The sequence below is a fragment of the Dendrobates tinctorius genome, unplaced genomic scaffold (assembly GCF_039654945.1).
Source record: "Dendrobates tinctorius isolate UK_male_01 unplaced genomic scaffold, ASM3965494v1 ptg000028l, whole genome shotgun sequence".
Classification (NCBI taxonomy): Eukaryota; Metazoa; Chordata; class Amphibia; order Anura; family Dendrobatidae; genus Dendrobates; species Dendrobates tinctorius.
The window spans coordinates 44,227,663-44,371,841 of NW_027361696.1; the positions used below are offsets into that span (position 1 = coordinate 44,227,663).

Consider the following 144,179-nt stretch of genomic DNA (forward strand, 5'->3'; position numbering starts at 1 on the left):
ATCACTACAACGACACTCTTAGAAGCACCCTTGACCTAGTAGCTTTGATCACTCTCAGAACCTCCAAGCACAGCGTAAAACAGCCCTGGCTCACACCACAAACTCAACTTCTCCAGTGATGCTCTTGGAGTGCTGAACGCCTATGGAGAAAAACCTGCACACCAGAAGACTTCATCCACTTCAAATTTATGTTAAGAACCTATAACGCTGCTCTTCACCTCGCCAAACAGACCTACTTCACCGCCCTGATATCCTCAGTAGCTAGCAACCCCAAGAAACTTCAACACTTTTCACTCCCTCCTCAGGCCAAAAGCACAAGCCTCTATCACAGACATTTGTGCTGATGACCTGGCCTCCCACTTCACAGAAAAAATAGATAATATCCATCAGGAAATCTGCTCCCAACCACCAAGTGCTGTGGCTCCCAACCCTTCCTGCATCTCTCCTGGCTCACTTTCCACATTTGATCCAATCACAGAATAAGAAGTCTACAGACTCCTCTCTTCTTCTCGTCCGACCACATGCACTACCGATCCCATTCTCTCACATCTCCTCCAGTCTCTCTCTCCAGTCGTCACAACTCACCTTACTGCAATCTTTAATCTCTCCCTCTCCTCGGGCATTTTCCCATCCTCCTTCAAACACGCCATCGTTACTCCATTACTAACGAAACCCACTCTCGACCCATCCTGCACAAACAACTACAGACCAGTCTCCAATCTCCCCTTCATCTCTAAACTTTTGGAGCACCTAGTTTACTCCCGCCTTACCCGCTACCTCTCCACTCACTCCCTTCTAGACCCTTCACAGTCCGGCTTTCGCCCCTTACATTCGACTGAAACTGCACTCATCAAAGTGACCAATGACCTTCTGACAGCAAAGCGTAATGGTGACCACTCTCTGCTCATTCTTCTTGACCTATCTGCAGCTTTCAACACTGTTGACCACCATCTCCTACTCTCTATGCTCCAGTCACTAGGCATTAAGGATACTGCTCTCTCCTGGTTCTTTTCCTATCTTTCTGACCGCTCCTTCAGTGTTTTGTTCTCTGGCTCCACGTCATCTCCTCTTCCTCATACTGTCGGGGTACCTCAGGGCTCAGTCCTTGGCTCCTTTCTCTTCTCTCTCTACACGGCCCCAATTGGACAGACCATTAGCAGATTTGGCTTTCAGTACCATCTTTATGCTGATGACACACAACTATACACGTCATTCCCCGACCTTACCCCCGCTGTACTACAGAACGCCAGTACTATCTGTCCGCAGTCTCCATCATGTCCACTCTCTATCTGAAACTCAACCTCTCCAAAACTGAACTTCTTCTGCTCCTGCCGTCTACTAACCTCCCTAAATCTGACATTTCCCTCTCCGTGGGTGGCACTATAATGACACCCCGGCAGCAGGCGCGCTGTCTGGGTGTTATATTTGACACCAATCTCTCCTTCACATTCCATATACAATCTCTTGCCCACTCTTGCTGCTTACACCTAAATAACATCTCTATAATCCGCCCTTTTCTCAACATGGAAACAACAAAAACCCTCACTGTAGCATTGATCCACACCCGCCTGGATTACTGCAACACTCTATTAATTGGCCTCCCCGTTACTCGACTATCCCCTCTCCAGTCCATACTTAATGCAGCAGCCAGGGTCATCTATCTGGCTAATCAGTACTCGGACGCGTCCGCTCTTTGCCAGTCCTTACACTGGCTGCCCATTCATTATAGGATCCAATTCAAAGTACTTGTTCTCACCCACAAAGCTCTCCACAGTGCAGCACCCCCCTACATCTCCTCCCTCATTTCTGTCTATCGGCCTAACCGACCGCTGCGCTCTGCAAACGACTTTCGACTAACCTCTGCAGTAATCCATACCTCCCACTCCCAACTCCAAGACTTCTCCCACGCTGCGCCAATCCTCTGGAATGCTCTACCCCAAGAAATTAGGACTATCCACAATTTGCATAGTTTTAGGTGCTCCCTCAAAACACATTTGCTCAGAGTGGCCTATCACGTTCACTAATCAAAATCATTCTATGTGTAAGTGTGCATGAGTAGCCCATTCACTATCTTCATCCATCTCTCACTTCCTCAAGATGGCTGGACCATTATTGTAAATACACCATTGTAAATACACATCTGTACTTTGTATCTCCCCCACCTCATTGTAGATTGTAAGCTCTCATGAGCAGGGTCATCTTATTTTGCTTTAATTATTGTATTGCTAAAGTTGTTACTTATGACTTGTGTTTTGAAACTGTTAAACTGTAAAGCGCTGAGGAATATGTTGGCGCTATATAAAGATTATTATTAATTATTAAATACTTTGAGATATGATATGTGGTTTGCAAGAAAAAAATAGTTGGCATCAATATTTCCCACACTATACAAGTATCAGAGGGTAGTTTGATATATCCGATACTATGGGTAACTATCAATTTCCATAGTCCCCATAGGGGATGGGCCACTCTAAGCATAATACAGAATTCACACATAGGAAGAGCATACCGCCCAATATAAATAAACTTGAAGAAGATTAAGATTAAAAAATCCTTTTATTAAACATTACATAAAACCACAAAATCATAGTAATAGTAGATGAATTAATCAGTGTTTGGGAGACAAAAAACAGATTCCCCAGAACTAATTCATAGCCGAGGCACAAGTAAAGTGCACCATAGGAAATGTTCCTAAAAAGAAGGAAGGCAAAAAAATGCCCATGTCATGCCCTCTCCCCATGAGTTCCAGGGCATGTTCCTGGAACTCAGACATTCACCCAGATGGGTAAGCACGATATGGCACTTTGATCTGCACCGTCACTTTATTTAGAAGGGAAGGCACAGCCCCACTGGCGCGTCTCCATACGTGTTGATTACTGTGTAGCCTTATCTGCAGTCTCTGCACCTTGCATTTAGATATGTGTATATACATCGAGTATTTATGGGAATCAAAGAGACATGCTTTTTGTACACATGGGGAGAGGGCATGACATGGGCATTTTTTTGCCTTCCTTTTTAGGAACATTTCCTATGGTGCACTTTACTTGTGCCTCGGCTATGAATTAGTTCTGGGGAATCTGTTTTTTGTCTCCCAAACACTGATTAATTCATCTACTATTACTATGATTTTGTGGTTTTATGTAATGTTTAATAAATGGATTTTTTAATCTTATTCTTCTTCATGTTTATTTATATTGGGCGGTATGCTCTTCCTATGTGTGAATTCTTAAGTATCAGAGGGTAGGCTACAATACTCGTAGGCTTCTCCATAATGTCCTGCAGCTATAATATCTAGCAGATTATCATATCTTGTACAGTGGTGGTAAGTACCAGGGTCATTACAGATCAGTGGCTCCCAGTTGACCACAGTTTGTCCGGAAGAGTCATTTTCCATTTCCTGAATCACTGGTTAAGTCTCACTCTTCTGTAGAGAGTAAGCTTGTATGGTCAGCGGGGTCCTCTCTCTCATGCCTGTAAAGTGTAACCAGCTCCCATGGTCAGCAAGTCTCTTCCCCGCCCACATGTATTTTCCGAGCAATTATAAGCTTTCCTGTATTGAAATTTCCGTTAATTTTTTTCACCACAAATCTAATGTTTGGGAAAATTTTCTTCAAATCATCGAATTTAAAATATCTCCTGACATCTAATGGGAATCACCTCGCCATCTCAAATCAGGTTCATTCATTTTTTTTTTGTTATTTTTGCATGATAACATTTTGTATAATTACATCTTATTGATAAATTTAATACATTTTGTACATGCAATTCTTTTATCATTTATTAAATACATTTCTGGTTGCAGGCATTTAAGATTATATATGACAGAACATTTTAAAATGACTGGAAAAATAAATGAAAAATATATACCTAAAAGGGGTTGTCTGATTTTTTTTTAACTTAAGGCCTAAGAACTAAACTAACAGGCAGGTAGTTGCCAACTACCTGCCGGTTATGACCAGTGCTGATCCCTGCCAGCACAAAGCGGTAACAGAACGCTGCTGCAGTCGACTGCGCATCTGGCATTGTCATGTCTACAAAGCATCATATTCTCTTCCGCTGTGCTTTGTTGGGCATAGATTTTGATGCTTTGCCAGAAGCACAATTGTTTAATATGAGCAGTAAACTGAATCTCTACTTCTTGGTTATTTCTGCAGGACATCACCAGAATTTTTTTCCAATACTTTGGTGGCATTATAGTGCCTAATAAAAGACTATTATAAAGTTTCAATTTTATTAATTATTGTAGCTTTTACAGTAGAGGTCATCATGTTTTAGATTTAATTATTTATATACACAATGATAGCAAATATGATTATTTAAAAAAATGAATTTTGAGCTCATTGAGGGAAAAGTGTGGCTAATTCAAGATTTTTAATTTTTTTTTTACTTTAATCCCTTTGGTGGACTTGAACCTGTGACCATCTTATGACTTATTATTTATACGGCAATACCACTTGTAGCTTTAGAGTATTATCATAGTAGGATAGTAGGCAATGGGGGCATTCAATGGGCACATGGCTGTATCGGCACCTCACAGTATGTCCAATGTTAGAAAGGAGTTAAAGTCCGATTTATGAATAAATAAGAATGTTTACTCTGTAAGGTAAATAACAAAAAGAAAAAAAATTATGAAAATGGCAGTATTCCCATTTTTGGGTCACTACACCTCCCATAAATAACGTAAATAGTGATCAAAATGTTATATGTGCCCCAAAATAGTACCATTACAAATAACAGACTAGAATGAAAAAATTAATTCTTCTTTAGGTTATGTTCACACGTTGCGTCTTTGCTGCGTTTTAATTTTCCGCAGGCAAAACCTAGTTTCTTGGCCGTAAATAAAAACTGTTTACAAAATGCAGGTTTTATTGTGTTTTTATTGCTGTGTTTTTGATGTCTCTTGCGTATGTTGATAAAATTTAGTGGCCCCTAATAGCAATGATTTAACTTTCTTAGGTTTTTGCAGCAAAACCTGATACTTGTGTTTTTCTCATTTTTGCCCATTGTCTTCTGTGGGTGAAAAAATGCTGCCAATATGCTGAAAAAGTGACACCGTAGTATTTTCTAAAATGCATCAGATTTCCAAATGAATAAGGAAAAAAAAATGTGCGTGCATGAGATTTATGAGATTTCTGCTGATACTGTAAAATGCAGCTTAAATTTTTCATTAAAAAATCCTGCAGAAATGCAAAATGAGAACATAACCTAAAGCAGAAATAATTAAATAGCTATGTGTCTTCAAAAATTACAACAGAATCCAAGTTTTTTACATTAACTTAAAAAAACAGTTGAATAACTAAACATATTAAAAATAAAAAATAACAGGAAAATTTGGCACTCACTAAACTGCTGAAAAACCTTTTATTTAGAAAAATACAATCGCACAGTTGATATATAAGATTTTTCCCCACGGTTTGGTGATTGCCGTATTTCCTCTTATTTTCTATTCTTAGTATGGGCTTATGTTATTCTGAGCACCTGCTTTACTAATTATTCCTAACACCTGGCCATATTTCTGTCACTATGAAAATAACGTGAGGGGAGAGCAAAAACTCCGCTGACCGTAAGGGCTTACATTTTCTGGAAGAAAAGATTTACTCAATGACTTTCGAAGTAGAAAACTACTTTACTGCACAAACTGTGTTCCGCTGGGTAGCGCTGATCTGTGATGGCTCCCGGTACCAACTACCTCTGTTCAAAGCTATAATAATCTGCTACGTGTCACAGCTGAAGGGCATTATGGGAAGGTCCACATGTCGACGTTAAAATACATTATCCCACTTTCTGGTACTTAAAGGGAATCTGTCATCCTTTTTTTGGCCTTTCAGCTGCCAGCATAGATATCGGGGGCTTATCTACAGCATTCTGTAATGCTGCAGATAAGCCTCTGATGTAACCTGAAAGAGAAGAAAAACTCATTATATTATACTCACCGAGGTGGGCGGTCCGGTCCGATGGGTGTCGCTATCCCGTCCGGCGCCTCCCTTCTTCATGTGATGACGTCCTATTCCCCTGTCCTGTAATGGCTCCGGCACAAGCGCACTGCTCTGCCCTGTTGAGGGCAGAGCAGAGTTCTGCAGTGCGCAGGCGTCGGGAGAGGTCCAGTGCCAGCACACTACAGAATTCTGCTCTGCCCTCAACAGGGCAGAGCAATGTGCCTGCGCTGGATCCATTTCAGGATGGGAGAAGAGGACGTCATCGCATGAAGAAGGGAGGCGCCGGACCGGACGGCAACACCCATCGGACCAGACCGCCCACCTCGGTGAGTATAATATAATGTGTTTTTCTTCTCTTTCAGGTAACAGTGGGGGCTTATCTACAGCATTACAGAATGCTGTAGATAAGCCCCCGATGTCTATGCCGGCAGCTAATAGGGCATGTCAGCGCCGGGATTTTTTCTCTAATCACCAACCTCGGGTAAAGCTCATTTAGAGCTTCTCTTACCTAGGATCCTAGGAATGGAGACGTAAAAAGAGAGACACAGGAGGCTTGTCTTTCAAGTTAATCTCTCCCCTTTATTAAGATGGGTACTTCTTTTATAGGATCACAAAAGAGGAAATAGACAAATATAGACAATTTCCGTAATATTATGTAACAATTGCAAAATGGTGGATGGTTGGCAAAAACAATAGTTATATAACAGATATGACAAAATGATATATTATGTGTCTAATTGGGGATGACGGGAATATGGCACTTCCTCGATATCAATTTAACAATTCATGGAACTGAATCCGGTAATACTAACAGGCCAAAATACTTGGCCTTGACATTTTAGACATTATTCTGAGAAGAGAGAGAATTTTTGGAACTGACCACTTGGCAGAATTTTCTAACCACGTAGACAGATGATAACAATTAAAATAGTGTCATGGGTTACAAGTTGTTTTTCAGTTATTTTTCTGGTCTATAGAAACTAAGATTAACCATTTCTTTAACAGGGCAAAAAAAGGGTGACAGATTCCCTTTAAGCAGTGTGGGAAATGGGGCTATACAAGTTGCTATTTTTTGTGAATCTCAAATGGCATTTCAAAATTTTCAAATTCATGTGAAAACTTGAGTTTCAGTAAATTGGATCCACATTTGATCCTCCGCAGATCAATCCGCTCATCTCTACTTGCCAATTTAATTACAATGACAAAGGAGATCATGTTTGGTGAGCGAGGTCACTTTTATTTGTCAAAGACTGAATGAGAAATATGGTGGAATTGCAATTTTTTTTCACCATTTCTCTCTACTTTTTCATTCATTTTTCAACACATTAGATGGTAAAATGAAGGGTGTCTTTCAAAAATAAAATTCAGAGCAAAAATCAATCACTCATCAGGCTGTATTGATGAAAAATTAAAATGTTATGGCTCGGAATGATAGGAAAAAGGAAAGAAAGCAAAAATAAAAAAATAAATGATCAAGTCTCCAAGGAGTTAAGAGGTCTCACATACAATAGATAACAGGAATATATTACAGAGCAGTAGAGCGGGTATTTCCTGTATCTTCTCGTTCTCTGCACAGGTCATTAGCATGGTCACCTAAGGCTTTTTCTAGTCGGGAGGGAATGGATCTGAAGAAACCTTGTTGAAAATCCGGTGTCATAAATACATAAATGATTGGATTGATGCAACTGTTAAGACAAGCCAGAATGATAATAATAGTGTGTACTATATAATATTGAAAGTCATGCAGTTTATCCCTGCCTGTTAATGGCCAGATATAATATGGAAACCAGCAGATGAAGAAACACAAAATAACAGCGGTGATGATCCTGGAGGATCTCTGAGATCTCTTACCTTTTCTAAGTTTGTAGAAAATGGTGACATAACTGGTGAAGATGGTGAGAAAAGGGAACACAAACATTATCACTAATCTTATCAACTGAATTGACTGATAAAACTGATGGTTATAAAGATTTATTGAAAATGGATAAAAACACCATTCATCTATACCACCTACATAAAATCCATACATAAAAATCACTAAACAAGCCACAATTAAGCTCAGACCCCAAATGATTGCTGCAGTGATTCTCACCAGTTTACAAGTTCTATGAAATTTGGCCCAAAATGGCCACATAACTGATACCCAGCGGTCAATACTCATGGCCGACAGGATAAAAACACTCGCACTCATGTTTAAATTAAACAGAAACATGTTCAAAATGCAATATGCTAAATCTATGAAAAATATATCCCAGTTAGCAATTCTCAGAGGCAGAGAAGCACAGCACAGGAAGTCCGCGATGGCCAGGTTCAGGAACCACACGGCACTGATTGTGTTCTTCATCCTGAATCCGGCAATCCAGATGACTAATCCATTACCGATAATCCCGAGGACAAAAACAATGCTGAATAAGGTAATAACCGTCTTCTGAGTAATTTTATTAAATTGGTTGTAATAATCATCAAGTGACCTGAGAAAACAGGATAGGGTAGATGTTATGAAAATGAGGGATTTGTTTCATATATTTTGACAATGTCTGGTGGGGAGTACATGGTTGATATAAAAGTAGGATCACACTGTGGTGCTAGAGATTGCATCATAATATTCCTCCATTCGAGAACAGAAGGTCACTGAACTCTTTTGTCATTTTGACTTTATTTGCCCAGAAAAACCATAGGAACCTTGTGAAATTATTGTAGGAAAACGTGGGTAGGGTAATAAAACTAATCTGCAATACATAAGACCATACATACATTAATTCAGAGGGATATATAATATCTCGTACCTATATATGTCTTTATTCTAAACTTTAAGAAACTTCAACCACTTTGCACCCAAGCCTGCTTTCATCTTCATGACCAGGCTAAATTGTAAAATTCTGACGAGTGTCACTTTATGTGGTAATAACCCTGGAATGCTTCATGAGATCCCACTGATTCTGAAATAGTTTTTTCATGACATAGTCATGCTAGTCAAAAGCTTCGGCACTCAACTGAAAGTTTGTTAAACAAAATTGAGAATCAGAGGCAAAAAATCCCAAAACATATGTAGTGAAAGGGAAAGGAAAACAACCCTTGTGGATACAGACAATTCCAAAGCAAAGTTTCGGCTTATCTAAGCCTTTGTCAAGCCAAATCCTTATGGAGACATATACTCATTGTTAATATATGGAACAAAATAAATCAATCAAACATATAGGGCATCATATATCACTGGAAGCATTTCTGACTCCCAGGTCACAGCTGTGAACAATTTTGTCTTACGCCACTTTTACAGGCGCACAACAAAACATATAAAAATGAAACCAAGATGCATTTTTCTGGGAAATATGTTAAGGAACATCCTTTTCAGGTTACTGATTTGTATGTAAGGCAAAACAAATAAGCCAAAACAAAAATGTTCCTCCGCCACTTGGGCTATGTTCACAAGTAGCGTTTTTGATGTGTTTTTCAAGTTTAGCATTGCTTTCAACCAAGACAAATGCATTAATTGGGAAATGTCATTTTAACATTTTACAACCATATTTGGCCATGTGGTATGTGACACATCATCAGACACATCCTGTTTCATTTATAAAGGAGGGACTCTAAAAGTCACAAAGTTTTTTTTTTTATAGGGCCAGCAGTCGTCCCTCACTTTTCTTAGAGAGCCATCAGCAGGCTAAGCTTTGTTGTTCCCATGAATAAACAGTGGGTCCCTTATTCTGTTATTGCGTATGCAATGAGTGGCAGGGCTGCCCAAAATTTGGACACACCTCAGCAACCCTTTGAACAGATGTCATGGATGACAACATGGAACCAAAGTTCCCAGTATTCATTTGGTACTCCCATACTGTTTGCTTATGCATTGAGTGCAAGGCCTGCCCTGCACCAAAGGTACACGCACCCCAATAAGCCTTTGAACCCACGTAGTAGATGGCCACATGAAACCAAAATTCGCATTATTATGATTTTTTTCAGTCACAAAAAGTTTGCCCATGAAGTGAATACAAGGCCTGCCCCAAATTTGCACGCCCTCCAATGTGGAGGATGGCCTCTGAAAAATGTTTTCCAAGTTTAAAGGAGCAGGTCTCCTATACTTGTAATACCCATACATCAACATACTGTGTCAACAATTGGGCATAATAAACACCCTTGAAAACAATAACATGGTTTCCTACACACTGGCTGTTGGGAAGGTGCAGGTTTGTAGCAGAAATATGGGGTATGTGTCGGATGAAGTAATCAGGAGAAGGGGCATGTGATGGTGGGAATGGGAATGTACAGGATTAATAACAGGGGGCCCATGGGAGGTATGAGATTCAGGATCCAGCCTACAATTTTTAGTCGCTTACCCACCACCAATTACCGAAATGCGTTTGATGTCTGTCAGAAGATAGCTGTAACAGATGCGCATCTCAAGCTAGGCATAAAAGATGCCAGTGAAAAATTGGTTCCCAAAGACACACGTTTCTGTATAAAGGGTAAAGTGCAAGATGCTTGGGAGATGCTGAATTCTAGAAAGCAGCAGATCAGTGTTGGAGGACAACCAACCAAACTAATGGATGCTCGTGAACAACTAGGTTTAAAGAGGAGTGCACCTGCCATAACTATCAACTCACCAGTGGCACAAGGTTCTTCATCTTCACCCATAAATATTACCCAGACCATCAAAATTTCACAGCCGAAAACTATTTCTTCAGGTGTAATGAACAATGTTAAAGGAATGCGAATAAACATTGTTAACCACGAACCAGGGAAACCACAGATTTCCTCTTTACAAGATATGGATGATGATGGTATTGATGATGACTTGGAATTTTCCCACATCTCCACCAAGAAGATGAAAATCACAGCTGCCAACACTGAGGAAAAAAGGCCGGGAATTTCTGGAAATTCATTTTCTCTTGGGCAAACGTTACCTCTTGCTAAAGTGGTACAGAATGATGCATACAGAGCTCCCATGTCTACTCAGCACGAAACCAATACCTTTATTGCACGCAAAGGCTATAACCAATGTGTCATGGACACTTGTCACAAAGGAGGACAGTTCTTCAGTAGGGCCAACTCCAAAAGAGTCTGTCTTTAGTCCTTTAGAAAGCAAAAAAATGCCCATTAATAATTTGCATCCAAGAGTCACAGAGTAAGATTTCATGTAGCTTTTACTTGTATATGGTGCCTTGTAGTTCACCCGCTTGTGGAGTTACGGAGTTGCAGAGGTTGTGTTTATAAAATAGGAAGATACAGTTGGTGAATACAAAAAATACAACAACAGATACCTAGATGGTCAACCAATGAAATTCAATCTTCATTTGAATGGTAGTATGATATCATCAGACGAGTCCATCCTTCAAAGACTAAGTGACACCCCATCAAATAAGGAAGGTGAATCTAGAAGAAACAGAGCTTCCTCCTCCAGTGTTGATTCAAATCCTTTGTTAAGGGGTGAGGTCGGCCACGAGGTCGGCGACCAGAGCGCCAAAGTTGCGTTTCAAAAGATGCTTCCAGCTCCCTTTTTCAGCCAATGATGGAGGACGCACACTGTGGGCAATGCGATCAAATAGGCATCGGTCACCACCATCTTTGAGAAGGGCATGCAAGTGATTGGCTGGCTTTGTGTGGCATTGCAGAGGCGTGAACGCCGACCGCCATCTTACTTATGCCGATCTTAGCATAGGGAGAGCTGCTGCTGATTCTGTAGGGAGAGCGTTAGGCAGGGAAGAAGAACCAAAAAACTGCTTCTGCTGTCAGCGATTTCCACTTACAACACAACACTTTGTGTGCAGTGACAGGGGAGGCTCTATTTTTGTTCATCAGCTCTGTTGGTTATTAGGCTGCCTTATAAGGCTCCCTGATAGCTGCATTGCTGTCTGCACACTGCTGTGCAAACTGCTTTTTTAAAAGCAAAAATACTTTTATTCCTCTTTTCTGCACAGCTACCAAGCGTTCATTTTTCCACCCTTTTGTGTGTGCACTGTGCAGCAGTCATGCTTATTAGGCTGCCTGCATCCATACTTGGACTGAGAGCATCATTGTCAGCGTCCTCAAATCTCTAGTGAGATCCAAAATCTCCCCAATCCTATAGACACCCTCCACCTTGTCATACACCATCCAATTTCAGCCTGTTACATTGAGGTGTAATCTCTCCTGGGCCAGAGACAATAGTTCTGCATCCTCAAATCTATAGTGAGATTCAAAATCTCACCAATCCTATAGACACCCTCCAACTTGTCATTCACCATCCAATTTCAGCCTGCTACATTGAGGTGTAATCTCTACTGGGCCAGAGACAATAGTTCTGCGTCCTCAAATCTATAGTGAGATTCAAAATCTCACCAATCCTATAGACACCCTCCACCTTGTCAATCACCATCCAATTTCAGCCTGTTACATTGAGGTGTAATCTCTACTGGGCCTGAGACAATAGTTCAGCATCTCAAATCTATAATGAGATTCAAATTCTCACCAATAGTAGATACACCTTCTACCTTGTTTTACAGTACCATATAGCTGATGGTATTTTGGGTACATTTTCACAAAAATGAGCAAGTATGGTGGAAGACGCCATGGAAGTGGGCGGGGGTTGCCAGCTGGTCCCGATGGTGGTGGTGGTGTTGCATCTGTTGGTAGTGGCAAAAGCACAATAGCACCTAAGGCAGGAGGTGTTGAGCCTGCGTCATTGTCTGGCTCCACAAGGCCTCGAAGGCTCTCTTTTCTGGAAGTAGTTAAACCACTTTTAAAGCCGGAGCTTCAGGAACAAGTTTTGGCTTACATTGCTGACACAGCCTCCAGCTCTCTCGCCTCCTCTTCTGAAGTTTCAAAAAAATAAAAGCACTGAGTCATCATTGGAGGCTCCTTGTCTGGAACAACACCTTTCCTTGTGTCCTTCACCCCTACCAAAAGTGAAAGATGTGGCAGGCCACACTACCGATTACTCCATGGAGCTCTTTTCACATACCATGCCTGGGTTAGCAAGTCAAATCGTGAATTCCCCAGTCCAAGTTGAATCTGACATGGAGTGCACTGATGCACAGCCACTGCTAGATTTTTCTGCTGGTACAGTCACTCAGAGCACTACATTGTCCTCGCAGTGCACTGAGGCAGAATCAGACCCTGATGAAACTCAGGTGCCCCTTCCCGCATACTATACCACCTTACACAGTGACACAGAGGAAGGTGCACATGACATTGAAGAGGAGGTGATGGATGACCCAGTTGTTGACCCAGATTGGCATCCATTGGGGGAAGAGGGTGCCGCTGCCAATAGCTCAGAAGAGGAGGAGGATCCGCAGCAGGCAACGAAATCGCAACAGCTGTTATCTGGCAGGACCGTAGCAGTCCAAAAACGTGTTATATAAACCAAAAGAGTTGCAGGACAGCTTGGCCAGACAGTCAAATTAGCACAGCGTGCAAGGTCTCAAAATGTATTCCATAGTAGGAAGAGTGCAGTGTGGCACTTTTTTGAACAAAATCCTAATGATCAGGCAAAACTTATCTGTAAGAAGTGCGCAAAGACCTTTAGCCGAGGGAAAAATCTGAGAAATTTTAATACCAGTTGCATGCTTAGACATTTAACCACCATGCACTTGCGTGGATGTACTACCAAACCTCACGTACCACATGTGCACCTGCTCCGAATGAAGGTAGTCAGCAATGGTACATCGCTTCCTACACTGTAAGCCCACTGGTCAGCACACCACCAGCAGCAAATGTCGAGGGCAAAGCAGTCATGGAATCACAATGTTATTGCTACGAAAGACTGAATCTAGGCCATCAGCAACACCACCAACACCATCACCATCACCAACCCTCTCTCAGTCCGCCATGTCCACCGCTAGTTCCACCATATGCAGCTCTCCAGTCCAGCTCACCCTACCAGAAATTATGAGTAGGACAAGAAAGTACTCATCCTCTCATCCGCGTACACTGGCTTTGAACGCCCTCATTGCCAAACTAATCTCATTAGAGATGATGCCCTATTGGTTGTTTGAAAGCAAAGCTTTCCACGAGCTCATGGCCTACGCAGTACCAAGCTATGACCTACCCAGTTGGCACTTCTTTTCGCAAAAAGCCATCCCAGCCCTCCACATGCATGTGAAAGACCGCATTGTCCATGCACTCAAGCAATCAGTGAGTGGAAAGGTGCACCTCACAACAGATGCATGGTCCAGTAGGCATGGCCAGGGCCGTTACGTGTCCATCACTGCGCACTGGGTTAATGTGGTGGATGCAGGGTCCACAGGGGACAGCGGCGGTGGGACAGTGCTGCCTAGCCCACAGTATAGTCAACAGTTGGCTGTAGGCGTTCGACCCTCCTCCTACTCCAGAAGCGAAAGCTCGTCCACAGAGCGCAGTCGCACGAGCACTCCATCTGCAGCTGCCAGTGTTGCACACGAGGTGTCCCACTATCGAACAGCTAGTGGTAAGCGTCAGCAGGCTGTGTTGAAGATGATGTGTTTGGGCGACAACAGACACACCGCGGAGGTACTGGCCGACTACTTGCAGCGACAAACTGAGTCATGGCTGAGGCAGGCAAGGTAGTTAGTGATAATGGCCAGAATTTTGTGGCAGCCATAGCCCTTTCAAAACTCAGACACATACCTTGCCTGGCTCACACCTTGAACCTGGTGGTGCAGTGCTTCCTCAATAATTATCTGGTATTAATAACCCTGCTCCATAAGGTGCGAAGACTGTGCTCGCACATCCGCCGGTCGTCCGTACACTTCAGTCGTATGCAGAAGCTGCAGCGATTGCTCCACCTTCCCAAGCACCGTCTAATTATCGACGTTGCAACAAGGTGGAACTCCACCCTGCACATGGTTCAGAGGCTGTGCGAACAGAGGCAGGCTGTAATTCATTTGTGGGAGGATACACAGGCAGGCTGTTTGCAGGCAGACATGGAGTTGTCTTTTGTGCAGTGGTCGAAGCTGAAAGACCTCTGTAAAGTCCTTCAGTGTTCTGAGGAATGCACACGGCCTGGTAAGCACAGACGACGCCATCATAAGCATGAGCATCCCACTTTGCGTCTGCTCATGCATACTTTGATGCACATTAACGAGCAGGTGTCTGCAGCCAAGGAGGAAGAGGATGAGGGAAGCCTTAATGACAGTCAGCCATTTTCTGGTCAGGGAAGTCTCGCAGACGAGGTGGAGGAAGAAGAGGAGGAGGAGGAGGATGATGGGGATGATTATTTTGGGAAGGAAGATGCTTCTCAGGGGGCAAGAAAAAATGTTGGCATTCCAAGGTCAGGTACAGGATTTGTGCGTGACTGGAGGGATGTGGATTTGCCAGAAAGTGCTCCTCCACCCAGCACTCGCAGTGCATCATTGACACCTGAAACATTGGCCCACATGTCTGATTATGCCTTGCAGATCCTAAAAAGGGACCCCCGCCTTGCCAAAATGATGAACGATGACGTCTACTGGTTGGCCAGCATCCTGGATCCACGCTATAAAGGCAAATTCCAAAACATCATGCCACAGTTGAACCTAGAGCTAGTACTGGCTAACAAACAAGCAACTCTGGTAAACCGTTTGTTTGAGGCATTCCCAGCATACAGCGGTGGTGATGTTTTTCCAACAAGCCTTAGGGGGCAACATGGAAGAGGTGTTCGTGGTGCACACAGCCGAAGTGGCGTTGGACACAGGGGTTTCATGACCATGTTGTGGACTGATTTTTCAAGTACCACTCACACGACTGGTAATACTGCATCGATCGAAAGTGACAGGAGACAGCAGTTGTCAACTATGGTAACAAGCTACTTCTCCTCCTATATCGATGTTCTCCCTCACCTGTCTTTCCCCTTTGACTATTGGGCCAGTAAACTTGACACCTGGCCTGAATTGGCACAATATGCCTTACAGGAGCTTGCTTGCCCTGCTGCTAGTGTGTTACCTGAACGAGTCTTCAGTGCTGCTGGATCAATCCTGACAGAAAAAAGGACCCGTCTGTCGACCCAAAATGTTGAGGATCTAACCTTCATTAAAATGAACCATGCATGGGTTTCAAAGGATTTTGTCTCACCCTCCCCTGCTGACACGTAGGTTGCCAGAAAAATGGTTTGCTTTTCTCCTACTCTTCCACGGACTTCTCCAATTACTCCATTTGCAGCTGCTGAATGTCCAACATCAACATATGCCAATTTTTCCACCTCCCTAACTGGGCTGCCTCCCCCCACAAGGCCGGGGTCACCACCTGACGCACGCACCCTTGCGAGTGCCGTTGCCCTGGACGGGTGGGTGGGCACACTGTGTGGCAACGGCACTGGCACAAGGTCCCTCATAGTAGAATCATGTGTCTCTGACGGTGGGGGTACACACCCGCCGTCAGACACAACGGCGTACTATGACGGGCCCTGTGCCAGTGCTGATGCCAATGAGTGGGACCCCCTGCTTGCTCAGGATCACAGCACTTGCAAAGTTGAAATACTTACCTCTCCCTGCTCCACCACCGTGTCATCTTCCGCGTTTCCTGACCGTGATATTCTGGTCAGAGAGCGCGATGACATCACGTCTGTACGCCCTCTGCCTAAACAGTCCAAGTGCAGTGAGATGGAAGATGGGGACGACGAGGCGTCCAGACTAGTACAGGGATTCCCTAGCGAGGAGACTTATCTAATTGTTTTCAATGTTGGGACAGCTATTTTTGGGGAGCACTATACTCTGGAGAATGATATATGAGGCCCACCATACACTGGAGCATTCCAAAGGTGGACATCAGACACTGGAGTAGCATTTACAGGGCCCATTATACACTGGAGCATTAGAACTGGGGCCCATTATATGTGGAGAATTATTTGGGCCCTTAACACAGTGGAGCTTCATCCATGGGGACAACATATACTGTAGCATTATGTGGAGCAAATCATATACTGTTTCAAACATTATATGGGACCAATGATTCTGTATGGAGAAATATATGGGCCTCATTACTCTGTATAGCGCACTATGCGGTAGCCATAATACTTTATGGAGTAATATACTGTCCGTTTTTGAAGCTATTGGAGAATTTAAAATGGATATCAGTCATTAGATGTAAGAAGTGAAGAATTTTTCATTGTACTATACCGCTATTTCTCTGTCGATCAGAAGATCATGAATTGTGGCATGTGTTAACCCCTTCACCCCCAAGGGTGGTTTGCACGTTCATGACCGGGCCAATTTTTACAATTCTGACCACTGTACCTTTATGAGGTCATAACTCTGGAACGCTTCCATTGATCCCGGTGATTCTGACATAGTTTTCTCGTGACATATTGTACTTCATGTTAGTGGTAAAATTTCATTCAAATAACTTGCGTTTATTTGTGAAAAAAATGGAAATTTGGCAAAAATTTTGAAAATTTCGCAATTTTCCAACTTTGAATTTTTATGCCCTTAAATCACAGAGATACGGCACACAAAAAACTTGATAAGTAACATTTCCCACATGTTTACTTTACATCAGCACAATTTTGGAACCAAAATTTTTTTTTGTTAGGAAGTTATAAGGGTTAAAAGTTGACACCAGCGATTTCTCATTTTTACAACACCATTTTATTTTTAGGACCACATCACATTTGAAGCCACTTTGAGGGGTCTATATGATAGAAAATACCCAAAAGTGACACCATTCTAAAAACTGAACCCCTTAAGGTGCTCAAAACCACATTCAAGAAGTTTATTAACCCATTAGGTGCGTCACAGGAATTTTTTTGAATATTTAAAAAGAAATGAACATCTAACTTTTTTTCACAAAAAAAATAATTCAGGTTCAATTTTTTTTATTTTACCAAGGGTAACAGGAGAAATTGGACTGCAAAAGTTATTGTGCAATTTGTCCTGAGTACGCTGATACCTGATTTGTGGGGGGGAACGACTGTTTCGGCGCATGGCAGAGCTCAGAATGGAAGGAGCGCCGTTTGACTTTTTCAATGCAAAATTGGCTGGAATTCAGATCGGACGCCATGTCACGTTTGGAGAGTCCCTGATGTACCTAAACAGTGGAAACCCCCTACAAGTGACCCCATTTTGGAAACTAGACCCCCCAAGGAACTTATCTAGATATGTGGTGAGAACTTTGAACCCACAAGGGCTTTACAGAAGTTTATAACGTACAGCGGTACAATTAAAAAATCATATTTTTTCCACAAAAATGATCTTTTCACCCTCAATTCTTATTTTTCCAAGGGTAACAGGACCCTAAAAGTTATTGTGCAATTTGTTCTGAGTATGCTGATACCCCACATGTGGGGGTAAACCACTATTTGGGCGCATGGCAGAGCTCGGAAGGGAAGCAGCGCCATTTGACGTTTCTGGCTGGAATTGAGATCGGACACCATGTCGCGTTTGGAAAACCCCTGATGTACCTAAACAGTGGAAACCCCCCACAAATGACACCATTTTGGAAACTAGACCCCCTAAGGAACTTATCTAGATGTGTGGTGAGCACTTTGACCCACCCAGTGCTTCACAGAAGTTTATAATGCCCGGGCGTGAAAGTAAATAATTCGTATTTTTTCCACAAACATGATCTTTTAGTCACCATTTTTTTATTTTCCCAAGGGTACCAGGAGAAATTGGACGCCAAAAGTTGTTGTCCAATTTGTCCTGAGTATGCGGATACCCCATATGTGGGAGAAAACTACTGTATGGGCACACGTCGGGGCTCGGAAGGGAAGTAGTGACGTTTTGGAATGCAGACTTTGATGGAATGGTCTGCGGGTGTCATGTTGCCTTTGGAGAGCCCCTAATGTACCTAAACAGTGGAAACCCCCCACAAATGACCTCATTTTGAAAACTAGACCCACTAAGGAACTTATCTAGATGTGAGTTGAGCACTTTGAACCCCCAAGGGCTTCACTGAAGTTTATAATGCCAGGGCATGAAAATAAAAAAATCGTATTTTTTCCAGAAGCATGATCAATTAGTCCCCAATTTTTTCATTTTCCCAAGGGTAACAGGTTAAATTGGACCCCCAAAAGTTGTTGTCCAATTTGGCCTGAGTACGCTGACACCCCATATGTGGGAGAAAACTACTGTATGGACACACGTCGGGGCTCGGAAGGGAAGCAGTGACGTTTTGGAATGCAGACTTTGATGAAATGGTCTGCGGGTGTCATGTGCGTTTGGAGAGCCCCTGATGTACCTAAACTATTGAAACTCCCCACAAGTGACCCCATTTTGGACACTAGACCCCCCACGGAACTTATTTAGATGTGTGGTGAGCACTTTGAACCCCCAAGTGCTTCACAGAAGTTTATAAAACTCGGACGTAAAAATAAAAAAATCATTTTTTTCCACAAAAATGATATTTTTGCCCCCAATTTTTTATTTTCCTAAGGTAACAGGAGAAATTGGACCCCAAAAATTGTTTTGCAATTTGTCCTGAGTAGGCTGATACCCTACATGTGGGGGTAAAACACTGTTTGGGCGCATGGCAGAGCTTGGAAGGGAAGGAGCACCATTTGACTTTTTCAACTCAGAATTGGCTGGAATTGAGATCAGACGCCATGTTGCATTTGGAGAGCCCCTGATGTGCCCAATCAGTGGAAACCCCCAATTATATCTCCAACTCTAACCCCAACACACCCCTAACCCTAATCTGAGCCCTAACCCTAGCCCTAACCCTAGCCCTAACCCTAACCCTAAGGCTGTGTGCACACGCTGCGGATTTTGCTGCGGTTCTGCAGCAGTTTTGGCTGCTGCGGACCCGCAGCAGTTTCTGCTATGGTGTACAGTACCATGATTCCCTATGGGAATCAAAAACCGCAGTGCAGACGGTGCGGAATTTTCCGCGCGGATTATCTGCAGTTTTCAATCCGCAGAAAGAATTGACATGTCAATTCTTTCTGCGGATTCTCCTGCGGTTTGCCATCTCCTCTATTGAGGAGATGAAAAACCGCAGGACAAAACCGCAGAGCAATCCGCAGGTAAAACCGCAGGTCTTTTGACCTGCGGATTTTACAAAATCCGCGCGGATGAATCTGCACCTAATCTGCAGCGTGTGCACACAGCCTTACCCTAACGGGAAAATGGAGATAAATACTTTTATTTAGTTTTATTATTTTTCCCTAACTAAGGGGGTGATAACGGGGGGTTTGACTTACTATTTATGGCGGTTTTTATGTTTGGCGGCTGTCACACGCTAAAAGACGCTTTTTATTGTAAAATAGTTTTTGCATCACCACATTTTGAGAGCTATAATTTTTCCGTATTTTGACCCACTGAGTCATGTGAGGTCTTATTTTTTGCGGGACGAGTTGACGTTTTTATTGGCACCATTTTCGGGCACGTGACATTTTTTGATCGCTTTTTATTCCTATTTTTGGGACGCAGAAAGAACAAAAACCAGCGTTTCATGAATTTCTTTTGGGGGGTGCGTTTACACCGTTCCGCGTGCGGTAAAATTGATAAAGCGGTTTTATTCTTCGGGTCAGTACGGTTACAGCGATACCTCATTTAGGTCGTTTTTTTATGTTTTTGTCGGTTTTATGCAATGAAAACTATTTTATATAAAAAATAATTATTTTTGCATCGCTTTATTCTGCGAGCTATAACTTTTATTTTTTCGCTGATGATGCTGTGTAGTGGCTCATTTTTTGCGGGATAAGATGACGTTTTCAGCGGTACCATGGATATTTATATGCGTCTTTTTGATCGCGTGTTATTACACTTTTTGTTTGGCGGTATGATATTAAATCATTATTTTTTGCTTCGTTTTTTATTTTTATTTTTTAAGGGGTTAGCTAAAAGGGTTAACTAATGGGACAGTTTTATAGGGCGGGTCATTATGGACGCGGCGATACCTAATATGTGTACTTTTATTGTTTTTTTTTTTATTATTTCCAAAAAATGGATTTATTGAGGGAATATTTTTTTTTTTTTCCTAATTTATTTGGCGATTTTTTTAAATTTATTATTACATTTTTTTTTATTTTTTTTTTACTTTATTACATAGTCCCAGGTGGGACATCACTGTCCTGTGACAGATCGCTGATCTGTCACATCACAGATCAGCAATCTGTCACAGGCATTGAAGAAGACTTCCTCTTGCCTGTGCTTTGCAGGCACTGAGGAAGCCAGCTTCCTCAGGTCCCCGAAGGTCCCCGTCGCCATCTTGGATCCGGGGGCCTGGAGGATAGGAGCCCCCCGCAGCAGCGCTGCACATTGCGCTGCCGTGGGGGGCTCAGGGAAGCACGGAGGGAGCCCCCTCCCTGCCGATGCTTCCCTTTAACTCCCGGTACACCGCGATCATGTTTGATCACGGTGTGCAAGGGGTTAACGTGTCGGGGGCGGTCCGTGACCGCCCCTGACACAGTGCCGGGTGTCAGCTGTGATAATCAGCTGACACCCGGCCGCGATCAGCGGCGCTCACCACGTGGGCGCCGCTGATCACGGTAGACGTACTATCCTGTCCACGGTCATACGGGCCCAGGTACCGTGGACGGGATAGTACGTCGGATGTCAGGAAGGGGTTAAAGAAGCCCATTGACACTCTTTGGCCCTGGGCCCACGAAAATCAGGAGCCAGCCCTACCCCCCCCCCACAACTTTAGCCAAATAACCCCCAGTTTTCAATGCCTAACTATTATTATAAAGTAAATTAAGGTTGACAAGCTTAAGTAATAAGAATTGATGTTTTTGGCATTAAAATGGGCACTGTAGGTGTGTTTCCTGTCCTCCACTCACTGTCGACTATTCTTCCCCATTGACTTGCATTGGGTTTCGTGTTTCAGTCGGCCTTCGGCTTTTCACAATAATCGTTGGACCAGACTTTTGAGAAAGTCAGGTTTCATGAAACCCGACTCGACCCGAAAAAAGGCAAAGTCGCTCATCTCTACATATGAATATATATATAAGAATGAAACCTAGAAGTTTATGTGAACGCTTTGTTGAATACTAGAATTATGTTGCTTTAAGATATTTCTGATTCTCTAAGACTCATTTCTGTACCTTGAGATTTACTGATGTTAACAAGGACTTTAGAAAGTTGTATAATCCACCTAGTTTCATCAAAACTAGGTTAGGCTAGAAGCAATAATCATTTGCGTAATGATTATATAGTAGCAAAGATAATAATATGGAACATGTGAGATCAATAGTAATTTGTGATATCAATAGTAAATTGTGATAATCATTAATTTGGAAAAAAAAAATGATGTTTTATACTAAGGCAGCTCGATTTTTGCTATAAAAGGTTGTACACTTCTGGAAATAAATCAGAAATCATTTGAGAGACAATTGCTTGCATTTGTGTCCTGATTTCTCCGGCTGTAAAACCTCACATTCAATTTGGAAGCAGACAATTAAGATGAGAACACACACATTCTGTGTGCCATAGCACCTCCAGCTGAAGTTGATCCTGATACTATCTTAAAAGCATTCTTTAAATCCACAGGGTCATCAGCAGTCATCCAACCAACTGTATTTTACTAATATTATTATTCATTTTTATAACGCTGTTTATCCCATGGCGCTTTACATGTGAAAAGGGGCAAATATAGACAAGTACAATAAACATGAGCAATACAAGACACACAAGTTCAGAAGGAGAGAGGACCCTGCCCGCAAGAGCTCACAGTCTACAGCATTTAAGATTAAGCTATGATGAGACCAACACAATTTGGAGACTGTAATAAGAGATATTCCCAAGTCACATACGGGCCAAGAGACTCCTTAAAGAAAAACATTAATTTTGCTTCTTGTGTTTTGTTTAGCACAGGTAGTTGATGTTTGAAGGAGTCTGGAATCAGACATTGGACAATTAATCCTGTTTGCAGCATTGTAGTACAGTTCACCTTTCTTGTGGGACAGTTGGATTATTGCCTCAAGAATTTCCATTTTACCCTTGCTCTAGTATTCTGGTCCAGCACAATTATGGTTTAACTGTTGTCAAGGGAGGTTAAATGTTGAATAACTTGTTTAAACTTGTTCAATAATCTGTTTCTGCTTAAAAGATAAACTTTGTTGTTTTGTAGTTTCTGGATTCCTGCAAATAGATATGAAGACCTTCATATTCCAGTAAGTGGGGGGGGGGGGATTACTAAGTGTCCACCGACTGTGTTTTAGACAATTCATTTTTTATGCCTAACTAATGTTTCACACTGTGAAAATTTTATCCAGAACTCTACAATCGTAAGCAATATTTATTGCCCTGTGGCTGAAGCATGTTGTGATATCTGTGATCTGAATGCAGAGAAATGGTGAAGGGAAGTAGATCACGCTAATAGTGATCTAAATACTGAGATGTGTACAGAGGAAGGCTGGGAGAACACAGATTGTGGTTTTCTATCAACTTCTGCATTTAGAAATTTGTCTTTAATGCTGGTAGTAAAAATAAATCTCTAGTGTAGGCAGGGCGCAGTGCCATACCACGACTATCTATTTGCTCTTCCTGTACAACCATATAATTGTTTTTTAAAATTGATATTTATTTGGACTCCTCACTGGGAGGGGGGTACAAGAAACAATAGGTGAACTCTGCTGCTGACACTAAAAACACCCCTATGAAAAAAATAACATGGCTATTGCATCAAGGAACACGTTCACCCTGGTGATTTACTGGTGGTGTCTGAAGAGACATGGAGGATGACCTCCTATAAATTCCTTTCCCAATTTAAAGGAGCGAGTCTCCTATACTTGTAATGCCCATACACTAAGTGTATGGGCTGAGAAACATTTCACCCTGGATGGTACGCATCAACCTACTGTGTCAACAATTTTTTTTATGGGCATCATAAACACCTTTGAAAAAAATAGCATGGCTGTTGCATCACGGAATGCATTCACCCTGGTGATCTAGTGGTGGTGGATGATGAGGATGAGGAGGAGGACCCTAACTGCAAATAGCCAAAATCAGGAAGCGTATAGCCATGTGTGGGTGTGAAAAGGTGCATGGGAATATACTGTACCTTCCAAAAAAATGACACTGGATTTGAGGTTATGTTTCGCTGCTATCATGCGGTGGTGTAATAGAGAAGTCTGGCCCAATTCAGCCCTTGTTAATTTTTATGTAAACCGAATCAAAAGAAAGACCCGAATTTTTGGTCAAAAAATGTAAAAATTAAATAAAATATATAAATAATAAAAAAGTCATAAAACAGATATAAGATTAAAATACCTTTATTGAGTAATAGTAATACAAATATATATAAAAAAGATGTGTGCTCAAAAGAATTTTATATACACCTATATAGGTTAATAAAGCACAGCGTTCCCCATTAATAAACAACTATATTTTATCCCTCTATACATTGGCTCCTTAAAGGAGTGACATAGAATATACGGAGCCCATATAGGCTCAAACAAGTGTCTGTGCATAGAACCATGTGGTGATGCAAAATAATCAACAAAGAGAGGAACCAATGTGATGGTATAAAGTGCAAAAAATGCAAAATCCAAAAATAAAAAGGTGAGTGTGGGGGAAAGGAGGGAAGAATAGAGGGTATATACCTTAGAGGAACGCTGCTGGATGAGCTACACAGGCCCGACGTATGTTTCGGAATGAATCCTCCTTTCCCCCACACTCACCTTTTTATTTTTGGATTTTGCATTTTTTGCACTTTATACCATCACATTGGTTCCTCTCTTTGTTGATTATTTTGCATCACCACATGGTTCTATGCACAGACACTTGTTTGAGCCTATATGGGCTCCGTATATTCTATGTCACTCCTTTAAGGAGCCAATGTATAGAGGGATAAAATATAGTTGTTTATTAATGGGGAACGCTGTGCTTTATTAACCTATATAGGTGTATATAAAATTCTTTTGAGCACACATCTTTTTTATATATATTTGTATTACTATTACTCAATAAAGGTATTTTAATCTTATATCTGTTTTATGACTTTTTTATTATTTATATATATTTTATTTAATTTTTACATTTTTTGACCAAAAATTCGGGTCTTTCTTTTGATTCGGTTTACATATCTTTTCTCGAATGGTCTACCATTCTTCCAGTGGCACACACTTATACACGTTGAAAAAGGTATATTAATGGAATTATAACCATTTTATTATTTATTGTTATATAAATTTTTTTTTTTTTTTTTTTTTTCTTCTTCACGTGTTTTTTGTGGTATTGCTTCAAAATCAGGTTAATTTGAGTTATCTTGTTAATTTTTTATAAGAGTCAGCCTATAAGTATTTTCAGTTGACAGGTGGATGCGCTTATCAGTTATAATTCTACCAGTGGCACTAAAACCACGCTATGACAAAATGATAGTGGCAGGCTAAACCAAGACCTCCAAGGCGTAGAGAACCAGTTGATGCCATGCATCCTGCTTTAAGACCCAATAATTAAAAGGCACAGAGGAATCTTGGAGGACGTTGGTACGGTCAGAAACGCACTCCCTCAACATCTTCCCAAACTTTACACTCTTTGTGAGAGTACTCTGCACCTCAGGGCCACTGCAATGGGAGGGTCTGAGAAAAGTCTCCCTGAAATTTGCCCATGTTCCCATGTTTCTGTTGGGTTTTAGTTGTGTCTCTCTCACCTGTACTCCTTGGTGACTTCTGCAGCCAGCGTTTTCAGATGGGAATTTTTTAATAATTCCGCAACAAGGGCCTTCTGGTACTGCACCATTTTAGTACATCTGTCTTCCTCTGGAAGAAGAGATTGAAAGATCTCCTTGTAGCGTGAGTCTACAAGTGTCACCAACCAGTAATGACTGTCACCCAAAATTTGGAGAATAAGAGGGTCACTGGAAAGGCAGCATAACCTAAACTCAGCAATGTGTGCCAGACTGTTAACAGGCAAGACTTCTGTGTCCTCAGCAGTAGGACTCTGACCATGCTCTCCTCCTCCTCCTTCCCCCAGACGGTATGACAGTTGTGCTTGTAGTACCGTCTAGAGTGAATGAAAGTAGCTCCTGTTCTTCCTCCTTCTCCTCTTCCTTATTATCACCCAGTCCACATTGGGATGAGATAAGGCTGGGTTGTGTGTAATCACACTGTATGGTTCCTTGCTCCGTCTCATCAATCTCCACCTGCAATGCATACTCTTTGATTGATTGTGAGCAGAGAGCATTTCAGAACACAGAGAAGTGGGCTGGTGACGCTAATTATGGCACCATCGCCGCTCACCATCTTGGTGGAGCCCTCAAATGACACAATTTTTAGCCCACAGATAGGGCTAAAAATGTTCACCTACAAAATGGCTTCCTCTTCTCAAGATGTCTTACCACCAACTGCTACTTCAAATTTAAAACTCTCCCAGGACTTGGCTACTCCCCCTTCTACGTTACTGTAGAGTTGCAGTCATTGGCTGACTGCAATGAGGCATTTTTCCAGAACCTTCTGCATATTAAAACAGAGCTGGGTCAACTGATCAAGCCAGGGAGTAGAAGAATAAGTCTTTTTGTGCTGCATTTCAGCAGGTCTCACAATGTATTTAAAATGCACAGCCCATTTATATGAAAACACAATATATATATATATATATATATATATATATATATATATATACACAGTATCCCATAGAAATGGCCACGTTGTGGGATACCACAGTAGCACACAGCAAAATCAATTTAATGAAGGCCTCAAATGCCACAATTTGTAGCCCACAGATAGATGAGACGTGTGACAGAGATACCACGCTATAAAATATGTGGCCTGTTTTTTTATTTTTTTACAGCAAAACAGTGTCACTAACTAGACTAACACAGAGCAAAAATAGCTCAATGTACGCCTGAAATGCCACTATTTTTAGCCTACAGATAGCTGAGTCGTGTGATGGAGATACCACACTGTAAAATATATGGCCTGCATTTTTATATTTTTACAGCAAAATAGTGTCACAATCTAGGGTAGCACACAGAAAGAACAGTTCAATCTAGGCCTGAAATGCCACAATTTGTAGCCCACAAATAGATGAGGTGTGTAACGGAGATACCACACTGTAAAATATGTGATCTGTATTTTTATTTTTTACAGGAAAATAGTTTCAAAAACTAGAGTAACACACAGCAAAAACAGTTGAATGGAGGCCTCAAATGCCACAATTTGTAGCCCACAGATAGATGAGGTGTGTGACGGAGATACCAGTCTGTAAAATATGTGGCCTGTATTTTTATTTTTTTACAGTAAAACAGTGTCACTAATTAGGGTAGCACACAGCAAAAACATTTTCAATGTAGGCCTGATATGCCACAATTTGTAGCCCACAGATAGATAAGGCATATGACGGAGATAACACACTTTCAAATATCTGGCCTGTATATTTTTTGGCCAGTAAAATTGTGTCAAAAAGTAGGCTAAGACATAACAAAAACAATTCTATGGAGACCTGAAATGGAACAATTTTAAACGTAATGATATGCGATCCATGTGGCGGACAAAACCCCATGGAAAATATCTACCCTGTAGTTACAGTGCCTTGCAAAAGAATTTGGCTCCCTGGAACTTTTCAACCTTTTCCCACATATCATGCTTCAAACATAAAGATACCAAATGTACATTTTTGGTGAAGAATCAACAACAAGTGGAACACAATTATGAAGTTGAACGAAATTTATTGGTTATTTTAAACTTTTGAGGAAATTCAAAAACTGAAAAGTAGGGCATGCAATATTATTCGGCCCCTTTTAATTTCAGTTCAGAAAACTCACTCCAGAAGTTCATTGTGGATCTCTGACTGATCTAATGTTGTCTTAAATGACTAATGATGATAAATATAATCTACCTGTGTGTAATCAAGTCTCCGTATAAATGCACCTGCTCTGTGATAGTCTCAGGGTTCTATTTGAAGCACAGAGAGCATCATGAAGACCAAGGAACACAACAGGCAGGCCCATGATACTGTTGTGGAGAAGTTTAAAGCCGGATTTGGATACAAAATGATTTCCAAAACTTTAAACATCCCAAGGAGCACTGTGAAAGCGATCATATTAAAATGGAAGGAGTAACATACCACTGCAAATCTACCAAGACCCGGCCATCCCTCTAAACTTTCATCTCAAACAAGGAGAAGACTGATCAAAGATGCAGCCAAGAGGCCCATGATCACTCTGGATGAACTGCAGAGATCTATAGCTGAGGTGGGACAGTCTGTCCATAGGACAACAGTCAGTTGTACACTGCACAAATCTGGCCTTTATGGAAGAGTGGCAAGAAGAAAGCCATTTCTAAAAGATATCCATAAAAAGTGTTGTTTAAAGTTTGCAACAAGCCACCAGGGAGGCACACCAAACATGTGGAAGAAGGTGCTCTAGTCAGATGAAACCAAAATCGAACTTTTTGGCAACAATGGCAAACGATATGTTTGGCGTAAAGGCAACACATCTCATCACCCTGAACACATCATCCCCACTGTCAAACATGGTGGTGGCAGCATCATGGTTTGGGCCTGCTTTTCTTCAGCAGTGACAGGGAAGATGGATAAAATTGATGGGAAGATGGATGGAGCAAATACAGGACCATTCTTGAAGAAAACCTGTTGGAGTCTGCAAAAGACATGAGACTGCGACGGAAATTTGTTTTCCAACAAGACAATGATCCCAAACAAAGCAAAATCTACAATGGATCGGTTCACAAATAAATGTATCCAGGTGTTAGAATGGCCATGTCAAAGTACAGACCTGAATCCAATCGAGAATCTGTGGAAAGAGCTGAAAACTGCTGTTCACAAACGATCTCCATCAAACCTCACTGAGCTCGAGCTGTTTGCTAAGGAAGAATGGGCAAGAATTTCAGTCTCTCGATGTACAAAACTGACAGAGACATACCCCAAGTGACTTGCAGCTGTAATCACAGCAAAAGGTGGCACAACAAAGTATTAAGTTAAAGGGGCCAAATAATATTGCACGCCCCACTTTTCAGTTTTTGAATTTCCACAAAAATGTAAAATAACCAATAAATTTCGTTCAACATCATAATTGTGTTCCACTTGTTGGTGATTTTTCACCAAAAATTTACATTTGGTATCTTTATGTTTGAAGCCCGATATGTAGGAAAAGGTTGAAAAGTTCCAGGGAGCCGAATACTTTCGCAACGCACTGCAAAATATTGTTTTGGCAACTAAATATTCTTTTGGCAGCAAAATGGTGTAAAAAAAATTGTATAAGACACTCCAAAAAATTTTTACAGTACCACAAAAATGGCAGAATTTTCTGCTCACTCAGATGTTTCACTAGTAGTGTTGAGCATTCCGATACTGCAAATATCGGGTATTGGCCGATATTTGCTGTATCGGAATTCCGATACTGAGTACCGATATTTTTTTCAATATCGGATACCCGAATTGGAAGTCCCCATAATGCAATGAGCCACTGTTATGGCTGTGATTGGCTGCTGAAATGATGTCATCATGAAGCGCAGTCTGTGCGCATCATGATGCGCGGTCTGTGCCGACTGCGGGGGGTCTGTACGGGGCTGCCGGGGGCCTGTGCCGGCTGTCGGGGGTCTGTACGGGCCTGTGTCGGCTGCCGGGGTTCTGTACGGGCCTGTGCCGGCTGCCTGGGGTCTGTACGGGCCTGTGCCGGCTGCCGGGGGTCTGTACGGGCCTGTGCCGGCTGCCGGGGGTCTGTACGGGCCTGTGCCGGCTGCCGGGGGTCTGTACGGGCCTGTGCCGGCTGCCGGGGGTCTGTGCCGGCTGTCGGGGGTCTGTACGGGCCTGTGCCGGCTGCCGGTGGTCAGTACGGGCTTGTGCCGGCTGCCGGGGGTCTGTACGGGCCTGCCGGGGGCCTGTGCCAGCTGTCGGGGGTCTGTACGGGCCTGTGCTGGCTGCCGGTCGTCTGTACGGGCCTGCCGGGGGCCTGTGCTGGCTGTCGGGTGTCTGTACGGGCCTGTGCTGGCTGCCGTGGGTCTGTACCGGCCTGTGCCGGCTACCGGGGGTCTGTACGGGCCTGCCGGGGGCCTGTGCCGGCTGTCGGGGGTCTGTGCGGGCCTGTCGGCGGTCTTGTGTATGTGCATGCATCGTCCGATGGGACTACAAGTCCCACCGGGCGATGCCTGCTACAATGACAGTGATTGACACATTAGCCAATGATGGGACAGTAGTAGTCCCATCATCCGGCTAATGTGTTGAATGTAAAAAAAAAAGAAAAACATACATACTACATACACACTACATACATACATACAACATATATATATATATATATATATATATATATATATATATATATATATATATATATACACACACACACATTCATACAACATACATACTACATATATACAGCATTCATACAACATACATACATTACATACATACTACATATATACAACATTCACAAAACATGCATACATACTACATACTTCATACATACTACATATATACAACATTCATACAACATACATACTACATATATACAACATACACTCACTGGCCACTTTATTAGGTACACCATGCTAGTAAGGGGTTGGACCCCCTTTTGCCTTCAGACCTGCCTCAATTCTTCGTGGCAGAGATTCAACAAGGTGCTGGAAGCATTCCTCAGAGATTTTGGACCATATTGACATGATGGCATCACACAGTTGGCGCAGATTTGTCGGCTGCACATCCCTGATGCGAATCTCCCGTTCCACCACATCCCAAAGATGCTCTATTGGATTGAGATCTGGTGACTGAGGAGGCCATTTGAGTACAGTAAACTCATTGTCATGTTCAAGAAACCAATCTGAGATGATTCGAGCTTTATGACATGGCGCATTATCCTGCTGAAAGTAGCCATCAGATGTTGGGTACATTGTGGTCATAAAGGGATGGACATGGTCAGCAACAATACTCAGGTAGGCTGTGGCGTTGCAACGATGCTCAATTGGTACCAAGGGGCCCAAAGAGTGCCCAGAAAAAATTCCCCACACCATGACACCACCACCACCAGCCTGAACCGTTGATACAAGGCAGGATGGATCCATGCTTTCATGTTGTTTACGCCAAATTCTGACCCTACCATCCGAATGTCGCAGCAGAAATCGAGACTCATCAGACCAGGCAACGTTTTTCCAATCTTCTACTGTCCAATTTCGATGAGCTTGTGCAAATTGTAGCCTCAGTTTCCTGTTCTTAGCTGAGAGGAGTGGTACCCAGTGTGGTCTTCTGCTGCTGTAGCCCATCTGCCTCAAAGTTCGATGCACTGTGCGTTCAGAGATGCTCTTCTGCCTACCTTGGTTCTAACGGGTGGCAATTTGAGTCACTGTTGCCTTTCTATCAGCTCAAACCAGTCTGCCCATTCTCCTCTGACCTCTGGCATCAACATGGCATTTCCGGCCACAGAACTGCCGCTCACTGGATTTTTTTTCTTTTTCGGACCATTCTCTGTAAACCCTAGAGATGGTTGTGCGTGAAAATCCCAGTAGATCAGCAGTTTGTGAAATTCTCAGACCAGCCCTTCTGGCACCAACAATCATGCCACGTTCAAAGGCACTCAAATCACCTTTCTTCCACATACTGATGCTTGGTTTGAACTGCAGGAGATTGTCTTGACCATGTCTACATGCCTAAATGCACTGAGTTGCCGCCATGTGATTGGCTGATTAGAAATTAAGTCTTAACACACAGTTGGACAGGTGTACCTAATAAAGTGGCCAGTGAGTGTACATACTACATATATACTACATACATACAACATACATACAACATTCATGCAACATACATACTACATACATACTTCATATATACTACATTCGTACAACATACATACAACTTACATACATACTACATTCATACAACATACTACATACATTTATATACTACATTCATACAACATACATACATGCATACTACATACATACAACATGCTACAGACATACTACATACATACAACATACAACACACATACTACATACAATATATTCATGCAATACATACATGCTACATATATAATACATTCATACAACATACATAGTACATACTACATACTATATACATACAACATGCTACAGACATACAACATACATACAGCATACATACTACATACATACGATTTCAGCTGCAAGTCGCTTGGGGTATGTCTCAGTTTTGTACATTGAGAGACTGAAATTCTTGCCCATTCTTCCTTGGCAAACAGCTAGAGCTCAGTGAGGTTTGATGGAGATCATTTGTGAACAGCAGTTTTCAGCTCTTTCCACAGATTCTCGATTGGAATGAGGTCTGGACTTTGACTTTTAGAGATGAGCGACTTTGCCTTTTTTGGGGTCGAGTCGGGTTTACTGAAACCCGACTTTCGCAAAAGTTGGGTCGAACGAAATCAGCTGACTATAGGGAAATGTCGGAGGCCGACTGAAACACGAAACCCAATGCAAGTCAATGGGGAAGCAAAGTCGGCAGGGAGTAAACACACCTACAGTGCCCATTTTAATGCCAAAAACATCAATTCTTATTACTGAAGCTTGTCAACCTTAATTTACCTCCTAATAATAGTTACGAATTGAAAACTTGGGGTTATTTGGCTAGAGTTGTGGGGGGGTAGGGCTGGCTCCAGGTTTTCGTGTGCCCTGGGCCAAAGAGTGTCAGTGCGCCCCTTTAACACATACCACAACTCATAATGCTCCGATATGCCACAGAAATATAGGTATAGTACAATGACAAATACTTCACTGCTTACATGACATGACTGATCTATTTTAAATTGTACAATAGCTCAAAAATGCGCCATACAGAATAATGAGCCCCATATATTTCTCCATACAGAATAATTAGTCACATATAATGTTCCATACAGTATATGATGAGCTCCACATAATGCTACAGTATATGATGGTCCCTGTGGACGATGCTCCAGTGTGTTATGGGCCCAAATAATGCTCCATATATAATGGGCCCCATTTGTAATGCTCCAGTGTATAATGGGCCCCTTAAGCTACTCTCACACATCAGTTTTTTGCCGTCAGGCAGGATCCGGCTATTTTTTAGAAAAAACGGATCCGGCGTAAATTTTGGACAACTGTAGAAACGGATCCATTTTTCTGCCAGATCCGTCTAGCAGGTTATATCTGTTTTCTGGGGGCTGGTCAATTGGATCTGAGCATGCGCAGACTTACAAAAAATGGATCCGGTGGCTGGATCCGTCTTTTTCTGGATCAGGCGCATTCCGGCACCCATAGACTTTCATTGTGGCAAAGAGCCGGAAGCGTCGGATCCGGCGCTTACGGCTTTGTCGCCAGAGACAAAAATCGTTACAGTAGCCATTTTTTCCAGATGCCGGAATGAGACAGATACCCAGATCTGGCAAAAAACGGATGAACCGCAATACCATCCGGTGCGATCCGGCGCTAATACAAGTCAATGGGGAAAAGCCGGATCCGGTTTTACAAAAAAAAGCCGGATCTCGCCTGGCGGCGCAAAACGGATGTGTGAAAGAGGCCTTAGATGCTGCTCCAGTGTCTGATCTGCCCCATTTAGACTGAGTTCACACGTTGCATTTTTTTCGCGTTTCCGCGGCGGTTTTAACCGCGCGATTTTGCCGCGAAAAATAAGCATCCCATGCATTCCTATGGGATTCCGCAATGCTGTGCTAATGCTGCGGTTTTTACCACGGCGGAATCGCTTCGCTGTAAAAACCGCAGCATGCTCATTAATTTGCGGAATCGCGGCGATCCCGCACCCATAGGAATGCATTGTTCCGCTTATTTCCCGCATGTGGCTGTGCACACCATGCGGAAAGTAAGCAGAACATTTGCGGATGGTACCCATGGTCCGGAGGAGAGGAGACTGTCCTCCGGGCTGTGGGTACCATATCCCTGTAAAAAATAGAATTTAAAATAAAAAATATTGTTATTCTCACCCTCCGACGTCCCACGCAGCCTTCCCGCTTCTCTTCACGCTCCGGTCCCAGTAGTCCTTTGCGAAAATGCTCGCGATGACGTCCGTTCTCGCGGGATCGCGAAGTCTCGCGGTCATCCGCGAGACGTCTGACGTCATCGCGAGCATTTTCGCAAAGGATTACTGGGAACGGATGCGCGGGACGTCGGAGGGTGAGAACAACACCATTTTTTTTTTTTACATTCTATCTTTTACTATTGATGCTGCATAGGCGGCCTCAGTAGTAAAAAGTTGGTCACACTCGTCAAACACTATGTTTGATGAGTGTGACCAACCTGTCAATCAGTTCTCCAAGCGATGCTACAGATCGCTTGGAAAACGCTAGCATATTGCAAGCTAATTACGCTTGCAAAATGCTAGTTTTTCCGCGGGAAAATCGCGGGAATTTAAAATGCGATTTTCCCGCGGACTGGAATTCCGGAATTCTCGCGGTAATTTCCGCGAGAGTTCCGGTACGTGTGCACTTAGCCTTACAATGCTCCAGTACATGATGGGCCTCATGGATGATGCTCCAGTGTATGATGGGCGCTAATAATGCTCCATATATAATGGGCCCCATTTGTAATGCTCCAATGTATAATGGGCCCCTTAGATGCTGCTCCAGTGTCTGATATGCCCCATTTACAAAGCTCCAGTATCTGATGGACCCTATTTTTAATTAACCCAGGCATGGTATGTGAAAAGAGCGCCATGGAAAAATCTGAAGTGTGTGCTGCCACATCCTTCACTTTTGGTGTGGGTGAAGGACACAAGGAAAGGGGTTACTCCTGACCAGAAGCCTGCAGTTACGACTCAGTGCTTGCATTTTTTACAACTTCAGAAAAGGAGGCGATAGAGCTGGAGGCTGTTTCAGCAATGTAAGCCACAAACATTTCCTGATGCTCCGGCTTTTAAAGCAGTCTATCTACTCCCAGAAAAGGGAGCCTTACAGACCTTCCATAGCTACACCATGACGCAGGCTCAACACCTCCTGCCTTAGCTGCTATTGTGGTTTTGGCACTGCCAGCAGATGCACCACCACCACTATCATCAGTACCATGTGGCCCCCCACGCCCACATCCGCTTTATCTCTTCCAGCATACTTCTTCATGTTTTGGAAAATGGACCCAAAATACCAGCAGATATATGGTACTGTATCAGAAGCGTACAGACGTATACAGTCTATGGATAACAGTAAATCTCCATATATATTTCATGAGTCATACACAGATGCTTACAGGCTCAGTATGGATTACCCAATAAAATAACAAGCTGAAAAAGGGTACAGTATCACCAGATACAAGCTATATATAGTATAGTGTAAACATTCTGAATCTCTGTATACATTTCAGGAGGCAGACACAAACGCTCTCAGGCCCAGTATGGATTACAGAAAAATATGAAAAGCTGTAAATGGGTAATGTAACACAAGCGTACAGCTGTATACAAAGTTGGGGTAATCTTAAAGCTCCAAATATATTGCCGGAGTAACATACAGACATTTAGAGGCTCATTATGGATTACACCAGAATCTAAATAGCTAAAAAGGTTACTGTATCAGAAAAGTACAGCTGTATACAGTGATGGCCAAATTGAAAATCTCGGTATATATTTCCGGAGTCACCCTCAGATGCTCACTCAGTCTGGGTTTGACCGTAATAAAAAATGTTGTAAAAAAGGTACTGAATAACAAGATACAAGCTGTATCGAGTATAGTGTAAAAATTGGTATCTCCGATTCACCATATATATAGAAGGCGTAACCCACACATGCTCACTCATTATGGATGATGTAGGGAAGGTGGACTGACAGACAAACCTGCCTGTAGTGAGAAGCAGAGGTGTAGCGAAGGGTAGGTGTGAAACCGCTAAGATAAAGAGAAAGGGTGCAGTGTTTTAGCTTGCCCATTGGAGGGCAGTGGAGAGTGTAGGAGTGGGACTGAATAACTGCCATTGGTCAGAGAAATTGTCAGGTGATGGTGGGTGGAGGTACCAGAATTGGAAGTATAAAAGGCTGAGGGAAGGTTATGGAAGAGTCAGTCAGCGAAGGGAGCACAGTAAAGAGGAAGTTCTACTAAGGAAATAGAGACAGTGCAAAGGCTCCAGAGAGGACTGACAGTTGAGGCGGTCACGGGGGGGTGGCCCAGAGGATGGTAGCCACAGACGAAGACGGCCTGGGGCTATCATACGGACGGTGTGCTCAGACTGGTGAAGCGCTGTGGTGGATGGGCCTAGGGCAGCCCCAGTGGAAGAGCCACAGAGGACGCCACGATTATAGTAACAAAGGAAGTGAAGGTACCGGGGCCTGTGTACAGAGAAATGTGAAACAGTTGTAGTGAATTGCTGTGGTCAACAGAAGAATGTGCAATAAAAACGGACCTGTTCAATACAAACTCTCTCTCAGTCTTGTGTTTGTCTGCGGCAAGAAGAGGGTCCCCCCCAGTTGGTTATCCTACAGATGATACCGTAATACAAACTTTTGAACCAAGGTACTGTATCAGCACATACCAGGTGTATCCAGTCTAGGGGTAAATTTCCATCTATACTTCCGGAGTCAGACACAGACACTCACAGGCTCACTATGTATTACATCAGAATTAAAAAAGTAGAAAAAGGGAAAGGTATTCAAAGCGTACACCAGTATACAGTGTTGTGGTACTTTTAAATCTTCGTGTATATTTCAATCTCAGTAAGCCAGTTCAGACTCTCCTCTACTGGAAACTAGGCGATTCTATTGGATTGGCATGAGAGGAGACATTGAAAATGGTGGCAGGAATGTCACACGTCTGTGACTATCGCAACTGTGAAAGGTGATCATAAACCACCACTGCATCCGCTTGTAAGTTGATGTCCATTTCAAATGGTAGCCATTGATCATCTGAAGGTAGAGGCCAGCAGGACAGGCCATAGCTACAACTTAACCATCATCGATCAATACACCAAATTTTTAGTAGCCGTCCCTGTGAAGGATTTAACTGCCCAGACTACACAGCGGTGGAGCAGGGAGAGGTAAGTATTGCAACTTGCAAGTGCTGTGGCCATGACCAATCGGGGGGGCACACTCGTGGGCGACAGTACTGGCACAGTGCCCCTCATAGTACGCCAGTGTGTCTGACGGCGAGTGGGCCCCCCACCATCAGAGACACTGTATTGTACTATGAGGGGCCCTGTGCCAGTGCCGTCGGCCACCAGTGGGCCCATCCACCTTTTCAGAGCAACAGCACTTGCCCGGGTGCGCCAGGTCTTGACCCCAGCTGTTGGGGGAGGGGTGGGCAGCCCAGTTAGGGAGGTTTAAAAAATGGCATATGTTGATGTGTTGGCTGGACAATCAGCTGCTGCAAAGGGCGTAATTGTGCAAGTCCGAGGAAGAGGAGGACAAAAGCGAGGCAGTTTTCTGGCAACCTATGTGTCATCAGGGCAAGGTGGGACAAAATCCTTTGAAACCCATGCATGGTTCATTTTAATGTAGGTTAGATTATCAACATTTTGGATTGACAGACGGGTCCTTTTTTCTGTCAGGATTGATCCAGCAGCACTGAAGACTCTCTCAGTTAACACACTAGCAGCTGGGCAAGCGAGCTCCTGTAAGGCATATTGTGCCAATTCAGGCCAGGCGTCCAGTTTAGAGGCCCAATAGTCAAAGGGGAATGACCTGGGAGGGAGAACATCGATATGGGAGGAGAAGTAGCTTGTAACCATAGTTGACAACTGCTGCCTACTGTCACTTTTAATCGATGCAATATTAGCAGTCGTGTGAGCAGTACTTGAGAAGTCATTCCACAACATGGTCATTAAACTCCTGTCTCCAACCCCACTTCGGCTGTTTGCACCACGAACACCTCTTCCATTGTGCCCACTACGGCTCCTGGGAGAACCAGCACTGCTGCTGTGTGCTGGGAAAGCCTCAAACAAACGGTTTACCAGAGTTGCTTGTATGTTAGCCAATATTATCTTTAGGTTCTCCTGTGGCATGATGTTGTGTAATTTGCCTTTGTAAAGTGGATTGAGGATGCTGGCCAGCCAGTAGTCATCATCCCTCATCATTTTGGCAATGCGGGGGTCCCTTTTTAGGATCCGCAAGGCATAATAGCACATGTGGGCCAATATTCCAGGTGTCAATGATGCACTGCCAGTGGTGGGTGGAGGAGCACTTTCTGGTAAATCCAAATCCCTACAGTCACGCACAAACACTGTACCTGACCTTGGAATGCCAACATTTTCTCTTGCCCCCTGAGAAGCATCCTCCTGCCCAAAATAATCATCCTCCTCCTCCTCCTCTTCCTCCACCTCGTCCTGGACAGTTCCCTGACCAGACAATGGCTGACTGTTATCAAGGCTTCCCTCCTCCTCCTCCTCCGCTGCAGACACCTGGTCCTTAATGTGCATCAAACTTTGCATGAGCAGACGCATAAGTGGGATGCTCATGCTTATGATGGCGTCGTCTGCGCTTACCAGCCATGTGCATTCCTCAAAACACTGAGGGACTTTACAGAGGTCTTTCAGCTTTGACCATTGCACACCCGACAATTCCATGTCTTCCCTCAAACTGCCTGCCCATGTATCCTCCCACAAATGCATTACAGCCTGCCTCTGTTCGCACAGCCTCTCAACCATGTGCAGGGTGGAGTTCCACCTTGTTGCAACGTCTATGATTAGGCGGTGCTTGGGGAGGTGGAGCAATCGCTGCAGCTTCTGCATAGGACTGGAGTGTACGGCCGAGCAACGGATGGGCAAGCTCAGTCTTCGCACCTTATGGAGCAGGGATGTTAACTCTAGATAATTATTAAGGAAGCACTGCATCACCAGGTTCAAAGTGTGAGCCAGGCAAGGTACTGTATGTGTCTGAGTTTTGCACGGGCTATGGCTGCCACAAAATTACGGCCGTTATCACTGACTACCTTGCCTGCCTCAAGATGTAGACTGTCCAGCCATGACTCTGTTTTTTGCAGCAAGTAGTTGGCCAGTACCTCCGTGGTGTGTCTGTTGTCGCCCAAAGACATCATCTTTAACACAGCCTGCTGTTCGATAGTGGGACACCGAGTGTGCAACACTGCCTGCTGCGGATGGAGTGCTCGTGCGACTGCGCTCTGTGGATGAGCTTTCGCTAGTAGAGGAAGAGAAGGAGGAGGAGAGAAAGCCTACAGCCAACTGTTTCCTATACTGGGGGCTAGGCAGCACTGTTCCACCGCCGCTGTCCCCAGTGGAGCCTGCATCCACCACTTTAGCCCAGTGCGCAGTGATGGACACAAAACGGCCCTGGCCATGCTAACTGGTCCATGCATCTGTTGTGAGGTGCACCTTTCCACTCACTAACTGTTTTAGTGCATGGACAATGCGATCTTTCACATGCCGGTGGAGGGCAGGGATGGCTTTTCGAGAAAAGAAGTGCCGACTGGGTAGCGTGGGACAGCGTAGGCCATGAGGTCGCGGAAAGCTTCGCTTTCAACCAAATGGTAGGGCAACATCTCTATTGAGATTAGTTTGGCAATGTATGCGTTCAAACAAAGTGTACGCAGATGAGAGGATGAGTACTTTCTTGTCCTACTCAGAGTGTCTGGTAGGGTGAGCTGGACTGGAGAGCTGCATATAGGGGAAGTAACGGAGGACCGGATGGAGTGAGAGGGGGTTGGTGATGGTATTGGTGGTGATGGCCTAGATTCAGTGTTGTGTTGCAAAACCATTTTGTTTCCCTAAGTGCCTTGGCCTTGCGACGACACCTCCACATTTAGTGCTGGTGGTGTGCTTAATGGTGGCGGTGGTCTTACAGTGGGGAAAGTGATGGAGCGTTGTTGTCTGCCTTCAGTCGGAGCAGGTGCACATGTGCTACCTGAGGTTTTGTAGTCCGTCCACGCTTGCAAGTGCATGTTGATTAAATGTCTAAGCATGCAACTGGTATTCAAATTTCTGAGTTGTTTACATCGGCTAAAGGTCCTTTCGCACTTCTTACAGGTAACCTTTGCCTCATCAGTAGGATTTTGGACAAAAAAGTGCCACACTGCACTCTTCCTACTATGGTAAACATTTTCTGGCCTTGCACGCTGTGCTAAGTTGACCGTCTGGTCAAGCTGTCCTGCAACTCTTTTAGTTTTTGTTCCACATTTTAGGACAGCTACAGGCCTGCCAGATAACAGCTGCTGCGATGTCAATGCCTGCTGCGGATCCTTCTCCTTATCTGAACTATTTCCAGCACCACCCTCCTCCCCCAATGGATGCCAATCCAGGTCCAGAATTGGGTCATCCATCACCTCCTTTTCAAAGTCATCTGCACCTTCCTCTTTACCTTCCTCTGTGTAACCGTGTAAGGTGTGTGATAAAACACTCTGGGATCGCCTTTGCTGGGGTCAAAGGTCACGTGCGTTTAGCATTAAACTCAGGCGCACAAGCCGGGGTCTGGGTATAACTGACACTGGGTCAGGTTTATTAAAGGTGAAAGCAATGCATAAAGGAAATAAAACATAAAACAAATCCTTGCCTGTCCGGCACTAACTAAACAAGATCCGACCTAACTACCAACTGGTGGGCTTTTCCCATCCAGCCAAACCACAGTTACAGTGGGCACTGCTTCCACTCACATGTGTCTCTCACACAGACAGACTCTGTGTCCCCAGGCTGAGACACTCACACAACCACCTGGCATCCTTTTATATCCGCCTCATTCATTAGTAACCAGGTGCGATACTGACCAGACTAGGCCACATAGGAAAGGTATCTGGGCGAGATATACCTGCCCTCATCCACTATTCCCACATGATTCTCACATATCCCCCCCTCTGCTCAGACCACTCCGGTCGAGCAATGACACCCGCCAAACAGTGCACTCGGGACAGGGAATCTGCATTCCCCATCTGTACCCCTGGGCGGTGCTCCACCGTAAAAGTGTAGGCCTGCAGGGCAAGGAACCACCGGGTCACCCGGCTATTCCGCTCTTTGTGCAAGTGCATCCACTTGAGAGGGGCATGGTCAGTGATCAGCCTGAACTTTCGGCCCACCAGGTAATACTTGAGGGCCTCTAGAGCCCACTTAATGGCTAGGCACTCTTTTTCTAAAACTGTATACTTTTGCTCATGTTTATTCAGCTTCCTGCTGAGATAGAGGACTGGGTGTTCCACTCTGTCCCTCACTTGTGACAGTACGGCCCCGATACCGGTATCTGAGGCATCCGTTTGTGCCACAAACTCGCTGCGGAAGTCCGGAGTCACCAGTACGGGTTGAGAGCAAAGTGCCCGTTTTAGGCTATGGAAGGATTCTTCAGCCGCTAAATTCCATTTAATCATGACGGAGTCTTTCCCTTTGGTAAGATCCGTCAGGGGGGTAGCGATGGCTGCAAAATTGGGTATGAACCGGCGATAATAGCCGGCAATCCCCAGAAAGGCTTGCACCTGCTTCTTGTTGACAGGTTGCGGCCAGTCCTGAACCGCTTGAATCTTATCGACCCCTCCAAATTACATACCCCAAATACCAGGCTTCTTCTAGCCCAATGTGACATTTCTTGGGGTTCGTGGTTAGACCTGCCTCCCACAGGTCATCAATCACAGCTTGTACTTTCTGGAGATGAGTCTCCCAGTCCAAGCTGTAAATGACAATGTCATCCAAATAGGCTGAAGCGTACTGCCTATGTGGCCTCAGGACTCGATCCATCAGTCTCTGGAAGGTCGCTGGTGCTCCGTGCAGGCCAAACGGCATATACACATACTGAAATAAACCTTCCGACGTAGCAAATGCCGTCTTTTCTCTGACTGCCTCCGCCAGAGGGATCTGCCAATACCCCTTTGTTAGGTCTAGGGTCGTAATATACCAGGCTTTTCCTAAGCGATCTATTAGCTCGTCGACCCGGGGCATAGGGTAGGCATCAAATTTTGCGAACGCATTCAGTTTCCTGAAGTCATTGCAGAACCGGATGGTTCCGTCTGGTTTAGGAATCAGCACAATCGGGCTGGACCAAGCACTGTGCGATTCCTCAATGACTCCTAACTCTAACCTTGCGTTCACTTCTCGGGAAACGGCTTCACGGCGCGCTTCCGGGATTCAGTAGGGTGTTACGTGAACTGTGGCACCAGGTTCCGCTACGATGTCATATTTCATTAGCGTTGTCTGCCTGGGTTTTTCTGAGAAAAACTTTTGGTTGTGAAGTAGAAACTGCCTGACCTCAGTCTTTTGCCGCTCCGAGAGAGTCTCTGCAACCTGTACCTCCGGTACGGTATGCGAGCAGACAGGACGGGCCAGCTCCGCTGACAAGGCAGACCGATCTTTCCAGGGTTTTATCAGATTTACATGTTAAATCTGTTCAGGTTTCCGTTTACCTGCCTGGTATACTTTGTAGTTTACTTCACCAACTCTTTCCTTAATCTCAAAGGGGCCCTGCCTCTTTGCCAGGAACTTACTGTCCACCGTGGGGACCAGGATCAACACCCTATCTCCGGGTGCAAACGTACGGATCTTGGCGCCCCTATCATAGATTCTTTTTTGGGCTCCTTGAGCCTGCATCATGTGTTCTTTGACGATAGGCATAACAGCCGCAATACGGTCCTGCATTTGTGTTACGTGATCTATCACCGTTTTAAACGGAGTGACCTGACCCTCCCAGGTTTCTTTTGCGACGTCTAACAGTCCGCGAGGACGTCGGGCGTACAATAACTCGAAAGGCGAGAATCTCGTGGAAGACTGGGGTACTTCCCTGATGGCAAAAAGCAAATACGGAAGTAAATAGTCCCAGTTCTTCCCATCCTTGTCTATCGCCTTTCTCAGCATCTGCTTCAGAGTTTTATTGAACCATTTGACCAACCCGTCTGTTTGAGGGTGATACACGGATATGCGTAACAGTTCGATTTGTAACAACCGGCAGAGCTCCTTCATTACCCTGGACATAAAGGGGGTCCCCTGGTCGGTGAGTATCTGCTTTGGTATACCGACCCGACTAAACACATGCACCAGTTCCTTGGAAATCGTCTTGGTGGCCGTATTACGCAAAGGGATGGCCTCCAGGTAACGAGTGGCATAATCCAAGATGACCAGGATATGTTAGTGTCCACGTGCAGACCGTGGAAGGGGCCCAACTAAATCCATCCCAATCCTCTCAAACGGGACTTCAATAATAGGTAGGGGTACCAAAGGGCTACAGAACCGGGGCTTTGGTGCAGAGGCTTGGCAGTCAGGACAAGACTCACAATATACACGAATAACGTGATGCATGCCTGGCCAAACAAAACAGTGTAATATCCTTTCGGTGGTTTTCTGGACTCCCAGGTGACCCCCCATCACATGTCCGTGGGCCAGGTCCAGCACTTGCCGCCAGTAGGGTTTTGGCACGACTAACAGTTGCACCATGTCTTCCCCCTTTTTCTCTGATTATTATACAACAAAAAATTATACAACAAATTTTGCTGTCCATTTTTTTAAATAGGGTCTTAAGTAAAATTTTTGTGAAAAAAGTTAAATGTTCATTTTTTCCACATTCCAAAAATTCCTGTGAAGTACCTAAAGGGTTAAAAAGCTTCTTGAATGTGATTTTGAGCACTTTGAGGGGTGTCGTCATATAGACCCCTCAAAGTCTCTTCAAATATGATGTGGTTACTAAAAAAAATGGTTTGTAAATTTTGTTGGAAAAATGAGAAATCACAGGTCAACTTTTAAACCCTATAACGTTTTAACAAAAAAAGTTGTTTCGAAAATTGTACTGATGTAAATTAGACATCTGGAAAATCTTATTTATTAACTATTCTGTGTTGTCATATCTCTCTAACTTAAAGGTATAAGAATTCAAAGATTGAAAATGTCAAAATTTTTTCCAAATTTCCCCTTTTAGGCCTCTTTCACACATCAGGTTTTCGTCGTCAGGCGCGATCCGGCGCTTTTGACAGAAACCGGATCCGGCGAAATGCAATGCCGGATCCGGTTTCCCCCCCATTGACTTGCATTAGAGCCGGATCGAGCCGGATGGCCATGCGTTTCATCCGATTTTCGCTGGATCCGGCAATGTGACGCGATCCGGCGTCTGGAAAAAACGGCTACTGTAACGTTTTTTGTCTCCGGCGAAAAAGCCGGACACGCTGGATCCGGCGTGTCCGGCTTTTTCATACAATGAAAGCCTATGAGCGCCGCAATGCGCCTGATCCGGTGGCCGGATCCGGTTTTTTTGGTCTGAGCATGCTCAGTAGCTCTGCCCACAAGACATATATAAAAGCAAGACAGTGGGACCCTCAGGCACACCCAACATGCCACCCAAGCCAAGAACCAGGAGCAGGAGAAGGCAGCAGACATCTGCAGCAGCACCATCAGCACCACCCCAAATGGAGCAGCATGCTGAACGGGAGGGGAGTCCAGCAGCAGATGAGAGACGGTAATTATCAAATCCCCCATTCCTCCAAACTAGGGCTATTGAATATCAAGATATTCATTGGCCCTTTGTTTCTCTTTATTCAACAGCCGCCCAATAGATGCAGCAGCAATGGCAGCAGCAGCAATGGCAGCAGCTGGAACACCACCCACAGCCATGGAGTCTGGCCACCAGGATGACAGCACATCATCTTCTGGGAGCCCTCCCTCGCATCGTCAGCGTTTGACGGTAAGTTTTTATTTCCAAAATCCATCATCTCTGTAATATATGTCTATTCATTGCCTTTTATTTCCAAACAGGAATCACAAGATGAAGAGGAGCTCCCAGAAGAAGAAGGAAGGGGTGGAGTGGGCTCACAATTGGTAAGTTTTTTGCATCAAACGCAGAAACACAACATCACACTACACACAACACATAGAAAACAATGTTCTGCAGACCACACACAGCAAACAAATGCCTACATCCAAAGACATAACATTTTTTGTTTTCTTCTCTAGTCTTCCCAATCTGGTGCTCGGCCAAGAGGTCCTCGCAGTGCCTCCCAGGGTCGTCGGCGACAGCAACGCGACGGTCACCAGCGTGTAAGTATAAATATTTTTGCTTTGTTTTTTTGCACTTTTTATTTCATTTCTTTTGTGGAGGCTAATTATGTTATTTTTGTCTTTTTCTTTAACAGCCTTCACAGCGTGCTCCCGACTCTGACAGTGAGGATGGAGGACTCGATGTGGACCACCTCATCGATCTCGTCAGAGAAAGGGAGCCGCTCTGGAATATGGCTGACCGCCGCCACGCTGACCTTATCGTTACCCGACGACTCTGGGAGGAAATCTGTTCACTCCTTGTGGACCGCTGGGAGGACCTCGAAGCTCGGGCACAGATTAAAGAGCGTAAGTATATACAGTACCGGTTGCTTGATTTAAACCAGTGTTTCCCGAACTCCAGTCCTCATGGATCATGTGTTCAGGATTTCTATTTACTTTGGAAATCCTGAAAACATGACCCCTGGGGACCATAAGGACTGGAGTTTGGGAAACACTGATGTTGTATACTAACCACTTTGTCCTTTCTCGTTTCAGGGGAGAGAATTGTGAAGCGGTGGCGGTCTGTGAGGGATCGTTTCAAGAAGGAGTTCAATAAAGAGATGCGGGCCCCGAGTGGATCTGGAGGATGCAGGAGCAAGTACAAGTACGCACAAGCCCTGTCGTTCCTCCGGGAAACAATGCTCACCAGAAGGTAAATATTACACACCACATGTGACAAAAAAATGTTTAGATGTAACTTTTTTTTTTTCAGCCAGGGCCATACCATGTCACTATTATAATTGTTTTTTTTTCTCTTTATTCCACAGCACGGTGAGCAGCACTCGGGAGCCTGCACAATTGGACCCTTCTGGGGCGATCCCTGAGGAGACCGGCACCGAGGGACACTTCGACCGCCCCGGTACATCTGCACCTTCCCAGCCTTCCCACACATTCGACCCATCTGTCCCATCCACCAGCACAGGAGCATCGTGGCCGCCTACATTAAATGAAGCTGCTGGTGAAGAGATCGCTTTCCCTTTACCCCACCCTTCTGCCCCTGCCACCTCTAGTACACCTGCGGGTACTGGGCGGCAGCGGCAGAGGGGTCAGGAAAAGAGTTATGCGCCAGAGTTCTTGCATCTGAATGCATCTTTCCAGAACTGTCTCAAAGCCTTGTCAGAGCAAATCTCCGCAGGCTTTCAGCAGATCAACTCCAGCATTCTGGAGGTGAAGACACTTCTGCAAACCATGCATTCAGAAGCAAGATCTTCGCCAAACCACACCTTTTTCAGGTCTGCTGTGGAGCGCATGGCAAGACTATCTCCTACCCAGCAGATGCATGTAATGCATTCGTGTCACGGTGCTCTACAGCAGGTTACCTCCCAACCTCCACCTCCCACCACTGTAGTTCCTCCACCTGCACCCCCTCCAGCCACTTTCCATCCTCCCCCTCCTATTACATCTGCACCCCCTCCAGCCACTTTCCATCCTCCCCCTCCTATTACATACCAGCAACCTCACCAGTACCAGCAACCTCCCCAGTACCAGACATCTCCCCACTTCCAGCAACCTGCCCCGTACCAAACTCCTTCCCCGTACCAAACTCCTTCCCCATACAATTTTCCATCAACATCATCTGCTCCTACAGTCCCTGCCCAACCCTCCACTCCACCGCCCACCACCTCTTCTGCCTCCCACATGTCCACCCATTCTGTAGCTTTTTCCACACCATCACCTCTAACTGTTCCTTCCCCACCATGATCCCAGTCCTCTCTCCACACTCCCATTGTCGAAGTGTCCCGCAGCCCCTCCAGCAGTATTTCCACCCCACACTACACCGAGTTATAATGTTTTTTTTGTAATAAAAATGCCCATTTGGTTGGTTTCAAACCTTTATTAAAAAAGTTTTTTTAACTTTAAAAACAGTTTACAAAAAAAAAATATTTTAAATAAAAGTTAAATTATTGTTTACACTGGTTGTCTGTCATTTCTTTCTGCGGCGAAATATGTTTAAAAAAAAGGTTAAATACAGGGTATTTAAAAGGTAAAAAGGTATTCAAAACCAGGTATATAACTGTGGGCAAATTTTAGCTTTTTGCCACAGTTGTGTTCCTGGTTGTGTTTGAAGCAAAGTATTTCACCTGAAAAGTTGTGTTTATTGTTGGTGATTTCCTAACAATGTACACAACTTTTGTTAAAAGGTGAAATACTTTGCATAAAACACAACCAGGTACACACCTGTGGCCTAAAGCTAAAAATAGAGACCATGACAAGATAGCCAACTTTGGTTGGCAAAGGTATGTACTGTTGGTACAGAAGGTACACAAGTTTGGTTAGGGCACAAATCTTTCACACTCTGTCATCCTGCCAGTGTACTCTGCCTTGAGGTGACAAAGTATAGTGCAAAATTGTCCCTCATTACTGAAACCGTCACAGAACTTCTAGTGGTAATGTCATGGTAATCTTGCAAGGTGGTTTCTTCAGAGGTGTCCTCAATGGAAATGGGTTCCTTGCAGCTAACAAAATTGTGGAGTACCACGCAAGCTTTGATCACCTCGTCCACAGTTTCTGTCTTGAGGTTGATCGCAGTCAATAGGACCCGCCATTTGGCTGTCAGAATACCAAAGGTACATTCAACCATTCTTCTTGCTCTTGTGAGGCGGTAATTAAAAATGCGTTTTGGTCTTGTCAATCCTCTGCTAGAGTATGGTTTCAAAAGGTGTTCTGACAGCTGGAAGGCTTCATCCCCTACACAGACAAATGGCATAGGTGGACCAGATGTTTGCGGCAGCGGTCTAGGTGGTGGGAACTGGAAGGTGTTTCCATACAGTTTACGCCCCATGGCAGACAGTTTGAAAACTTGAGAGTCATTGGAGTGGCCATAGGCCCCAATATCAACCGCAATAAATTTGTATTCCGCGTCAGCGATGGCCATGAGGACAATTGAAAAATATTTCTTGTAATTGAAATATTCCGATCCCGATCCGGCTGGCTTTACAATGCGGATATGTTTCCCGTCCACAGCGCCCAAGCAGTTGGGAAACTGACATATCTGTTGAAACTTGTCAGCAATTTCAATCCACCTCTCTGTTGTGGGCTCTGGTAAAAACTCTTCAGCTAAGGAGTCCCACAGTGCACGGCATGTGTACTTCACAATTCCAGATATGGTGGAAATCCCGAGTCTGTACTGGAAATGCAGTGATGAAAGGGATTCTCCAGTTGCAAGAAATCTGTGGGGAATTAAAAAACAATAAATAGTTTTAAATCACAGCATTACATACCAAAACTGAGCTATAACACTTGGAGATACAAACTACTACCAACAAGATTGCAGTGAAAGTGTGCTCTGATGCGATCACATCCAATAAATGTGGCTTACCTTAAAGTCACCATCAGACGCTCTGCGGGTGAAACAGAGAAGCGGCAATAGGTGTCCACTTTTCTTATGAGGTGTGCAATGCGCTCCACCAAGTAATCAAAATTCTCCATTTTCATCCGAACATATCCAAAAAATTTATCCGTGTTTCGTCGAAGGTCCATGCAGAGTGTAGAATAGACCCCATGCGTCATTCTCTTGGCTGTGATGGGGTGGATCCACAAACGTCGTCTACGATGCCTGATGCGCTGCTGTCTCGCTCTCTCTTCTTCTCCAGAACAATCACCCTCAAACGATTCGCCTCCGCTATAAAATCCGCCAAATTCTTCAAAATATTTCCAATGACAACATCCATCTTCGCCAGTAACTTGCTCTTCTCTCCAACCTGCACTTTCTCCTCTACAACCTGTCAAAGAAGGGCTGTAGGAACATGCTATATATAGTTTTCCAGTAGCCAATCCCGTTCGGAAGGCCACAAGGGTCAATTTTAAAAACCGGATCCGGCGTAATCCGTCGAAAAACGGATAGAAAAACGGATGAACCGGATGAGACGGATCCGGTTTTGTCTGTCAAGAACAAGACGGATCTGGCAGAAAACCGGATCCGGCACATCAGGTTTTACAAAACATTTGCCGGATCCGGCATTCCGGCACGACGCCGGATCGCGCCTGACGCCGAAAACCTGATGTGTGAAAGTAGCCTTACACAAATATACGCCAGCTATATAGATGAAATTTTTCTTCTACCATGAAGTCATAAAAAAAGAGTCAGAATCAGTGGGGCCCATTGAATCATTCCAGAGTTATTATATCATAAAGTGACAGTGGCCAGAATTGTAAAATTTGGGCTGGTCAATAAAGTGCAAATAGCCTTCGGTGATAAAAGGATTAATGCACTTTTTGTTTGGTGGTGTGCTGAAAAATACAACTTCCATCACGGTCTCCTGGTCTCACTGACCTCAGCCTTCCACAGCCGGCACCGGGGAATAGTGCGAATTGCTCCACTTTTTCTCAAGCACCGGTTTATGTCATCAGTGTGCACATGTGTGACATATAAAGACCTGATATGTCTGGGAAAAACCTGACATGTGTGTACACCCATTGAATTCATCTGTTGTGCGTGTGTCTGTATTTGAGGTCCTTAAACAATGAACTGCATACAGACATAAAAAACAGATTTGTGAGGGGGCCTACCAAAATATTGCCAGTAAACACCTGTTAGGCTGCAAAATACAGCACAACCACATCCATTTTTTTTCTCCCATGTGCAGTACCTGATAATTTACCTGCTGCTCCAGCAGTTCCATCACTTTGTTGCTCTGTTTTGGGTTATTATGTACTTGTCATGCAATGATGATGAGCTGTACTCTACATGTCCATATGACCGTTACAGCCAATCAGTGGCCTCAGTAGATTTGTGCCTGAATGTAGACATCACTACTGAGGCAACTGATTGGCTGCAGTGGTCATGTGCACCTGTTGCTGTACAGCGCATCATCACTGCAGGACATGTTCATAACAGCTTAACAGGACTAGTAAAGTAATGGTACCAAAGCAATTGGGGAGTTGTCAAGTAGGTAGAAATATATAGAATACAGTCATGGCCAAAAGTATTGACACCCCTGCAATTCTGTCAGATAATACTCAGTTTCTTCCTGAAAATGATTGCAAACACAAATTCTTTGGTATTATTATCTTCATTTAATTTGTCTTAAATGAAAAAACACAAAAAGAATTGTCCTAAAGCCAAATTGGATATAATTCCACACCAAGCATAAAAAAGAGGGTGGACAAAAGTATTGGCACCGTTCGAAAAATCATGTGATGCTTCTCTAATTTGTGTAATTTACAGCACCTATAACTTACCTGTGGCACCTAACAGGTGTTGGCAATAACTAAATCACACTTGCAGCCAGTTGACATGGATTAAAGTTGACTCAACCTCTGTCCTGTGTCCTTGTGTGTACCACATTGAGCATGGAGAAAAGAAAGAAGACCAAAGAACTGTCTGAGGACTTGAGAAACTAAATTGTGAGGAAGCATGAGCAATCTCAAGGCTACAAGTCCATCCCATCTCCAAAGACCTGAATGTTCCTGTGTCTACCGTGCGCAGTGTCATCAAGAAGTTTAAAGCCCATGGCACTGTGGCTAACCTCCCTAGATGTGGCCGGAAAAGAAAAATTGACAAGAGATTTCAACGCAAGATTGTGCGGATGTTGGATAAAGAACCTCCACTAACATCCAAACAAGTTCAAGCTGCCCTGCAGTCCGAGGGTACAACGGTGTCAACCCGTACTATCTGTCGGCATCTGAATGAAAAGGGACTGTATGGTAGGAGACCCAGGAAGACTCCACTTCTTACCCCGAGACATAAAAAAGCCAGGCTGGAGTTTGCCAAAACTTACCTGAAAAAGCCTAAAACATTTTGGAAGAATATTCTTTGGTCAGATGAGACAAAAGTAGAGCTTTTAGGGCAAAAGCATCAACATAGAGTTTACAGGAGAAAAAAGAGGCATTCAAAGAAAAGTACATGGTCCCTACAGTCAAACATGGCGGAGGTTCCCTGATGTTTTGGGGTTGCTTTGCTGCCTCTGGCACTGGACTGCTTGACCGTGTGCATGGCATTATGAAGTCAGAAGACTACCAACAAATTTTGCAGCATAATTTAGGGCCCAGTGTGAGAAAGCTGGGTCTACCTCAGAGGTCATGGGCAGGACAATAACCCAAAACACACTTCAAAAAGCACTAGAAAATGGTTTGAGAGAAAGCACTGGAGACTTCTAAGGTGGCCAGCAATGAGTCCAGACCTGAATCCCATAGAACACCTGTGGAGAGATCTAAAAATGGCAGTTTGGAGAAGGCACCCTTCAAATATCAGGGACCTGGAGTAGTTTGCCAAAGAAGAATGGTCTAAAATTCCAGCAGAGCATTGTAAGAAACTCATTGATGGTTACCGGAAGCGGTTGGTCGCAGTTATTTTGGCTAAAGGTTGTGCAACCAAGTATTAGGCTGAGGGTGCCAATACTTTTGTCTGGCCCATTTTTGGAGTTTTGTGTGAAATGATCAATGTTTTGCTTTTTGCTTCATTCTCTTTTGCGTTTTTTCATTTAAGACAAATTAAATGAAGATAATAATACCAAAGAATTTGTGTTTGCAATCATTTTCAGGAAGAAACTGAATATTATCTGACAGAATTGCAGGGGTGTCAATACTTTTGGCCATGACTGTACCTGTGGGTTTTTTATGGTATTATTTTATGGCATTGCTTTCCTTTAGAAAACATTAGTTATCCCATGAACATATTATGCTTTTATCTTGCGCGTAGTGTTGAGCGATACCTTCCGATATCGGGAAATATCGGATTGGATCGGACCGATACCCCAAAAATATCGGATATCGCCGTTTCCGATACCGGAAACCAATGCAAGTCAATGGGACACAAAAATGTATTGGGGGAGGTGGAGGAGACATTAAAGGCATAGAGGTTTAGCCCAATCAAATGGAATAGCAGGAATTAATTTTTTTTTTAAGACGTTCGGAGTTACAAAGATATTGACTATGTTAAACGGGTTGTCTGGGCTTTTCACATAATCTCAGTGCATATCTGGGCTGCAGAATGCTGACAATAAGTAATTTAGCTTCTGTGGCTAGTCTGCATGGTTTCCAAGATATCATCTCTTGCTTCTAAGATAAATGTCCGGAGGGGTGTGTTCTGGCATTGAAATGAGAACTGGTCATTTCCTCCTCCCTCACTAGTTTCACTTTCCATAGATCACTGTTCATCGTGTGTCTGGGGGAGGAGCAGCTGGGTGGTCTGCTCGCAGCCAATCACAGCCATGCCATTAGTTAACATGCCTAACATGCATAACAGGATGTGCCCACACTTCTTAGGATTCCTCATTGGCTGAATAAAATGGCTCATTGCATTATAGGAACTTCCGATTCCTGTATTCGATATTCTAAAAGTATCGGAACTCAGTATCGGAACTCTGATACAGCGAATATCGGCCGATACCCGATATTGCAGTATCGGAATGCTCAACACTACTTGCGGGGCAATATTTTATAATTTTTTTTTTTCAAAGAGTTTTTTATTGGTGCGTAGGGCAACATTACTATCAAAATATATCCAAGTTCACGAGGAGAAGCTGGAATTCATGTTATCTTGTATCCAGAGTTATGTGTGTACCAGGTCCCTATTCTATGCCAATCCTCACTAAGTGAGGATTGGCATAGAATAGGGACCTGGAAAACGAGAAATGCCTTAACGTGGCTTCCAGGTACACATAACTTGGCCATTTTATGCGCTAAACTTTCTAAATTTTTAATACTTCTAATGCAGTAATGCAATTCATTATTCATTTTTCATGTTTGCATGGTTTGGCGCTACAATGTGTTTCCTTTTTTGCTTGAATATGTATGAGTCGGTGACTCTAGGAAAGCACCTGCTCACACTGTGCTTGTGCTTGGATGTGACGGTCAGTTTTTGAAATTTGTAATCTTGTATCCAGAGACCAGAGTGATACCCAACAGCTTGTTCCTGCAGATATGTCCATCCTTAACATTTCACAAAATTCAAATACTCCAACTTCTAAAAGGAACCTGTTAGTCCATTTATGCACTAACCATAAGCAACGTGAATCAGAGCCAACAGCACGATAAGGCTGGGATCACACTACCGTGTGTGATGTGAGAAACTCGCACGAGTCTCTCGCATCAACACCCGGCACTGCCGCAGGCACTCTGGACTGGAGCTACGACTGCATGTAGTGTGATGCCGGCCTTAAAGCCAGGTATATTTTTCTTCTAAACTCCCCGGCATTTCAGAGAAAGTATAGTTATAAGATCATAGTCAGAGACAAGACTAGTCTGGTTCTGCCCCAGGACAGATTTTCTAAGTTCAACTGCAGGTGATTGACAGGCCTCTCCCACTTTTATTTTAACCAGACAACCCTTAAAACAAGAACATCTAAAAGGCTTTAGTAAGGACATATTCAGATGTGTCAGACTTGTTTTTCTATGTGTTTTGTTCATGTCTGCTGCTTTTAATAGGATTTTTAGCTTAATAAACTTGTCCTGTGCCACTGTGTGTTCCTAAAAAGTGAATGCAGTGAAAAGTCTAAGTCGGGCTCTGGCCTCAATGCAAAGCCGAGTCCTCTGCACCACAGACAGCACTGATGCCTGATGGAGGACACTGACTAGTTTGATGGGTCATTATGGTAAGAATAATCATGTTACAGGTAGAGCTAATTTATCCCTATGAATACTGATGTAATCGGGGGTGGAGGCTCGGATATAGATGTTAAAGGGAATCTGTCACCCCATTTTTGGCCTATAAGCTGTGGCCACAGCCATCAGGGGCTTATCTGCAGCATTCTGTAATGCTGTAGATAAGCCCTCGATGTTACCTGAAAGATAAGAAAAAAAGACTTAGATTATACTTACCCTAGCACTCGATCCGGTCCGGTGCCTCCCACCTTCATACGATGATGTCCTCCTCCTTGCTTCTCCCTTGGCTCCTGCGCAGGTGTACGTTATCTGCCCTGTTGAGGGCAGAGTAAAGTACTGCAGTGTGCAGGCACGGGACCTCTCTGCCTTTCCCGGCGCCTGCGCACTGCAGTACTTTCTCTGCCCCCTGCGCAGGAGCCAAGGGAGAAGCAAGGAGGAGGACATCATCGAATGAAGATGGGAGGCACCGGACCGGATCGCAACACCCATCGCACCCGACTCCGCCCCCGGTGAGTATAATCTAACGTGTTTTTCTTATCTTTCAGGTTTAATCGGGGGATAATCTACAGCATTACAGAATGCTGTAGATAAGCTCCTGATGGCAGTGGCCACAGCTTATAGGCTGAAAATGGGGTGACAGATTCCCTTTAATGGAGTCTGCACTGATGTCTCATGAGAAATAAAGAAATAGGAAAATAAACTCACCGGTTATTGTAGCGCAGAGTTGCATTACATAAGGTCAGATTATCATCCTCAGTGTCCATTCTGGGGATTCACCTAAAAAAAAAAAAAAACTAATAATAATACAACAGAATTAGAGATGAGAGAATTAGAGATGAGCGAATATTTCAATGTTCAGTTTGGATTAGGTTCACAAAATTTGCAATATTCACAGATTAATTCTTCGAATAGTCGCTGAACATTACCGAACACCATTCAGGTCAATGGGAGGCAAAAACAAATGCATGCACAACACCTTATAACGGCCCCAAATGCTGCCAAAACACATCAAATGAGGGCAGACACCAGGACAGTGGCCTCAATGTACCCACAGTACAGAATTTAGCATGGCACTGCAGCAATCAGCCAGGCATGAGGCATCGGGGTCTGGGACAGCATTTACAGCTTTCAGTTGAATATGACAGTAAGACGAGGTGGATGAGGGATAGGTGTAGGCCCCCTTTGCTGGGAGCCCTGATACTACGTGCAACACCTCTACCTGCTTTCATGCTGAGCCACACTCAGCTGGCACAAATTTAAGTTTTGTAGACTACCATTGTCAGAAAAATTTAAGGAGTAACACAGGTAGTTGAGTCCAAGGAACACGTATGAAAGAGACCAAACCAGGAGTGTTCACATTTCCAAAAATTATTGGCAGACACCACAAAAGTGGCATCAATTTCACCACAGTAGAAAAAGCATAATAGGGACCGACAGTTCTTCTACTACACCCAATGCAGCAGATGGACACCCAACAAGGAGTGTTCACATTTAAAGAAATGAGGGCCATCAGGTTAATCCTTTTTTTTAATGATTGGGCGATTCTGAACACAGTGATACCAAATATGTGTATGTTTGTTTTTTTATTGTTTTATTTTGAATGGGGTGAAAAGGGGGTGATTTGAACTTTTATTTTTCTTTACTTTTTAATATTTTTAAAAAAATTTTTGTTTTACTTTTGGCATGATTCAATAGTCTCCATGGGAGACTAGAAGCTGCCATAGCCCAATCGGCTCTGCTACATACAGGCGATGCTCACATCGCCTCTATGTAGTAGAATTGCTCACTTGCTATGAGCGCCGCCCAGTGATCGACGCTCATAGCAATCCGGCACTGTCAACTAGACCTCTGGTTGACATGCCAATGAACCCATGACCCGCGATCATGTGACGGGATCACCGGTACACGAATTTCTGGCCCGATGGCCAGAAGGATGCATTAAAAGCCGCTGTTAGAGGTTAACAGCAGCATTTAACTAGTTAATAGCTGCAGGTGGATTGCGATTACACCCTTGGCTATTGCGGGCACACGTCAGCTGTTCAAAACAGCTGACATGTCTCAGGAAAGATGTGGGCTCAGTGCCAGAGCCCACATCAAAGGGAGGGTAGCGACCTCCACAGTACTAGTACGGTATAGTGTGGTAGGAGCTCAGTATTACAACAAAATATTAGATTTTAAACTCTGCACCACCTCTGCAAACAGCTGAATTTCAGCGACAGTAAATTGAAAGTGGAAATATGGCATGCTGTATCGTGTTAGTCACAGAAAAAAATAATTGTTTGAGTGTGGAGGAGGCCTGTATGACAAAGAAGTTATGCTACAAACAATTTTAAAGTCAGGTTCCCCAATGTATGACACTAGAAACAGAAGAATTTTTTTTGTGGCCTATGGATCAGGCCTCTATAACACACTAGATACTACAAACGATTTTAAAGTCAGGTCCCTTACTGCATGAAGTTAATAGCAGAAGACTTTTTTATGGCCTTCGGATCAGGCCTCTATAACACACTAGATGGTACAAACTATTTTAAAGTCAGGTCCCTTACTGTTTGCGGTTAATAAAATAATTTTTGGTGGCCTATGGATCAGACCTCTATAACACACCAGATGCTACAAACTATTTTTAAAGTCAGGTCCCTCACTGTATGCTGTTAATAACAGAAGAATTTTTTGTTAGTCCTGTGATTGACAGCATGGCCATCCAATCTGATTAAGGGGCGTGCTGAGCCGTCGGTGTGTTTATTGATAGCTCAGTTTGCCAATCTGTGACTGCGGTGCGTCGGCTGTCTCATGTGTTCATTATTCCAATTAATGGTCATGCTTCTTAACTGAGCTGAGTACTGCCAGATGTACATTCATCTTGTGAGGTTTGTGCTTTGTGCTTTCCTGTGCCATGAGTTCTATATGCTTGATCTGTGGCCTGACTTTGGACTTTGTTCCGAAAATCCTCCTGTTTAACCACTTCAGAACCTGATCCGTTATCCTCACAGTACTCTGACCTCAGAACGTTACCTGACTACACTTTTGTCTGTTTATGACGTACCCTCCTGGTTTCTGACCTTGGACTCCTTGACCACTCTGACTCACGGCTTGACCGTGAGAAGTGACTAGCGTCACATGGCCTATGGATCAGACCTCTATAACGTGCTAGATTCTACAAACCATTTTAAAGTCAGGTCCCTCGCTGTATGAAGTTAATAGCAGAAGACTTTTTTGTGGCCTATGGATCAGGCCTCTACAGCTTGATTTCAACCCAACCAAATGACAAAGTGTGATAAGACGGGTGTCTAACTTTTTGCAACTGAAAAATTATTTATTTTTTTATGTGCCTTATGTCTGAAGATAGGTTCATATCACTGCCACAAAATTACAATGTGGGATACAGCAGGCTGTTTCACATTTAGCAACAGAAAAAATTATAATGTGCCTTAAGGGAGTTTGACACATAGCGATATTGCTAGCAATATCGCTAAAACGTCAGTGACTTTGTGACGTTATAGCGATATTGCTAGCGATATCACTATGTGTGATACTTACCTCTGACCGGCTGTCTCGCGCTCATCGCGCGAGATCGGGCGGCTCCATTTCTCGTCGTCTGCTTCCTGCTGGGCTTCCTGCTGTGGGAGACGAGCGGCGCTGGATGCGGGCGGGAGGACGTCAGGATCGCTGTGTGTGAAAGGTGAGTATCGTGCGCTGCGTCGCTGCTGCATCGCTGTGAGGTCTTTCTGTGTGAAAGCTCACTAGCGATCATTTAGCGATGCACCAGCGATCCTGACCGGGTCGGATCGCTGGTGCATCGCTAAATGTAAAAGGGCCTTTAGGTCTGCAGACAGTTTTATCTCGCCACAGCACTAAATTACATGGTGGGAAGCAGCAGGCTGATTATTTTTTTTGTCACTAGCTACATATGTGAATTATAATGCTATACTCGTGAATGGAGCACAATAGAAGCAGTGCACAACACGTGCCCTTCTGTCTTTCTTTGTGGACCTCAGGAATGTCCAAAAAAGAAAAAAAATGCTAGAAGGTAAACTTAACAGCCATACTGGACAGTAGCTCGCTACACTATGTGACTGATATACAACCACCTAGCTAAAATGTGTGATCTGGCAGGCATTTTCACATTTACCTAGTGAAAAAATATTAATTAGAATGCTATGCTCATGCACGGAGAACAATAGAAGCAGTGTACAACACGTGCCCTGCTGGCTTTGTCTGTGGACCTCAGTAAAGGCCCAACAAAAAACAAATTCCAGAAGGTAAATTTTACAGCCATACAGGACACTACCTAGTAACACTATCTGACTGATATACAACCGCCTAACCAACTAGCTAAAATCTTGCTGTTAAGAGTGGCAGTGTCAGGAGCAGCCTCTCTGCTCTCTTACAGTGTCAAAATGGTGCTAAAACAAGATGTCTGCTATTTATATGGAGAGGGACATGTGATTTCAGCAGCCAATGACACAAGCCGTTGTGTCAGAACATTGTGGGTGTTTCCTGCGCTCTGATAGGCTATCTGCAATTTACACACATAAAGTTAGAGAACAAAAATGACTGCTTAAAAGAACGCCGCACCTCCAATCTCTGCAAACCCCCTCCCCTCTTCAAACACATGCCAAACTTTTATGATTTACCACCATTATCATTGCTAAAGTGCTGAAAATATTTTTGTGGGAATGCAAATATTTTCCTGCACTTTTACCGAATGTTACCGAATTTTACAGATTTTATAAAATTTTGCTCTGATTTCTAATCACGAATCCGAATGTGCCATATTCATGCCGAATTTGTGTTTGGTGATCATTTTCCAAACAAATTCGCTCATCACTAAACAGAATATTATGTAATCATTGTGTCATTTTATTAAGGGACCAATCCAGCATTTTTGTTTTTATGGCTATTTTTCCCTTTGTTAGCAATCAGTACTGTGTGTGCAGAAAGTTATTTCAGTACTTACCAGAAGTGATGGGCGAACCCAAACAGTAAAGTTCGGGGTCCGTACTGAAAACCTAATGTTTGGACACAGACTTCGAACACAGACTTCTCCAGGAGGTCTGTGTTATTGTTCGGGTTCAGCAGCTGAAAATCATCTGTTTCCCATGCTAACATCTGTGTGACAGTGTGAGAAACATCAGCATTTCTGATCGGTGGTAACATTGTTACCACTGGTCAGAGGACTGCAGTTCCCATGATGTCAGATGACAGCATGTGAGCCAGAAGCTCTGACAGGTGTTAGCTGGGGAGAATTCTACTCTCATCAGCGTATGCCCGCTGTCGCTGATGACAGTATTCATCAGCCGGCACTTTTGCTATAAATAAATTTAAAAAAAAAGTGACATGGGGTCTCTTGTATTTTTGATAACCAGCGCAAGCAAAACAGACAGCTGCAGGCTGCAGTTCCCAGCTGTCCATTTTATCACGGCCGGATATCTGGAATATTGGTGTCCCACACTTTTTTTTTTAAATTATTTAAATAAATAGTTTAAAAAAAACAGCATGAGGTCGCCTCCATTTTTGACAACCAGCTAAACTAAAGCAAACACCTTGGGCTGGTATTTTTGGACTGGGAAGAGGAAATGGATATTGGCTTCCTCAGCCTAAAAAGAGCAGCCCACCACTGCCCAAGAAAAGGCGCATCTATCAGATGCATCAATTCTTGTACTTTGCCCGGTTCTTTGCACTTGCCCAGATATGTTGTGGCAAGTGGAGTAATAGGTTTGGGGGTTGGTGTCAGCTTTATATTGTTAACTGAGATCAAGTTCAGGGGTTAGTAATGGAGAGGCATCTATAAGATGCCCCCATTACTAATCCCATAGTAAGTTTGTAAAAAAAAGTAACCCAGAATGAAGTCCTATAATTGAAATAATGACACTGACATCTTTCTTTGAAATACAAATAAAAAAGCATTATACTCACCTTTATGTCTAATCCATTGAAGCTCATGTCACCTGTAAAAGACAAAACAAACATATTTCTCACCTATCCGATGATAATCCATATGTGTCCCATGACGATCCAGGTGATTTAGAGTGCACGTCATGGTCACCTCAATTATGGCACCACTGGCTGTGTGAGAAAATAATATGTAAAAGGGGAGAAATACTTACGACTTTTATTGAGGTCCTATATTAATTATTAATGTCGACTTTGACTATTAACAATTAATATCCACTTAATGACTCCTTAATGTTATCTGTTCCTTATATTATATACAGTGCCTTGTGAAAGTATTCGGCTCCCTGGAACTTTTTAACCTTTTCCCACATATCATGCTTCAAACAAAGATACCAAATGCAATTGGTGAAGAATCAACAACAAGTGAAACACAATTGTGAAGTTGAACAAAATTTATTGGTTATTTTAAATTTTTGTGGAAATTCACAAACTGAAAAGTGGGGCATGCAATATTATTTGGCCCCTTTACTTTCAGTGCAGCAAACTCACTCCAGAAGTCCATTGTGGATCTCTGACTGATCCAATGTTGTCTTAAATGACTAATGATGATAAATATAATCTACCTGTGTGTAATCAAGTCTCCGTATAAATGCACCTGCTCTGTGATAGTCTCAGGGTTCTGTTCGAAGCACAGAGAGCATCATGAAGACCAAGGAACACAACAGGCAGGTCCGTGATACTGCTGTGGAGAAGTTTAAAGCTGGATTTGGATAGAAAATGATTTCCAAAACCTTTAACATCCCAAGGAGCACTGTGCAAGCGATCATATTGAAATGGAAGGAGTATCATACCACTGCAAATCTACCAAGACCCGGCAGTCCCTCTAAACTTTCATCTCAAACAAGGAGAAGACTGATCAGAGATGCAGCCAAGAGGCCGATGATCACTCTGGATGAACTGCAGAGATCTACAGCTGTGGTGGGACAGTCTGTCCATAGTACAACAATCAGTCATACACTGCACAAATCTGGCTTTAAGGAAGAGTGGCATGAAGAAAGCCATTTCTCAAAGATATCTATAAAAAGTGTCATTTAAAGTTTGCAGCAAGCCACCTGGGAGACACACCAAACATGTGGAAGAAGGTGCTCTGGGCAGATGAAACCAAAATCGAACTTCTGCCAACGATGCCAAGCAATATGTTTAGCATAAAGGCAACACAGCTAATCACCCTGACCACACCATCCCCACTGTCAAACATGGTGGTGGCAGCAGCATCATGGTTTGGGGCTGCTTTTCTTCAGCAGGGACAGGAAAGATGGTTGACATTGATGGGAAGATGGATGGAGCCAAATACAGGACCATTCTTGAAGAAAACCTGTTGGAGTCTGCAAAAGACCTGAGACTGGGATGGAGATTTGTCTTCCAACAAGACAATGATCCCAAGCATAAAGCAAAATATACAATGGAATGGTTCACAAATAAACGTATCCAGGTGTTAGAATGGCCAAGTTAAAGTCCAGAACAGAATACAATCGAGAATCTGTGGAAAGAGGTGAAAACTGCTGTTCACAAACGATCTCCATCAAACCTCACTGAGCTCGAGTTGTTTGCCAAAGAAGAATGGGCAAGAATTTCAGTCTCTCGATGAACAAAACTGATAAAGACATATCCCAAAGTGACTTGCAGCTGTAATCACAGCAAAATTGCAGCTGTAATCGCAACAAAGTATTAAGTTAAAGGGGCCGAATAATATTGCACTCCCCACTTTTCAGTTTTAGAATTTCCACAAAAATTTATTATAACTAATAAATTTCGTTCAACTTCACAATTGTGTTCCACTTGTTGTTTATTCTTCAAAAATTTACATTTGGTATCTTTATGTTTGAAGCATGATATGTGGGAAAAGGTTGAAAAGTTCCAGGGAGCCGAATAATTTCGCAATGTACTGTACTAACTGAGACAAAAACGTGTATCAATAAAGGATTTTTATTATATATATATAAACAAGTTCATGACTATAAATATGTATACACACATATATTGGTAACAATACAGTAATAAAACAATAATATCACACATTCAAATTCACAATTACCTAAAAATATACCACACACATTATCCAAACACGCATGCAATTTGAGCCCACCCGCCTTTCACTCACTATCCCTAAGGAGATTAAGGGGTTCAGAGATAAATATGTAGGGAGATTATTGTGAGAGTATGCATGGCCCAATAAGTAAGTGGTTACTGGGGACCAGGGGGTAGATGGATACTCAACGAATGTGCTGATCATGGTGCCAAAACGGACTAAAGCCCCCGCCACACACAGCAAGATTGCTAGCGAGATCGCTGCTGAGTCACAAGTTTTGTGACGCAACAGTGATCTCACCAGCAATATCGCTGTGTGTGACATGTATCAGCAACCGGCCCCCCCGCCTGGTATCGCTGATTGTGCTTGAAACCCCTGGACATTGTTTTGATCGTTGGTCTCCCACTGGCCAGCACGCATCGCTGCGTGTGGCAGGCGGGAGACCAGCGATCAGCGAGCTGGAGCTGGTATCCAAGGTAAACCGTGGGTAACTAAGCGCACGCGTCATTTAGTTACCCGCTGTGTACCTTAGATACCAGCATGCTGGCGCTGGGAGCTGGTAACCAAGGAAAACAGCGGGTTTCTAAGCACTGCGCGGTGCTTAGAAACCTGCTATTTACCTTGGATACCAGCTCCCAGCGCCAGCACGCTGATATCTAAGGTACACTGTGGGTAACTAAGCGACGCGCGTGCTTGTTGCCCGCCTTGTCGCTGGTCCTGATCGCTGCTGAGATCTGCCTGTTTGGCAGCTCACCAGCGATCATGTAGCGACACACCAGCGATCCTGACAAGGTCATATCATTGTCGGGATCGCTGGTGCGTCGCTATGTGAGACGGGGGCCTTAAGCCCCCATCACACACAGCGATCTCGCTAGCGAGATTGCTGCTGAGTCACAGGTTTTGTAACGCAACAGCGATCTCACCAGCGAGATCGCTGTGTGTGACAGGTATCAGCGACCGGCTCCTCTGCCGGGTATCACCGATTGTGCTGGAATGCCCTAGACTTTTTTTGGATCGTTGGTCTCCCGCTGGCCAGCACGCATCGCTGCGTGTGGCAGGCGGGAGAGCAGCGATCAGCGAGCTCCCAGCTCATATCCAAGGTAAACAGCGGGTTTCTAAGCTCCGCGCGGCGCTTAGAAACCTTCTGTGTACCTTAGATACCAGCGCGCTGGTGCAGGGAGCTGGTAGCCAAGGTAAACAGTGGGTCTCTAAGTGCCGCACGGCGCTTAGAAACCCGATGTTTACCTTGGTTACCAGCTCCCTGTACTAGCGCGCTGGTACCTAAGGTACACAGCAGCGCGAGTGCTCGTCGTCGCTGGTGCTGATCGCTGGTGAAGCTGCCTGTTTGGCAACTCACCAGCGATCATGTAGCGACACATCAGCGATCCTGACAAGTTCATATTGTTGTCGGAATCGCTAATGAGTCGCTATGTGTGACGGGGCCCTTAGAGTGAGCCAGCACATGTGTCATGGGATTTTAAATCCAGCCTCAAGAGGGGCATGTCAAGTCCCAGGGGTGGGGAAGGAGGTCACCAGTCTATTGTATTTCCCCTCACCCACTGGCTAAGGTTCATCCCCCTTATCTTGATTAAACCTGTTCCAGCACATGGACTGGACATTGTCTTGTCTCTCCTCCTACGCATCATCAACCAAGCTGTTGTAAACATAATACATGTGGGGACTGATAGTCCACACTACAGGCATAGCACGAGCAGTGCCCCCCCTAGGCTGCAGTCCATCTCTTCAGAGGACAAAGGATAACAGGTGACTATATGTCCCGGACGTCTCCAGCATAGCAAGTCTTTACCCATGGCCCTTGAGAACCCCTCAGTGACCCCTTGAGACCTAGGACCCCCCACAGTGGTGGCACTACTACTCCTCTTTTAGGACTTAGGTTCCCACTGAGTACCCCAGTATGGGGATGCACCTGGCTTTCTTAGGACCTCCCAACCATGTGGTACTATTCCACTAGGCCCACCAGTTCATCCGCATTCTGGGGATCTCTCTGGGCAACCCAGGTCTGCAATGGCCTAGGAAGGGAGTCAACGAATTTGTATATGACAACCTGCTCAGCCATCTGGGCTGGAGTGGAGGATTCCGGAGGCAACCATTTTTGCATAAGATGCAGTAAGTCAAACATTTGGGATCGAGGCGGTCTATACCCATAATACACCCAGTGGTGAACCCTTTGTGCTCTGACTGACATAGTTATTCTCTCGCTTGCTAAAATTTCAGTTTTTAATTTGGCATACTTCTGTGCATCCTGTAATGCCAAATCATAATAAGCCTTTTGGGCAGTTAGATAGGGGGCTCTGCTACATGCTCAAACACAGTCAGAAATGCTTCCACATCATCACCTGGGGTCATTTTTTCCATCTCTCATCTGACCACCTTCCGGACGTATTTGTTGTCACCCGGATTTGGGGGAGGAGCTGCCGGCCTTCCACAAACCGCCTCTGTGAACAAGTCAATCTGCTGATGGTGCTGCTCTTGCATTTGCTGTGTAATGAGCTTACTGGTCTGGTTGCTGCTGTAATTGCTGTTGCTGCTGATGCTGTTTGTGCTGTTGATGCTGCACTTGTACCAAATGTTTGATCAGGTTCTCCATTTTGCCTAATGTCGTACTCTGGCTTGTAGCCTTCTTCATCCAGGAAATGCAGTAACCCTTGTAGTCATCACACGTGTTTGCTGGGAGCATTACCCGCACTTCAAACACCACCTGTGGTAAATTATCTCACTTGGTTGTACATGCTAACACTGTCTATTTAAGAACTTTCATTGGTTTATTATAGGCAGCATAAATCAAGGTGTAGTAAAACAAATAGAGCCCTCTGGCAAAACAGTAACACAGAACAAAATGGTAGCACAAAGCACAGTTTTTCTGAGGACAGATAGCAGAACACACATGGTTCAAGTTGGTTCCAGCACAACCACTTCTCTGAAGTGTTTCTTCTCCAGATACTGAGCACCTATTGCCTCTGGAGGCCAGATACTTATGTCCCAGACCACACCCTGGGTTGGGGATAAGGTGGATATACTCCCACCCACTCTACACTATACAGATTAGCTGTTAACGCCTCATGACACTTAGTGTGCTAGAGGAAAATCTCTGAGTTTTACATCACTGATTCCATCTACAATGGTATGCATGGCCCCCTCACCCCTATGCTGGTATGCATGGTCCCCTCTCCCCCCAATCCTGGTATGCATAGCACCCCATTCCTCATCCTGGTATGCATGGTTCCCTCACCCCACAATCCTGGTATGTATGGCACCCTCTCATCCCTTTCCTGATATGCATGGTCCCCTCACCCCCCAATCCTGGTATGCATGGTCCCCTCACCCCCCATCCTGGTATGCATGGACCCCTCACCCCACATTCCCGGTATGCATGGTACCCTCTCACCCCCCAATCCTGGTATGCATGGTACCCCCTCATCCCTATTCTGGTATGTATGGTCCCCTCACCCCACAATCCTGGTATGCATGGACCCCTCACCCCTCAATCCTGGGATGCATGTCCCCTCACCCCCAAATCCTCTAATGCATGGTATCCTCACCCCCCAATCCTCGTATGCATGGTCCCCTCACCCCCCAATCCTGGAATGCATGGTCCCCTCACCCCCCAATCCTAGTATGCATAGTCCCCTCACTCCTACAATCCTGGTATGCATAGTCCCCCTTCATCCCTATCTTAGGATGTATAGTACCCCCTCACCTCCCATTCCTGATATGCATGGTCCCCTTATCCCTAATCTTGGTATACATGGCAACCCTTACCTCTCAATTCTGGTATGCATAGTCCCCTCATCACCAATCCTGGTATGCATGGTACCCCTCACTCCCCTATCCTGTTATGCATGGTCCTCTCACCCCCCCTATCCTGGAATACATGGTCCTCTCACCCTCTATCCTGGAATGCATTGTCCCCTCACCCCCCCTATCCTGGTATGCATGGTCCTCTCATCCCCCTATCCTGGTATGCATGGTCCTCTCACCCCCCATCCTGGTATGCATGCTACCCCTCAACTCCCTATCCTGGTATGCATGGTCCTTTTCACCTCCCTATCCTGGTATGCATGCTACCCCTCACCCAGCTATCCTGATATGCATGGTTCCCTCACCCTCTATCCTGGTATACATGGTCCTCTCACCCTTTATCCTGGTATGCATGGTCCTTTCACCCCCCTATCCTGGTAAGCATGGTACTCCTCACCCCCTATCCAGATATGCATGGTCCTCTCACCCTCCTATCCTGGTATGCATGGTCCCCTCACCCCCCAATCCTGATATGCATGGTTCCCTCACCCCTATCCTGGTATGCATGGTCCTTTCACCCCCCTATCCTGATATGCATGTTCCCCTCACCCCCAATCCTGATATGCATGGTCCTCTCACTCCAATCCTGATATGCATGGTCTCCTCACCCCCTATCCTGGTATGCATGCTACCTCTCACCCCCTTATCCTGGTATGCATGATCCTTTCACTCTCCTATCCTGGTATGCATGGTCCTCTCTCCCCCTATCCTGGTATGCATGGTGCTCTCACCCCCTTATCCTGGTATACATGCTACCCTTCACCCCCCTATCCTGATATGCATGGTCCTCTCACCCCCAATCCTGATGTACATGGTCCTCTCACCCCCTATTCTGGTATGCATGCTACCTCTCTCCCCCCTATCCTGATATGTATGGTCCCTCTCACCCCTACCGAACTGCACACATACAAAAAAAACCCATTTATACTCACCTTTCTTTCCTTTGCTCCAGCGCTGTCCCGTTATGCCAGAGGCCGGGGGAGGAGTGTGGCACCGGAGCATGTGCATGCCCATACCGCGTCGTCCGGCACCATATTGCTGAAGACACACTGCAAATGTGTCTTCAGTAAAATGGCGCCGGATAGCGCTATGCGCAAGTGCGATTCTGACGCGCACTCCTGCCCCGGTCTCTGGGGAGAAGCGCCGCGGCAACACTCCTCCTTGTCAGGTTAGTATGTAAGTATGGCACTGGAGATCGGGGTATGCATTCAGCGTCTAACCATACTGCGATCTCTGGCACCATACACACTCCCTATACCGCTGGATGCCTTCTTCTGTCTGGAGCCAGACTGCGCAGGTGCGTCGCTCTTGCGCAGTCTATACAGGCTTCGGACAGAGTGACGCTTACAGCATTATATGTATACTACATATATATATATATATATATATATATATATATATATATATATATATATATATATATATATATATATATATATATCAATTTTCATATGTGGGCTAACATAATATATATATTAGGGCATGAGAACACGTTGAGGATTTGTTGCGGATATGCAGCGGGTTTGCTGCTGCGGATCTGCTGCAGATGCGCAAGTGATTTACAGTACAATGATAACCTATGTGAAAAAAATTGGCTGTGCACATGCAGCGGAAAATTCCGCACGGAATCTGCAGCAGTTCAATTTCTGCAGCATGTCAATTCTTTGCAGATTCCGCAGAGTTTTTACACCCATTCCATTATAGAAATCTGCAGGTGTAAAAACACATGCCAAAACCACGCAAAATCCGCAATAAATTCGCAGGAAATCTGCATAAAAAAAGTGCGGATTTTGACCTGAGGATTCTGCCAAGAGATGCAGATTCCATGCAGAAAAGTCCGCACAGCAATCCGCAACGTGTGCACATACCCTAAGTATGTACATTTTGGGGCACTTCCCTTTGAATAGAATTAAAATAATTTGGCTGCAGTTTCTATTCAGTAAAATTTGTCATTTTCTGCCCTATACCTTTATAATGTTGCCAAAAACACGGAGTACAAACTTCCTTCTAGGTAACTTTTTGCAATTTTGAAGAGCCTGGCATAACAATAAATTTACATTTACATGTAGACATTTACATAAAATATTTACTTATCAACAATTTGTAACATTATAGTTGCCTTTTATTTGTCCAAATCTAGCAAAATGAAATGACAAATTACCCATTGGTGTGTTTTTTTATTCTTTAATTAAAAATACTCCCATTTTGTGTTCTGGAAAAAAAAATCTTCTAATTTTGCAGAACGTTTATTTAGCTGCAAGAGGCAGATAGTTATGGGTAGTTATATACTCACTTCTAGGTCCTCCTAATATCTTTACTTCCTGAAATTGTAATACTTAAAGGGGTTGTTTCCAATAACAAAAAAATCTGCTGTCTTTCTGAAACAGTGCCTCATTTGTCAACAGATTGTTTGTGGTATTGCAGCTCTGCCTTGTTAACATTGATAACGCTGTGCTACATTACCAAACAGAAATAGTATAACAAACCATGGTCACAACGGAGTGCACAGGACCATCAGGTGGCAACCTGATGAAGACGATGTTCTACCGTTGAAATGCGTTGTGGAACATGAAATAATCCTGGATTGAAATTGCCATCTCCAACCTTTGTCCTCTGCGCTCCATTGTGACCTTGGTTTGTTATCCTATTGCATCCCCTTCCTCCGTTTGAGGTACCCGGCTGGAGCTGCAGTGGACTCTTTTTGCATTTACTTCCCATGACCGCTACCTCAGCGCTCTCTTGTGACCGTTCACTTTGAGCCTGCTACATTACCAAACAGAACCCATCGACAGATGTGCTGTATCTGCAAGGAATCCCATTAATAGTGAAAATTAGTAGAAGAGCGATCTCTTACCTACTACTTCTGAAGAGATGGTGTAGAACGTCTTCCTTCTCCTCAATGGATGAAGGCCGATTTACTGACAATACTTGCAGTATAATATTGGTTGCTCCGTTATAAGTTTCTAGTGGGAGTGTATCATGTGGCGGTACATCGTTATCTGAGTTAACGATACTTATTTGGAGATTAGATGAACAGATACTGAAAAGGCAAAAGCCTTATTTTGATGGAATAACTGCAAGTTTTAAAGGGAGTGGAGACAAAGAGAAAGAAGAAACAAGAACAAGGAACGTCATTGTTCTATCGATAGTCAGTCTGTCCATGACCTCTGTCAACCACCAACCATTGGTTACAGAGGGGCCTAATGTTACCTCCTCAGTGCCCAATCATCATGGTCAGCCACCGACTGCCGGGGGAACATCAGCACGGATGATGCATCACTTTGACGGCAGTATTTGGATGTTGAGGTCATTTGTTGTGGACGTTACATCACACAAACCAAGTGAACAGCAGGAGGCAAAAGACGTCTGAAGTGGAAAGAAAAAAAGAAAGACAATCACAAGGAGAAGGAGGAGGGCATTGGTCACATTGCTTACGTTGCTGTCCAGTTTGCTATTCCAGTGTGAGAAAGTGATGATGATAAAATACTTGTTCAAAAAGAAAAATCGTGGTTGATTTGTATCGAGTCGCTCAGACACAAATCAGAAAAGAATTCTGGCTTCTATCAACACATAAATCACCAACAACTGCTCACGCTTGTTCACAAAGTGAAATGATTTTTACGTAGGCTTCACAGTTATTGTTCTTGGCAACACATTATGCAGTGTGAACATGTGTAAGGGGGTGAAGAGTAAGAAGAGCCCAAAGGAGGTTACCTTCTCTGCTCCTTATCCGGAACCACTTAGCCAGACAGCAGGGTTGCCGGGGGGGGGGGGGGGAAGACTTTCTGCCCTGGATGTACCGGACCTTGTGACTGCTAGGGGCAGAGAGGAACAGGAAGGGGGAGTGGACCGGAAGGTGTGCAGGCAGAGGGCTCGAAGGCAGAGCGCGCCAGAGACAGGGGAGAGTGCGCCGGAGAGAAAGCAGGCTGCAGCACCGCACTCCAAGAGAGAGAGAGAACTCCCCAACAGAGCACTAAGACTGAGGCTGAGATACGAGCAATAGTGAGAGCTGTAGTTGAATACGTAGACTCGGGAGCCTCCATGATCAGAGGAGACTTTCCCCCTGACAGTGCAGAGACAGTGACCCGATCGCACAGACTGCAGTGGCAAGCTGAAACCCCTGATTGTGGCAAGTAGACTGCCCAGTGTGTATAGCATCATTACTGCTGAGTGTCTGTCAGCCTAACATACAGAGACTCAGAGCAGGAGAGACTCCGTTCAGCAGCGTCTCCCTGCTTCCAGCTTCACCCTGAGTAGAGACTGCTGAAATTTAACCTGGCAGTCCTGGTTTCCTTTCGTGAGAGAGAGAGAGACCACAGAGAATGCAAGCACCGCTGTGGATGGAGGCAACGTGGGATAGTGAGACCCTTCAATCAAGATTTCCCCTGGACTGATAAGTTACCTGAATCTCCTGTTTAACCCTTACAGCCCTGCTTTACTGTTTAATTGTCTACCATATCCTAACTACCGTATTATCGTTTACTCTGTTACTTTTTCCCCCACTGCAGCTCCCTGCGTGGAGAGTTTATCCCCTGTAAATAAACCCTTTAGCTCTTGGTCTGTCTCTGATCCGTGTCGACATCACCAGTACCTGCACATTATTACACATGGAGCAACGGAAGCTTATGTGCACAGAACAATCACACAATGCACATTGTTTAGAGTCATCTTGTAAAGGTTGGTGGATTGCACTGAATAAAATAAATGATAAGGTGCAATCGCAACCTTGCAGAGATGTAGACTGCTGCCAGAGTACAATGGCGAAACAAGTCAGCGAGCGATCACTTTAAATGCACTGTGTTAATGACCACACAATGTGAATAGAACTTCGAGTTCCCAGCTCAGTTACTGCAAAGAGTGGAACTGCAGAAAGAAAGCAAGGTACTAAACCTTGTTAAACATAAGGATAGTAGCAAATATGACGCTAGGTGTGGAACCCTATCTCTCACCTTGGGAATTCTAGGCTAAGGGTTGGTCTTGCTCTGTAACTCAGCTGTGCTAACTGCACACAAGATGGAAACAGATGCTATGCCAAGTGGGGGTTTACCTCCCTACATTACCTGCCTAGAAACAACGTCTATGGAAAAAGAGCGGCACACACGTGCAAACAGAGTGGTAGCGTATCCACACACACACACACACACACACACACACACACACACACACACACACACAATCTTAAATGATACTAATGCGCCCGCAGGCACCGCTGGAAGCCTTTTATGTATAGGCTCCTCCCCAAACACTCACACCCAGTTGGCCGAGACATCGCCCGCAGCCCTTCCGGAGCCGCCACTTCACCAGTGCAGCATACATCCGACCACCAATGAGCAGACGCCACATCACGGACATCCTCAGTAAGGTGATCTCTAGACTTAGACTTCGGAGCACATGGCAACACCAGCATACCACTGGTTACCATAGACTTGGCTGGAGAGTCAGCAGTAACCAAACATACACCATGAGCCTGAGCAAGCCGTTGGACCAACGTCTGTGCTGGGCATCATCCCTCGCAGTGGGAGAATCCCAACGCCTAACACGTCTGCCTGGGAATAAAGGCTTTAAAGATTTATGGATCGGAAGTCGTTTACTGTAAATCAATAAGATGACCATACACATTAGATACGTCGAATGAACATTGGGATGATGGCCATTTCACCCTCTTGTACAAAGAAGTGTTATTTCTACTGAGTGCTCCCCAGATCTGTATGAGAAAGGAACAGTGTGTATCGTCTTATCTCTGGGAGAACAATGCAATCGGCAGTACGAAATCAGGCAAGCCCGATCAACATCTCTCCTGACCATACACATTAGACCATTTGCCAAAACCGTAGATATAGTAGTGTTCAGCCAGCAGCCATCTAATATGTATGGCCGACTATAGAGAGAGAAAAGGAGAGAGACAGAGCTGGAAGTGATTAATCACTGTGGTCATTACATTTCTAGTATTGTGCTTGAAAATGCAGAAGAAATTTTGAAAAAGCTGATATGTAACTGTGTTCAACTTCCTTAACATAATATGCCTGTTAGCGAATAAGGATATATTATCGGAATATAATGGAATATGCTCCTTTTTTAGCAATATTAAAATCCCCAAAAATCTCCAAAATACTTTGCACAGCCGACTATTCTGGTAGACATTTGGCATCCACAAGTTGTTTTCTCTGTCATCATCATCATCCTCATCTACTGCTTTCAGTACTTTTACTCCTAATCCTATGTAGGATGTCCTCTATATGTAAAGCCAGGATACAGGCATCCAGTAGTCTATAGTCTATTTGTGGGGAAATTCATCTCCAAAATGCCCATTTTCCTCACAGTCACTGTTGAACTATGTGTATTCTACTGCCTTTTGAAAATGATATAAAGCACTTAGCCTCAATTGAGGATACCTAGCCGTCATTATGCCTTAGAGATCCATTCCTGCTTTGCACACTTTATTGGCACAGACTGTAGGTTAAACCCTGGAACTTGTGTTCTGCTCAAAGGTTAACTACACAATAGGCAGAGGCAATTATGGCCAGGTGTTAAACAAAAGGAAAAAAAAAAAATGATCAGTGAGGTGGTTTGTAGATATGGGGTATCCTAAACCATAGAAAGTGACAGAAGTACTCACTTTACAGGAGAATTAATGAAACAAATTATGGCCACTTTTGGGATAGAAAAGGATTTCCATGTTCCCTAGACTCAAAGCAATGGGCAGAAGGAATGCATTAATGGTACAGTACTTTGAAGTTAAAAATCCAGACACACATGGAAAAAACTCACTCGTTCTGGCAGATTGCTTGCCCATTGCATTGTATTCAATGAGGACTGCCCCAAGGGGTAAATTGATGCTGTCCCCATATGAAATACTGTTTGGTAGTGTCCCTAAGACAGGGTTATATTTCCTTCAGCAGATGCAAGCATCCTATAGTTCCCTCACTGAATATGTCTTGGAGTTGAACAAACATTTGACTGTTATTCATAACCATGTTCTTTTCTCCATCTCAGACCCCAACTGTATAAGCTGCACACACACACTGGCACCAGGAGACTGGGTCGTGGTCAAGAGACTTATGAGGAGGCCACTGGAACCTAGATACATTGATACATTTCAAGTAATACTGTCCACGGCCACTTCTGTCTGTCAGGATCCTGTCAGCGCCGGCGTGCAGCCTCCACTGAGCAGGGACTCACCTGCACTGTAGGGGGGCCCGGGGTCAGGTACAGCCAGAAAGTACAGATATACAGGACCTGTGGATGCTGAAGTTTAGCAAGCCGTCACAGGACCTACGGTCATGTGACTGCAAGGGGGCGGGGCTTAGCATCCTGCTTTCAGAGATGGCAGGACACTATACAGAAATACTCAGAGTCAGGAAAAATGGAGGTCATACACAGAGATATCCGTAAAGTACCAGGGATGAGGCAGAACGGAAAGTCAGGGCAAAGCAGAAGTCAAAACCAAACAGACATCGAAGGTACCAAGCAGAATCCAAAGCAATATCCAGAGAACAGAACGAGTTGTACACAGAGAATCAAGCAACCAGAACACCGCACAAACACCCTCAGGGGTCACCACACAATGCCAAGGGCGAAAGTATAACTGACAGGGGATGGGAGCTTTCTGAGGCTATAAGAATCTTTCCCAGAACCAATGAGAGGCCACCATAATAGGTCCCAGGTGTGCAGGTAAGAGTCTGCACTGAGATCAAAACATTAATCCCAGAAGTGCCGGTCACCCAGCACTGGTATCATGACACTGTCAAGCTCCAAGGCTCAGATTCTTGGATCAACGCTAGCCATCGAAAAAGGTCCCTAATGCAGTCAGCAGAAAAGACGATGACCCTGCCCCTTTGGACCTTGCTGATGGCAATTGCATCCCTTGCCCTAACTCTCAATTAGGTACTAGAGGAGGACTGGGTCAATAAACTGATAAAACATCACCAAATCCTACTTTGAGACATGGACTCTAAAGACCATCCTAAAAACTGCTGAATATGCACCCATAGCCTAATATCCTCTAATACTATGCCATATCTCACAGTACCCCTAACCCCATATGAGGCTTTAAACTATACCTGTTTCCACAAAGAGACCTTTGATACTGCCCATTACAATGGAGGAAACCTCACCAGAAGCCATGTGGTCCCAGTCTAGATTGTGGGAAGGGCGGAGAGTCCATGATTACAGCTCGACCTACTACAGTGTAAATTTATAACACACAGGGCTAAGAAGTTTTCAGTAGGTGAGACTCTAGTAAAGGTACTTAATTGAAGCCTGCGATGACCACAGTCTGAGAACTAGGAAAGGTGTGAGAGCATGTCTATGATTTGTGATGATAGAGAGTTTCAGGATATACCCATGAATATTTTTGACAATGGTGAGTTGTGATTTACAGTTTCTGTCCAGACTTGTGAACAGCTTGACCCAACCAATGTAGGGTCAATAAAACAAACATACATAGTAAAAACATTATAAGTATAAATATTTCCACATAATTTGTTGTGTAGAACCTTGTATACAAGCAAGAGCCACATATAGAACATTAAGTTGCATGCAAGCGAAACTAGTACAGATAAAAATGTTTACAGAAAGAACACCATAGGAAAAAACAAAAACACAAGCCACTTTTCTGTAGTGTTCATCTCCAGACATTGAAACCTTGCTGCCTTTGGAGGCCTGCTACTTAAGTCCCAGACCATGTAACTCCTCCCTCATGTGAATGATAACATGACGGTGACATCACACAGGTCCAATCAGCACATGGCGGTGCCAGCTCTACAGGTGAAGATAAGGTGGACATCCTCCCACCCACTCTATGGATGGCCACATAAAAGCCAGCCCATTATGCAACTTCGCTTAAACCTCACAACACTTAGTGTGTTGGAGGAAAAACTCCAGGTTTTATATCACTGACGCCATTAAGTGTAATGAAACATATCTACCCTCCAGTATTTTACCAGTGACTTTGTCACAATATGTATCGCATACACGTCCCAGCCAAATAATCGTAATGATATGAATTCATAGGCGTGGTATAAGGTAGTTATGAAGGGGTCAAATACTCGAGAGATGACAAAACACCACAATGTGTGTCCAAAAAATGCTTAGAAAATCCTGACAAAGATCTTCGGATTTAAGTATGGAATTTAATCCTTCTAATATAGGGATGGTTACATGCTTAGTGCTTACCGATGATGAAATCATCTAATTCTCTGATTCTCCTGTGGCCGCATGTATAGTCATTCATATACAGTATATTGTAAAGCAGCGGTGTCTACTCTGTGCAGTGATGAGGCAGTGACCCAAGCCAGTTCAGCAACAAAAATGTGTTAATGTCCAAAAAAACCTAACACAGTGCACAACACGCTGTATCCTTTGGATCGCAGCGGGAAGCAACAAAACAGTCCGTGGCCAGTTGCCGTGAGTGACCACGCTGCCAGAGTATGCAAGGGGTGCCAGACCTTTTGGCTCAGCTTGGCCCTGTAATGCATCACACAGGGAACGCTCTGCAAACCACTGTTCTGTGTATTTGCAAGCCAGAACTGACACACCCAAAACTCTTTCTGCAGGGTTTTATTTTCCTTCCTCCAATCTGTGGCCATAGGCCACTTATAAGACCTGGGCTGGAGGAAACGGACCGGACCCCATTACCTTCCTGCAGTCCGTTTAAAAAAATAAAAGCCCATACTGGGTTTCCTGAACAAACTCCTTGGTCAAAATAACTTGACCAGGTTCAAACTTACTTTTATTCCACCCTGTGAGTCACAGGCACACTGCTGTCACCACAAGGCACTCCAGCGGATATAATATGCTTCTGAGTGCATCATGCGGGACACATAGCAACCCTCACATATGACTCCAGTCGTTGTCTCACATACCCCCCCCCTCTGTTCAAACTTGTGGGGTTGAACATTTGTCACCATACAGGGGGACTGTGACAGGGCATACGCATTTCCCTGTGATTTCCCTGCCCTACGCTCCACTGAAAAACTGAAGTTTTGTAGGGACAGGAACTGTTATGATTCGGTAACCGAGGAGGATAGCCGGGGCTTAGGCTAGGCAACCAGAAAGGTTGGTAACTAAGCAGATTGCAGACCCCTGAACTGATAACACAACTAGAAACAGCTGTGGGGTGTACCTACGATGCCCTAGACGCCTTGGCACAGCCAAAGTATTAACTAAGCCTAAAGAAAGAAAGGGGAAAGCTAAACTGCCCCAGAGTAGAACCCCAAAGGAATAGACAGCCCCCAAATATATATTGCCGGTGAGACAAGATGAAGCACAAACACAGGCAGAAAATAGAGTAAGCAAATGATGGGGCCCAAACTGTCTAGACAGAATAGGACAGGAAAGAATATTGTCTGCAATCACGCAAACCCTAAGAAAAATCCAACACGTCTGATATGCAAAAATACTGAGCCACACTACCTCTCCCCCCCCTAGATCAGAATTCTGGTGTGAACTGGAAGCAAGCAAAAGATACTGCTATGCCAGGGGATTTGAAATACTGAACAAACTGACAAGAGCTGAAGCATATGGAACGGGGTCCAGCACAGGACCCCGCAGGGAACAAGGCTGAACTAACAGCAAAGCAGAAATCAGAGTAAGGCAAAAACAGACAAATGACTTATCTGAAAGATGCAGGACTAAGCAGGAGGCAAACAGACTTCCAAAGTGCACAGGAAGAAACGAAATCACCAGCAACAATTTAGGGAAGGTTGCTCACTTAAATCTTCCTAGTCTGTAACACCTGACCTCCAATCATCCTCTTCAGGTGATTGACCTCTGTCAGCTAGACCAACTTCATTACCCGCTGCAACCACCAGAGGGAGCCCAAACTCAGAAGCCAGGTCAAAAGTGTTCACAACAAGGAACCATCTGGTAACTCGGGCATTCCTCTCTTTTGCATTTCTCATCCAGACGAGGGGGGGAAGGGTCCGTTACCAAACGAAACTGACGCCCGAGCAAATAATAGCATAAGGACTCCAAGGCCCATTTAATCGCCAAGCACTCCTTCTCCACTACGCTATAATTTTTCTCTGCCGGGGTCAGTTTCCTGCTCAAGTTGGTGACTGGATGCTCATCCCCGTTGACCTTTTGCGACAGCACTAGAGTTGAGCGACTTTTGGTTTTTTAGGGTCGAGTTTCGTTTCGTGAAACCCGACTTTTCCAAAAGTCGGGTCGAGCAAGATCGTCCGATTATAGGGAAAAGTCGGGGTCGTCCCGAAACACGAAACCCAATGTAAGTCAATGGGGAATAAAAGTCGGCAGTGAGAGGAGGACAGGAAACACACCTAGAGTGCCCATTTGAATGCCAAAAGCATCAATTCTTCTTACTTAAGCTTGTCAACCTTAATTAACTTCATAATACAAGTTACGCACTGAAAAATGGGGGTTATTTGGCTAAAGTTGTGGGGGGGAGGGCTGGCTCCAGGTTTTCATGTGCCCTGGGCGAAAGAGCGCCCCTTTAACACATACCACAACTCATCATGCTCCGATACGGCAGAGAAATAGCGGTATAGTACAATGAAAAATACCTCACTTTTTACATCTCATGACGAGGCCCATCTATTTCTCCATACAGAATCATTGGTCCCATATAATGTTTGAAACAGTATATGATGAGCTCCACATAATGCTACAGTATATGTTGGTCCCCATGGATGAAGCTCCACTGTCTTATGGGCCCAAATAATGCTCCAAACATAATGGGCCCCATTTCTAATGCTCTAGTGTATAATGGGCCCTGTAAATGCTGCTCCAGTGTCTGATGTCCACCTTTGGAATGTTCCAGTGTATGGTGGGCCCCATCTATCATTCTCCAGAGTATAGTGCTCCCCAAAAATTGCTGTCCCAACATTGAAAACAATGAAATAAGTCTCGTCGCTAGGGAATCCCTGTACTAGTCTGGACTCCTCGTCGTCCCCATCTTCCATCTCACTGCACAGTATTTCAACCTTGCAAGTGCTGTGATCCTGAGCAAGCAGGGGGGCCCACTCGTTGTTGACGGCACTGGCACAGGGCCCCTGATAGTACGGTGGTGTGTCTGATGGCGGGTGGGCCGAACCTGCACTTTCATCTGCAGCTTCCTCTTTGTCACCGTGTACGATGGAACTGTATATGGGAAGGGTAACCTGAGTTTCCTCAGGGTCAGATTCAGGCCGTGTAGCGTGTGAGGGGAATGTAGTGGTCTGGGTCAATGTACCAGCAGATTCATCGAGCAGTGGCTGGGCATCAGTGCACTTGTGTCGCCCCCAGGAGTACGGTCGCCACAGTGGCATTACCTTCCTCCTAGGGAGTGTGATGTCATGCTTGCGAGCAACGAAGGATCTCTCTAGCAGGTTAACTGATTGGGCGGCGTTATTCCCACGAGTCATGACCCTCCAAACAGCGATCATGAAGGCAAAGTGTTTGTTTTACGTGGGCAGTATGGTTGCAAAGCTGAACCTTAAAGGAATGTCCAGAAGGGCACCACCAGGAGTGGAGCCTATGGTTTAATTCGACTCCACCTGGGAAACCTCAACCATGCAAGCTACAGAAAAGATGCACACATTGCAAGCTTAATTCCGTTAACGAACGAGACTCCGTCATGCCCCGCGGTCCGAGTCCGGCTTACTAGAGGGACACATGAGGCTCTGGCACATGAGATTGGCCTATAACTGGTGGGTCATTCCCTTACATGTCCGTGGCTGCATGTGCGCTACACTGAAAAGGCCAGCGTTTGTCGCTTACAGGTGCAGATAACCCACTGAACAACGTTAGTGATGGGGATCTGTGATTAAAATTATTACCCGCGAACGATGATTTCCCAGTAAGTGCAGGTCAACCGCAGTTCCGGAATTAGGCCTAACCGTCATTCCTGAAAAAATGAAAAACTTACGTGTGTAAACCACAGGTGCTGTAGCTTGCTTAACAGCTCGCCAGCCGTTCTCAGGCCCAGTATGGATTACACGTGATTGCACAAAGGTGAGAAGGGGTACCGTATCCCCGGATAACATGTATGGATAGTGTACACATTCAAAATATATGTCTATACATAAGGAGGCAGGCTCAGACGGTGTTAGGCCCAGTATGGATTACACGTGATTGCACAAAGGTGAGAAAGGGTACTGTATCCCCAGAAAACATGTATGGATAGCGTACACATTCAAAATATATGTCTATACATCAGGAGGCAGGCTCAAACGGTGTCAGGCACAGTATGGATTTGACGGCCCAGACTACACAGCGGAGGAGCAGGGAGAGGTAAAGATTGCAAATGCTGGGTCCCTGCCCAAGCAAGGGGGGCGCACTCGTGGGCGTCGGTACTGGTACTGGGGACCTCATAGTATGGCGGTGTGTCTGACGGCGGGTGTGCACCACCACCGTCAGAGACACTTGATTGCACTATGAGGGACCCTGTGCCAGTGCCCGCGCCCAAGAGTCGGCCTACCCACCTGTCCAGGGCAACGGCACTCGCACGGTGTCGTGCGCTAGGTGGTGACCCCGGCCATGGGGGGGGGGAGGCAGCACAGTTAGGGAGTTTTAGAAAGTGGCATATGTTGATGTTGGACGTTCAGCTGATGCAAAAGGTGAAATAGGTCAAGTCCCAGGAAGAGGTGGACCAAAGCAAGCCATTTTTCTGTCACCCTATGTGTCATCAGGGGAAGGTGGGACAAAATCCTTGGAAACCCATGCGTGGTTCATTTTAATGAAGGTTAGATCATCCATATTTTGGGTTGACAGACGGGTCCTTTTTTCTGTCAGGATTGATCCAGCTGCACTGAAGACTCTTTCCGATAGCACACTTGCAGCTGGGCAAGCGAGCTCCTGTAAGGCATATTGTGCCAATTCAGGCCAGGTGTCCAGTTTAGCGGCCCAATAGTCAAAGGGGAATGACCTGTGTGGGAGAACATCGATATGGGAGGAAAAGTAGTTTGTAACCATAGTCTCCTGTCACTTTCCATCGATGCAGTATTACCAGTTGTGTGAGCGGTACTTGAAAAATCAGACAACAACATTGTCATGAAACCCCTGTCTCCAATGCCACTTCTGCTGTGTGCACCACGAACACCTCTGCCAAGCTGCCCCCGGCCCGTACGGCTCGTGTGAGAACCATCACCGCTGCTGTGTGCTGGGAATGCCTCAAGCAACCGATTTACCAGAGTTGCTTGTTTATTAGCCAGTATTAGGTCAAGGTTCTCCTGTGGCATGATGTTTTGGAATTTGCCTTTATAGCGTGGATCCAGGATGCTGGCCAACCAGTAGTCGTCATCGTTCATCATTTTGGCAATGCGGGGGTCCCTTTTTAGGATCTGCAAGGCATAATCTGACATGTGGGCCAATGTTCCCGGTGTCAATGATGCACTGCGAGTGCTGGTTGGAGGAGCACTTTCTGGCAAATCCACATCCCTCCAGTCACGCACAAACCCTGTACCAGACCTTGCCATGCCAACATTTTCACTTGCCCCACGAGATGCATCCTCCTCCCCTAAGTAATCATCCCCATCATAATCATCCTCCTCCTCCTCTTCTTCCTCCACCTCGTCCAGGAGAGGTCCCTGAGCAGACAATGGCTGAATGTCATCAAGGATTCCCTCTTCGTCAACATTGGCTGCAGACGCCTACTCCTTAAGGTGCGTCAAAGTTTGCATGAGCAGACGGATAAGTGGGATGCTCATGCTTAGGATGGCGTAGTCTGCGCTTACCAGCCGTGTGCATTCCTCAAAATACTGAAGGACTTTACAGAGGTCTTTCAGCTTCGACCACTGCACACCTGTCAACTCCATGTCTGCTCTCAAAGTGCCTGGCCGTGTATCCTCCCACAAATGCATTATGGCCTGCCTCTGTTCGCACAGCCGCTCCACCATGTGCAGGGTGGAGTTCCACCTTGTTGCAATGTCGATAATGAGGCGGTGGTTGGGAAGGTGGAGCAATCGCTGCAGCTTCTGCATACGAACGGAGTGTACAGGCGACCGGCGGATGTGCGCGCACAGTCTTCGCACCTTCTGGAGCAGGGCTGTTAACTCCGGATAATTTTTGAGGAAGCACTGCACCACCAGGTTCAAGGTGTGAGCCAAGCAAGGTATGTGGCTGAGTTTTGAAAGGGCTATGGCTGCCACAAAATTACGGCCGTTATCACTAACTACCTTGCCTGCCTCAAGATGTACACTGCCCAGCCATGACTCAGTTTGTCGCTTCAAGTACTCGGCCAGCACCTCGGCAGTGTGTCTGTCGCCCAAACACATCATCTCCAACACAGCCTGCTGACGCTTTCCACTAGCTGCTCGATAGGGGGACACATCGTGTGCAACAGTGGCAGCTGCAGATGGAGTGCTCGTACGACTGCGCTCTGTGGACGAGCTTTCGCTTCTGGAGGAGGAGGAGGAGGGTTGAACGCCTACAGCCAACTGTTTCCTATACCGTGGGCTAGGCAGCACTGTCCCACCACCGCTGTCCCCTGTGGACCCTGCATCCACCACATTAACCCAGTGCGCAGTGATGGACACGTAACGGCCCTGGCCATGCCGACTGGACCATGCATCAGTTGTGAGGTGCACCTTTCCGCTCACTGACTGCTTGAGTGCATGGACAATGCGGTCTTTCACATGATGGTGGAGGGCTGGGATGGCTTTGCGAGAGAAGAAGTGGCGACTGGGTAGGTCATAGCGTGGTACTGCATAGGCCATGAGTTCACGGAAAGCTGTGCTTTCCACCAACCGAAAGGGCATCATCTCAAACGAGATTAGTTTGACAATGTGGGCGTTCAAACCCAGTGTACGCGGATGAGAGACTGAGTACTTTCTTGACCTACTCATAGTGTCTGGGAGGGTGAGCTGGACTTGAGAGCTGCATATGGTGGAAGTAGCGGTGGATAGGGCGGACTGAGAGAGGGTTGATGATGGTGATGTAGTTGGTGTTCTTTCTGATGGCCTAGAATCAGTCTTTCATTGATATAATAGTGGGATTCCCTGACTGCTGTGGCCTTGCAACGACACCTCAACATTTGCTGCTGTGCTAACCGGTGGGCTTACAGTGGGGGAAACAATGTAGCGTTGCTGACTACCTTCGTTGTGATCAGTTGCACATGTGGCACTTGAGGTTTGGTGTTGTGTCCAAGCTTGCAAGTGCATGCTGGTTAAATGTCTAAGCATGCAACTGGTATTCAAATTTTTCAGATTTTTCCCTCGGCTAAAGGTCTTTGCGCACTTCTTACAGATAACCTTGGCCTGATCATGAGGATTTTGGTCAAAAAAGTGCCACACTGCACTCTTCCTACTTTGGCAGACATTTTGCGGCCTAGCACGCTGTGATCTTTTGACCCTCTGGACAAGCTGTCCAGCAACTCTTTTGATGTTTGGAACCTGTCTTTGGAGTGCTCCGGGTCAGCCAGATAACAGCTGTTGCGATGTCGATGTCTGCTGTGGATGCTCCTCATCTGAGCTATTGGAAGCAGCACCCTCTTCCCCCAATGGATGCCAATCTGGGTCAACAACTGGGTCATCCATCACCTCCTCTTCTATGTCATGTGCACCTTCCTCTGTGTCACCGTGTATGGTGGTATAGTGTGCGGGAAGGGGCACCAGAGTCTCAGCAGGGTCAGAATCTGGCTCTGTACACTGCGAGGACAATATAGTGCTCTGAGTGAATGTACCAGCAGAATCATCCATCAGCGGCTGTGCATCAGTGCACTCCATGTCAGATTCATCTTGGCCTGGGTAATTCACCATTTCACTTGATAATCCAGGCATGGTATGTGAAAACAGCTCCATGGAGTAATCAGTAGTATGGCCTGCGTCATCCTTCAATCTTGTTTGGGGTGAAGGACACAAGGAAAGGTGTGGTTCATGAACATGAGCCTCCAATGACAACTCAGTGCTTTTACTTTTTACAACTGAAGAAGAGGAGGCGATAGAGCTGGAGGCTGAGTCAGCAATGTAAGACAAAACTTTTTCCTGATGCTCTGGCTTTAAAAGCGGTTTGCCAACTCCTAGAAAACTAAGCCTTCGAAGCCTTATGGAGCCAGACGATGACGCAGGCTCAACACCTCCTGCATTCGGTCCTATTTTGCTCTTGCCACTACCATCAGATCCACCACCAACACCATCATTACCAGCTGCCAACCCCCGCCCAATTCCACGGCCTCTTCCACCAGCCTTCCTCATTTTTGGTAGAAATGTAGACAAAATCCAACAAAATATAGTAATGTAAAATAGGACAGGGGAGATTTTGAATTTCTGCACACACTAGTGGACACTGTACACTTTTGGATTGTGTGAGGCCCACTGAATATCTGAGCGCTGTCACAGGCTCGATGGCACAGCTGTGACCAAAGTGACTAGAGGAAAAGGGAGATTTTGAATTTTTGCAGACACTTGTGGACACTGGACACTTTTGGATTGTGTGAGGCCCACTGAATATCTGAGCGCTGTCACAGGCTCGATGGCACAGCTGTGACCAAAGTGACTAGAGGATAAGGGAGATTTTGAATTTCTGCAGACACTGGACACTTTTGGATTGTGTGAGGCCCACTGAATATCTGAGCGCTGTCACAGGCAGAAATTGGCTAGTGTATCACAAACTACAAGGTGTATGTAGAATTGGGCAGAATAGGAATCTCCCTAGAGTGCAGGTCTGTAAGAACGGAACATGTCCTCGACTTATTCTCACAGAGTGACACACTGATAGCTTCACTGTGGCTATGATAACAGCCGTTACACTGTACTGTGTGAGGAGCGTACACCGCTGTATGGTGAGAAAAATGCACGCTCAGTACCTCAGCAGGACAAAAAAAAAAAAAAAAAAAATTGGGATTGCTTTTAAAAAAGCAGTTTGCGGAGCAGTGGGTAAACAGCAATGCAGGAATGTCAGGAAGCCTTAGAAGGCATCCCAACAACCAACACCACTGATACACCACTATATAGCCTCCCCTTGCACTGCACACAGTGACTGGTGTGTTGTACAGGCAAAATCGCTAGCAGCAGAAGCAGTTTTTTTTCCTTCTTCCCTGCCTAACGCTCTCCCTACAGAATCAGCAGCAACCTCTCCCTATGCTAAGATTGGCAGAAGTAAGATGGTGGTCGGCGTGCACGCCCATTTATACCCCCTTTTTTTCGTTTCATGAAACCCGACTTTGCCAAAAGTCAGCGACTTTTGAAATTTTCCGACCCGTTTCGCTCAACTCTAGACAGCACCGCTCCAATACCTACCTCCGATGTCTCGGTTTGTACAATATAGGTCTTCTTGAAGTCGAGGCTGATGAGGACCGGCTGTCCACACATTGCCGACTTCAGGGACTGGAATGCTTTCTCCGCCTGAGGATTCCATCGGACCATCACTGTCCTTTTACCTTTTAAGAGGTCCATTTGGGGTGCTGATTCCCCCACAAAACTGGGTATAAACCGGCTGTAGTAACCAATGATGCCAAGGAATGCCCTCACCTGTTTAGTGCTTAAGGGCTTGGGCCAGTTGTAGATGGCCTCGATCTTGTTAGCTTGAGGTTTGATCACCCCGTGACCGATCACGTAACCCAACGACCGAGCTTCCGTGAGCCTTATCACACATTTCTTTGGGTTTGTTGTTAACCCCGCTCTAACACGGCTTGTACCTGGGACAGGTGGGTCTCCCAGTTGGTACTAAAGATGACTATGTCATCTAAATAGGCCGATGCGATTCTAACACTATGTCCATCAGCCTCTGGAATGTGGCCGGAGCCCCACGTAACCCAAAGGGTGAGACAACATAGTCAAACAGACCCTCTAGCATGATAAATGCAGTCTTCTCTTTAGCCAATTCTGTACGGAAAACCTGCCAGTACCCTTTGGTGAAGTCGAGTGTGGTGAAGTACTGGGCCTTTCTCAGTCTTTGAATTAGCTCGTCCACCTGAGGCATTGGGTAGAAGTCAAATTTTGACACCTCATTTAACTTCCTGAAGTCATTACAGAAGCGTAACGACCCGTCCAGTTTAGGTATTAACACAATGGGGCTAGCCTACTGACTCCGGGACTCTTCAATGACTCCCAGTTGAAGTGTTTGCTTCACTTCAGCCGCTATCACTTGCCTCCTGGCTTCTGGCACTCAGTATGGTTTCATCCGTACCCTTACCTGGGGTTCGGTGACAATCTCATGCTGTATCACCGAGGTTCACCCCGGCAGCTCTGAGAATACATCCGTATTCTGCAGCACCAAAGCTCGAGCCTCCCGTAGCTGCTGTTTTGTGAGGATGTTGTTTACTTTTACTTCACACCCAGTTATGTCCTTGGCCAGAGCCAGAGGGACCCCATTTATATGACCGGAGTCGCCTCTGTAACCTCTGTAATCCTCGGTCCTTCCAGGCCTTTAGCAGGTTTACATGGTAAAGCTGCTCGGGTTTCCTTTTCCCAGGTTGGTACACCTTATAATTCACTTCCCCCACTTTCCCCCGTATCTCATAAGGCCCTTGACACTTGGTCATGTATTTACTCTCTGGGGTGGGTACTAATAGCAACACCCGTTCTTCTTCTTTAAAGGTCCTGACCGTGGCCCTTTTATTATACGTGCGGCTCTGAGTGGCCTGGGCATCCAACAGATGCTCCTTTACTATGGGCCGCAAGACTGCAATCCGATCCTGCATTTTTTCATATACTCAGATGACACTCTTATGTGGAGTGGGCTCCTGTTTCCACATCTCTTTGGCTACATCCAGCAGTCCTCTTGGGTGCCTGCCATACAATAACTCAAATGGGGAGAACCCCGTGGACGCCTGCGGTACCTCACGAATGGCGAACATTAGATGGGACATGTTACTGCCCTAATCCCTCCCATTCTTGGTGACTACATTTTTTCGCATGGCTTTTAGGGTCTTATTAAACCTCTCCACCAACCAGTCGGTTTGTGGATGGTACGTTGACATATGTAGCTGTTTAAATTGGAGCAGCTTACACAGTCCCCTGGTCACCTTAGACATAAATGGAGTACTTTGATCAGTAAGGATTTCCTTGGGTAGCCCTAGGCGACAGAACATGGTGAACAGTTCACAGGCTATTAGTTTAGCTGAAGTGTGGTGGAGTGGAATCGCCTCTGGGTACCGGGTGGCGTAATCTACGACTACTAATATGTGCTTTTGGCCCCGGGAGGATTTTACTAATGGTCCTACCAGATCCATCTCAATCCGCTCAAAAGGTACCTCTATAATGGGCAGAGGCACCAGTGGACTCCTATAGTTCGTGGTGGGTGAGGTTAGTTGGCACTCTGGACATGTGTCGCAATACCTTTTGACCTCAATATAGACACCAGGCCAGAAAAACTGCTGCAATATGCGCTCTAATTTCTTTTTGGCCCCCAAATGCCCTCCCAGCATGTGAGAGTGAGCCATGTCGAGCACCTTCCAATGATAGGATTGAGGCACCACCAGCTGTTTTACCACCTCATCCCTGATTTTATCAATCCTGTACAGTAACTCCTGGTTGATCTCCATCCGGGGAAACTCTCTCTCTGAACCTGGTCGTTGAGCCACACCATTCACCATGATTACTCCCTGGCCCGGGTCAAAGTGGTGTCCTGGAGCTGGGCAGTCCTGAACTTACCAGGTGATATCTCCACTCAGGAATTGGTGGATTCTCCTCAACTTCTCCTGACAATACATCTAGGGGAAGCCTATCGGGGTTACACTATGTCCCTATGTTGGTGACCCCTACGGCATGAGTCTCTGACTCGGGATCTTCAGGTTCTGCGCCCGGAACACTATTTACCCTGAGAGGGTTAAGTCTAGTCTCCCAGAGTGACCAGAACAGGGGAAAGTCTCTTCCTATACGGAAGGGTCTTTACCACTCCCACCACCTGTTTTATCTCCCCACACGGGGTGGAGAACGTGACCTCCTCAGTCGGGTACTCTCAGAGGTCCCCATGTATGCACACTACCCCCACCTTCTGTCCATTAGGTCTATCCCCGGCAACCAGGGACTCGTGTACCAGGGTCACCAAACTCCTGGAGTCCAAGAGAGCGTCCGTCTGGTACCCACTAACGAGTACCTCGCACCGCTGAGGTTTGGTACCGGCAGGGTCTGTAGTGGCAGTGCAGACTGGCTGGGCATACATAGATACCTTGCGGGTACACCCGCAGTCCATGGGTTCGGTTGTTAGGAGACAGCAACCACATGTCCAGGCTCTTGGCATCCCCAACATTTAAGAACTGGGGCCCGAGGGAACCTTGGGGCCATGTTAGGGGACACGGGGTGGTTGACACTCTCCTTCCGAGATATCCCCTCAGTATGGGCCTTGGTGGAGGGTGGTGGATTTTTCCCAGGCTTATGAGCTGACGGGGCCTTACGTGACAGCCGACGTGGGGCAGTGTCTGGTATAAAGTCTTGTGTGGCTGTATACCGCTCAACCAGTCCTACCACCTAGTCCAGAGTGCCTAGGTCCCCTTGCCCCACCCAACGCTGTATGGCAGCTGGCAGGGCCCTCACCAGCCGGTCGACCACCACCCTCTCTACCATCTGGATTGGGGTTAAAGTCTCAGGCTGTAGCCATTTTTTAACCAGTTGCAGTAAGTCATAGGCTTGAGATTGGGCAGGGCAAATCTCAGAAAAAGACCACTGGAACACCCGTTGGGCCTGCACATATGTATTAACCCCCAGTCGGGCAAGTATCTCACCTCTCAGCTTCCCGTAGTCCAGGGCATCGTCCCGACTGAGGTCCAGGTAGGCCTTTTGTGCATCTCCCGTCAAGAAGTTGGACACCACCTCAGCTCAGGGATTTTCTTTTTTTTCCTTCCTTCAATCTGTGGCCATAGGCCAATTATAAGACCTGGGCTGGAGGAAACGGACTGGACCCCACTACCTTCCTGCATATTTAAAAAATAAAAGCCCATACCTGGCTTCCTGAACAAACTCCTTGGTTAAAATAACTTGACCAGGTTCAAACTTACTTTTATTCCACCCTGTGAGTCACAGGCACACTGCTGTGACTACAAGGCACTCCTGTGGATCTAATACACTTCTGAGCGCATCCTGGGACACACATAGCGACCCTCAAATATGACTCTGGTAGATACCTCACAATATATATATATATATAAAAAAAAAAGAAAAGAGCCAGCACTGCCAGTGGTCAGAACGCATAACATGAGGTGCATATGCACATATATTACTGCATTCAAAATGAGACATTTAGCAAAATATTGATCAATATATTGAGCCACCCCACCAAGCCAAGGCAATCTCATATGGGGGGTCCTACTCTACATTTTTATTTATTCACTGTGCCATTGCGGCCTCCTAAATGTTTTAAAAGCAAGACCATATCAAATGCAATCCATACCTGAAGCATATCTGCATCACTCCCGTGCAGCCAGATGGAGCAGGTGCAGATAAAGGCCAACCAGGTCTGAACACAGACATCTCAGGTTTGACCTCCACACACTGCCCAACCAGCAAACACAGATGAAGGGCAATGCAGGCTCAGACAGGGATGCAAAAATAAATAAAGCCTGGGGCAGGGCGGGGCTGCCGTGCGTGTGCACAGCAGCCTAGATCAATCACATTAAACACAGAAAAGATGGCGAACATGACCCAGCGTGCACGTCAACAGTGGTGGTCAGCCACAAAACCAATTTGCAATAAAAAAAGAGAAGAGCCAGCACTGCCAGTGGTCAGAACGCATAACATGAGATGCATATGCACATATCTTACTGCATTCAAAATGAGACATTTAGCAAAATATTGATCAATATATTGAGCCACCCCGCCAAGCCAAGGCAATCTCATATGGGGGGTCCTACTCTACATTTTTATTTATTCACTGTGCCATTGCGGCCTCCTAAATGTTTTAAAAGCAAGACTATATCAAATGCAATCCATACCTGAAGCATATCTGCATCACTCCCGTGCAGCCAGATGGAGCAGGTGCAGATAAAGGCCAACCAGGTCTGAACACAGACATCTCAGGTTTGACCTCCACACACTGCCCAACCAGCAAACACAGATGAAGGGCAATGCAGGCTCAGACAGGGATGCAAAAATAAATAAAGCCTGGGGCAGGGCGGGGCTGCCGTGAGTGTGCACAGCAGCCTAGATCCATCACAATAAACACAGAAAAGATGGCGAACATGACCCAGCGTGCACGGCAACAGTGGTGGTCAGCCACAAAACCAATTTGCAATAAAAAAAAGAGAAGAGCCAGCACTGCCAGTGGTCAGAACACATAACATGAGGTGCATATGCACATATCTTACTGCATTCAAAATGAGACATTTAGCAAAATATTGATCAATATATTGAGCCACCCCGCCACGCCAAGGCAATCTCATATGGGGGGGGTCCTACTCTACATTTTTATTTATTCACTGTGCCATTGCGGCCTCCTAAATGTTTTAAAAGCAAGACCATATCAAATGCAATCCATACCTGAAGCATATCTGCATCACTCCCGTGCAGCCAGATGGAGCAGGTGCAGATAAAGGCCAACCAGGTCTGAACACAGACATCTCAGGTTTGACCTCCACACACTGCCCAACCAGCAAACACAGATGAAGGGCAATGCAGGCTCAGACATGGATGCAAAAATAAATAAAGCCTGGGGCAGGGCGGGGCTGCCGTGAGTGTGCACAGCAGCCTAGATCAATCACAATAAACACAGAAAAGATGGCGAACATGACCCAGCGTACACGGCAACAGTGGTGGTCAGCCACAAAACCAATTTGCAATAAAAAAAGAGAAGAGCCAGCACTGCCAGTGGTCAGAACGCATAACATGAGGTGCATATGCACATATCTTACTGCATTCAAAATGAGACATTTAGCAAAATATTGATCAATATATTGAGCCACCCCGCCACGCCAAGGCAATCTCATATGGGGGGTCCTACTCTACATTTTTATTATTTCCTGTGCCATTGCGGCCTCCTAAATGTTTTAAAAGCAAGACCATATCAAATGCAATCCATACCTGAAGCATATCTGCATCACTCCCGTGCGCGCTGGGTCATGTACGCTATTCTTTCTGTTTTCTTAGTGATTGATCTAGGCTGCTGTTCACATTAACAGCGGCCCTGCCCTGCCCTAGGCTTTATTTGATTACGCACCTGTATCTGGGCCTGGATCGTCCTTTATCTGTGGTGCTGGTCAGGCAGTGTGGAGGTTGGACCTGAAATGTCTGCATGGACCTGGCTAGCCTTTATCTGCGCTTGTCCTCTCTGGTGCCATAGGAGCGATTCTGAAATGCTTGAGGTACAGTGTGCATGTAATGAGGTCTTGCTTTTATACATTTAGGAGGCCGCAATGGCACAGCGAACATAAAAAACGTAGAGTAGGACTCCCCATACGAGACTGCCTTGACGTGGCGGGGTAGCTCAAACAATTGATCAATTTTTTGCTAAATGTCTCATTTTTGAATACAGATAGAAACCAATGTGTGTTTTCACACTTTATGTATTACGTTCTGACCACAAGCAGCGCTGGCTTCTCCCCCTCTTTTTTCTTGATATATGTATATATATATATATATAATATATATATACCGTACATACTCGAGTATAAGCTGAGTTTTTCAGCCTCTTTTTTTGGCTGAAAAAGACCCCCCTCGACTTAAACTCGAGTCACAGGCTCCACATACCTGGTCAACGATGCAGGGTGGAGGTCCCCGGCATCTCTGGATGATGTAGTGATGTAGTCGCATCCCTGCAGCCTCTGTCAGTGTCCCCAGTGGCTGCTGCAGGGCCGGCGGTCAGCATTGGCAGCGGGGCAAGTGCCGGGGTCCTAAGCAGATGGGGACACCGGCGCGCTATGGGAGTCAGGTACCTGTGTCACCACTTGCTTAGGGCCCTGGCACTTACAATATTCACTTGTCCCCATTCCACTGCCACGCTGTCTTCCGCGTCCTGATGTCCTCTGACTGTGATGTTCAGGTCAGAGGGCGCGATGACGTGGTTAGTGCGCGCCCTCTGCTGAACGTCACTGCAGAGACCCAGGAGACAAAGCGGCACACGGCGATGGAATGGAAACCGGTTAATATCGCCAGTGCCGGGGCCAGAGCCAGCTGCGACACCGGCACCTGGCCCACATAGCATGCCGGTGTCCCCGCCTGCTCAGGAAATCGGCACCTAACCCCAGCAACGAGAGGTCAGTATGTAATTTTTTTTCTTAAATTGCAGCAGCAGTGGCAAGAGCAATATATGGGCCGTATTTATCTATGGAGCATCTTCTTGGGCCACCATTAACACTTGTGCAGCATTTTATGGGGGGAATTTATCTATGAGCATCTTTCTAGGCCACCATTATCCCTTGTGCAGCATTTTATGGGGGGTATTTAACTATCGAGCATCTTCTTTAGCCACCATTAACCCTTGTGCAGCATTTTATGCGGGATATTTTTTATTTATTATTATTATTATTATTATTATTATTTATTTATATAGCGCCATTAATTCCATGGTGCTGTACATGAGAAGGGGGGGTTACATACAAATTTATAAATATCGTTAACAGTAAACAAATTTACAATGACAGACTGGTACAGAGGGGAGGGGACCCTGTCCTTGCGGACTTACATTCTACAGAATAGTGGGGAAGAGACAGAAGGTCGGGGGTGCAGTAGCTCTGGTGGTGATGAGGCGGCAGCTCAGGAGGTGGTGAGGCGGCAGAATGGTCATTGTAGGCTGTAAGCTTTCCTGAAAAGATGGGTTTTCAGGTTCCGTTTGAAGGATCCGAGGGTGGAGGATAATTGGACGTGTTGAGGCATGGCATTCCAGAGGATAGGGGATATTCGGGAGAAATTTGGAGGCGGTTGTGTGAGGAACGAATAAGTGTGGAGGAGAGTGGGAGGTCTGGGGAGGATCGAAGATTACGTGAGGGAAGATATTGGGAGATTAGTTCAGAGATATAGGGAGGGGAAAGGTTGTGGATGGCTTTGTAGGTCAGTGTTAGTAGTATGAACTGGATTCGGTGGGGAATTGGGAGCCAATGGAGGGATATGCAGAGGGGGGAGACAGGGGAGTAGCGAGGAGAGAGGTGGATTAATTGGGCAGCAGAATTGAGGACAGACTGGTGTGGTGCAAGAGAGTTAGCAGGGAGGCCACAGAGGAGAGTGTTGCAGTAGTCAAGGCGGGAGATGATGAGGGCATGTACAAGAGTTTTAGTAGATTGAGGACTGAGGAAGGGACGGATTCTGGAAATATTTTTGAGTTGGAGGCGACAGGAGGTGGTAAGAGATTGGACATGTGGCTTGAAGGACAGGGCAGAGTCGAGAGTTACTCCGAGGCAGCAGATTTCAGGTTCGGGAGAGAGCGTGATGCCGTTTACCATAATAGATAGATCGGGTAGAGAAGATACGTGAGATGGAGGAAAGATAATGAGTTCAGTTTTGTCTACGTTGAGTGTTAGGAGTCAGGTTCCTGCGTCTGCTCTGCAGGAATCCAGACCCATACATTCTGCGGTCTCTTGCTCTTTATTTACCGCAGAGGAGATTGCATTGCAGCAGGGGCTAAGTCTCTGTCCTCCTACTGAGCATGCTTATGAGACAGTTTCCCATTGGAGATCGGGAGTCATGTGCTCAGGTCCTGCTCCAGATCTCATTGGTCCATCACGGAGATCTGGAAGCTTCCGGAAGGTCCTGGCTGCTATAAAAAGCACGCATGGTCGTTCCACCATGCACTAGTATAGACTATACTGCTATGTGCGAATGGTGATGGATGTATGATTCTGGTGACAGACTTATTATTAAACCCCTTCCCTCTGATATTACGCATGTGGTTAGGGAATTAGTTCAGTAGTCTGCGCCAGTCTGTGGCAAGCCTTAGGCCACTGTGCACACCGAACCTCTGAGCTAGCGTCCGACATAGTGCCTGCTTTGTTGCTGTGTCATCCAGAGGCAGTGTCCTGCGCCGCACTTCAGTTGCAGCCCTTCTTGGCGTTCGCAGTAGCGACGCCGCACACATGGTAGGTCTAGACGGACGCAGCCCCTCTGTCTTAGTTCCTGCTCCTGTGATCTGATATCGTGTGTGCATTTACCTGACGCCTGTGACTCTAACAGGCTCAGCCTTTTGTATGTTTTTGTTGCAGCGCCTCTGTGTGTGAACAGAGCCCGCTCTGCGCACTTCGGGTGAAGTTGAACCCGTGCGCATTATATCGCCATATTGCTCGTCTGCCATTACTCAGCAGCAGTTGTAACACCTACTGCACGGTGGACCTCGAGCGGCGAATGCACTTTATTATTATTTGTATTTAGTGCATTCCGCCGTTCCTAACATTGAGTTTTAGGAAGCGAGAGGTGAAAAAGGAGGATATGGCTGATAGACACTCCGGGATTCTGGACAGCAGAGAGGTGACATCTGGGCCAGAGAGGTAGATCTGAGTGTCATCTGCATACAGGTGGTACTGGAAGCCATGGGACTTTATGAGTTGTCCTAGGACAAGAGTATAGATGGAGAAATGTAGGGGTCCCAGGACAGAGCCTTGGGGGACTCCAACAGAGAGGGGGTGGGATGAGGAGGTAGTGTGGGAGTGGGAAATGCTAAATGTGCTGTCAGAAAGTTATGAGGAAATCCAGGACAGGGTAAGTTCTTTGATGCCAAGGGAAGAAAGAATCTGTAGCAGTAGGCAGTTGTCAACTGTGTCAAAGGCAGAGGACAGGTCAAGAAGGAGGAGGATGGAGAACTGTCTTTTAGCTTTGGCTGTGAGTCACTAGTAATTTTGGTCAGGGCAGTTTCAGTGGAGTGGTAGGGGCGGAAGCCAGATTGCAGGATGTCAAGGAGGGAGTTAGATGAGAGGTGGGAGGAAAGTTGAGCATGGACATGCTGTTTAAGTAGTTTGGAAGCAAACGGGAGCAGTGATATGGGGCGATAGCTGGGCATAGCAGTTGGGTCAAGGTTTGATATTTATCTATGGAGCAATATTCTTGGGCCACCATTAAACCTTGTGCAGCATTTTTTTGGGGGGTATTTATCAATGGAGCATCTTCTTAGGCCACCATTAACCCTTGTGCAGCATTTTATGGGGGGTATTTATGTGGCGCCCCTGGGAGTTCGGTCGCCACAGAGGTGCTGCATCTCCTCCTGAGGTGTGGTAGCCCACTCTCCAATTAAGATAGAACACCTGGCCAGCCTCCAACACCTGCATCCCACACAAACACAGTAGTGTAGCAGAGCAACCTTCAGGGCTCCCTGCTTGGAACACGAAGAGTGCTGGGAGGTGGGTGGAGCTTAGACTGCACATGAGAGCGGGAGAATATTAGGAAAAAGTCAGTCTGTGAGAGAAGATCCCCTGAGAGGGATGGAGTGAAGGAGGTGCTGCAGCAGACTCCAATGACCTGGAGCTGCTGGCACGGGAAAGAGCAAGAGAAAGCCTGATTGTTAAGAAGGAAGATAGTTTAGTACAGAACGTAAGGAGAAGAAGAGAACTAAGGGCTAGGGTCAGAAAGAACCCTTCCTGACATTTGAAGCGCATGGCCGGGGTCCGGTCCCAGAGGCTGTTTGTGAAACTAATGTTCCAGCAGCAGACACCGGAGGAATAGGAGTTGTGACCACTCTATTCATACCAAAGACTCGAAGACACGTGGCAACCTGTGTGTGAGCCATGACATGACGAATGGAGTCCCTGAAGCAGGCTACAGTCACTTGTCATGCGAGTAGAGTTCCAAGGAACATCTGAGAGGAGAAACTTGGGTTTAACACACAACTACAAGTACTTCAGTATAAGCGCTAGAAAGGAGATGTTCAGAACAGGCACACGAAAGGGAGAGCTGGAAAGGTTAATTCCGACTGCCTGGGAGTTGGCTGAGCCCCGGATCTGGAGGCCGCGGCTTTGAAGCGGGCACCTGTCTGTGCCAAGAACGTGAGTAAAAGAACTGGAACTGCATTCTTCTGTCTCATTGCCTTCTTCCTGCGCCAACGCACTCAGCACTGCTACATCTCTATGCCTAACACTGCACCATCTACTTCTCCTCACTATCTCCTCATTTGCCAACCCCATCTACTCTGCCCTGGGACTAAAGCCCTACCTGTGGAGGGCTACCACATCATTGCTGCACCACACCATCTGTCCCAGAGGGGCAACCCTGCAGCGCTGGTCAAACTGACCAGAAACCACCGGTGGCATCAAGAATCATCTGAATGACTTTATCCCCATCACTCTACGCCTTTTACATTGACCGCCTGAGGCCATGGACCGGGTCATTGCCACTGTGACATCTCCCATTGTAATCAACGGGCCCGGCACCGAGTACCCCACGGCCTCTGGGGACGAGCCAATTTTGACGTCATGAACAGGATGACGAAGCCTGGTACCATCGGGTCCTGTGTGCTGAAGATTTATTACATTGGATATTGCTGAAAATGTGCAAAACAACCAAGATGATAGACTGTAAAATGGACTCTCAAAATGGCCACCGGCACGGTGAAGAAGGGCGTGACGACATGGGTGACCCTAAGAAAAGAGCGCAAGCTGTCCTGGTCTTCCCCTGCCTGAACCTCTATGCAACAGCAACATGGCCCACGCCCAGAGGGGTTCGTATACTGGCTTGGTATGGAGTCAGAGGAAGACGACACCACCGCAGGAAGGAGGAGCAAAGCCCTGTGGCGGGAAAGGAGCCCAGAGAGAAGCCAGAACGCCAGGACGCCATGATGGAAGGAGGACGGAGGCCAGGAGAGCGTGGTGGAGAAGGACACCTCTCCACCGGCGAAATAGTCACAGGCACTGGCCCGCTGGAAACCATGGACCTAGAGCAGCTGGAGGAAGAGATTGCCCAGCTGAATGACAGCCTGCAGCTGAGGCAGGACTTGCTGAAGCAGTGGAGGCAGCGTGCCCAGGAGGGGCCTGCTGATGAGGTACCCGTCACCGCTGCTCCAGCCTCATCGCCGTCAGCATCTGCTGCCCCCGCGGCACCCATAACATCGCCACCAGTGTTTGCTGCCGCCTCCACCCTGGCACCGCTGCCAGACGCCGCCGCCTGCCAGGTGGTGCTATCCTCGAGTCCAGGGACCGACATCGCTGTGGAGGCTGTGCTCCTGCCCGGACCTGATTCGGCTGCGCAGGTCCCGTCACTGGCACCAGCTGCTACCGTCACTGCACAGGTCTCACTGGCACCTGCTGTTATCACCGACCTGACCTCTCCAACACCGGAAGATGCTCCACCCGACCTGCTGCCTACGACTGCGGAGGACCTGAGAGGCCATGAGGAAAAAGGTACTGCCATCGCCCCTAAGTCCTGGGAAGCCCTGTCAGGCCCCATCGGGTCTTCACCTGTCCCAATTGTCACTGCAGCCTCTATGTCCATAGCAGCAGTGACACCAGCTGCACCCCCACCAACACAGTGCACACCAGCCACACAGACACCGGGTGTGAAATCCATGATCCTGGTACTAGGCAAGGTGCCTATGGACAGAAATGGTCCTGTGCTTGCACAGCCATCATGTGGCAGCACCCAAATTTTACCATACAAGCGACCAAAAATCAGGGCGGCTACTATACCACCTGAAGCTGCTGTGCTACCCTCGCAGGCAGCTACTGCTCAAAGACCAGCTGCCACCCCATCTGCACGGGCAGCTACCAATCTAACTCCTTGGGAGGAAGAGTACCTGCAATTCGTCAATCCGCCAGGAGGTGGACACCCAGACAGTCTTCCCTGGAAGCAGAAAAAGAAGCCCGCTTCCACCACCCCAGGAGGAGAAAAGCATTAAAAATGATTGCAACTAACTGAACTGTTACCCAGGAGGGTATTTTCACCATTGTGCCTCAAAGTTTGCTTTTGTTTTCTTGCTGTTTTCTTCAGTTTTGCCTCAGTTTGGCATTTGTTAAACTGAAATCAGAACTGCAGTGATCATGAACTGGGAGTGATTCACAAACTTTCCTGTAAATAGTTTGTACCTCTTAAGGTGCTCTCTCTTGGTTTTACACAAACCTTCTTTAAACACTACCTCAGACTTGGAGTTCTGCTCCAATCCTAAGGACACTGCAAGAAATCCCAGCTGGGAGCGGTGTCCAGCACTTGCAAGAATTATTGACGTTTTAATGTGAAGTCTTTTATAATGTGCCTTGAAAATGTTGGTAGCAATGTTTAGCTGCAGTATTAGGAGGGAATGTTTTGCAGAAAATAGTCTAGAAGTAATCTTTAATAAAAATGTGAAATTTTGAATGAAAATTGTATCCAGGCGACGAACCAGGAGGCAGTGGTTGTCTCCTACAGCTCTAAAAGTATAGGAGTAATAGTAGAATGTGAAAAATGTGTTGAAGCAAGGATGGTAATACTTGATCTAGCAGTGAACTTCTTGGCAACGGTTACTGCCAATAGCACTTTATTCTGTAAACTTGTTATGCAACGCTCAAGCTTTAGTTATCTCCTTAAGAGAAGCTGTTTTTACATTGTTAATTTAAAAAGAAAATTTCATATGTTCTGATAACATCTTAATTCTCATTTGTTTACAGCCCGAGGATGTGCTGCGGTTAACGGAGGAGGTATGTGGCGCCCCTGTTGGTTCGGTCGCCACAGAGGTGCTGCACCTCCTCCTGAGGTGTGGTAGCCCACTCTCCAGGTAAGATGGAACACCTGGCCAGCCTCCAACACCTGCATCCCACACAAACACAGTAGTGTAGCAGAGCAACCTTCATGGCTCCCTGCTTCGAACAAGAAGAGTGCTGGGAGGTGGGTGGAGCTTAGACTGCACATGAGAGCGGGAGATTATTAGGAAAACGTCAGTCTGTGAGAGAAGATCGCCTGAGAGGGATGGAGTGAAGGAGGTGCTGCAGCAGACTCCAATGACCTGGAGCTGCTGGCACGGGAAAGAGCAATAGAAAGCCCGATTCTTCAGAAGGAAGATAGTTTAGTACGGAACGTAAGGAGAAGAAGAGAACTAGGGACTAGGGTCAGAAAGTTTGAAGCGCATGGCCGGGGTCCAGTCCCCGAGGCTGCTTGTGAAACTAATGTTCCAGCAGCAGACACCGGAGGAATAGGAGTTGTGACCACTCTATTCCCACCAAAGACTCGAAGACACGGTGGCAACCTGTGTATGAGCCGTGACATGACGGATGGAGTCCCCGAAGCAGGTTACAGTCACTTGTCATGCGAGTAGAGTTCCAAGGAACATCTGAGAGGAGGAACTTGGGTTTAACACACAACTACAAGTACATCAGTATAAGCGCTAGAAAGGAGACATTCAGAACAGGCACACGAAAGGGAGAGCTGGAAAGGTTAATTCTGTCTGCCTGGGAGTTGGCTGAGCCCCTGATCTGGAGACCGCGGCTTTGAAGCGGGCACCTGTCTGTGCCAAGAACGTGAGTAAAAGAACTGGAACTGCATTCATCTGTCTCATTGCCTTCTTCCTGCGCCAACGCACTCAGCACTGCTACATCTCTATGCCTAACACTGCACCACCTACTTCTCCTCACTATCTCCTCATTTGCCAACCTCATCTACTCTGCCCTGGGACTACAGCCCTACCTGTGGAGGGCTACCACATCACTGCTGCGCCACACCATCTGTCCCAGAGAGGCAACGCTGCAGTGCTGGTCAAACTGACCAGAAACCACAGGTGGCATCACAAATCACCTCAATGACTTTATCCCCATCACTCTACCCCTTTTACATTGACCAACTGAGGTCATGGACCAGGTCATTGCCACTGTGACATCTCCCATTGTAATCAACGGGCCCGGCACCGAGTACCCCACGGCGTCTGGGGGCGAGCCATTTATCTATGGAGCATCTTCTTGGGCCATCATTAACCCTTATGCAGCATTTTATGGGGGTATTTGTTAGGGGCTGGTGGAACGCACCAAATAATATAAAAGGTATTTAGGTGCGTTCGCAGCCCGGTGTCCACCGTGCAGAGATGGTAACTGCTGCTCGGTAAAGGCTGACTCTATATGACGATATAATAAGTGAACGCACGTGGGTTAACGTCACCCGATGTGAACGAGACAGACTCTGTTGCCTCACAGAGCCACACTACCACTGAATATAAATGCCGAAGCCTGTTTTGCTCACAGAGCTTGGCGAATTGAGCGCTGGTGTAAAGTCACAGGACTCTGCCCCAAGACACAGAGTCGGAGTCCCTCTAGACTCACCAGCACTAGGCGCCGCGGCTGTGGTGCCAGGGAGGACTAGGTAGGAAGTACCGGACTAAAGTGCATACAGTACCGCACTGGCGGATGCCACTAACCAGCCGAGACTTATGACTGGAAAGCGCACTATAACACTATAGAAGTGCACACTGCACTGCTCTGACAGGTGCTGCAGTAGATGCGGTACTTATGTGCCTTGTGCTGGATGGCACAATATGGAGCTAAGTGAGGTGCTGACCTGGAAGCACTGTGGCATATAGCCTAGGCACTGAAAGGTGCTGACTCTAACCACAACACCCTAACAACAGACACAACCACGGATAGGGGTTTCAAATGAGTCAGTCACCAGATACATGCATCCATCAACATACACGCCATAAGCATATGAGTCTATACTAGTGCATGGCCTAGTGGGCATGTGACTCTTTTTTAGCAGCGTCCTTCTGGGACCTTCCCAGTAGTGGACCAATCTGAGCAGGAACGGGACCTGCGCATGTGACCTCCGACCTCCAATGAGAGGTCATCCAACTGGCATGCTTAGTAAGCAAAAGACAGGACTTCATCTCAGAAGCGTCTGCTTGCTGCTGACTCAAGCATGGAGTTATAGCAGAACCAGAGGGAGCAACCATACGCCTAGCATCAGCCTGGGCAAGACACCAGGACCGATGTCTCTGCTGTGCAGGAATCTCTGTGACTGTAGAGGAATGGGAGACTGTGGAGGATATGGCTTGAGATTCCCTCTGTGCAGATGGGGGAAACTTGACTCCTAACAGTATTTATCCATGGAATGTCTTTTTGGACCACTATTAACCCATGTGCAGCACCACCCTCGGCTTATACTCGAGTCAATAAGTTTTCCCAGTTTTTTGTGGCAAAATTAGGGGCCTCGGCTTATACTTGAGTATATATAAAATATTAAATTAAGAAATTTGGTTGATATCACAGTTTTCTGAGTTCAGCAATGTTTTAATTTTTCCATCAATGGAGATATGTGAAGCTTGTATTTTTGTGTGGTGAGCTGACATTATTATTCATACTATTTTGCAGTAAAAACATTTTGTTGACTTATCATTCCATTTTTGGGGAAAATAGGAGTAACAGTTCTAGGAGGAACTGTAGAGGTTCAGAGGAAACATCGGGTGGCGATGCACTTAAAAACAGAACTGAATGGCATAGGAGCCATTTATAAAACACATAATGATACATCATAATAAATAATATCGTATATTGGAGCAGTGTGATAAAACTTCTGGCGTCCCACGACTTCTCAAGGTATAAGGGGGATGGTTCTCTTCATTGAGAATGAAGCCGACGTCAGGAGAATTATGGGCCAAGCAATCCTGGGAATGCGAATATGCAAATACCCTCTTCAGGGAGGAAAACTTGAACTCTTAAGTCACCTACCGGGGGTAGCAATCCTAAAAGTCATTATCCATCCTTTAACCCAGGGGTCCCCAACCTGTAGCTCGGGAGCCATATGTGGCTCGCAGGTCCGTGATGTGTGGCTCGCAACTGTCTGCCAGCTTCGTGCGCTATCACCAAGTGGAGCAAACAGCTGTTAAGAGCAGATCACCAGATGGTGACTTTTGTGTGTAGCCCTGCACAGATGAGCAAATCTGAATGGGGGTAAAATAAGTAACCCTGAAGCTTGGCATGCAGCCTTGGTGTGATTTCAGTGGAAAAGCTTTGACTGTAATTATACCGGTAATGGGGGCTCTGGTTGTGACTACTGTTATGAATGAGTCACCGTAGGAGGCAGACACAAAAATAGCAGCTAAGTCCAGAAAACCGGAGAAGTTGGCAACTATCAGATTGCAGACCCCTGAACCTAACAACACAACTAGCAGTAGCCGTGGGGGGTTCCTACGGTGCCCTAGACCCCTCGATCACAGCCGGAGAAACTAAATAGCCTAAAGACAGAAAAGGAAAACTAAACTGCCCCAGAGCAGACCCCAAAGTAAAAGGCAGCCCCCAACATATAATGACGGTGAAGCAAGATGAAAAAACACACACACAGATAGAAAGATAGGCTGAGCAAACAATGGGGCCCAAACTCACTAAAATAGGACAGGATAGGACAGCTGCTGTCTGCAATCTGCAAAAAACCCTAAAAAGACATAAGCCAACAGGCTGATATGGAAAAAGGCCCTGAAGCAGCTAGGCTTCAAAAACTATATCAGCACTCAGGTATTTTCTGAAGACAGAGCTAAAGGAATTCAGATCACCCCAGCAGGGAATGACAGAAATCCAGCAAAACAAAGACAACGTACAAATGCAAACGGCAGAGCAGAAAACTTAGCTTTTGGAGAGCAGGAATTCAGACTGGTATCCAAGGATCCACAGAGAAATCACCCGCAGAGCAGACGGGCGTGGACAGCCTTATATCCAGTCAGAAACTCCACTCAGACAATCATCATCATTAGACCCAGATGCCTGATAATCAGGCTCACTATCTTTCTTTACTAGAAGAGGGAGTTCATCGGGCCTCAGTGGTAAAGGGGAAAATGAACTCACAACAGACTACTGTGAGTGGTGCTGAATGTGGCTCAAGACTCTCTCTCAGAGCTGAATATGGCTCAAGACCCTCTTTTATAGATGAATGTGACTCTCAAGGTCAGAAAGGTTGGGGACCACTGCTTTAACCCCTTTAGTAGCTGCCGCTTTTAACTGTGTCTGTTAAGAGGCCTTATTCCTCAGCACCCAAACACCGTGTGTTTCTCATGCTGTCATGCACATGACAGCTCAAGAAACACAGCCTCTGATTGGCGGTAAGATCATTACCACTGGTCAGTCAGAAGCACTTACCATGTTGTCATATGACAGCGTGAGCCCGCCTCTGTGATCGGAGATAAAAAGTTTACGTCCGATCACTGGCATCAGCTGATGGAACTACTACTCCCATCAGCCTATGCCTTCTGCCACTAATAGCAGCGAGAGCAGGCCTGGCTGATGAGAGCATTCATCAGTTGGAACCTGCGCTCTAAATAAATAATTAAAAATAAAAACGGTGTGGGTTCCCCTCTGCTTTTGAAAATCAGCCAGGCAAAGCTGAGTTATGGGAAATGTCTGTTGCAGAGATAGAGTTATTTTTTTCCAGATCAAAAGTTCGGGTCCCTATTATTTTCAATGAAGTTCAGGTTGTGGTTCAAGTTTCAGTACAGTTCTGGTGCATGAAATGAACTTTTGAGTAAAGTTTGGGTCTGGTACCAGAACTCGAACTTCATGGGTCTGCTCATCCCTCATTACCAACAAAAACCTCAAACTTATCGCACATAAAACCAGACCCACTCAAGTTTGTTAGATATCACTGGAAATATAGGGGGTTCCCATGTTACTGGTAGAACAAAGACTCCAGAAAAGTGATATGGTTCCCACACGCTTAAAAAAGGTCTAGTGAAATATGCGCTGCCAAAATCAAATCCTTCTGAGCTCCTCTGAGCCTAAACCCCAATTTGCGTCCACAGGTTTATCATTATTGTAGCAGGGAGAGCGCACTTAAAGGGAACCTGTCACCACTTTTTTTGGCCTACCAGCTAAAACTATCATTTAACCCCTTTCTGACATCTGATGTACTATCCCGTCCAAGGGACCGGGGCCCATATGCCCATGGACGGGATAGTACGTCTACCGCGATCAGCGGCGCCCACGTGCTGAGCGCCGCTGATCGCGGCCGGGTGTCAGCTGATTATCACAGCTGACACCCGGCACAATGTGTCAGGGGCGGTCACGGACCACCCCCGAAACGTTAACCCCTTGCACACCGCGATCAAACACGATCGCGGTGTACCGGGGGTTAAAGGGAAGCATCGGCAGGGAGGGGGCTCCCTCCGTGCTTCCCTGAGCCCCCCACGGCAGCGCAATGTGCAGCGCTGCTGCGGGGGCTCCTTTCCTGCAGGCCCCCGAATCCAAGATGGCGACAGGGGCCTTCGGTGGGCCTGCAGGAAGCTGGCTTCCTCAGTGCCTGCAAAGCGCAGGCATGAGGAAGCCTTCTGCACTGCCTGTGACAGATTGCTGTTCTGTCACAGTGATCTGTGATGTGACAGATCAGCGATCTGTCACAGGACAGTGATGTCCCACCTGGGACTATTTAATAAAGTTAAAAAAAAATAAAAAAAGTGTTAAAATAAATTAAAAAAAATCGCCAAATAAATTGGAAAAAAAAAAAAAATATTCCCCCAAATAAATCCTTTTTTGGAAATAAAAAAAAAAAACAATAAAAGTACACATATTAGGTATCGCCGCGTCCGTAACGACCTGCCCTATAAAACTATCCCATTAGTTAACCCCTTTAGCAAACCCCTTAAAAAATAAAAATAAAAAACGAAGCAAAAAATAATGATTTATTATCATACCGCCAAACAAAAAGTGTAACAACGCGCGATCAAAAAGACAAATATAAATATCCATTGTACCGCTCAAAACGTCATCTTGTCCCGCAAAAAACGAGCCACCACACAGCATCAACAGCGAAAAAATAAAAAAGTTATAGCTTGCAGAATAAAGCGATGCAAAAATAATTATTTTTTATATAAAATAGTTTTCATTGCATAAAACCGACAAAACATAAAAAAACGATCTAAATGAGGTATTGCTGTAACCGTACTGACCCGAAGAATAAAACCGCTTTATCAATTTTACCGCACGCAGAATGGTGTAAACGCACCCCCCCAAAAGAAATTCATGAAACGCTGGTTTTTGTTCATTCTGCATCCCAAAAATCAGAATAAAAAGCGATCAAAAAATGTCACATGCCTGAAAATGGTACCAATAAAAACGTCAACTCGGCCCGCAAAAAATAAGACCTCACATGACTCGGTGGGTCAAAATACAGAAAAATTATAGCTCTCAATATGTGGTGATGCAAACACTATTTTTACAATTAAAAGCGTCTTTTAGCGTGCAACAGCCGCCAAACATAAAAACCGCCATAAATAGTAAATCAAACCTCCCGTTATCACCCCCTTAGTTAGGGAAAAATAATAAAATTAAAAAAAAGGATTTATTTCCATTTTTCCATTAGGGTTAGGGTTAGGGTAGGGTTAGGGTTAGGGATAGGGCTAGGGTTAGGGTTAGAGTTAGGGTAAGGGTTAGAGTTAGGGTTAGGGCTGATATTAGGGTTAGGGGTGTGTTGGGGTTCTCGTTGGCGTTAGAATTGAGGGTTTCCACTGTTTGGGCACATCAGGGTCTCTCCAAATGCAACATGGCATCTGATCTCAATTCCAACCAATTCTGAGTTGAAAAAGTCAAATGGTGCTCCTTCCCTTCCAAGCTCTGCCATGCGCCCAAACAGTGTTTTACCCCCACATGTAGGGTATCAGCCTACTCAGGTCAAATTGCAAAACAATTTTTGGGGTCCAATTTCTCCTGTTACCCTTAGGAAAATAAAAAATTGGGGGCAAAAATATAATTTTTGTGGAAAAAAATGATTTTTTTATTTTCACGTCCGAGTGTTATAAACTTCTGTGAAGCACTTGGGGGTTCAAAGTGCTCACCACACATCTAGATAAGTTCCGTGGGGGGTCTAGTGTCCAAAATGGGGTCACTTGTGGGGAGTTTCAATAGTTTAGGTACATCAGGGGCTCTCCAAATGCACATGACATCCGCAGACCATTCCATCAAAGTCTGCATTCCAAAACGTCACTACTTCCCTTCCGAGCCCTGACGTGTGTCCATACAGTAGTTTTCTCCCACATATGGGGTGTCAGCGTACTCGGGACAAATTGGACAACAACTTTTGGGGTTTAATTTTTCCTGTTACCCTTGGGAAAATAAAAAAAATTGAACCTGAAGTATTTTTTTTGTGAAAGAAAATTAGATGTTCATTTTTTTTTAAATATTCAAAAAAATTCCTGTGACGCACCTAAAGGGTTAATAAACTTCTTGAATGTTGTTTTGAGCACCTTAAGGGGTGCAGTTTTTAGAATGGTGTCACTTTTGGGTATTTTCTATCATATAGACCCCTCAAAAAGTGGCTTCAAATGTGATGTGGTCCTAAAAATAAAATGGTGTTGTAAAAATGAGAAATCGCTGGTCAAATTTTAACCCTTATAACTTCCTAACAAAAAAAAATTTTGGTTCCAAAATTGTGCTGATGTAAAGTAAACATGTGGGAAATGTTAGTTATCAAGTTTTTTGTGTGCTGTATCTCTGTGATTTAAGGGCATAAAAATTCAAAGTTGGAAAATTGCGAAATTTTCAAAATTTTCGCCAAATTTTCGTTTTTCTCACAAATAAACGCAAGTTATTTGAATGAAATTTTACCACATACATGAAGTACAATATGTCACGAGAAAACAGTGTCAGAATCACCGGGATCCATGGAAGCGTTCCAGAGTTATGACCTCATAAAGGTACAGTGGTCAGAATTGTAAAAATTGGCCCGGTCATGAACGTGCAAACCACCCTTGGGAGTGAAGGGGTTAATTGAGTGTCAGCTATGTGTTCCACAACTAGTTCTGAAACCCCCGACTCCTAAGGTATCACCCATAAAAACCTTTTTTATTTGTCCCGCACTGTATATTAATCTGTTCGGTCCGGTCCGATGGGCGTTGCCTCTGTTCCATCATTCCACCCCTCCTCGGCTTGCTCAGTGACCTAGTGCATGAGCAGAATGCTTTGCTCAACTGAGGGCAAAGCCAAAAATCAGTAGTGCACTTGCGCTGGCATACACGGTTGTTTCTTATGTCCCGGAAGTATTTTGAGTCCATGCGCACTACTGGTTTTTGGCTTTGCCCTCAGTTGGGCAAAGCATACTGGGCACACACGAGGTCACATTTCAATGCACACATGTGAAATCTGTACGCGATCTGCGATATTCACATCGAAGAATGCGTACAGCAAGCCGAGGAGGGGTGGAGTAATGGAACAGAGGCAACGCCCATTGGACCGGACCAAACACATTAACATACAGCACAGGACAAATAAAAAAGGTTTTTATGGGTGATACATGGGGAATCGGGGTTTCAGAACTAGTTGCGGAACACATAGCTGACACTCAATTAAATTATATTTTTAGCTAGTAGGCCAAAAAAGTGGTGACAGGTCTCAATTAAATTATATTTTTAGCTGGTAGGCCAAAAAAGTGGTGACAGGTTCCCTGTAATTTATAGGGTGAGTGTCTCCAGAAGCACAAGGGAGGCAAATTATATGGGGGTGCTACAATATATAGAGGCACTATATTGTATGGTGCCACAATGTAAGGGAAATAATCTGTCATATTTGCAATTCTCCAGAATATAGACTAGCATGGATGTTATAAAATAGTCACTGCAATGGGGTCCCTTTTTTTTTTTTTCAGATTTTCTGGCATCTTTCAAATGTCGCCTGCAAACTATTCAAGCAAAATCTGTTGTCTAAAAGTAAAATAGCATTCCTTCCTTCTTATCTGTGATGTGTGGCCTCACAGACGTTTTCGATGACTTACAAAATATCAACGAGATCAGGAGAAATGTCACAATTAATTGTGGTGTCCAGTTTCCTCTATTAACCCTTGTGAAACTAACAAATTTTGCAGCCAATAAAAAATAAATACATTTTGACCGGTAAAATGTTATATTTCCACATCCAAATGTTATAAAATTTGGTCAGGCACCTGTGGGTTCCAAAATACTCATTACCCCCCTAGATGAACTCCTTAAGCAGTGAAGCTTCCAATGTGTGGATGATTCTGCTATTCTGGCATCTCAGAGGCTCAGCTTATGGAGCCCCCAATCGATTCTAAAGGAAACTGTGTTCTAAAAGCCAAGTAGCTCTCCTTTCAATCCAACCCCTACCATGTACTCATACAGTAGTGTACAACCACATGTGAGGTACTGCCACTTTCAGGAAAAATTGCATAACATATTACAGGGTCCATTTTATTTTAATATCCCTAGTGTAAATGGAACATTTGATGCTAATCGTTATTTTAGTGGGAAAAAAATGTTTTTTTTGTTTTCACATTTTGTTATGGAGTTTTTTGAATCCCCTGCAGGTTAAAAATGCTCAGTACACCCCTGGATGAATTCTTTGAGGAGTCTGTTTTCCAAAATAGGGTAATTTGGGGGGAGTTTCTACTGTTTTGTTATGTGAGGGGCTCTGCAAATGTGACATGGTATTCACAATCTATTCCAGACAAATTTCCGCTCCAAAAATCAAATAGTTCTCTTGCTTTTCCAAGTTCTGTCATGTGTCCAAAGAGCCATTTTTGACCAAGATGGGGTAACATCGCATTCAGAAGAAATTGCTGAACAAATTATGGAGTCTGATTTACCCTATTATCCATTGTCAAAATTGAAAATTTGGGACTAAAACAACATTTTCTGTTTGTCCTAACTGAGGCTTCTGACAATATGTAGGGAATCAGCATGCTAAGAATGAACTGGGTAACAAATTTTGCAGTCTATTTTGTCATACTATCCCTTGTAAAAATGAAAAAATGGGGTTAAAGCAATAATTTTGAAGTAAATTTTAAATTTATTTTTTTCATTCAGATTTGCATTAATACCTGTGAAGCACATGAAGGGTGACAAATCAACAACAAATGGGACATAATTGTGAATTTGAATGAAATTTATTGGTTATTTTAAATTTTTGTGGAAATACAAAATCTGAAAAGTGGGGCGTACAATATTTTTCAGCCCCTTTAAGTTAATACTTTGTTGCGCCACCTTTTGCTGCGATTACAGTTGCAAGTCGCTTGGGCTATGTCTCTATCAGTTGTGTACATTGAGAGACTGAAATTCTTGCCCATTCTTCCTTGGTAAACAGTTCGAGCTCAGTGAGGTATGATGGAGATTAGAGTTGAGCGAAACGGGTCAAAAAATTTCAAAAGTCGCCGACTTTTAGCAAAGTCGGGTTTCATGAAACGAAACCCGACCCTAGGATGAGGTCGGCCACGAGGTCGGCGACTTACGCACCAAAGTCGCGTTTCAAAAGTTTGTTTTGCGCTCTTTTTCAGCCAATCAGGATCCACGGACACTGTGGGCAACGTGATGACATAGGCAGGGGTCACCACCATCTTTCAGAAGGGCATGCAAGTGATTGGCTTGCTTTGGTGGCCGTCACAGGGGGTGTAAAAGGGCGTGCACGCCGACCGCCATCTTACTTCTACCGATCTTAGCATAGGGAGAGGTTGCTGCTGCTGATTCTGTAGGGAGAGCGTTAGGCAGGGAAGAAGAAAAAAAAACTGCTTCTGCTGCTAGCGATTTTGCCTGTACAACACACCAGTCACTGTGTGTGCAGTGCAAGGGGAGGCTATATTTTGGTGGATCAGCGGTGTTGGTTGTTAGGCTGCCTTCTAAGGCTTCCTGATGGCTGCATTGCTGTTTAACCACTGCTCTGCAAACTGCTTTTTAAAAGCAATCCCAATTTTTTTTTTTGTCCTGCTGAGGTACTGAGCGTGCATTTTTTCACACCATACAGCGGTGCACACTCCTCACACAGTACCGTGTAACGGCTGTTATCACGGCCACAGTGAAGCTATCTGTGTGTCACTCTGTGAGAATAAGTCGAGGACATGTTCCGTTCTTACAGACCTGCACCTTCTAGTTTTGTCTAGCTTTCAAACAGTTAAATATATTTGCTGTTTGATCACATTCAAAACTATAGAGAGACAGCGTGTGTCAGTCCGTATACTTAAAAAACACGGAGCTTGACAATTTTACGTACACCGGACAGCCGTGTACGTGCATGCTCCTCTCAGTACCGTGTAACGGCTGTTATCACGGCCACAGTGAAGCTATCTGTGTGTCACTGTGGAAGGATAAGTGGAGGACTTGTTCCGTTCTTACAGACCTACACTCTAGGGAGATTCCTATTCTGCCCAATTCTATATACACCTTGTAGTGTGTGATACACTAGCCAATTTCTGCCTGCGACATAGCGCTGTGATATTCAGTGGGCCTCACACAATCCAAAAGTGTCCAGTGTCCACTAGTGTGTGCAGAAATTCAAAATCTTCGTGATCCTGTAGTCACTTTTTTCACACCTGTGCCATCAAGCCTGTGTCATAACGCTCTGATATTCAGTGAGCCTCACACAATCCATAAGTGTCCAGTGTGTGCAGAAATTCAAAATCTCCGTTATCCTGCAGTCACTTTTTTCACACCTGTGCCATCGAGCCTGTGACCTAGCGCTCTGATATTCAGTGGGCCTCACACAATCCATAAGTGTCCAGTGTCCACAAGTGTGTGCAGAAATTCAAAATCTCCCTTATCCTGTAGTCACTTTTTTCACACCTGTGCCATCGAGCCTGTGACATAGCGCTCTGATATTCAGTGGGCCTCACACAATCCATAAGCGTCCAGTGTCCACAAGTGTGTGCAGAAATTCAAAATATCCCCTGTCCTATAGACACCTTGTAGCTTGTTTTACATTACTATATAGTTTGTTGGATTTTGTCTACATTTCTACCAAAAATGAGGAAGGCTGGTGGAAGAGGCCGTGGAATTGGGCGGGGGTTGGCAGCTGGTAATGATGGTGTTGGTGGTGGATCTGATGGTAGTGGCAAAAGCAAAATAGGACCGAATGCAGGAGGTGTTGAGCCTGCATCATCGTCTGGCTCCACAAGGCCTCGAAGGCTTACTTTTCTAGGAGTTGGCAAACTGCTTTTAAAGCCAGAGCTGCAGGAAAAAGTTTTGGATTACATTGCTGACTCAGCCTCCAGCTCTATCGCCTCCTCTTCTGAAGTTGTAAAAAGTAAAAGCACTGAGTCGTCATTGGAGGCTCATGTTCATGAACCACACCTTTCCTTGTGTCCTTCACCCCAACCAAGATTGAAGGATGACGCAGGCCATACTACTGATTACTCCATGGAGCTGTTTTCACATACCATGCCTGGATTATCAAGTGAAATGGTGAATTACCCAGGCCAAGATGAATCTGACATGGAGTGCACTGATGCACAGCCGCTGATGGATGATTCTGCTGGTACATTCACTCAGAGCACTATATTGTCCTCGCAGTGTACAGAGCCAGATTCTGACCCTGATGAGACTCAGGTGCCCCTTCCCGCACACTATACCACCATACACGGTGACACAGAGGAAGGTGCACATGACATTGAAGAGGAGGTGATGGATGACCCAGTTGTTGACCCAGATTGGCATCCATTGGGGGAAGAGGGTGCTGCTTCCAATAGCTCAGATGAGGAGCATCCACAGCAGACATCGACATCGCAACAGCTGTTATCTGGCAGGCACAGAGCACTCCAAAGACAGGTTCCAAAAATCAAAAGAGTTGCTGGACAGCTTGTCCAGAGGGTCAAAATATCACAGCGTGCTAGGCCGCAAAATGTCTGCCAAAGTAGGAAGAGTGCAGTGTGGCACTTTTTTGAACAAAATCCTCATGATCAGGCCAAGGTTATCTGTAAGAAGTGCACAAAGACCTTTAGCCGAGGGAAAAATCTGAAAAATTTGAATAGCAGTTGCATGCTTAGACATTTAACCACCATGCACTTGCAAGCGTGGACACAACACCAATCCTCAAGTACCACATGTGCAACTGATCACAAAGAAGGTTGTCAGCAATGCTACATTGTTTCCCCCACTGTAAGCCCACCGGTCAGCACAGCAGCAAATGTTGAGGTGTCGTTGCAAGGCCACAGCAGTCAGGGAATCCCACTGTTATATCAACGAAATACTGAATCTAGGCCATCAGAAAGAACACCAACTCCATCACCATCATCAACCCTCTCTCAGTCCGCCCTGTCCACCGCTACTTCCACCATATGCAGCTCTCAAGTCCAGCTCACCCTCCCAGACACTATGAGTAGGTCAAGAAAGTACTCAGTCTCTCATCCGCGTACACTGGGTTTGAACGCCCACATTGCCAAACTAATCTCGTTTGAGATGATGCCCTATCGGTTGGTGGAAAGCGCAGCTTTCCGCGAACTTATGGCCTATGCAGTACCACGCTATGACCTACCCAGTCGCCACTTCTTCTCTCGCAAAGCCATCCCAGCCCTCCACCATAATGTGAAAGACCGCATTGTCCATGCACTCAAGCAGTCAGTGAGTGGAAAGGTGCACCTCACAACTGATGCATGGTCCAGTCGGCATGGCCAGGGCCGTTACGTGTCCATCACTGCGCACTGGGTTAATGTGGTGGATGCAGGGTCCACAGGGGACAGCGGTGATGGGACAGTGCTGCCTAGCCCACGGTATAGGAAACAGTTGGCTGTAGGCGTTCCACCCTCCTCCTCCTTCTCCTCCAGAAGCGAAAGCTCGTCCACAGAGCGCAGTCGTACGAGCACTCCATCTGCAGCTGCCACTGTTGCACACGAGGTGTCCCCCTATCGAGCAGCTAGTGGAAAGCGTCAGCAGACTGTGTTGCAGATGATGTGTTTGGGCGACAGACACACCGCCGAGGTGCTGGCCGAGTACTTTCAGCGATAAACTGAGTCATGGCTGGGCAGTGTACATCTTGAGGCAGGCAAGGAAGTTAGTGATAACGGCCGTAATTTTGTGGCAGCCATAGCCCTTTCAAAACTCAGCCACATACCTTGCTTGGCTCACACCTTGAACCTGGTGGTGCAGTGCTTCCTCAAAAATTATCCGGAGTTAACAGCCCTGCTCAGGAAGGTGCGAAGACTGTGCGCGCACATCCGCCGGTCGTCTGTACACTCCATTCGTATGCAGTAGCTGCAGCGATTGCTCCACCTTCCCAACCACCGCCTCATTATCGACATTGCAACAAGGTGGAACTCCACCCTGCACATGGTGGAGCGGCTGTGCGAGCAGAGGCAGGCCATAATGCATTTGTGGGAGGATACAAGGCCAGGCACTTTGAGAGCAGACATGGAGTTGACAGGTGTGCAGTGGTCGAAGCTGAAAGATCTCTGTAAAGTCCTTCAGTGTTTTGAGGAATGCACACGGCTGGTAAGCGCAGACGACGCCATCCTAAGCATGAGCATCCCACTTATGCGTCTGCTCATGCAAACTTTGACGCACCTTAAGGAGCAGGCGTCTGCAGCCAATGTTGACGAGGAGGGAATCCTTGATGACATTCACCCATTGTCTGCTCAGGGACCTCTCCTGGATGAGGTGGAGGAAGAAGAGGAGGAGTAGGATGATGATGGGGATGATTACTTAGGGGAGGAGGATGCATCTCATGGGGCAAGTGAAAATGTTGGCATGGCAAGGTCTGGTACAGGGTTTGTGCGTGACTGGAGGGATGTGGATTTGCCAGAATTTGCTCCTCCAACCAGCACTCGCAGTGCATCATTGACACCGGGAACATTGGCCCACATCTCAGATTATGCCTTGCAGATCCTAAAAAGGGACCCCCACATTGCCAAAATGATGAACGATGACGACTACTGGTTGGCCAGCATCCTGGATCCACGCTATAAAGGCAAATTAAAAAACATCATGCCACAGGAGAACCTTGACCTAATATTGGCTAATAAACAAGCAACTCTGGTAAATCGGTCGCTTGAGGCATTCCCAGCACACAGCAGCGGTGATGGTTCTCACACGAGCCGTACGGGCCGGGGGCAGCTTGGCTGAGGTGTTCGTGGTGCACACAGCAGAAGTGGCGTTGGAGACAGGGGTTTCATGACAATGTTGTGGACTGATTTTTCAAGTACCACTCGCACAACTGGTAATACTTCATCGATGGAAAGTGACAGGAGACAGCAGTTGTCAACTATGGTTACAAACTACTTTTCCTCCCATATCGATGTTCTCCCACACAGGTCATTCCCCTTTCACTATTGGGCCGCTAAACTGGACACCTGGCCTGAATTGGCACAATATGCCTTACAGGAGCTCGCTTGCCCAGCTGCAAGTGTGCTATCGGAAAGAGTCTTCAGTGCAGCTGGATCAATCCAGACAGAAAAAAGGAACCGTCTGTCAACCCACAATGTGGATGATCTAACCTTCATTAAAATGAACCATGCATGGGTTTCCAAGGATTTTGTCCCACCTTCCCCTGATGACACATAGGGTGACAGAAAAATGGCTTGATTTGGTCCACCTCTTCCTGGGACTTGACCTATTTTGCCTTTTGCATCAGCTGAATGTCCAACATCAACATATACCACTTTCTAAAACTCCCTAACTGTGCTGCCTCCCCCCCATGGCCGGGGTCACCACCTAGCGCACGACACCGTGCGAGTGCCGTTGCCCTGGACAGGTGGGTAGGCCGACTCTTGGGCGCGGGCACTGGCACAGGGTCCCTCATAGTGCAATCAAGTGTCTCTGATGGTGGTGGTGCACACTCGGCGTCAGACACACCGCCGTACTATGAGGGGCCCAGTGCCAGTACCGACGCCCATGAGTGGGCCCCCCTTGCTTGGGCAGGGCCCCAGCATTTGCAATCTTTACCTCTCCCTGCTCCTCCACTGTGTAGTCTGGGCCGTCAAATCCATACTGTGCCTGACACCGTCTGAGCCTGCCTCCTGATGTATAGACATATATTTTGAATGTGTACACTATGCTATCCACACATGTTATCCGGGGATACGGTACCCTTTCTCACCTTTGTGCAATCCATACTGGGTCTAACACCATCTGAGCCTGCCTCCTGATGTATAGACATATATTTTGAATGTGTACACTATGCTATCCACACATGTTATCCGGGGATACGGTACCCTTTCTCACCTTTGTGCAATCCATACTGGGTCTAACACCGTCTGAGCCTGCCTCCTGATGTATAGACATATATTTTGAATGTGTACACTATGCTATCCATACATGTTATCCGGGGATACGGTACCCTTTCTCACCTTTGTGCAATCATGTGTAATCCATACAGGGCCTGAGAACGGCTGGCGAGCTCTTAAGCAAGCTACAGCACCTGTGGTTTGCACACGTAAGTTTTTCATTTTTTCAGGAATGACGGTTAGGCCTAATTCCGGAACTGCGGTTGACCTGCACTTACTGGGAAATCATCGTTCGCGGGTAATAATTGTAATCACAGATCCCCATCACTAACGTTGTTCAGCGGGTTATCTGCACCTGTAAGTGACAAACGCTGGCCTTTTCAGTGTAGCGCACATGCAGCCACGGACATGTAAGGGCATGACACACCAGTTATTGGCCAATCTCATGTGCCAGAGCCTCACGTGTCCCTCTAGTAAGCCGGACTCGGACCGCGGGGCATGACGGAGTCTCGTTCATTAACGGAATTAAGCTTGCAATGTGTGCATCTTTTCTGTAGCTGGCATGGTTGAGGTTTCCCAGGTGGAGTCGAATTAAACTGTAGGCTCCACTCCTGGTGGTGCCCTTCTGGACATTCCTTTAAGGTTCAGCTTTGCAACCATACTGCCCACATAAAACAAACACTTTGCCTTCATGAACGCTGTTTGGAGGGTCATGACTCGTGGGAATAATGCCGCCCAATCAGTTAACCTGCTAGAGAGATCCTTCGTTGCTCCCAAGCATGACATCACACTCCCTAGGAGGAAGGTAATGCCACTGTGGCGACCATACTCCTGGGGGCGACACAAGTGCACTGATGCCCAGCCACTGCTCGATGAATCTGCTGGTACATTGACGCAGACCACTACATTCCCCTCGCACGCTACACGGCCTGAATCTGACCCTGATGAAACTCAGGTTACCCTTCCCATATAGATACAGGAAAGATGTATATCTTTGTACCGTGTTAGCCAGTAGATAGAAAAATATTCAGGATTGAGAGTCCTCAGTAGTTGATACCTTTTAATGGCTACCATCTTTTCAGTTAGCCATTAAAAGGTATCAACTACTGAGGACTCTCAATCCTGAATATTTTTCCTTCCCATATACAATTCCATCTTACACGGTGACAAAGAGGAAGCTGCAGATGCACCCGTCATCAGACACACCACCGTACTATCAGGGGCCCTGTGCCAGTGCCGTCGTCAACGAGTGGGTCCCCCCTGCTTGCTCAGGATCACAGCACTTGCAAGGTTGAAATACTGTGCAGAGAGATGGAAGATGGGAACGACGAGGAGTCCAGACTAGTACAGGGATTCCCTAGCGAGGAGACTTATTTCATTGTTTTCAATGTTGGGACAGCAATTTTTGGGGAGCACTATACTCTGGAGAATGATAGATGGGGCCCACCATACACTGGATCATTCCAAAGGTGGACATCAGACACTGGAGCAGCATTTACAGGGCCCATTATACACTAGAGCATTAGAAATGGGGCCCATTATGTTTGGAGCATTATTTGGGCCCATAAGACAGTGGAGCTTCATCCATGGGGACCAACATATACTGTAGCATTATGTGGAGCTCATCATATACTGTTTCAAACATTATATGGGACCAATGATTCTGTATGGAGAAATAGATGGGCCTTGTCATGAGATGTAAAAAGTGAAGTATTTTTCATTGTACTATACCGCTATTTCTCTGCCGTATCGGAGCATGATGAGTTGTGGTATGTGTTAAAGGGGCGCTCTTTCGCCCAGGACACCTGAAAACCTGGAGCCAGCCCTACCCCCCCACAACTTTAGCCAAATAACCCCCATTTTTCAGTGCATAACTTGTATTATGAAGTTAATTAAGGTTGACAAGCTTAAGTAAGAAGAATTGATGCTTTTGGCATTCAAATGGGCACTGTAGGTGTGTTTCCTGTCCTCTCACTGCCGACTTTTATTCACCATTGACTTACATTGGGTTTCGTGTTTCGGGACGACCCCGACTTTTCCCTATAGTCGGCCGATCTTGCTCGACCCGACTTTTGGAAAAGTCGGGTTTCACGAAACGAAACTCGACCCTAAAAAAACAGTCGCTCAACTCTAATGGAGATCGTTTGTGAACAGCAGTTTTCAGCTCTTTCCACAGATTCTCAATTAGATTCAGGTCTGGACTTTGACTTGACCATTCTAACACCTGGATACTAGAGTTGAGCGAAACGGGTCGGTCAAATTCAAAAATAGCCGACTTTAGCTAAAGTCGGGTTTCGCGTTTGAAACCCAACCATAGCGTGAGGTCGGCCATGAGGTCGCCGATCAGAGCGCCAAAGTCACGTTTCAAATAATGCTTCCAGCGCCTTTTCTCAGCCAATGATGGAGGACGCACACTGTGGGCAAAGCGATGACATGGGCAGTGGCCACCATCATCTTAGAGAAGGGCATTGAAGTGATTGGCTGGCTTTGTGTGGTGTCACAGTGGGTATAAAAGGCTGTGACCACTGACCGCCATCTTACTTCTGCCGATCTTAGAATAGGGAGAGGTGCTGCTGCTGATTCTAAACAGGGAGAGCGCTAGGCAGGGAAGAAGAAAAAAAACCTGCTTCTGCTGATAGTGCTTTTCATTGTACAGCTAGTGTGCAGTGAAAGGGGAGGATTTTTGTTGTGTGCAGCAGCTCTGGTGGTGATTAGTGTTGTGAGTTCATTTTCCCCTTTACCACTGAGGCCCGATGAACTCCCTCTTCTAGTGAAGAAAGATAGTGAGCCTGATTATCAGGCATCTTGGTCTAATGATGATGATTGTCTGAGTGGAGTTTCTGACTGGATATAAGGCTGTCCACACCCATCTGCTCTGCGGGTGATTTCTCTGTGGATCCTTGGATACCAGTCTGAATTCCTGCTCTCCAAAAAGCTAAGTTTTCTGCTCTGCCGTTTGCATTTGTACGTTGTTTTTGTTTTTGCTGGATTTCTGTCATTCCCTGCTGGGGTGATCTGAATTCCTTTAGCTCTGTCTTCAGAAAATACCTGAGTGCTGATACAGTTTTTGAAGTCTAGCTGCTTCAGGGCCTTTTTCCATATCAGCCTGTTGGCTTATGTCTTTTTAGGGTTTTTGCAGATTGCAGACAGCTCCTATCCTATCCTGTCCTATCTTAGTGAGTTTGGGCCCCATTGTTTGCTCAGCCTATCTTTCTATCTGTGTGTGTGTTTTTTCATCTTGCTTCACCATCATTATATGTTGGGGGCTGCCTTTTACTTTGGGGTCTGCTCTGGGGCAGTTTAGTTTTCCTTTTCTGTCTTTAGGCTATTTAGTTTCTCCGGCTGTGATCGAGGGGTCTAGGGCACCGTAGGAACCCCCCACGGCTACTGCTAGTTGTGTTGTTAGGTTCAGGGGTCTGCAATCTGATAGTTGCCAACTTCTCCGGTTTTCTGGACTTAGCTGCTATTTTTGTGTCTGCCTCCTACGGTGACTCATCATAACAGATTAGGCTGCCTTTTAAGCTGCATTGCTATGTGCACACTGCTGTTCAAACTGCTTCTTTCAAAGCACTCCAACTTTTATTATTTTGTCCTGGTGAGTTACTGAGCATTCATTTTTTCACACACCATATAGCGGTGTACGCTCTTTACACACTACCGTTTTGTGAACTCATTTTCTGGTCTGCCTCTGGTTTCTGGTGAGGGAGCTGGTTGTGCTGACAGAGGAGTTATGAGTTCTCTTTCCGGGCTCCCTCTGGTGGTGGCAGGAGGTACTGAAGCTGATCTAATTAACAGAGACCTGCCACCTGATAATGAGGAAGAGGAGTGGACATCTGGAGTCTCAGACTGAATTTAAGACAGCCGACTCCCTATTCCCATGCTGGTAATTTTTTCCTGCCTCCTGAGGTCTTAGTTTCCAGCTCAGTTCCTGCCTTCTCAAGCTAAGTTGTCTTTGCTAATGTTCACATTTGATTTGGTTTGGTCTATTCAGTTTTTTTGTGTGGTCAGCCAGCCCCGGCTGGGGCTGTGCTGAATTTCCACTCTTATGTCACTGTATGTGACAGTTTGCTTTTTGTCCCTTGTTAAATTGGCCTCTTTTTGCTCTGTTCTCAGAATATGCCAGAGTGCTGATATAGTGGGAGAAGTCTAGTGACTTCAGGGTATTTTTTGCTATCAGAAGTGTTGGACATTTTTGCAGGGTTTTTTGGCATGATTGCAGACAGTATCTTTCCTTTCCTGTCCTTTCTAGCTAGTGTGGGCCCCATTGTTTGCTCAGCCTATTTTCCTACCTTTGTTCGTGTTTTCATCTTGTCTCACCGTCAATACATGTGTGGGGGCTGTCTATTCCTTTGTGGTCTGCTCTGGGGCAGTTTTAGATTTCCCCTTATCTTGCTTTAGGCTTATTTAGTCCTCCGGCTGTGACGAGGCGTCTAGAATCATCATATAGTGAAAAAATGAAAAAGCAGCACAAAAAAAAGAAGAAAGGAAAAAGTGGGTGCACGCTTTCAGGCATATACCAAACCTCAGAACTATCCATCAAAAATGAAAGCAGCACGCCTTGGAGACTTCAATCTTGAGAAAGGTCCGTACCCTCTTTGGACTGAAACTACGCGCTGTATGGGCACATAGCCGGATGGGCTAATAAACATCATTCACATTGAAGTCTCCATGGCGTGCTGCTTTCATTTTTGATGGATAGAGTTATCATAGGTACGCTCTACGGCTGCTGTTAGTTGTGTGGTTAGGATCAAGGGTCTGCAATCCACGTAGTTACCAACCTCTCTGGTTTTCTGTGACTTGGCTTGGTCTTGTTTTCCTCCTCGGTGACCCATTCATAACAGAATCACCAGCCGTACTGCATATTCTAGGGTGCTCAAAAGCAGGAAAAGATTGTTAAAAAAAAAAAGTGTCAGAATTTTTTTTTTTATATGTATTTTTTCCTCTTTTTCTCTGGGGCTGTAGGAGGATTTTTTCTCTAATGGAGATTAGGCAATTGTCTGATCGTGTGGAGCAGCTCGCTGCTGAAGTGCGGGGAATTTCCGCCTATCTCGCTCATTCACATGCTGTTGAACCAAAGATCCCTACTCCTGATGTGTTTACTGGGGATCGGTCTAAATTTTTGAATTTTAAGAATAATTGTAAATTATTTCTTGCCTTGAAGCCTAACTCATCAGGGAGCTCTGTGCAGAAGGTTAAAATTGTCATCTCTTTGCTGCGTGGCGATCCCCAGGATTGGGCTTTTTCTCCGATACCTGAAAATCCTATTCTGACTAATGTGGACGCATTTTTTCAAGCCTTGGGGTTTTAGTATGATGAACCTAATGCTGTTGATCAAGCTGAGAAAGCCCTGTTGGCATTGAACCAGGATCAGGATTCTGCAGAGTTATACTGTCAAAAATTGCGAAAGTGGGTGGTCCTTACTACATGGAATGATAGTTAGTGTTGAGCGATACCGTTCGATACCCAAAAATATCGTATCGAATGGTATCGCCCGATACGAAAAAAATATCGGGTATCGCCGATTCCGATACCGGAAGTCCCTTTCAAGTCAATGGGACTTCCGGTATCGGAATTAAAAAAAGGCCTTTATTTCCTTGTTGGCTAATTCTACATATTTGAAAACAAATAAGAATCATGTAGAATGTATTGTGGGAGGTGGAGGAGACATTAAAAGCATAGTGGTTTATTCAAATCACATGGCATAGCATTAATTCCAATTTTTTTTTTCAAGACGTTCGGAGTTAAAAAGATATTGACTATGTTAACCTTTATTATATTTAGTCAGATATGTATGTTTCACAACTTCCATGCTCTTCACCTTCTTTTGTACTTCTCCCACACTTTCTCCTTCATGATCCGCAGCAGTAGCATTTTTTTCATCAACTTTTTCTTCACCTTATTCATCTTCTTCTTCTTCATCTTCTTCCCATTAATTTTTTTTTTCCATTCTTCATATTCTTCTTATTCAGCTATTATTAATTTTCATATGCTATTTCTTCATCTTCTTCCTATTCTTCTTTTTCTTCATTTTCTTATGGTGACAGGCATTCCTGTAGTACTTATCTATAAAAGTTATAAGATTACACCTTACGTTCTGCCTGTCACAAAAGATTTACAACAGGATTTGTCCGCGTTCAGTTTGGCCTGCAGCAGCAGGCATTTTCCAGGGGCACCACGAGGAGGAACGGACTCACCCCCATTTACTGCTTAGTCTTCTTCTGCTTATAATTTTGATTTCTTCTATGCTGATTTTTAGTCTTATGCTTAATGTTCTTCTGCTTTCTGTTCTTCTGCTTTTGCTTCTTCTGCTTCTTGTTCTTCTGTCTTTTGTTCTGTATCTTGGTGGTTGTCTTCATGTTCTTTGTCCTCTTGGTCTTATTATTTAGGGTCATATTTCTGGTCTTCTTTGGTATGGTCTTCAGGGTCGTCATCATCAGGGTCATCGTCATGGAGATCAATAAGGATTACCAAAGACAATTTCAAAAAGCTTGATCTTGGAAAAGTAGCAGAAGGTACAAGAAGGCTGGGAAACTGGCGAGAACCAGCAGACAGTGCTGGCACCCGGATGGGTAGCAGAAAGAACAAGAGCCAATGGCACTACCGAGGACCAACTGACGGTGCTGGACCACGGTTACTAAGCAGAAGGTACCTGTGCTAAAAAGCACTACCAAGAACCAGCTGACGGTGCTGGACCTCGGATACCGAGATGGAGGCACCTAGGCCAAAGGCTGTGGCGAGAACAGCAGACAGTGCTGGCACCCGGATGGGTAGCAGAAGGAACAAGAGCCAATGGCACTACCGAGGACCAACTGACGGTGCTGGACCACGGTTACTAAGCAGAAGGTACCTGTGCTAAAAAGCACTACCAAGGACCAGCTGACGGTGCTGGACCTCGGATACCGAGATGGAGGCACCTAGGCCAAAGGCTGTGGCGAGAACAGCAGACAGTGCTGGCACCCGGATGGGTAGCAGAAGGAACAAGAGCCAATGGCACTACCGAGGACCAACTGACGGTGCTGGACCACGGTTACTAAGCAGAAGGTACCTGTGCTAAAAAGCACTACCAAGGACCAGCTGACGGTGCTGGACCTCGGATACCGAGATGGAGGCACCTAGGCCAAAGGCTGTGGCAAGAACAGCAGACAGTGCTGGCACCCGGATGGGTAGCAGAAGGAACAAGAGCCAATGGCACTACCGAGGACCAACTGACGGTGCTGGACCACGGTTACTAAGCAGAAGGTACCTGTGCTAGAAAGCACTACCAAGGACCAGCTGACGGTGCTGGACCTCGGATACCGAGATGGAGGCACCTAGGCCAAAGACTCTGGCGAGAACCAGCAGACAGTGCTGGAACCCGGGTGGGTAGCAGAAGGTACCCATTGAAATCAAAGTAGCCAGGCCGCAAGCCGGCCGCAGTTACCGAAACCCACAGTCCTACAGGGGGTCCATGTCCCATTGGCACTACGGATCCAGCCTTCAGTGCCAGTTCCCGCAGCCTACATAGGAGTCACCAAAACTGCAGGCACCGTAGAGTCGGCTAACCCGGCCGCAAGACGACAGGACAACGGATTGGTGGCATAGTGACCTTGACACTACCCGGAAACAGCAGGCGTGCTGGAACCAGGCTGGGCAACAGGGAGTCCCCGTGCCAAAGACACTGCCGAGAACCAGCTGACGGTGCTGGAACCCAGATGGGTAGCAAAAGCTACAAGAGCCAATGGCACTACCGAGGAACAGCTGACGGTGCTGGACCACGGTTACTAGGCAGGAGGTACCTGTGCTAGAAAGCACTACCAAGGACCAGCTGACGGTGCTGGACCTCGGATACCGAGATGGAGGCACCTAGGCAAAAGGCTCTGGCGAGAACCAGCAGACAGTGCTGGAACCCGGGTGGGTAGCAGAAGGTACCCATTGAAAGCAAAGCAGCCAGGCCTCAAGCCGGCCGCAGTTACCGAAACCCACAGTCCTACAGGGGGTCCATGTCCCATTGGCACTACAGATCCAGCCTTCAGTGCCAGTTCCCGCAGCCCACATAGGAGTAATCTAAACTGCAGGCACCGTAGAGTCGGCTAACCCGGCCGCAAGACGACAGGACAACGGATTGGTGGCATAGTGACCTTGACACTACCCGGAAACAGCAGGCATGCTGGAACCAGGCTGGGCAACAGGGAGTCCCCGTGCCAAAGACACTGCCGAGAACCAGCTGACGGTGCTGGAACCCAGATGGGTAGCAAAAGCTACAAGAGCCAATGGCACTACCGAGGAACAGCTGACGGTGCTGGACCACGGTTACTAGGCAGGAGGTACCTGTGCTAGAAAGCACTACCAAGGACCAGCTGACGGTGCTGGACCTTGGATACCGAGATGGAGGTACCTAGGCCAAAGGCTCTGGCGAGAACCAGCAGACAGTGCTGGAACCCGGGTGGGTAGCAGAAGGTACCCATTGAAAGCAAAGTAGCCAGGCCGCAAGCCGGCCGCAGTTACCGAAACCCACAGTCCTACAGGGGGTCCATGTCCCATTGGCACTACGGATCCAGCCTTCAGTGCCAGTTCCCGCAGCCCACATAGGAGTCACCTAAACTGCAGGCACCGTAGAGTCGGCTAACCCGGCCGCAAGACGACAGGACAACGGATTGGTGGCATAGTGACCTTGACACTACCCGGAAACAGCAGGCGTGCTGGAACCAGGCTGGGCAACAGGGAGTCCCCGTGCCAAAGACACTGCCGAGCACCAACTGGTGTTGTTGCAGCCTAGGGACAATCATGGTGTAGGCCGAGGCCTACTTGGTGGCAGTTTTAGATTGTTTGTAGGCTACAACAGACTGTCAACGTGCTCCAATTAGGCATCTGTCTCCACTCTGTTTCCAGGATTTCACGTGACTACCAACACCGCCAGTTTATGCGTACAGTAGCCGTCTGCCCAATCCACACATGTTCCTGTGTTACTGGTGTTCTGTAATGTCAGCAGATCCCCTGATGTTTGTCTGCCAAATGTCTCCTGCTCTGTCCACATTCCCACCACTTGCAGTGGGAAGGTGGACAGCGCAGGAGACAGTGCCGGACACACATTGGGGGATCAGCTCACGTTACAGAACACCAGGAACACAGGAACAAGTGTGGAATGCGTGGACGGCAACTGTGAGCAGGAACTGGCGGTGTTGGAGGTCAGGGGAAATACTAGAGACAGAGTGGAGACAGAGGCCAAATCAGAGAATGTTTAAATCTGAAGTAGTTACAATTTGGAGGCAGCAGCAGTTTGCCATCCACACAGCAGGGGATCAGCTGACGTTATCGAACCCCACTTTCACATGAACGAGTGTGTTTTTCTGTGTGGACAGCACTTCCGAGCACCAACTAGCATTGTTGGAACCCAGGGACAAGCATGGTGCAGGCCGAGGCCTACTAGGAGCCAGGTGTAAAGCTGAGGTATTTTGACTTTGGAGGGAGCAGGACACTTTGCCCTCCACACAGCAGGGGATCAGCTGACGTTTCTGACCCCCACTTTCACATGAACGAGTGTGTTTTTCTGTGTGGACAGCACTTCTGAGCACCAACTAGCGTTGTTGGAGCCCAGGGAGAACCAGGGTGCAGGCCGAGGCCTACTTGGTGGCAGTTTTAGATTGTTTGTAGGCTACAACAGACTGTCAACGTGCTCCAATTAGGCATCTGTCTCCACTCTGTTTCCAGGATTTCACGTGACTACCAACACCGCCAGTTTATGCGTACAGTAGCCGTCTGCCCAATCCACAAGTGTTCCTGTGTTACTGGTGTTCTGTAATGTCAGCAGATCCCCTGATGTTTGTCTGCCAATGTCTCCTGCTCTGTCCACATTCCCACCACTTGCAGTGGGAAGGTGGACAATGCAGGAGACAGTGCCGGACACACATTGGGGGATCAGCTCACGTTACAGAACACCAGGAACACAGGAACAAGTGTGGAATGCGTGGACGGCAACTGTGAGCAGGAACTGGCGGTGTTGGAGGTCAGGGGAAATACTAGAGACAGAGTGGAGACAGAGGCCAAATCAGAGAATGTTTAAATCTGAAGTAGCTAAAATTTGGAGGCAGCAGCAGTTTGCCCGCCACACAGCAGGGGATCAGCTGATGTTACTGAACCCCACTTTCACATGAACGAGTGTGTTTTTCTGTGTGGACAGCACTTCCGAGCACCAACTGGCGTTGTCGGAGCCCAGGGAAAATGAGGTAGTAGGCCGAGGCCTACTTGGAGCTAGGTGTAAATCTGAGGTTGTTTGACTGTGGAGGGAGCAGGACACTTTGCCATACACACAGCAGGGGATCAGCTGACTTTACCGAACCCCACTTTCACATGAACGAGTGTGTTTTTCTGTGTGGACAGCACTTCTGAGCACCAACTGGTGGAGTCGGAGCCCAGGGAAAATCAGGTAGTAGGCCGAGGCCTACTTGGTGGCAGTTTGCGATTGTTTCTAGACTACTACTAACTGTCAACGTACTCCAATTAGGCCTCTGTCTTCACTCTGTTTCGAGTATTTCCTCTGGCTTCCAACCACGCCAGTTGCTGCTCTGAAATGCCATCTGCACAACCCACACTTGTTCCTGTGTTACTGGGGTTCTGTAACAGCAGTTTCTCCCTAGAGGTGAGTCAGGCAATGTCTCTTGCTCTGTCCACATTTCCACTACAAGTAGTGGGAATGTAGAGAAAGCAGGAGACATTGCCGTGCTCAACTCTGGAGATGAGCAGATGTTACAGGACCCAGGTACCACAGGAACAAGTGTGGATTGTGCAGACGGCAATTGACAGCAGAAACAGGCGGTGTTGTAGGCCGGAGGAAATACTCAAAATAGAGTGGAGACAGAGGGCAAATCAGAGAACATATTAAATCAGAGGTAGTCAGAAGTTGTAGGCAGCAGGAGAGTTTGCCGTACACACAGCAGGGGATCAGCTGACGTTACCGAACCCCACTTACACATGAGCGAGTGTTTTGTCTGTGCGGACAGCACTTCTGAGCAACAACGGGCATTGCTGTAGCCCAGGGAAAATGAGGTAGTAGGCCGAGGCCTACTTGGAGCCAGGTGTAAATCTGAGGTTGTTTGACTGTGGAGGGAGCAGGACACTTTGCCATACACACAACAGGGGATCAGCTGACGTTACCAAACCCCACTTACACATGAGCGAGTGTTTTGTCTGTGCGGACAGCACTTCTGAGCACCAACTAGCGGTGTCGGAGCCCAGGGAAAATCAGGTAGTAGGCCGAGGCCTACTTGGTGGCAGTTTGCGATTGTTTCTAGACTACTACTAACTGTCAACGTACTCCAATTAGGCCTCTGTCTTCACTCTGTTTCGAGTATTTCCTCTGGCTTCCAACCACGCCAGTTGCTGCTCTGAAATGCCGTCTGCACAACCCACACTTGTTCCTGTGTTACTGGGGTTCTGTAACAGCAGTTTCTCCCTAGAGGTGAGTCAGGCAATGTCTCCTGCTCTGTCCACATTTCCACTACAAGTAGTGGGAATGTATACAAAGCAGGAGACATTGCCGTGCTCAACTCTGGAGATGAGCAGATGTTACAGGACCCAGGTACCACAGGAACAAGTGTGGATTGTGCAGACGGCACTTGACAGCAGAAAGAAATTAATTTAAGGACGGCCTGTTGACATTTGGCCACACCTGTGCTCATATCTGGCCTAACAGGCTCACGCAGTGCTGTTTCCGAGGAACTAGAGTAGGAGGAGGACTCAATATGTACAGACTGCATTCCTGCAATCCTTGGAGTTGGCAGAATACGTACAGAGCCACTCTCCAGATCTGTACCCGGCTCCACAACATTGACCCAATGGGCAGTGAGGGAAAGGTATCGTCCCTGTCCATGGCTACTGGTCCACGCATCGGTGGTCAGGTGGACCTTGCTACTGACGGCATTTAGTAGTGCATTTTTAATTTTTCCCTCCACATGCTTTTGCAGGGCAGGGACAGCTTGCCTGCTGAAATAAAAGCGGCTGGGCACATTGTATTGTGGAACTGCCAATGACATAAAGTTCCGGAAGGTGTCAGTCTCCACCAGCCTGAATAATAGCATCTCAAGGGCCAGTAGTTTGGCAATGCCGGCATTCAGAGCCAGTGCTCGGGGATGGTTTGCCGAGTATGGCCGCTTTTTCTCCCATGCCTGTGCTACCGATTGCTGGTGAGTGGCCTGGGAGTGTGCTGATGACTGCGAACGTGGTTCAGTGGGTGGAATTTCACTGGGTCTCTGGACAACAGTGGCAGTGGTTCTTCCATGGCGTTCCAGTGAGGAAGCCGAACCAGCTGTGTGTGAGCTGGAGGAAGAGGCCGCAACACGAGCTGAAGAGGTGGTAGGTGCTGCTGAAGGTTGGCCTACATCTTCAGTGTGTCTGTGTAACTCCACCTCGTGCTTGGTATGCACATGTTTCCACATATTTGTGTTATTGAGGTTGGTCACATTTTTCCCTCGTTTCACTTTCTGATGACACAGCTTGCATTTGACAAAGCAAATGTCATTTGCAACTGTGTCAAAAAAAGACCACGCACTGCAAGTCCTGGGAGCGCCCGTTTTGTGTTTTGGAAGAGGATTGCTCCTCACGGGTGCCAAAGTGGAGGCTACAGGCAACCAAGTCTGCCCCCACCCTCTCCCTCCTCTTTTGGCCGTTCGGGGAATCTCTTCATCAGAGCTGCTCCCACCACCTTCCTGTGGCTGTCGCCATGATGGGTCAAGGACCTCATCATCTCCACTCCCCTCTTCAAGCACCGGCTGGTCCTGGGTTGTCTCGCCAGCACCGTACGCACCAGAAATTGGCAACTGAGTCTCATCATCATCTGATGCATACTGAGGTGTGCTGACCATAGGCACTGGCCCACCCAACTCTTCAGATTCAGAGGGACAAAGCAGTTGCGCATCACTGCATACTCCCTCTTCTTCACGCTCTAGAATGCTGCTTGGCTGGCCACCTCTTTCCAAGCCAACAGATTCTGAGAACAGAAGTAAAGATTGAGATGGCTCCTGTCCAGGGCTCTCAGACTGCCTGGGCAATTTGGCAGGTGGTGAAGAGACAGATGGTTGCTCTTCAGTGCTCTGGCCTTGGGAGGATGCGGAAATCATTGAAGTGGATGCGTTAGCTGCCATCCATCCGACAACGGCTTCAATTTGTTCGTCACGCAGCAGTGGGGTACGGCGAGGTCCTACAAAGCTGTGCATGAAGGACTGTTGCCTGGTAAAAGTGGGGGATGCCGGGTCACTGGTGGCAGCAGCAGATACCGAATCCCCACGTCCTCTCCCTGCTGAATCCCCCCATCCTCTCCCTGCTGAAAATCCACGGCCACGACCACGTGCCTTACTCCCTGCCTTCTTCATCTTGGTAGACTGATAAAGATAGGCAGAAAAGTAAAAAAGGGGTGGCTTAGTGTTCTTATTCCTGAACACCTGCTAACCAGTATAAGAAACACTAATTTGGCTAAGAGTGTGTGTACTACACTTTAAAATGATCTAATGTGGCCTAGACAACTGTAAAGTGGAGTATTTGGTGAACTTTATTTCCTTTTTTTTTGGGTGGGGGGAAAGGAAAGGATGTGACCAAAGTTTGAAAGCTATAGTATCACAAACTTTTTGGAGCGATTACAATGCAGGAAGCTAACCTACAATGCAATTGATGAGGCTCCAAAAAATAGGGTGATACTAACCTGGCTGGCCCTAAAGGGCACAAGCCAGCAAAAAGGCTCCTCTATCTAATCCTATATAGTGTTTGCAACCAACCAATGACAATGGATGCGGTTGGAAGCACACTAATATAGGAGCAAAATCTGGCTAAATTAGCTGCAAAAAAAGGACTATGTATGAGGCAGTGACGCACGCTGAGCGGACTACAGCTAGCAGTGGCTGTAGAACACACTGCAACGTGAGCTGCACTCACACACAGAGAGACCTATCAGACAGCCAAAAACAGTGCAGAGAAATGGGCTATAGCACTGAAAGGCTGCTGAAAGGCTCCACTGTCCACTCCTTTAGTGTTTGCAACCAACATATATGGATACGTATGGAAGCACACTATACAGGAGAAAAAAAAAGCAGCAATAAAAGAAAAATGTGTATGAGGCAGAGACACACGCTGGCCGGCCTACAAGCAGACGTGCCTGCAGGACACACTACACAGCGTGGGTCTGCACTCACACAGCCCTTGCAGACAGCTGTGAAAACAGCGCTGCTAGGGAAAAGCAAGCTACAGTGGTGGTTTATGCAGCCTGGGTTAAGCACTATATGTTTTGTGGAATCGCTATTTCTAACTGTCCCTCACAGTCTTCAACAGCAGCCTGTCCCTAACTGAATTCACAGCAGAGTGACCAGAAATGGCGGCTGCAGCGCTTTTTATAGTGCATCATGACATCATTTCAGCAGCCAATCACAGTCATGCCAGTAGTTAACATGCCTACATGCCTAAAAGGATATGCCCACACTTCTGAGGATCCCCATTGGCTGAATCAAATCGAGCGGGCTCCTAGCATTATGGGAACTTCCGATTCCGGTATTCGATATGAAAAAAGTATCGGAACTAAGTATCCGAATTCCGATACAGCTAATATCGGCCGATACTTGCGGTATCGGAATGCTCAACATTAGTGTTGAGCATTCCGATACCGCAAGTAACGGGTATCGGCCGATATTAGCTGTATCGGAGTTCCGATACTTAGTTCCGATACTTTTTTCATATCGAATACCGGAAGCGGAAGTTCCCATAATGCTAGGAGCCCGCTCGATTTGATTCAGCCAATGGGGATCTTCAGAAGTGTGGGCACATCATGTTTGGCATGTAGGCATGCTAACTACTGGCATGGCTGTGATTGGCTGCTGAAATGATGTCATGATGCACTATAAAAACCGCAGCAGCCGCCATTTCGGGTTCACTCTGCTGTGAATTCAGTTAGGGACATGCTGCTGTTGAAGACTGGGAGGGACAGTTAGAAATAGCAATCATCAAACATATCTATCGCTCTACCCAGGCTACATAATCCACCACTGTAGCATTTTTTTTAGCCCAGCAGCGCTGTTTTAATAGCTGTCTGCAAGGGCTGTGTGAGTGCAGACCCACGCTGTGTAGTGTGTCCTGCAGGCACGTCTGCTTGTAGGCCGCCCAGCGTGTGTCTCTGCCTCATACACATTTTTCTTTTATTGCTGCTTTTTTTTTCTCCTGTATAGTGTGCTTCCATACGTATCCATATACGTTGGTTGCAAACACTAAAGGAGTGGACAGTGGAGCCTTTCAGAAGCCTTTCAGTGCTATAGCCCATTTTTCAGCACTGTTTTTGGCTGTCTGATAGGTCTCTCTGTGTGTGAGTGCAGCTCACGTTGCAGTGTGTTCTACAGCCACCGCTCGTTGTAGTCCGCTCAGCGTGCGTCACTGCCTCATACATAGTCCTTTTTTTGCAGCAAATTTAGCCAGATTTTTGCTCCTATATTAGTGTGCTTCCATCCGCATCCATTGTCATTGGTTGGTTGCAAACACTATATAGGATTAAATAGAGGAGCCTTTTTGCTGGCTTGTGCCCTTCAGGGCCAGCCAGACTAGTGTCACCCTATTTTTTGGAGCCTCATCAATTGCATTGTAGGTTAGCGTCCTGCATTGTAATCGCTCCAAAAAGTTTGTGATACTATAGCTTTCAAACTTTGGTCACATCCTTTTCTTTCCCCCCCCCAAAAAAGGAAATAAAGTTCACCAAACACTCCACTTTACAGTTGTGTAGGCCACATTAGATCATATTAAAGTGTAGTACACACACTCTTAGCCAAACTAGTGTTTCTTATACTGGTTAGCAGGTGTTCAGGAATAAGAACACTAAGCCACCCCTTTTTTACTTTTCTGCCTATCTTTATCAGTCTACCAAGATGAAGAAGGCAGGGAGTAAGGCACGTGGTCATGGCCGTGGAGTTTCAGCAGGGAGAGGACGGGGGGATTCAGCAGGGAGAGGACGTGGGGATTCGGTGTCTGCTGCGGCCACCAGTGACCCGGCATCCCCCACTTTTACCAGGCAACAGTCCTTCATGCGCAGCTTTATAGGACCTCACCATACCCCACTGCTGCGTGATGAACAAATTGAAGCCGTTGTCGGATGGATGGCAGCTAACGCATCCACTTCAATGACTTCCGCATCCTCCCAGGGCCAGAGCACTGAAGAGCAACCATCTGTCTCTTCACCACCTGCCAAATTGCCCAGGCAGTCTGAGAGCCCTGGACAGGAGCCATCTCAATCTTTACTTCTGTTCTCAGAATCTGTTGGCTTGGAAAGAGGTGGCCAGCCAAGCAGCATTCTAGAGCGTGAAGAAGAGGGAGTATGCAGTGATGCGCAACTGCTTTGTCCCTCTGAATCTGAAGAGGCGGGTGGGCCAGTGCCTATTGTCAGCACACCTCAGTGCTCATCTGATGATGATGAGACTCAGTTGCCAATTTCTGGTGCGAACGGTGCTGGCGAGACAACCCAGGACCAGCCGGTGCTTGAAGAGGGGAGTGGAGAGGATGAGGTCCTTGACCCATCATCTCGTCAGCCACAGGAAGGTGGTGGGAGCACCTCTGAGGAAGAGATTCCTCGAACGGCCAAAAGAGGAGGGAGAGGGCGGGGTCAGACTTGGTTGCCTGTAGCCTCCACTTTGGCACCCGTGAGGAGCAATCCTCTTCCAAAACACAAAACGGGCGCTCCCAGGACTTGCAGTGCATGGTCTTTTTTTGACACAGTTGCAGATGACATTTGCTTTGTCAAATGCAAGCTGTGTCATCAGAAAGTGAAACGAGGGAAAAATGTGAGCAACCTCAATACCACAAATATGTGGAAACATGTGCGTACCAAGCACGAGGTGGAGTTACACAGACACACTGAAGATGTAGGCCAACCTTCAGCAGCACCTACCACTTCTTCAGCTCGTGTTGGGGCCTCTTCCTCCAGCTCACACACAGCTGGTTCGGCTTCCTCACTGAAACACCATGGAAGAACCACTGCCACTGTTGTCCAGAGACCCAGTGAAATTCCACCCACTGAACCACGTTCTTAGTCATCAGCACACTCCCAGGCCACTCACCAGCAATCGGTAGCACAGGCATGGGAGAAAAAGCAGCCATACTCGGCAAACCATCCCCGAGCACTGGCTCTGAATGCCGGCATTGCCAAACTACTGGCCCTTGAGATGCTGCCATTCAGGCTGGTGGAGACTGACACCTTCCGGAACTTGATGTCATTGGCAGTTCCACAATACAATGTGCCCAGCCGCTTTTATTTCAGCAGGCAAGCCGTCCCTGCCCTGCAAAAGCATGTGGAGGTAAAAATAAAAAATGCGCTACTAAACGCCGTCAGTAGCAAGGTCCACCTGACCACCGATGCGTGGACCAGTAGCCATGGACAGGGACGATACCTTTCCCTCACTGTCCATTGGGTCAATGTTGTGGAGCCGGGTACAGATCTGGAGAGTGGTTCTGTACGTATTCTGCCAACTCCAAGGATTGCAGGAATGCAGTCTGTACATATTGAGTCCTCCTCCTACTCTAGTTCCTCGGAATCAGCACTGCTTGAGCCTGTTAGGCCAGATATGAGCACAGGTGTGGCCAAACGTCAACAGGCCGTCCTTAAATTAATTTCTTTGGGGAATCGGAGCCACACAGCACAGGAGCTCTGGAATGCCATCAAGCAGGAGAGCGATGTGTGGTTTGTGCCAGCGAATCTCCAGCCAGGTTTGGTAGTGAGTGACAATGGCCGAAATCTAGTGGCAGCTCTGGGCCTAGGCAACCTCACTCACATACCATGTCTGGCACACGTGCTCAATTTGGTCATGCAGAGCTTTCTGAGGGACTATCCGGATCTTGATGCACTGCTGCACAAGGTTCGCCTAGAGTGTGCTCACTTGCGGCGTTCCAGCATGGCAAGATCACGCATTGCATCTCTGCAATGCCGATTCCGCCTGCTAGAACATCGCATCATATGTGACCTCCCCACCAGGTGGAATTCAACGTTACATATGTTGGAGCGGTTGTGTGAGCAGCAGGCAGCAGTAATGGAGCACCAGCTGCATCAGGCGCAAACAAGTCGCACTGTGCGCCGGACACACTTCACCACCACTGAGTGGGCCACTATGAGGGACATCTGCCAAGTTTTGCGTGCCTTCGATTACTCCACGCGGATGGCCAGTGCAGATGATGCACTAGTCAGCATGACTGTCCCCCTTTTCTGTCTGCTTCAAAAAACCTTACATGCACTAAGTGAGGAGGTTTTTGAAGAGGTCGAGGATAAGGAGTCAGAAATGCCATCTGCTTCTGGCAAGACTGCGCAACGTGCCTCCACACAAAGGCCCAGGCAGGGGACACTTAGTGAGGAGGATGACAAGGAGTCAATGGAGGAGGAGGAACACATCTCTCCAGAGGAGGGAGGTATACAAGGCTCTAGTAGTCAGTGTGTACAGCGAGGGTGGGGTGATGCTGAGTAGGCTGAGATGCTGCCTCAAGCTGGGGGCAGCATTTCCGGTCCAGTTGGCAGTCTGCAGCACATGGTTGATTTCATGCTGCAGTGCTTGTTAAATGACCGCCGCATCGCCAACATTCTCCACACGGCTGATTATTGGGTGTACACCCTCCTAGATCCTCGCTACTGGGACAACTTACAAAGCCTCATACCACAGTTGAACCGGGAGCGAAAAATGCGGGAGTACCAAGAAACACTTGTGCAGGCCATCATGTTCTCCATTCCCCCCGCAAGTGTTGCTGGTAGTGCTTTTCAAAGCAGCCATGTGGGTAGAGGCAGTGGAGGAAGCTCTGCACAAAGAGGTAGCAGAGGCAGTGCCGCAGGACAAGGCAAGGCCAGTATGGCCCAAATGTGGAAAAGTTTTGTGGGACCGCCACAAACGGCTACACCATCACAGACGGCTCCAGTCAGCAGGAGGCAACATTTCCGTCAGATGGTGACAGACTACTTGCCTTGCCCTGTTAGTGTACTCCCAGACGGCTCTTCCCCGTTCAAGTATTGGGTCTCTAAGCTGGATTCATGGCCAGAGCTTAGCCAGTATGCATTGGAGGTGCTGGCTTGCCCTGCTGCCAGTGTATTATCGGAACGTGTCTTTAGTGCTGCAGGTGGTGTGGTAACAGACCGTCGCAAGCGACTATCCGCTGATAATGTTGACCAGCTTACTTTTCTGAAAATGAACAAGGCCTGGATCTCACCTGAATTTGCCAGTCCTCTTCCAGAATAAATAATTGGCTGGCAAAAGGATCCAGGTCTAATGTTGTGTTCATGTTTCGATGACCTGAACTTTATTTCCTGGGCTACAGCAACGCCCGTTGTTGCTCAGAAGTGCTGTCCGCACAGACAAAACACTCGCTCATGTGTAAGTGGGGTTCGGTAACGTCAGCTGATCCCCTGCTGTGGGTATGGCTTGGTGTCCTGCTCCCTCCACAGTCAAACAACCTCAGATTTACACCTGGCTACAAGTAGGCCTCGGCCTACTACCTGATTTTCCCTGGGCTCCGACACCGCCAGTTGGTGCTCAGAAGTGCTGTCCACACAGAAAAACACACTTTTTCATGTCAAAGTGGGGTTCGGTAATGTCTGCTGATCCCCTGCTGTGTGTACGGCAAACTCTCCTGCTGCCTCCAATGTCAAAATACCTCCGATTTACACCTGGCTCCTAGTAGGCCTCGGCCTGCACCATGATTGTCTCTGGGCTCCAACAACGCCAGTTGGTGCTCGGAAGTGCTGTCCACACAGAAAAAAACACTCGTTCATGTGAAAGTGGGGTTCGGTAACGTCAGCTGATCCCCTGCTGTGTGGAGGGCAAACTGCTGCCTCCAAATTGTAACTACTTTAGATTTAAACATTCTCTGATTTGGCCTCTGTTTCCACTCTGTCTCTCGTATTTCCCCTGACCTCCAACACCACCAGTTCCTGCTCACAGTTGCCGTCCACGCATTCCACACTTGTTCCTGTGTTCCTGGTGTTCTGTTACGTGAGCAGATCCCCCAATGTGTGTCCGGCACTGTCTCCTGCGCTGTCCACCTTCCCACTGCAAGCGGTGGGAATGTGGACAGAGCAGGAGACTGTGGCAGACACACATCAGGGGATCTGCTGACATTACAGAACCCCAGTAACACAGGAACACGTGTGGATTGGGCAGACGGCTGCTGTACGCATAAACTGGCGATGTTGGTGGTCACGTGAAATCCTGGAAACGGAGTGGAGACAGAAGCCTAATTGGAGCACGTTGACAGTCTGTTGTAGCCTACAAACAATCTAAAACTGCCACCAAGTAGGCCTCGGCCTGCACCATGATTGTCCCTGGGCTCCAACAACGCCAGTTGGTGCTCGGAAGTGCTGTCCACACAGAAAAACACACTTGTTCATGTCAAAGTGGGGTTCGGTAACGTCTGCTGATCCCCTGCTGTGTGTACGGCAAACTCTCCTGCTGCCTCCAAAGTCAAAATACCTCCGATTTACACCTGGCTCCTAGTAGGCCTCGGCCTGCACCATGATTGTCCCTGGGCTCCAACAACACCAGTTGGTGCTCGGAAGTGCTGTCCACACAGAAAAAAACACTCGTTCATGTGAAAGTGGGGTTCGGTAACGTCAGCTGATCCCCTGCTGTGTGGAGGGCAAAGTGTCCTGCTCCCTCCAAAGTGAAAATACCTCCGATTTACACCTGGCTCCTAGTAGGCCTCGGCCTGCACCATGATTGTCCCTGGGCTCCAACAACGCCAGTTGGTGCTCGGAAGTGCTGTCCACACAGAAAAAAATACTCGTTCATGTGAAAGTGGGGTTCGGTAACGTCAGCTGATCCCCTGCTGTGTGGAGGGCAAACTGCTGCCTCCAAATTGTAACTACTTCAGATCTAAACATTCTCTGATTTGGCCTCTGTCTCCACTCTGTCTCTCGTATTTCCCCTGACCTACAACACCACCAGTTCCTGCTCACAGTTGCCGTCCACGCATTCCACACTTGTTCCTGTGTTCCTGGTGTTCTGTTACGTGAGCAGATCCCCCAATGTGTATCCGGCACTGTCTCCTGCGCTGTCCACCTTCCCACTGCAAGCGGTGGGAATGTGGTCAGAGCAGGAGACAGTGGCAGACACACATCAGGGGATCTGCTGACATTACAGAACCCCAGTAACACAGGAACACGTGTGGATTGGGCAGACGGCCGCTGTACGCATAAACTGGCGGTGTTGGTGGTCAAGTGAAATCCTGGAAACAGAGTGGAGACAGATGCCTAATTGGAGCACGTTGACAGTTTGTTGTAGCCTACAAACAATCTAAAACTACCACCAAGTAGGCCTCGGCCTTCACCATGATTGTCCCTGGGTTCCAACAACGCCAGTTGGTGCTTGGCAGTGTCAGCTGGTCCTTGGTAGTGCTTTCTAGCACAAGTACCTCCTGCCTAGTAACCATGGTCCAGCAATGTCAGCTGTTCCTCGGTAGTGCTATTGGCTCTTGTAGCTTTTGCTACCCATCTGGGTTCCAGCACCGTCAGCTGGTTCTCGGCAGTGTCTTTGGCACGGGTACTCCCTGTTGCCCAGCCTGGTTCCAGCACGCCAGCTGTTTCCGGGTAGTGTCAAGGTCACTATGCCACCACTCCGTTGTCCTGTCGTCTTGTGGCCGGGTTAGCCGACTCTAGGGTGCCTGCAGTTTAGGTGACTCCTATGTGGGCTGCGGGAACTGGCACTGAAGGCTGGATCCGTAGTGCCAATGGGACATGGATCCCCTGTAGGACTGTGGGTTTCGGTAACTGCGGCCGGCTTGCGGCCTGGCTACTTTGGATGGGTACCTTCTGCTACCCATCCGGGTGCCAGCACTGTCAGCTGGTTCTCGCCAGAGCCTTTGGCCTAGGTGCCTCCATCTCGGTATCCGAGGTCCTGCACCGTCAGCTGGTCCTTGGTAGTGCTTTTTAGCACAGGTACCTTCTGCTTAGTAACCGTAGTCCAGCACCGTCAGTTGGTCCTCGGTAGTGCCATTGGCTCTTGTTCCTTTTGCTACCCATCCGGGTGCCAGCACTGTCAGCTGGTTCTCGCCAGAGCCTTTGGCCTAGGTGCCTCCATCTCGGTATCAGAGGTCCAGCACCGTCAGCAGGTCCTTGGTAGTGCTTTTTAGCACAGGTACCTTCTGCTTAGTAACCGTGGTCCAGCACCGTCAGTTGGTCCTCGGTAGTGCCATTGGCTCTTGTTCCTTCTGCTACCCATCCGGGTGCCAGCACTGTCAGCTGGTTCTCGCCAGAGCCTTTGGCCTAGGTGCCTCCATCTCGGTATCCGAGGTCCAGCACCGTCAGCTGGTCCTTGGTAGTGCTTTTTAGCACAGGTACCTTCTGCTTAGTAACCGGGGTCCAGCACCGTCAGTTGGTCCTCGGTAGTGCCATTGGCTCTTGTTCCTTCTGCTACCCATCCGGGTTCCAGCACTGTCTGCTGGTTCTCACCAGAGCCTTTGGCCTAGGTGCCTCCATCTCGGTATCCGAGGTCCAGCAACGTCAGCTGGTCCTTGATAGTGGTTTCTAGCACAGGTACCTCCTGCATAGTAACCGGGGTCCAGCACCGTCAGCTGTTCCTCAGTAGTGCCATTGGCTATTGTTCCTTCTGCTGCCACTACGGGTTCCAGTACTGTCAGCTGGTTCTTGCCAGATTCTCAGCCTTCTTGTACCTTCTGCTACATTTCCAAGATCAAGCTTTTTGAAATTGTCTTTGGTAATCCTTATTGATCTCCATGATGACGACCCTGATGACGACGACCCTGAAGACCACACCAAAGAAGACCAGAAATATGACCCTAAATAATAAGACCAAGAGGACAAAGAACATGAAGACAACCACCAAGATACAGAACAAAAGACAGAAGAACAAGAAGCAGAAGAAGCAAAAGCAGAAGAACAGAAAGCAGAAGAACATTAAGCATAAGACTAAAAATCAGCATAGAAGAAATCAAAATTATAAGCAGAAGAAGACTAAGCAGTAAATGGGGGTGAGTCCGTTCCTCCTCGTGGTGCCCCTGGAAAATGCCTGCTGCTGCAGGCCAAACTGAACATGGACAAATCCTGTTGTAAATCTTTTGTGACAGGCAGAACGTAAGGTGTAATCTTATAACTTTTATAGATAAGTACTACAGGTATGCCTGTCACCATAAGAAAATGAAGAAAAAGAAGAATAGGAAGAAGATGAAGAAATAGCATATGAAAATTAATAATAGTTGAATAAGAAGAATATGAAGAATGGAAAAAAAAAATTAATGGGAAGAAGGTGAAGAAGATGAATAAGGTGAAGAAAAAGTTGATGAAAAAAATGCTACCGCTGCGGATCATGAAGGAGAAAGTGTGGAAGACGTACAAAAGATGGTGAAGAGCATGGAAGTTGTGAAACATACATATCTGACAAAATATAAAAAAGTTAACATAGTCAATATCTTTTTAACTCCGAACGTCTTGAAAAAAAAAATTGGAATTAATGCTATGCCATGTGATTTGAATAAACCACTATGCCTTTAATGTCTCCTCCACCTCCCACAATACATTCTACATGACTCTTATTTGTTTTCAATTACGTAGAATTAGCCAACAAGGAAATAAAGGGCTTTTTTAAATTCCGAGACCGGAAGTCCCATTGACTTGAATGGGACTTCGGTATCGGAATCGGCGATACCCAATATTTTTTTCGTATCGGGCGATACCATCTGATATTTTTGGGTATCGAACGGTATTGCTCAACACTAATGATAGTGCATTGGTAGATCTCTTTTGGAAGGGTTTATCATAGACTGTAAAAGATGTTATGGTGGGATTTTCTTTTCTCTCTGGTCTTGATGATTCTATGTCATTAGGCATTCAAGTTGATCGGCATTTACATGAACATAAAACTACACGAGAGGCGTTGCAATCTTTTGAACAAACGTCTGAACCTATGCAATGTGACAGGGTTTTGTCTAGGGCGCAACGTCAGGAGTTTAGAAGACGTAATAAGCTGTGTTTTTTCTGTGGAGAGGCCTCTCATACTATTTCTGTCTGCCCTAAACGAGAGAAACGATTTGCACACACATTTGCTGTGGGCAGTGTACAACCTAAGTTTCTTTTGGCAATTACTCTGATCTGCTCCTTATCCACATTTTCCACTAAGGCTTTTGTAGATTCAGGAGCAGCTTTGAATCTGATGGATTTGGACTTTGTTAAACGTTGTGGTTTTCCTATGATACCTCTGCAGATGCCTATTCCTTTGAGGGGTATGGATGCTACTCCTTTGGCAGAGAATAAACCTCAGTTTTGGACCCAGGTGATAATGCGAGTTGCCCCAGACCACCAAGAAAATTGTAAATTTTTGGTGCTGCACAATTTGCATGATACTATTGTTCTGGGTTTTCCCTGGTTGCAAACTCATAATCCAGTTTTGAATTGGAAATCTGTGTCTGTGGTGAGTTGGGGTTGTCAGTGTGTTCTTAGGGACACTCCTGTTTTCTCCACCTCTCCTCAGTCTCATGATATTCCTGATTATTTGGCTGATTTTTCTGATGTATTTAGTGAGAGTAAGTCTGCGTCTTTGCCTCCTCATAGGAGTTATGACTGTGCAATTGAGTTGATGCCTAGATGTAAATTTCCCAAGGGTCAGCTTTTCAACTTATCAGTACCCGAACATGATGCTATGCGATCCTATATTAAGGAGTCGTTGGAGAAGGGTCATATTAGAAGAGGATACCTTTAGGTGCTGGGGTTTTTTTGTGGCCAAGAAAGATGGTTCATTAAGACCTTGTATTGACTATCGTTTCCTTAACAAGATGACGGTTAAATATCAGTACCCGTTACCCCTGATGTCTGATTTATTCTCCAGAGATAAAAGTGCCTGCTGGTTTACTAAGCTTGACCTCAGGGGGGCGTATAATCTTATTCGCATCAAGCTCGGGGATGAATGGAAGACGGTGTTTAATTCTCCGGAGGGACATTTTGAGTACCTGGTGATGCCTTTTGGGCTCACTAATGCCCCTTCTGTCTTCCAATTCTTTATGAATGATATTTTCTGGGACTTTATGGATAAGTTTTTGATCATCTATCTGGATGATATTTTGATCTTTTCCAGTGATTGGTATTCTCATGTCGAACATGTCCGGACTGTGTTCCGGATTTTGAGGGAGAATTCCCTGTTTGTTAAGGGAACGAAATGCCTGTTTGGTGTACAGAGGATTTCATTTTTGGGATATATTTTGTCTCCGTCGACAATTGAAATGGACCCTGCCAAGGTACAGGCCATTTATGATTGGGTTCAGCCCACTTCTTTGAAGGCTGTCCAGAAGTTTCTGGGTTTTGCTAATTTCTATTGTAAATTTATAGGTAATTTTTCTGGTATTGTCAAACCACTGACTGATCTAACCAGAAGGCCACTGATGTGCTGAATTGGTCTCCAGAGGCTGCCTCGGCATTTTAGGAGCTTAAGCAGAGATTCACTTCTGCTCCGGTTTTACGGCAACCTGATGTCTCACTTCCATTTCAGGTGGAGGTAGATGCTTCTGAGATTGGTGCGGAAGCTGTTTTGTCCCAAAAGATCCTATGACTTCTAAAATGAATCCCTGTGCCTTCTTTTCTCGAAAGTTCTCCCCATCTGAACGCAACTATGACGTGGGGAATCGGGAATTGTTGGCCATGAAATGGGCATTTGAAGAGTGGAGACATTGGTTGGAGGGAGCTAGACATCAAGTTGTGGTCCTCACCGACCACAAGAATTTGATTTATCTGGAGTCGGCCAAACGCTTGAATCCTAGACAGGCTAGGTGGGCCTTGTTTTTCATGTGTTTTAATTTTGTGGTCTCTTTTGTTCCTGGCACTAAGAATGTTAAGGCAGACGCCCTTTCTAGGAGTTTCTTTGCTGATTCTCTTATTGTGACCGAGCCTACTACCATCCTAGGTGAGGGGGTAGGTCTTTCTGCCATATAGCCCGATTTGAGACGCGCCCTGGAGGAATTTCAGGAGGATTTACCTGAGCATTGTCCTATGGGAAAATTGTACATCCATCAGATACATATATATTCAATAGCACAGTTTATCTAGTCGTTAACAATAATGGTCATAATCATATTAGAAATATTGCAAAAGCATTTCATATATAAACAACGATCCCCAAATCAGCCCACCAATGATCGTGATGCATCAGAGGTATCCATAGAAATAACGCACCAATCACTTGCAGTAATACATATCCATATATAAACCGCCAATCCCTAATCGCATAATAGTGGTGCCAACCCCAATGGACCAGTCATATGAGGACTCACAAATCCCTATATCGGCAGAGTTCCCTCTCCCCATATGACAACATCAGCCAGAGCCAGGTTGTATCAGGAGCGCAGTCTAATTGCGCACACCACCAGGTCACGGCGCGCGCGCCGCCCATCCCCGCAGGCCCGGTCACGTGACGTCTCCGTCACAGAGCTATGCAAGGGATCAGCCACACGAACCGCCCACCGGGGAGGACCGCGCACGCGCAGAGGCCCAGAGCACGCGATCACATACCACACTCCCTCACAAGCCCAAGTGTAATACCACACTTGAATAAATGAGTCCACACAGATAGGCCAAAATGCTCCCAAACAACGCAGCATATAAGAGACATTTGGAATCAAGGAACCATATCCACAGTAACTTTAATAATATTCCATACTTTGCGAAATTCGCATACGTTGTACATTATATGAGGAGCAAAACTGGGGTATTTACAAAAAAGAAGAGAAACAAGGAAAAGAGGGCACGGGGAATGGCAGGCAAGAAATAACAACAAAAATTCACAAAGGACAACATCCGATCCGTAATTCAGGACTGTTCAGTCCCCGTGTCCTCCACTCCATCCAAATGTATCACCTATAAACACTAAAAAATAAAAAAAAACATTTGATTTAAAGACCATAAAGGCCACATAGATAAGTATATACCCACAACAAAGAATAATGACACAAAGTGAGGGATTAGGTGACACAAGTATGTAGATTGTAATCCAAGTTCAAACCCCTTGGTTGCAACGTATCAAGAATCGATATCCATCTCAACTCCTTTTTCTTCAACATCTTAACCCTATCACCCCCACGTCTCAATACAGGAACCCCATCTATCACTCTAAATCGTAACTGGTTCACTGAATGTCTACACTCTAAAAAATGCTTCGGAATCGGCAACTCCACAAGTTTAGTCCTAATTGTACTCTTATGCTTACTAATGCGAGCCCTAATCTCCATGGTGGTCTCTCCTATATACATAAGCCCACATGGGCACAAAATCAAGTAAATCACAAAACTTGACGAACACGTATACCTCTCTTTAATAGAAAACTTTTTTCCGGTTCGAGGGTGATTGAAACTATCACCTTTTAACATATTGCCACAACAGGCACATCCCAAACATGGGAAATTGCCCATCTTAGGAGGACATATTGTCCTTTGTACCTTTGTACATTGACTTTTGATGAACCAATATCTGACCTTACCAATCTATCTTTAAGATTGTGTCCACGTCTATATGAAAGCAATGGCCTGTCCACAAATTCTGATATCTGAGGCAGACCCTTTTGTAAGAGGCTCCAATGTTTGTTCAGGATACCTCCAATCCTGCCACTAACTGGGCAATATGTTGAGACAAAAGGAACACATCTCATAGGCCCTTTAATTCGCTTACGGCTAGAATCCTCCACCGATATATTTTGAGCCTTAACTCTATAAGAATTAACTCGATCCATCGGGTAACCCCTATTGACAAATTTTGTACACATCTGGTCCAATCTTAGATCCAACTTATCCTCCTCTTTGACAATCCTCCGTACACGTAATATCTGACTCCATGGAAGTCACTCCACCATCCTTCTTGGGTGATTACTATCATACACCAAAAGACTATTCCTATCTGTCTCTTTTACAAAAAGATCGGTATACAGAGACTCATCTTTCTTATAGACCAGCGTGTCCAAAAATTGGACCTGATCATAAGAGTGGGTCAATGTAAACTTCAGCTCAGAGAATACATTGTTCAATTCATTTTGAAAATCAAGAAGATCCTCCAGATTACCATCCCAGATACAGAAGATATCGTCGATGTAGCGCCACCAGGCCCGGACATGGCACCAGTAGGTGGAATTGTACACATACCGGTCCTCGAATACCGCCATATAGATGTTAGCACAAGTTGGGGCCACATTGGACCCCATGGTGGTACCCCGCAACTGTAGGTAATAATCATCCCCAAAAAGAAAAAAATTCCTCCTGAGGATGAAACCTAACAGTGCTAGGACCAGTTGTGCACACTCTGGCGCCATGTCTGAGCCTGTCAGCACCACATCGATGGCCTCCAAACCCCTATCATGCTCAATGGACGTATATAGAGAAACCACATCAAAGGATGCAAGCATCATATGAGGAGTAAATTTAACGTCACTAATTTTCTGCAAAAAATCATTCGTGTCAACAATATAAGACCGTGCTGAGGTAGCAAAACGTCGCAATACTTTGTCAAGAAAAATCGAAACCTTACTACATAATGACCCCCTCCCAGATACTTTGGGACGCCCAGGTGGATTCTCCAAACTTTTATGTATTTTCGGTAACGTGTATAATATTGGTGTCTGGGGAGCATCCACCACCAAATATTCAGATAGCTTCTGATCAATGAGTCCATTAAACAAGGGCTCATCTACCAAGAGCCGCAATTCACTCAAGAAACGGGGGGTGGGGTCACTAGTCAATCTAACATACACTGCAGTATCAGAAAGTTGGCCAAGAATCTCCATCTTATATTTGTCTGTATCCATAACAACTACCGCACCACCTTTATCTGCAGCTTTTATCGTAATAGCAATATTTTTTGAAAGATTATCCAATGCCTGTTTTTCAGAGTATGTAAGATTCCCCCTATGTTGACCCTGAAACTCTCCCTTCAATTGTGCAATATCTCTCTTGACCAACTGAATATATGATTCAACAAAGTTATTCCTGACAGGTGGTTGAAAATTACTCTTACTGTATAATCCAACACCCTGGAGCGTAAAACCAATAGACTTATCATCATTACTAATTGCACATGATTTTTCTTCCTTATCAGAGAAAAACGATGCCAATCGTAGCCTCCTAAAAAAAGAGAACAAATCACACTCAATTTCAAACCAATCAGGGGAATTTGTGGGACAAAACGACAGTCCCTTAGACAATACTCCATAGTCCACTTCAGATAACACACACGACGAGATATTAACCACCAAGTCTCTCTGTGTTACTGGGTTCTCTTTTTCACCTCCATATTCCTCGTTCGCATTGGTGCTTTGTGTGACATTCCTCTTTCTCCTGTGCTTTCTACCTCCTCGACGGGTCCTCCTTTTCTTGTCATATTGTCCATCTTGACGTTTCCTAAAAAAATAGAAGATGAAGATGCTGCACCCATATTAGAGTCATCCGTTGAATCAGACTCAGCAGTAGTGAACCCAAATCTTTGATCCTTAACTGGTGGTCTCCTCCTTCTACGCATTGGCAAAGGTCGATCTCTCCTAGGGTATGGAGTATTTTGCTGACCCATTTGCCATGAGAAAATACGACCAGATCTGTAATCATCAGCATCACGAAACCATTTTGTACGTTTCGTTTTCTCTATATCACCTCGGTATTTCATCAACTTATCCTCCAACTGAGATTTGAATAAGTCCACCTCCTGTGTTGTCAATTCAGCTGTCAATTGCTGCTCCAGATCGGCAATGTTTCTCTTCACAGACTCCACCTCTATATGGAGAAACTCAACATTCAGAAGCATTAAATCAAATGCAAACTTATTTGTAATAGACTCAAACCTACTGCAAAATTGTGAATTATCTGCAAGCAATGTAGGACGTAAATGCGGTCTTAAACCACGTGGAATCCTATGGACTTTATAATATTCACATAATGTGGTAGCGTGCAATTCATACGATATGCATTTCCTTCTTTCTGTTTCATATTTCTTTTTAAGCATATCAGCAGTAGGTTTGTTTAAAAAGGACATATCTGTCCGGGCTCCAGACAAAATCCTTTTCGCATCATCCTCTGTGTAGGAAAAAATCATGGCAGTATCCAGTTAACCCACCTCTGGATTAGTAGTTTCCATATTCAATCCGGTGCAAGCCCGCCAGAGTCCAAACGATAAACAGCAAAGAGCAGCTGACAGCACAACGGAGGGGTGGATGCCAGTTCAAAGGTTCATGGACCCAAATGAACAATAGTCCAAATAAGGAAGAGGAACAGCATCCGGTCTGGGTGAAAAATTGTATCAAAAATTTATTCTGCCAGTACAAAATACAACGTTTCGGCCATATTGTGGCCTTTTTCAAGTATAACATAACAGCACATATGGTGGCCTTTTATAGTGTGGCACAGCCAATCACCATTTAGGGAACACCCATCACAGAAAATCCATACATAAAATACATATAAATACATCCATCAGATACATATACAGTATATTCAATAGCACAGTTTATCTAGTCGTTAACAATAATGGTCATAATCATATCAGAAATATTGCAAAAGCATTTCATATATAAATAACGATCCCCAAATCAGCCCACCAATGATCGTGATGCATCAGAGGTATCCATAGAAATAACGCACCAATCACTTGCAGTAATACATATCCATATATAAACCGCCAATCCCTAATCGCATAATAGTGGCGCCAACCCCAATGGACCAATCATATGAAGACTCACAAATCCCTATATCGGCAGAGTTCCCTCTCCCCATATGACAACATCAGCCAGAGCCAGGTTGTATCAGGAGCGCAGTCTAATGATGCACACCACCAGGTCACGGCGTGCACGCCGCCCATTCCCGCAGGCCCGGTCACGTGACATCTCCGTCACAGAGCACCGCACATGCACGGTGCTATGCAAGGGATCAGCCACACGAACCACCCACCGGGGAGGACCGTGCACGCGCAGAGGCCCAGAGCACACGATCACATACCACACTCCCTCACAAGCCCGCGCATGCGCTGATTAACAAAAACAAGTGTAATACCACACTTGAATAAATGAGTCCACACAGCTAGGCCAAAATGCTCCCAAACAACGCAGCATATAAGAGATATTTGGAATCAAGGAACCATATCCATAGTAACTTTAATAATATTCCATACTTTGCGAAATTCGCATACGTTGCACATTATATGAGGAGCAAAACTGGGATAATTACAAAAAAGAAAAAAAAGAAGAGAAACAAGGAAAAGAGGGCACGGGGAATGGCAGGCAAGAAATAACGACAAAAATTCACAAAGGACAACATCCTCTTGGTAATTCAGGACTGTTCAGTCCCCGTGTCCTCCACTCCATCCAAATGTATCACCTATAAACACTAAAAAATAAAAAAAAACATTTGATTAAAAGACCATAAAGGCCACATAGATAAGTATATACCCACAACAAAGAATAATGACACAAAGTGAGGGATTAGGTGACACATGTATGTAGATTGTAATCCAAGTTCAAACCCCTTGGTTGCAACGTATCAAGAATCGATATCCAGAGTGTAGACATTCAGTGAACCAGTTACGATTTAGAGCGATAGATGGGGTTCCTGTATTGAGACGTGGGGGTGATAGGGTTAAGATGTTGAAGAAAAAGGAGTTGAGATGGATATCGATTCTTGATACGTTGCAACCAAGGGGTTTGAACTTGGATTACAATCTACATACTTGTGTCACCTAATCCCTCACTTTGTGTCATTATTCTTTGTTG

General features: G+C 45.9%; 1 protein-coding gene and 1 pseudogene across 1 annotated transcript; one reads left to right on the plus strand and one right to left on the minus strand.

Annotated features, from left to right (window-relative positions):
* Positions 1–7,376: 7,376 nt before the first annotated feature.
* LOC141084902 (formyl peptide receptor 2-like) lies at positions 7,377–87,292 on the minus strand. Its single transcript, XM_073569854.1, has 3 exons — positions 87,167–87,292; positions 53,806–53,877; positions 7,377–8,407 (listed from the first exon to the last, which is right to left on the minus strand). Exons 2-3 carry the CDS (start codon positions 53,862–53,864, stop codon positions 7,462–7,464), a joined length of 1,005 nt encoding a protein of 334 aa, XP_073425955.1. The 5' UTR covers positions 53,865–53,877; positions 87,167–87,292; the 3' UTR covers positions 7,377–7,461.
* LOC141085668 (polymerase delta-interacting protein 3 pseudogene) lies at positions 10,136–22,329 on the plus strand (annotated as a pseudogene).
* Positions 87,293–144,179: the final 56,887 nt, after the last annotated feature.

Coding starts and splice junctions, on each gene's coding strand:
- LOC141084902 (XM_073569854.1), bottom strand. CDS start 53,864: ATGGACACTGAGGATGATAATCTGACCTTATGTAATGCAACTCTGCGC. Junction 8,408..53,805: donor ACTCTGCGCTACAATAACCG/GTGAGTTTATTT, acceptor CTGTTTTCTCAG/GTCACTTGATGATTATTACA.